Here is a 144,179-nt window from a genome sequence, read left to right on the forward strand (position 1 = left end):
GAATTCATCACCCCAACCAGTTGGTTGGATGGTATTATAGCTTCTCACACCCATAATTTATCTATCATATATAAATCCATGGGTCGGATGAAGCTTGAGAGAATAAGATGCCTCCTCTAAAGGCATGTACGCAAATCCTGTTGGAGAGCAAGGTGTAATGTTAGCTAAGTTTTTTATCGAAATTCTTTCTATCAATGTGATTCACCTCTGCCATAAAATAGCCCTGATCGGATTCTAGTTTTCCATAATTCCATCATTCCTCCATATTTGAACCCTCTTATGGAGCAATGCTGGCACACCCCTTATGCCATGGATCCACTCCCGACCTAGGAGCAGATTGTAACTTACCTTCGGCGCTATCACCATAAACACAATGGACCTGGTTATTGATCTGACTGATACGTCGACCTGTATCACACCTAAAGTAGGTCCTGTCTTACCTTAATAATTTTATAACACCATGTTATGTAGCCTCAAATTGGTATCATATTTTCCTATTTTCCTTAGCTAGAAAAGGGGCATCAAATTGACTGCATCCCTTCAATCAATCAAAATCTTATTAACTGTGGTATTCTCGAATTTGGCTCTTATGAATAGAGGTTTCAAGTGACTTTTCATACCCCCAAATGGAATGCACAGGGAGTGTTGTAAACCATGTAAACTCGTTTTTAGTAAGAGAGCTAGGGAAATATCTCATCCTTAAATTCTCGTTATTCATTATTTAAGGTAGAGAAAAACAAGAAAAGGGGGTTTGAATTATTTTCACTAACAATAAAAACTTTTAGCAATGCTACACACACAAAGATAATAACAAACAACACAGAAGTTTATCCTGGCTCGCTTGAAAATCAAAGCTACTCCAGTCCACCCGGCCAAGGTGATTTCGCCTTCAATAAGGACTTAATCCAATGATCTAGAAAGATTACAACAATTGTCTAAGAGTATAACAATATCTTAGCCCTCTCAAATTTACAGTCTTCACAAGTCACTTGAGGAATATATACACCAACTATTGAGAATTACAAGAATGTGTTTGGTGCTTCTAGATAAGCAATATGGACACACTTAAAAACAAATGATCAATGATCACACTAAGAGAAACAACTCGTGTGTGATAATTGAAATATAAAATAACAAGAATTTAGTATATTATTCAAATTGTATATGCAGAATTCTTGTGTGGTCGCTTCATGTTTTGGTATGATGATAGTTAGGCCTTTTTATAGTGCTTGGAGATGATATCGTTGGAGAGAATATTGATGGTGATATCTTGATAATAATGGGACTTCATGACATTAATTTTCTTGTCCTTTCCATAGAAGTCTTGGAGTGTATTCAATGTTATCAATATAGAGATTCATACCATACTTGGAATACTTCTTTGTTAAGTTACTGATTCTGATTGGTCAGATGATTTGTTGGGCGCGAATCAGAGTGAGCGGAAATTAGAGTCTTTACTCATATCTTGTATTCTTCAGATAGTAGTTTGTTGTGTCTTCTTCAGATAGTTGTTTGTTGTATCTTCTTCAGATAGTTCTTTGACTGATCTTCAGATGGAACGTTTTCAAAGTCTACAGATGTACATTCATCAGAGTCTTTAGTTTCTTCATAATCTTTAGATTTTGTATGTGATTTTCTTTTATATTCTTATGTTCAACATCAGATAGGATTTATTTAATTCTGAGTCATATATTCTGGACCTTGTGTGATGTTAGATGTTGTTTTATTAGATTCATTTTTCATTAGACTCCTGCACACTTAGAAAATTTGTTAGGGTAGCAAATTGTTTCATTCTTTATTATCATCAAAACTTAGAGATAAATTGTAGAGCCAAAATCTTGTTCTAACAATCTCCCCCTTTTTGATGATGACAAAAACTTCAGATTATTGATGAAACAATGATACTTCACAATATGGAGAGGAAAGTAAATTAGAGTCAGATATAGTATGACTCCCCCTAAGATTAGCAAGCTCCCCCTAAATCTGATACTTTAGAGAGTTTAGAGTTTCTTACCAGAGTCTCTTATGTTGCTTAGCTTGTTTATCAGATATTAATTTGATATATCTTGTAAGAAAACTTAGACTGCGCAATTTATTTAACGTATTAGAATATAAGCAGTGCATTATGAGAGTTAGATGTTTATTTCATCGGAAGGTTGTTTATTTATTTCTCCCCCTTTTTGTCAGATTCAAAAAGAACATAAAACGAGAAAAACATGTAGAGCAAAACAAAGTTTTAATTAGATAAGATAAGAGAGATACAGATAAGAAAGCCTTAGAGGCAAAAGCACATAGAGCAAAGAACAAAACAAAAAGCCTACGGTGCCTAAGGGTTTGGAGGAGGAGGCATCCTCTGAAACAGCTGGGTGAGAAGGTTCTGGATGCTGAAGCTGACTGAATCTTTCTTGTTGAGTCTGGCTCTCATAAGTTGTTGTTCCTTCTGAAGTTCTTCTAGAGTCTATAACACTAACAGAGCAATTTCAGATATTGATGACTCACCTCGAGTCAGAGCAACTTCAGTAGACTTTGCAGTTTCCTCTGCAACAATGTGTGATGCTTCTTCAGCACCAGCTTTAGCTTTTGCTTCAACTTCTATAGCAGCAGCCTCAGCGGCAGCTTTTTCCTCAGCTTCTTTTCTGGCCTGCTCTTCAGCTTCTAGCCTAGCCTTTTCTTTAGCTTCCTGTCATGTTTTCTTTTCAGCTTCCTTGACCAGACGTGCCTCTAGTCTCTCCCCAACTCCTCTGATATAGTCATTTCTGACTTGTTCAAAGAGTCATTTCAACTTGAAGACCTCATATGTCATCCATCTGAGAAATCCATTCCAGTGAGTCCTTACTTCAGAAGGATTGTCACTTAGACTAGATTGATCAGAGAGATGTCTGAGCTTCACAACTAAGCATTCTGATAATAAAACAAATAACTCTTCTAGGGTTGGGAAAGTTGGTTCAGGTTCAGAGGTTCGATTAATGGGTTCAAAGGGAATTTGAATGGTTTCAGAAGGTTCATTAAGAGGTTCAGAAGTTGGTAGGGTTATTGAGGGTGCTGAGAGGGATGGTGTAGGTTCAGAGGTTTTTGGGATAGAAAGGTCTTTTCAGAGGTTGTTGTGTCTTGGAGTTGAGCTAAGGTTGGAGAAGAAGGGTCATGGATTTTTGGCTGATCAGAGTCAGAAGAAAGGTTGCAGTATGGAGGAGACGAGGAATGTGAAATGGGTTCATTGAAGATTAGGTCCTTAGAATACAGGAAGTGTTATGGTGGTGAGGTCAAATTTTGTAGAGTGGGTGAGGATGTGGTTGTTTCAGAGTTGTGAGGTTTAGAGGGAGTTGGTATGGAGATAGTGGGTTTAGATGGAGAGTATGTAGGAGGTGGTTGAGGTAGGGAGGGAGAGATTTACTTAGATCCAGAATGTAAAGGAGCTTCAGAGATAGAGATGACTTACTTGGAGTGGAGGAGTCCAGAGGCGTGGGCAGCTTCTGCATTGGTGTCGATTCTCCAAGATTCAGAGTCTTCTTCTTTGACTTCCTCTCAGAGGGATCTCTCATCCTCTTCATGAAGTTGGATGGGTGTTCTGGTAGCCAATCCACATAGAAATATGAAATGTCGATACCTTCAGACTCCAGGTCTTAAAGGTAATGAGAAATAACCTCTAAGGGATCTATCTTGGAGAAAAGATACATTGCATGAGGTATCTTCCTCTGATCCTTCAAAGCATCCTAGGAGGTGTCCAATGTGGGTTTGACTAAGACTCTGTCAATGACCCCCGTGATCTTCATATTTTTGGCATTCAGAGGCTTACCAACATCTACCGTTACATCTTCCATCATGTTAATGGAGATGAGATGGTCCACCATCCCGCTTTATATCAGGACGTCAGAGATGAGCCTCCCCAGAGGTATATAGTTTTTGGGTTTCATGTTGTTCCTTGCATCTTTGATTGAGTCCCTCAGATATTTGAAGAGTAAGGAGGGCAAATTTAGCTTCAATCCCTTGTGAAGGCAATACAAGATGCACTTCTGATCTGTATTGATGTAGTCAAATGAATTTGAAGTTGGATGGTGGTGGATGGTGCACAGAATAATCTTCAGCCAGACCCCCAGGTTCTGGTGAAATTCCTTGTTCTTAGAGGTTTTCCCTTCTGGATTTTGATTAAAAATGGTGGGAACTATCTCCTCGGACATGTATTTTGGCCTATGGTTAATGTTGTAAATCCTTCTGCCCCCAGTCTTTTCCATGTCCAGAAGCTTGGCTATGGACTTCTTTGTGCCCAAGACATAGGAGACAATGCAGTGGTCGTCACAATCTGCAAATCTCTAGAACTCCTTTACGAGGAAGGTGTAAACTGGACCATAGAGTCTCTTGAAGTAATTTCCCCGACCTTGTTTCTCTAGTTCTTCAGTGAGATCAACATCGTTACACTTCAAGTTGTCAAAGTCCACTAGCAGTTCACATAAAACCTCCAGCTTCTCAAATGGTGTGGCAAGGTTTATATGGGGGGGACGGTCAATGTCATACCCCAATTTTGTCCGGGTAAGGAAAAATCTTTCACCAGCATTCACTACCAGATGTCATAAGGCATGAACTCTATCTTAAGGCATAAGTTCTATCTTAGGGTTTCTCAGCCCTTAGTGACATCAAATCTTCAATGATATTTTCATCTGTTGAGATCCTTAAGAAGACATCTGTTGCATTTGTCTCTTATTGCTATTACTAGAGCATGGGATGGTATGTGCATTTTGGGACTTTTTGGTTAACAAGGCCCGTTTTGGTTTATCCATGAGATCTCTTGGTTTTAAAAAGGGTCATTCACATAAACATGTCCATAATTAATATTGCAAAGTATGGTCCAAATCTTTTTACATTACTAATTCAAAGTCCATTTGATTATCAGTAAGTATTAAGAACCATGATTATTTTTTATGATCACTTGTTATTAAGCTCATTTTCACATCTCAAATACATGTGCCAAAATTCTAAGCCCTTCATAAGTCCTTAAACTAAATTTGCATTTTTTGAAGCATGCGTGTGTTGGTTTTAAATCTAGTCACCATATGTAGGCGTATGTGTTGGTTTTGTGATTAAGGTTGAAATTGCAATATTTGTGACATGTTTCATTTTAGACCTTTTGTCATGTTTTTATTTTGGTTGATAGTAATATGTTAAAGGTAACCAAGTTAAGAGTCCATTTTATTGCTATATGGCCCAAACCATTTTCAGATTAAGATAAAGTTTAAGCATTTTTTATTAACACAAATAAAATATTAAGACAAGTTTTTAAATGTTTAAAAAGGATTAATTACATAAATAAATTCCTAATCCAAAATGTTACAAATAGTCCAAAAGTGTTTACATAATTATCCAAAGAAAAGGTCCAAAATTACTTTCTTTTTTTTTAAAAACCCAAGACTTGAAAACCAAAACTGCTGTAAATCCAGCAGACTGAAAACAAAGTCCTAAAAAAAAGCCATTTGTCAAAACCCCTGCTGAAGTGAAGCGCCCCCAAATCCAACCTTCAACTAGAGCAGGCGCAGACTCCTTTCAATCAAGGTCTCTTCATTTGTATGACCTGCAAAATCAATTCAAAAGTTAAAAGTCTTTTCAAATAAGCACTTAAAAAACAACTGGAAAATAAATTAATGATTTGAACAAATTAAAGATTTTCCCAGAAGATCATAATGAACATCCAATTCAAACAACAATAAAACCACAAGATAACAATCCCATAAAATATGGATGGAAAAGATAACCTAACAAGTTATCTCAGGACTTAAAAATTTATCATATATACCAGAGAAGAACACAGTGAACGGAGGACGGTTGAATCAAAAAAGAAGCAAGCAAAAAACAATTTTTATTAAACATCAAACACATAATATTCGAAAAAACAACAGGACAACATCCAAAAGAAAAGCAGAAGAAGGAGAAGATTGAAAGAAGATACTTATCTGAAGTGTAGTGGAGAAACTCGCGTCGCCGGCGAACCGCCCTCAAACCAAGTAGATTTCTTCTCCTTTTTGCTTAAACTTCACTCACCTTTCTAAACTGATTGAAAACCCCTTGATGATTTCCTTAAATCATAACTATAGAAGGCCTAATTTCAGAATTAGGGTTAGGGTTTTCAACTATTTGCTTATTGTTGTTTAGGTTTTGATTTGTGATTAGGACAAATTAGGGTTCGTTGGTTGCGTGAGAGATTGTTCAAGTTAGGGTTTAAGTTTGTGTTCTTGTTTTGGAGCGTCGATCCGACCGTTTGAGAGAGGTTTTGGAAGAACTGAGGCCGGATTTGGATTCTCCGGCCAAAAATAGGTGGGGTTTGTGTTTAGAAATTTGGGTTTTGGGGTGGCGGTCACCAGAGAAGAAGAAGGCGCCGCCACAGTTGGTCGGTCGCCGCCGTCTTCTCCGGCAGGTGTTGGCCGTAGAGATGACAGAGAAAAGAAGCTCAGTTGCAAAGCAACTCTGAGCGTGGAACTGAAGAAAGAGAAAAAAAGTGAACAAATAGGGATTTCTCTCTCATTTCTGTTTTTAAATGGCCGTTTGGAGCCTCTGCCGATGTGCCAAGTGGCTCCATGTAGGAAGGCCACACCTGGGTTGACCTTGGTCAACCAGGCAATCCTGTATGGACTCCCCACCAATTCCTTACAGTGCACTGCCCATCAAATTCCATCATTTTTTTGACCAAGTCAGATCAATGGATCTGACGGTCAAGAGCTTCCATATAAGGTCAACAAGGTTGACCGGGCTCAGCTTCCTTTCCCTGCGTTTTGGGCCCTCAGATTGGGCTCAAAGACTACTTTTGTTAATAAGACCCCCCTGTTTATTCAGTATCACGCCCAGATTTGGGCTTCTCATTTCAAGCCCAATTATTCTTACTCTTTTTTTTGTTTTTTTCTTTCATTTTCTATCTGTAAGACCCTAATTTTGACCCTAAGATCCCTCACGGCATCATGTTATTGCACAAGTGCACTGCCTCAAGGATCATAGCATGTTTGGCTCCTTAACCCTAGGGGTGGGACTTGTTTGAGTGTTTTGATACCACCAAGCATGCTTGTATTGTATATTATTTCTTTTCTTATTTGCTTACTAACCAAAAGCACAAAAATATGTCACTAACTCTTTTTGTTTTGAAGCTCAAGTGATCATGTGCTCCAATGTTCCTAGGAGACTCCTAAGCCCAATGCAATGGCTAGATGAAGATGAAAAAAAGCATGATAATGGTCCACAAAGCTCCTAATCATCATATATGTCTCCAAGTATCTCAATTTTCCAATTTGATCAAGATAACCCAAAGGGCTTGAGGATTGTTTCCCAAGGAAACCCTAATTCCACTATGCTTTGACTGTGCCTTGCCCATGAAGCAATCTCAACCTCTGATCAAATTTAATCAAGTGAAGTTATTTCATTTATCATTTTATGCATATGTGATTCTATTTGAGGCCCCTCAATCATTTATTCATCAAGATTGGAAGTTTGGCCTCGAAAAAGTTGACAAGTCAAGTCATTTGACTAAGCTGAGGTTCATTGAGATATAACTTTTGATGTGTTTGTCAAATGAAGATGACCCCAAGAGAAAAAATGTTCTTAGGAACTATATGAACAACTTTCATGTTCATCAAAAATCCATTTGAATCTTGTAAAGTCATCATTCATTTCAAAACATTATAGGTCATTTTGACTGAAACCCTAATTTTAGGTCAATTTACCAAGGGCATAACTTCTTTAATTTTTATGATTTTGAGGTGAGACCAAACGCATTGGAAATCTTGAGATGTCTACTTCAAATTTGATGTTGGACAAAATTTCATAATCCTAAAAGAAACACATGTGATTATGAAAAACATTATAGGTCATCTTGGACCTAATTCATTGAATTTGAAAAAGTACCCAACTTCAAATGCCCATAACTTTGTCATAGAAAATCCAAATGATTCAAACTTTGAGTCTAAATTGATCACCTAGAAAAGATATACAACTTTGATGTTGGATATTTTCTCATTTGAAGCTTTCATCATGAAAACAGAGGGGTTTGATTAAACTTGCTTTTGGTGAAATTTTTCAATGTGATTTGAATATGTTTTGTACCTGGATTTTCACAGCCAATTTTCATCAATTTGCACATTGTATCGGGGTATTCGTTACCTTATGGTTTATTGGCTAAACCAAAAGTAAGCATACAATTTGAGTCGTCACCGCACTTTTATTTGTCCAAAGGAAAGGCTAAAAAGCGAACAAAAGCCAAGTAAGAAGTTTTATCAAATAAAAAACTAATAAAAATGTCAGAGATCTGGGTAAGGGGGTTGGTTATGAAATGGGAATGTTTTAAGCATCCAAAACATCCTTAGTACTCTAAGGAAGCCCTTTTTGCAAATGTGTTGTAGGTTGGTATTTGTGAAAATATGTGCAAAAGATTGGGGGGATGAGAAGAGAATATACATTATATTTACAATTTTGTTGTTTGAATGAATGAACCCATTGCCTACGTACCATTACAAAGGTAGGATCAAAACCTCGTAGTTCGGGGTAAAAATCTCAAAAGATTGGTGAATTAATTTGATCAAAAGCCTTAAGGTATTTTATTATCAAAGGGAGAAAACTCAACCTAAACCAACAATCCACCATGTGAGGAGAGCTTCAACATACTAGTGAGGGGTTAACCCTATAATAAGTATGGAAGACTTATAGTCCAATCACTAAGGATAAGGTGAGGTTTACATCAACCACTATGATAACTCAAACCTATGGCTAATGTTTATGAAAAGTTTTAACAAAGGTGGCCATTGGAACCACAAAAACAACTAGAAGTGAGTTCTTTACAAGTTAGATTTATTTACAAAAATGAAGTCAAAGTTTGATTAAGGTTTATTCACAATGAGTATTAATGAAAAGGTTTTGAAAAGTCAAAGGCATAATGCCTAGGTTTCTAGTTTGAAACAATGTCAAAGTTTGAAGAAAATATTTTTGGGTTGGTTAGAGTGGGGAGAAGAAGAGAAGGGCTAATCCTAAAGCATACAAAGATAAGAGAAGAGATAAAACCCTTGGAGTTCCTTTTCTTGAAATCATAGAGATGATTCAAGATGTTCCTTTCCTTTGGACTTAGCAAACAACAAGCAATCACACAATTATTTAGATTCAAGCTCCTAGGATCTCCATTTGGCTTGTCTCTCTTAACTTTGCTACTCATGACAATGGTCCTTCTTACTATCTCAAGATGGAATCCCTATCACACAAGAGCAAACATCAAAAATTTCACAACACAATAAGAGGAATGGACAAAGAATAAGTTTAGCTTAGGGGTCCTTTGAAGTCAACTTTAAGTTTTAGCATTATAAAGGCAAGAGGCCTAGTTGCTCTTCAACAAGTGTAGCATTCTAAAGGCATGAGGCCTAGTTGCTCTTGAACTCCTTTAAGCATAGGTAAGGTCCTAATTCTAAGTCCTTTCTCCTTTTTGCATTGGGTTCACACAAACAAAGACAAAACAAACACAAAGCAATAATATATTTATATACAATAATAAGCTCAAATGAGCAAAAGGAAAATGGCATAAACATAAAATATGTGCTCAAGTGAGCAAAGGGAAAAGCAATATGAATAAATGAACAAGAAAGTAAATTGCATTAAAGTAAATTGCAAGAAATTAAATGCTCAAATTAAAGTTAGTAATTGGTGGTTATGTTAGTGTGTCATAAGACAATTTAACGCTATGTTAAGCAATCGTAAGTGGACTAATGTAGTAGTCACACCTATCTGAGGCCTGTTAATAAAACTATAGGCAAATAAACACAAGTTAGAGATCATGACTAGTAAGCCAAGCTCCTACAACTTGTCATGCCAAAAGAAAAGACGAAAGGCCTTGTATGGACTTTAGGTTTTTTGCTTGACCAAGAAGCAACCTATCTTGGACACAAAGAAACTCACTTGATCATGGATCAAGTTGAGTTTGATTTGGATCAAAGAAGGTTAAACCTCTCATATGTCAAGACCAACCATAAGACATTAACGCATTGGCCAAAATAAAAAGAAGTGAGATGGAAGATGAAATGAAATGGAAAGAACATTCAAATGTCAAACACAATTGGTTAAAAGTGAATCAAATCATCATCAACCAATGCTAAATAGAAGAGAAATGAAGCTTAGAAGTCAACAAGTCAAACATATTTTTTTAGTATTTTTTGGAATTTAAATAAATGCAAAATTAAAATGGACAAAATATGGTCAAACCTCAAATTCAATTCAAATCAACTTCAATAAGTCCAATTAAACTCTCATAGGTCTAACATGGTCAAACAAGGTTTGACAAAAAATTTCAACAATTTTTGAAATCAGAAACTATTTAAAATCAATTAAAAACAATGAAAACATAACACAAATGAATTAAAATCTCAAATAAGTCTCAAATCAATTAAGAAATTGATAAGATTGTTTTTCATTAACTTATCATGATCCATATGTGTTAAGAAAATATTTTTGGATTTTTCAGATATCAAAAAGTATTTAAAATGAATTAAAAACTATGAAAAACCAAATAATTCACAAAAAATATTAAATGAAGTCACAAAAATAATTAAAAATCAGATTATGAAACTAGATTTTTCAAGATTTTTTTTGGCATTGGTCTCATATTTTTGTGACTTCAAATAAAATATTTATGAATTTTTGAAAATAAAAGAAACTAAAAGAAAATAAAATAGAATTAAGAAAATGGCAAAAATCCAGAGCGCTTGGATCATTCATTAAATGACGTGGCCAAGATCCTAAGGCTCAGAGGCGCGGGCATACCATATGCCTTGGTCAAGCGTGCTACATTTGTAATTAAAACAAGTCAACATGATTAATGGCCACGATTATAACATTTTGCCAAGATCCAAAGGACCAGAAGCATCCACGTGGGGATGGTGGTGGAAACCACCATCTTCTCCGGCCAGAGAACCAACTCCGGCCACCACGCGCAGGTTTTTAAAACTTAATAAAAATAAACAAGTAGGTTATCAAAATGAAGTTGGGGTGATGTACATCCATCCTGTAACCTTGGATCTTCCTCAATGTTTTTTATTTAATGAGAAATCAGAGCTTGAAGATCAAGGTACACAAACTGAAATGGCATGATTCATGAAATTAGGACCACCACTGGCCTGCCTCTTGCTCGAGGACTTCAGAAAACAGTTCAAACTCAAGCAATTCACATTGTATTTCAAGATCCAGATTAAACAAGTTTGGTGATATACCTCTGAAATACAGCTTTGAACAACACGATTTGCTCAAGTTCTTGATCCAATTTTGATCTGGAGATGTGATGATGATGCAAGGCTAAGGAATTAAGACTTGAAGATTAACTAATGATATTGAAGTTCAAGCTTGAAATTGAGAAATGAAAACTGAAATTCCTTTGAGTGAGATTAGGTTTTGAATTCTGCAGAGTTTCAGATCTCCTTCAGGTTGGTTTTTGAATGAGGAAGAGCTTCTATTTATAGTTGAGCTTGATGCAAAGTGGTGATTTGCTCGTGTGCATGAAGATTGGACCTTCCATGCATGGACCTATACAAGCGCTTGCAAAGCCCAAGGATGAACGGAAATGCATGCTGAAGTCATATTGAAGTGAATTGGATATGCACAAGGCCTGTCATTTGCTTGCATTTCAAGTTATGATGTTAATTGCCAAAATGCACATAAACATTCATCTCTTCGAAAGTCCCACATGGAGAATCCAAAAATGGTCATGTGAGTAATGGTTGGAAAGCTCTTGACATAAGGAATAAAAGTTATGTTGGGAAAAAATCCATTTGGAGTTTGGAAATTTATGAAAACTGGCTTTGAAGCTTGGGGTACAAAACATGTCTAGGTCCCCTTTGAAATTTTTTGCCAAAACCAAGCAACTTCAAGCCCTTCTGTTTCAATGATGAAAGCCTCAAATGGAAAAACCTCAAACATCAGAGTTGTAGATATTTTCAAGGTGATCAATTTAGACTCAAATTATGTATCATTTGGATTTTTAATGAGAAAGTTATGGGCACTTGAAGTTGGACATTTTTCAAATTCAATGGTTTTGGTCCAAAGTGACCTATAATGTTTTGTATTATCACATGTGTTTATTTTAGGATTATGAAACTTTGTCAAACATAACATTTTAAGTAGACATCTTAAGCTTTACTATGCATTTGGTCTCACCTCAAAATCATAAAAAATAAGGAAGTTAGGTCCTTGGGAAGTTGACCTAAAATTAGGGTTTCAGTCAAAATGACCTATAATGTTTTGAAATGAATGATGACCTTCCAAGTTTCAAATGTATTTTTGATGATTATGAAAGTTGATCATATAGTTCTTAAGAACATGTTTTCTCTTGGGGTCATCTTCATTTAACAAACACATCAAAAGTTGTGTCTCAGTGGATCTTAGATTGGTCAAATGACTTGACTGGTCAACTTCTCAAGGCCAAACTTCAAATCTTGATGAATGAAAGATTGAGGATACTCACATAGGCTCATATATGCATAAAATAATGAGTGAAAGAACTTACCTTGATTTAATTTGATCATAGGTTTAGGTTGCTTCATGAGCAAGGCATAATCAATGCACAGTTGAATTAGGGTTTCCTTGGGAAACAATCCTCAAGCACCTTGGTTTATATTGATCAAATTGGCAATTTGAGATGCTTGGGAGACATATATGATTATTAGGAACTTTGTGGACCATTGTCATGCTTGCTTCATCTTCATCTAGCCACTTCATTGAGCTTAGGAGCCTCCTAGGAGCAGGGGAGCACATGACCACTTGAGCTTCAAAACAAAAAGAGTTAGTGACATATTTTTGTGCTTTTGGTCAGTAAACAAAATAATAAAAGCAATAATATACAATTCAAGCATGCTTGGTGGTCTCAAAACCACTCACACAAGTCCCAACCCAATGGTTAAGGAGCCACACATGCTATGATCCTTAAGGCAATGCAATGAGCAATGATATGATGTCATGAGGGATCTTAGGGTCAAAATTAGGGTCTTACAGATGCCCCTATTTAAGGTCATTCTAGCCGGAGATATGAAGGTTAAAATCTTCGTCTCGACGAGGTAGAATGAGCTTAAATAATAACAAAGAGCCGAATTTTGGTCCTTAAGAGACCTCATGATGCAAATGTATGCATGCAAAAATAAATTTTTCATGGTGAATATTTACCACAAAGGAAAAGAAATCAGGATAAACTGAAAAATCCATAGGAGTAGCACACTCACTAGGGAGACAGAGACTCTGGGAAAATAGGGTAAAAATGCGTGAGCAGGTCACGACTTGAAAACTTGTTGGGAGACACGAAGGGATTCCATGAAAATAAATCAATGGAAAGACTCGAGCTGACGCAAAGATGCATGTATTGGGGAATATGCGAATACAACAAAACTATCCTCAAAGGATACCATCGGATAAAAATCCGGACTCAGACAAGGACGTCCACAAAGGACTCAGCTGAGGAAGAAGACAATGAGATATTACCGGTTACTGGGTAATAAACTCAAAGAGACATGTTATCAAAACACCGGTTACTAGGTGAGAGAACAACACGCTCAAGGAGAAAGAGTATCTAAGACCGGTATAAGGGTGAGAGATATCAATCATCCGAAACATCTGAGGAAGACCCAAAAGGCACATCTCCACTCAGGAAAATTTGACTCCACAAGGGACAAAAAGTCATAATATGGAGCAGAAGAAAGGAACACCAGGGATACCGGTTACTGGGCATATAATAGGTGACCAACCAGGCGTGAATTGGGAACATATCCAAGACACGCATCATCCGAAAGGAGGGCTAACAAAGCAAACTCGACTTACAGGATGGGCATTCGATTCCACAAGGAAATACGAATCTTACTCAACTGGGGAAGAAAAAGACTTCGAATAAAGAGCACATGAGATATATTATCTATTACCGTCATAACGTAGATAACATACTCGCATGAAAGATTATCCACAACCGGTTACTAGGTTAATAAAGGATAAATCGACCGAAAAGAAAGGACATCGAGATACCGGTTACATTTCAAAATGATGACCAATCAGAAGGAGAAACAAACATTACCGAACAAGGGTAAATGAAAGATGACTCGCGGGGGATAAATTGCTTGATAAGAGCAATTATCCAAGAGATATATCACCGGTTACTGGGTGGTATACTCAAAACGAAGGAATATCAATACCGAATATTGGATAAAGATAACCAACAAAGAAGGGATCATATCTACCGGTTATTGGGTAGAAAACCACAGAGATAGGACTTACAACTACCGGTTACTGGGTAGAAGGCCACAAAATCCACTGGGGAGAAGGATGAACAATTACTGGTTACTAAGCAATTGAACAACTAAACCACAGGGAACTGCAGGGGAAATAACAAGAAAGGAGTCAATCTAGGAACAAACTAGAAAGACACAATAAAACAAGACTCAACCCGATGAGGATATAACTCAGGGGAGTAATTCCATCCCGGTACATAACTGGGGAGGAATCTGAAACAATAATCATCCACGAGGACATAACTCAGTGGGGAATAAAGAAGGAAAGATAGACATTTTCTGCCTACAGGGATGACTCTATATGGAGAGATCAGACACAAACATCTGCTTAGGGAAGAATATTTCACCAACAGCAGGAGATAACAAGCAAATATATATGGCAAAGAATGCAACATGAATATCTGTATGCTATAATTATGCATGTATATGCGCGGTTTATGTATGATTAATGCTGACTGACAGACATATCTAACACAAACAGGTTCAAGAGCCACGAACGGACATCCGGTATAACATCTCAAAAGAGAAAAAGCCAGGCCTTCAGGAGAAATCAGTCCTGATGGGGATGCATCAAAGACCAGGAGTCATAGACCACCGCTGGGGGTAGGCTAAGTCTCAGCTGGGGAACATGTAGAGATATCAATAAGATCTGTCATAAAAGAACTCTACTGGGGATCTTATTAGGGAATGATGTGAAACTCTATGGGGAACAACCGCCAAATAGATACACATCAATCAAGCATTCTCTTCTAACCGCTGAAGAGACATCTCTGCTAACAGGAGAAGGAACAAATTGCTCCGCTGGGGAAGGAAACAACACATCTTCCTCAAAATCCCTCAATACTGTAAGAGATCTTCGACTCGGAGGGGATACAAATTATCAAGCCCGGATTAGGTAACTCCATAGGGGATGAACTGTAGGTGACCATACTGGGAATAATCTGCTGTAAGCAACCCTACTGGGGATGAGCTGTAGGCAAATCTGCTGGGGAGAAACTACAAGTACCTCCGGGGGAACAGTCTTGGCTAAGAGAATTGGAAGTGAATCCTTCATCAACACGTGCCATGTTGGGGATGAAAAGGGATTCAGGCCCTTCGTCGATTGCTTTAGGCAACTAACTGCTGAGGAGATATCTGAAAGATAACTTTGCAGGGAGCACATGCCTATTCTGCTGGAGATCTTCTATTCATACCGGGGAAAGACAAACTTCCTTGTGAATAGATAGCATATCAACTTTTATCAATTTATAAGGGATTTTAGGTCAGTCCACACAAGAGATGACAACCATATAATTGATAAAACACAAATGCTAGTGCCTGATATAGAGGTATACACATCTCTAAAAGATCGAGGCCAAAACTCTAGACCCTCTAGGGAGTTGAGGATGTATCACTCTTCTCTGCGCTTGCTGGGGAGACAACCTGAAAGCTGATGAGTAGGATATAAGAATGCCAGAAATATGAACAAATGTCTTACCTATTTGGAGATCGTACTATCCTTGGGAGAGAACTGAAGACATTCCATTTATCCTTTTAGTCTTTGTGAATGTTTGTCATACCCCAAAATTCACCCAACTCTGATACAACTTTCATCTGATCCATGACCCTACTGCACATGCATGCTTTCATTATCTCCTCATCATAATTATATTACTTTCATAACCAAATACATATTGCATGGGACCAAGGCATGATCTTAAAAAAAAAAAAATTAAAAAAAAAAAGAAGAGAAAAAGAGGGGAAACCGGATTTTGCCTTGCACACTCCAAAAAAAGAGAGCCTTTTTTGCACAAAGGGTATTTGGTTCCCCCCATTTTCCCACCAACTTTCCCTATAAATAGATGCACTATTCCCCTTCATTTTTCATGCTTTCTAGCCCCCAAAATTGATGAAAAAATATCATTCAACCCCTCTTCTCCAAACCTAAATCAAAACCCAAAAAAACTTTTCCCTCCCAAAAGTCACCACTACCAACTTTTTTCCATTTCACATTTTTTTCCTCAAAGTTTCTCACTCTCTAACACTCATAACCCAACCCTTTTACTAAGCTTTCACCACAAATATTTTCATCCCAAACCCCTTACTTCACATTCAAGCTCAACACCATTTCTACCTAGCTTTTTTTCATATTTTGTGGGTAATGATTTTAACTTAAACTTTTTAACTTTTTGTTTCTTTTTTTTTGATTAAAAATGATTGTTTGTTCTTGGTTGGTCTTTTGAGATGGTTTAGATTCAAGCTTGCAAAAAAAGATTGACTTTGGTTTACTCACCCTTTTTTAAAGATTTTTTACTTTTACTATCATTTTTCACCTTTTTGTGGTTGCTTTGTGTATGTTATCATTTTCTTTTATTATGGACTTGTTGTTGTGTTTGTTTGGTTGATGAGGTCTATTAGATCTTGACCATGGTTGTTTAGAGTTGATTAAATCTTCAATGTTTCAAATCTATCTATGGTTGATCAATAGATCATTCATGATACTTTGAGGCATTGATAGATTGCCTCTATTTTAACCATATTTGGATCATTTGATGCATAGATGAAACCATGTCTTTACATTAACTTGCTAATCCATTTGCTTATTGTTACTAACTACTAATTACTAACTCCTAACATTTATATTATTGCACTTTATTTTTTTGCAATTTGTTTTATTGTTCACTTTATTTCAAGTATTTTATGTTTATGTTTATTGTTATCTAACTATATCATTTACATTATGCTAATTTATTTACTACCTTATTATCTTGTTAAATAAAAGAGGAATAAAAATAAAAGAAAGAGAACAAATCACTTTTTTTTTTTTAATACTAATAGATGAACTTAAGGTTGCATAACTTTCTTTGTTACAAATCTATTGTTAGTTGATTTTTTAATCATCTTCAATACTTTGCATCAATGATAAGCTATCCCTTAATGTGTCATATTTTAAGTCTTTTTGGCATAAGAAAATAGTCTTAAAAAATATTCATTTTTATACATATTACTAACCACTAATTTTACTTCATTAATTTTGTTTGCCATTAACCTTTGTTATTGTGATTTTGGTATTATTGACTTATATTTGTTTTATATCATTTATATTCACTAACCATTATTATTGTGATATTGTTTCTTTTTCTTCTAATTTACTTTTATGTCATTACCTTGTAATTTACATTAAAGTACTCATCATCATCATCATTGTACAAATTCATCATGCATGTTTATTTATTTGTTATTTATTTTATTATCATCAAACATTAAAACAACAAAAAAACATGATAAAATGATAAGACAAAAATATTCATTCCACTCTTAATCAACTTGGACTTAGAGGATTTCATTTTAGGACCCTTGCTTGGAGGCCTTTCCCTTATCTTTGTGATACTTTGTAAATGTCGGATTTTATTTGTAACTTACATTCATGTTGTAAGAATGGCATCATGGCACCACCTTAGGGGGACATGTTTGTAAGACCATTATCCCTTGTTTAGCTTAGGTCACTTTTGCACACAAAAGGCTTTCTCTTGGGCTACCTTACAATGAGACTTTTTAATTTCTTGTTGGTTACTTTGCATTCATGTTGCATAAGCCAAATTTCATAATCAAAATAAAATAAACCCTTGATTCAACGTCAAGTGGCATTTTCTTAGCCAAATTCAAAAATACTTAATAATGACGATTATTATTGTGCGCCATGAGCCTTAAGTGGTGGAGAATGAGTGAGAATGGAGCATTCCTACCCTTACTCTGATTATTTTGGACGCAAGACGCTTGAGTTGTTGTCTAGAATAATCACCTCCGACCATAGACTTTAGTACAATATAATCACAAACATTCTTTCATAAAACCCTTATTCAAGGTAAAAACAATACAACTCATCAAACTCTTTTTTGTGCCTTAGGGCATCATCCCGAAAACCTTTTTTCAAAGGTAAAATCAACCAACACACAAATATTTTCTACTCCGAACTACGGAGCTCTGATTCCTCATCCCCGAATGAGTGATATGTAGGCACAAGGGCCACAATCCTTGGCGAGCGCTATAAGAACAAAAACACCCCCCTTCTTTTCACACATTCTTTTGAAAATAAAACAATAATAGATAAATCCCATATATGTAAAACAACCCAAATGGTTCCCATGGAGTACCATGGACGTAAGGGGTGCTAACACCTTCCCCTTATGTAACCGACTTCCGAACCCAAATCTCGGTTGCGAGACCGATTCCTTATTCTCCTTTAAAGCGCTTCCCGTGCGCGTCTCTTTTCCGAGGGTTTTATCGACTATTTCCCCTCTCCTCTCCGATATAGGTAAACTAAATAAAATTCGGTGGCGACTCTTCTGACTTTGCCTCTCTTTGGCATTCTCTTTAGTTCCGGTTTCGTTATCGTGAAATCCCGGTAGCGACAGCTGGCGACTCTGCTGGGGAACAAAAAATCCCTAAGCAAGTCTAGCCTAGTTTGGGTTGTTTCCTCTTTTACGTACGTGGAGATTTATCTGTTATCTATTTTTTTGTATATATTGCTTTCTTTGCTAACTCGTGCATATTTTCTTTGTTTACCTGTTGTTCCGAAACTCTGACTCTGTGACGAAGAATTTTTGGAAGCAATAATGGTTGCAAAGAAAAAACCTTATGTGAAGGACTCCCCACCCGAGTCTGAGAGTTTGCTTGAGATAGGAGAGGTTGAGTAGTATTGATCCGCGAGGTTCCTTCCTCGTTAGGATCGTACGAGAACCTCACTTAGTGGTAGATTCTCTTAAGGGGATTGATGACCGTCGTGCTTTCGGCGTAAGCATCTTTTCTTTTACTAGAGTCAATGACCTTAAGACCCCTTTTAGAACCTTTAAAACTATGGCTAGCCTAGACCGATGGTCGCGTAGTATAGGCCACCGAGGTGCCTTCCTCGTAAGGGTCGATACAAAGATCTCACTTAGAGTAGATGACTTTGGTGGAGCATTCGCCTGGCAAGTAAATTGACATAAGCGGCTGACAGTCAAAGAAGTCCATGACTCTAGGGGCAGTGTCTTAAACCCAATTTTCCAAAAGCCTTAGATCACACAAAGCGAGAACCTTGGTTTACTAAGCAGTCATTATTAACTCCATGCTTCGTCACGATGGTCCAAAACCACGAACCCATGCCTAAAAACCTGTGGAAATAATAAACCAATCATTCATTCATACATTCATTCATCATCAAAATAATAAGCAAAGCTCTTAAAATCTTTCGTTTGTTCAAACGCAGAATTACAAGACTATTTTCCGACACAATCATGGATACTTCAACAAAGAAAAACACTTCTTCTTTCCGCTTCAAGAGTCCCGACATCAGGTCATTAAAGGTCCTTTGCTCAAAGGTCATAGCTCTCAAAGACAACAAGTTTAGAGCCAATTTTGGGAACATCATAGATCTTCTAACCGAGAAGGTTGACTATTGTGCTATCACTACAATGTCCCAATACTATGACGTCCCTTTAAGATGCTTCACTTTCCCCGACTTCCAAATCTCTCCAACCTTGGAAGACCTCGAGAGACTCCTCAATCGACCAATCAAGGAATACAACCCCTTCCCGAAATTGGAAGAAGGATTCTGTTTGACCGAGCTCTCACTCATCTTGGGTATCAACACCAACAAGTTAGTGGATAATTAGGGCGTTAAAGGATCCCTCAAAGGTTTAACTCAAAAGTTCCTAGAAGCCCATGCTTGGGAAATGATTAAAGAAGGAAGACCCGACTTTTGCAGTGCAACTTTGGCACTTTTGATTCATGGAATTGTCCTCTTCCCAAATCTGGACAAGTTCGTGGATCAATTAGCAGTTGAAGTCTTTTTAACAAAAAATCCAGTGCCTTTTTTACTTGCCGATTTCTACCATGCCTTACATACAAGACATGAGACGAAAAGAGGTACCTTCCTTTGTTGCGCTCTTATGCTACATCTTTGGATGAGGGCCCGCATGCCTCAAAGTGGACCCTTCGCCGAAAACAAACTGACATGGCCGCAAAGGTTCGCATCTCTCTCTGCCAACTCAATCCTATGGTACAAGAGGGAATGGGATATAAAGGATGTCATCGCAAGATGTGGAGAGTTCTCTAACGTACCCTTAATAGGAACACAAGGTTGCATCAACTACAACCCTGCTATACTCAAGAGACAACTAGGGTACGCCATGACAAGTCCCCCCGAGGAAAGAGATTTCATTCCATTTGTCATCAATACCGTGGATCCGCTTGATTCGAACGTGAAAAGAGTGAGAAAAGCTTGGACAAGCATAGTCCGTATTAGCCATGAATGGGGTAAGAAAAATATCCTAGCCAAGGAACCCTACTATGTGTGGGTAAAAGAGAGGGCTAGGGTGGTTAAGATGCCGTTTCTGTTTGATCCTTCTTCATTCCCGTTGATGCCTGAGCCCGAGCCTATCCTACAAGAGGACATGGACAAACTTACCAGCCAAATCAAAGAGCTCGAGTTGGAAAACACTCAACTACGAGTCGAACTCAATCGCGCCAAGGAACGTAACCACGTCTTGGAGGATAAGGGTAAGCAAGTCTGTGAAAAATTTGAAGATAGCAAGAAAAGGCTCCGATTAGCCGAGGGACAAAGAGTTTGGGTTGGTGGAGCTTTACAAGGAGCTAATTCTGAGCTAGATTTCCGCAACGAGGAGTTGGATCGAGCATCCCGAATCATCAAGGACCTTGAAAATACTGTCGAGAGGTCTAATGCCATGAAGAAAGAAGCGAGGGAAGATTACGAGGCCCAGATTCTCGAACTAAGGACCACTCTAAAAGAGTATAAGGATTTTCTAGCCAAGGAGCAACTAGAGAAAGAAAAGATTCATCGAAGCTTTATGCGTGAGCAGTTCAACCTTGGACGAGCTTGCGAGCAAATCAAGAACTTGAAGAGGGGAATCTATGACCAAGCCTATGTAGAATTGCAAAACAACTGCAGACATTGGGAGGAGCGTTGCTATGAATTCGAAGCTGCCGTTGTTCAAAGGGACGAAATCATCCATAATCTCCAAGTCCTTTACGAAGAATGGAGGGACAAGTACACGAACATGACATTATTAACCAACTATGCCCTTCGAGACTTTCCCGACAAGTTGAATGAGGCAGATCTGATCATGTGCCCAGATAATACCCCCAAAGAGGTCTACCACTTCGTCAAGTTCTGCAAAAGAACAATGGCCGAACTCATCACCGACATTGAGGCTCTCCGCAAGTCTCAAGGGGTCACTTTTAGGGTGGATATCTAGTTGGTTTATTTGCTTCCATTACTTGTATTTTGCAACTTCTATGTATTGTTGTCTATTTTCCCTTCAAAAGATGAATGAAAGTTATGATTTTTCTCTATTGTGTTTTCCTATTTCATGATTGTGAACGAGAATCGTCAAGTAATTATTGCAATGAATAAACATGAATAACTAAAAAGAGCTTTGCTTTAACAAAAAAAAAATTCATGCATCATATGCATCTTTCGAAACACAAAAACAAAAAAAAAACAAAAAAAAAAACTCATCCATCCACCCTTTTTTCAGAACCGCTCTCCAAAGCTGACTTTTCGGTACGATACACGAGGACGTCGACAAGCGGTCATGGAGCAACTTCAAGAGAACCAAGTTGTCCTTCAGGAAGAAGTATCCCAAATGCGGTCCCAAATGCGGTAATTGATGGAGACTATTCAAGCAGTCGTAAGAGGCCAGGAGGTTATGGCAAAAATGCAAGAAGAAATGAATCAACGTGCCAGTACTACCAATCCTCCTACCCCTCAAATGGTCGAGAATCCGACTCCAGTTCCTCAAGTTGATCCTCCAATTAACATTAATGCACCCGTCGGTGTTCCAAACGACAATCCTCGTCCTCATGCTCTTGAGACAGACAACCAACTTGATGCATTCTTCAGCCCAAGGGACACTTCTCAGGATGACGCCTTCGGTTCCGCAACCAACAAGGTGGAGAGGAAGGTAAAGGCTATCGAGGAAAAGCTCAAGGCAATGGGGAGCACTGACCTTTTGGGCCTCGATGCGGCAGAAATGTGCTTAGTACCTGGGGTCATCATTTCGGCCAAGTTCAAAGTTCCGTACTTTGAAAAATATAAGGGAAATAGCGACCCTAGGATACACATTATGGCATACTGCCGAAAGATGGTTGCCTATTCCAGCGATGATCAACTTCTAATGCATTTTTTCCAGGATTCCCTCAGTGGGGCATCTTTGGATTGGTACATGCAACTCGAGGGCAACCATATTCACACCTGGAGAGAAATGGCCGAGGCATTCCTCAAGCACTATCAGTACAACACTGATATGACACCTAATCGCACGCAGTTGCAAAATATGACTCAGAGGTCTGAGGAGTCCTTCAAAGAGTATGCCCAGCGGTGGAGGGAATTAGCTGCTAGGGTACAACCCCCATTGCTAGAAAGAGAACTGGTAGACATGTTTATGGGAAACTTACAAGGTCCATACCTTGATAGAATGGTAGGGAGCACCTCTTCAGGCTTTTCTGACCTGGTCTTAGCCGGTGAAAGGATAGAAAATATGATTCAAATGGGAAAGATCCAGAACTATGCCAGTACTTCTAGTGCATCGAAGAAACCTTTTGTTCCCTATGGTAAAAAACGAGAAGGCGAGACCAATGCTGCCTCCATCATTCGAACAAGAAATCCCACTTATCCACAAGTAGCTGCCATAGCTCCCGTCCAACCAAGTCAACAACAACCATTTTCAATTCCTGTTCAAACTCAACAACAACAACGGTATCAACAACAACTGCAACATCAGCAACCACAATATCAACAACAACAAAGGATGCGAAGGCCCGAGAGAAGATTTGACCCAGTTCCCATGCCTTATAGCCACATTCTACCATATTTATTGAGGGGATCACTTGTGCAACTAAGGGAGTTAGGACCCCCACCAGCGGTTCTTCCTCCCGGTTATGATGCAAATGCCCGCTGTGAATTTCATTCTGGCGCTCCTGGGCATTCGATCGAGAATTGTAAAGCATTAAAGTACAAGGTTCAAGATCTTATTGACTCTAAGGCAATCACGTTCGCCCCCAAGAGGCCGAATGTGAATAATAACCCGATGCCCCCTCACAACAATGCATCGGTGAATATGATGGAAGCTGACAATGGAAGGAAATTGACGTCCTGTGTGGACGAGTTAAAAACACCACTCATCGAGATCAAGAATGCTTTAATGAAGAATAATGTATTTCCCATCTGTGGTAATTACTGTGAACACTGTCTGATTAACCTGCAACAATGTGGAACATTGAAGTCTGTCATACAACAATTAATGAACCAAGGGATCTTGGTGGTAGATTGTCCGTCCACAAAGGAAGATGTGTCTACCCTCGAGATACCATACGATGAAGTCCCTCATCTGCAAATTCCATATGACTTCTCTCAGTTAACTCTATCGACAAATCCTGTCACTCCAATCGTAATAACAGTTCCCACACCATTCCCATATGTTGACACCAAGGCAGTCCCATGGATGTATGACACCTCAGTCTACATTCATGGTCAGAAGGTGCAAGAAGAACCGTTGAAGTCTAGTGACCCAATGATCAATATCACCGGCACTAGCGGAGTCACGAGAAGTGGAAGGATATTTGCGCCGACACCCACTCCAATTGGAACTATCAATCCTTCAACTTCAGACAAAGGCAAACAAATTGATGGCGCTCAGCAAAGACAAGACCCCGCACCTTCAAGTGAAGTAGACGAGTTCTTACGCATCATCAAGAAGAGTGATTATCGAGTAGTTGATCAGCTTAACCAGACACCCTCGAAGATCTCAATGTTGTCTCTATTGATGTGCTCGGAGGCCCATAGGGAGGCTTTGGTAAAGTTTCTGAGGACAACTCACGTACCACAAGAGATATCTGTTTGTCAGTTTGAAGGAGTAGTTAACAATATCGCTACTAGCTTAAGCTTAGGTTTCAGTGATGAAGAGCTTCCCGCCGAGGGGAGGAATCATAACAAGGCTCTCCATATTTCCATTGAGTGTGTGGACACAGTCCTATCAAGAGTTTTGGTAGACACTGGGTCTTCCCTCAATGTCATGCCTAAGAGCTCCTTTGCTAAACTAACTATTTAAGGACTCGTAATGAAGCCGAGTGAGCTTATAGTAAGAGCATTTGATGGGACTAGAAGGACTGTAATCGGTGAGGTGAATTTGCCTATGAAGATTGGTCCCAATATTTTCCTTATCACTTTCTTCATAATGGATATCTATCCAGCCTACAGTTGTCTGCTTGGAAGGCCTTGGATCCATTCAGCTGGTGCAGTCACTTCAACGCTCCACCAAAAATTGAAATTCTTAGCTGATGATAAGCTAGTTGTTGTCGAGGGTGAGGAGGACATTGTGGTAAGGCACCTCGCATCTTTCAGATACGTTGAGGGAGAAGGGGAGATAAGGGAAGTCCCATTCCAATCATTTGAAGTTATCAATGTTGAAATGGTTTGCCCAGCAAGGGGTGAATCAAAATATGCCGAATCTCCCATGGCATCTCTTAAAGACGCCCTGACAATCATAAAGGATGGACACCCCCAAGGATGGGGAAGATTGCTTGAACTCCCTGCCAACAAGGACCGCACCGGTTTGGGATACAACTCCCAGAATTTGAAGAAGCCCGCGCCGATATCTACAAGGAGATCAGTGCTCCCGCTGTCCGACAACTTCTCAAGTGCTGGTTACCTGGATGACAATCGTATTTGTGCCGTGGAAGAAGAAGAAGAAGAAGATGATGATGATGGCTTGATCTTCACAAAGACTGATGGAAACGGTGTTACCAAATGGACCGAGTTTGAAATACCTAAAGTGACCTTGATCAAAATGTAATTCCCAATGTTGTTTTCCTTCCTTTTTATCAAAAGAACCCATGTCAAGCCCAAGGCATGGGGGAATCATTTGTAGGGCCTCATCAAATTTCCTTATTAATCATTAATGAAAAAGGATTCATGTTCGCAGTCAATTTTGAGATCCCTGCCTTTCATTTAATTTATTTCACTTTTTTTGTGGCATTTTTCACTACAACAAACAAGACCTTAGACAGCGCTTTTTTTAGCCTTAGACAGCGCTTTAAAGCACTGTCTAAACCTCCGCTGCTAAAGGTTTAGACAGCGTTTTTTTAAATCTTAAAAGCGCTGTCTAAGCCCCCCCCCCCCCTTAGACAGCGCTTTGGTCAAAAGCGCTTTATAAGACCCTCTTATTTTAAATTTTTTAGGTATACCTTAGACAGCGCTTTAGAAAAGCGCTGTCTAAGCCCCACCCCCTTAGACAGCGCTTTGGCCAAAAGCGCTTTCTAAGACCCTCCTATTTTAATTTTTTTAGGTATACCTTAGACAGCGCTTTTCAAAAAGCGCTGTCTAAGCCCCCCCTTAGACAGCGCTTTTGCCTAAAGCGCTTTCTAATCCCCCCCTTAGACAGCGCTTTTTACAAAAGCGCTGTCTAAGGTATACGAAAATTTTTGAAGCTTTTGTTTTAAACCACATTTTTTCCAGGTTTATAAACCAGAATTTCTACCTGTTTTCAACCAGATTTTGACAGACAATTATCACATTTTATATATGCCATTTTGGCCTTTTTTCTACCAATTTTTGGCTAACAAATATATATATATACCAATTCAAACCAATTTTGCCTTAAATGTATCAAAATATATACAAATTTATGTACACATTTACAAGTCATAACATATACTACAAATGTACACATTAATTACACAAATTTATGAACAAACATCGAGCTTTATCATGAATTGACACCACTCCTCTTTGATTTCGTCCACTTGATCCTTTGTATAAAATGCACACTTGAATTCATCAAAGTACTACATAATAATATAACATATTTTGAATTAATTCCAACTATTTAATTATATGAGATATGTGTAAATATAAAAATAACTCATAAGTTAGAAATACATACATCGGTGGGAATCTTTAATCGGCCCAATGCAAGAGTATCTCGCATAAACCTCAACATGAAATACCCGCAATCTATTTGATTACGTTGTTGAGGACACTACATATGAAAAAAAAAATATGGATTATAAATCCTAAGTTTTATCAAGTGTCATCACTAATATAATAAAAAAAGTGGTAATTAAAAATATACCGCCACTTTAATCCATGTAATGGAGTTGGCGCCCCTCCTTGAGGTTTGGATATCTCGTTGGGCCCGAAAAGCTTGTAGGACGCTAATAAAATAAAAATGAAGCAATTAGAACAATTCACATAAACTAAGAAAAATTTTGAACATTCTCACTTACGTGTCAATTAGGACCTTCATATCCGGGTATGTTGTCCAATCATTTCCTAACGAGTCAAGATAATACACAATTTCTCGGATAGGATTGATTGCGAGCAACAACCAATGTCCACTGTAATGATTAGGCAAATGTTAGATGGTAACTTGGAAAATAATTATAATAGATGAATTTAGAATGAAATGCTAACCCGGTATTAAACGGTATAAAAAACAACCTGTGATGAGTTGCTGGTCATCACAGGTTTCCAACACTTTTTGCACGACATAGTTTGCAAACTGATCCTTCATCATAACCTAAAAACCACCAAAAATACAATTAAAATATAAGTCGGAAAGTGGTTTTAGTTAAGACTAGGAAATAGGGGCTCCATGTCATGCACAACAAACCTGTAGAGGCTCGTTGTCATCGGTGGAACCTATCATCTCGTTCACAATGGCTTGACGCTCAGCGGCCGTCCCAAAACATAGACACTTTTCTATCACATTAGAAGCAAACTTCTGCTGGCTCATCTGTACTATCTGTCCAGTTAACTCCTTTATTATCGCAGAACGTTCCTCCGGCTTGCCATGCTCCAGCACATGCTGAAAATGTTAAACAAATCAAACACGGGAAAATGAGTCGAATCTCTCCTTCAGGCACACATTCAATACACTTCTGGATGACATGGTTTCCGTTCTGATCACGCACGCAACGCATAATTTGACCGTCCAGCTCCGTAACCATTTTTGTCTGTTGATCTAAATGAACCACTTCAATAGCCTAGCCAATGCAGAAAAAAGAGATTAATAACTGTAAATATAATGGATTAAAATATCAGAATCTCACACAAAATGAACAATAACATAATCAAATGAAACCACCCAAATTTTTTTTTCACTTTAATACTTCAGATGTCGAACACTTTAGGAACCATGTCAAAATGAGAAGAAAAACATAAAATAAACGAATCGGTTTGCTCCAAAATAAAATAAAATACCTGGCGACTCGTACCCAATAAGACAAAAAGGAAGTACTTGGTCTTTATTTCAACAACTCATCAAAGTGAATTGTCTCATTCACAAGAGAGAAACATTCTAGTAACAGTTTGCGGAATATTGGGATGATGCGACGAATCATATTAATTAACCTTAGTAACATGGATCACCAAACCTAAACTTTTTGGCAGATCACAGAAAGACCAAGATACCAAAGGTAGCAAATTACAGATGATTTACAATACAAATAAATGCTCAAAAAGCACACTGTCATCATTAATACTAAAAATTAATAATTAATAAATCTAAACATTGTTGTCAAGATCAAGATCCCACCAATAGAGTTAAGATTGTAACAAGTATTGTTATTCCTACCAAAAGTGCAACACAATTATAGAATATTGTAAATCGTAAATAATAGGGTATACAGTAAGATATATTGTGGTAAAAATCATAAGGAAGATAAATTGATGACAAGACAGACCTTTTGGATAACGCGACAGCCATACATTTGAAGACTTAGTGTCAGCACATGACCAGTAAGTTGGTCAGCCAGTTCTCTGATTTGTTCTGATGATCCATGCTCGAAAAACTAAACATGAATCAGAATACGTTGGCACACATAGAGCAAGTATGGAAGTTTTAAAGTCAAAAGAGCAGAACTACCTTTTGAATCACATAATTACCGAAGACATCGGTCATTAGTGTTAGTGCATTCGGCATTATTTCATGGAAAACCATGGTTTTCTCGTCAACCGAAGCAGTCTCAAGTTTCTGTTGGATAAAACGGCTTCCATACTGATCGGCACTGTAAAAGAATATAAAGAAAAAAAGAGTAAGATAAAATGTTCAAAGTCGAGAAGAGAAACATAGTATTATGACCAACATTAAGCACCTGAACTCAACAACATGACCAGAAATTTCTGAAAGTTCGAAACATTTGGTCTTGTTGCTTTTGAATTCATCGAGCAAGGAAGGTGGAAAGTTATCGTCCAAATTACTAACAGCGTCCGAATGCCAAGCTCCCGTTAAACCACCGCCAGCCACATTCCTCATCCCAGACAAACGCGCATTTCGCTCACCTTGGCTCATAGGACTACCTTGTCCATACATGGAGTTTGGGAAGGAAGAACCTGCAAGAGGATTTCCGGGATACGACATGCCGAGACCATACGATGGATTTCCATAAGAATTATGGTTCATGCTAGTTGACTTACCTAAGTAAGGGGAAGAAAAGTGTGCTTTTTGCTGAGCAATTAATGACTCGATATAAGCTTTTTGGAGGCTAAGTAAATCCGGTACGTTGTTATTTCTTGCAGATTCATTAAGAGCTCCAATCTGTGCAGCAGTAACTTCGCTTGATCTCAGATATTGAAGATACAAAGGATCAAACATGGGAAGCTGATGAGGGCTACCTGCAGTGAGATTTCCCAACCTGCTTGCATTCCGTAACTCCGATGCAGCCAACAAAGGTCCTAAATTTGCGCCTCTTCCCAAGCCCCTCGAGTCCATGGCATTCATTCCTAATGCAGACGGTGGTGCGGCATGTTCAAAGAAATGTGGCAAATTTCCATTCCCAAGCTGGCTTGCCATCATCGGTGATGATGAAGGATTAACAGCAAACCCGCCCATGTTATAGTTGGCGTGCGAGAAATGCGTATCATCAACATGCTGATAATGAGCAGGCAATGAATTACCTCTTCCAGTAACAGTTGGTGTAGAAGGTCCTCTTGCATTATACGTAGAATCATTCACCTCTAGTCCAAAACCGACGCTGCTTTTACTCGCTTTCAAATAGGGATTGTTTGGAGAATGGCGAAGATAAGGTAGCGAATCAGACTTGTTTAAGTATTGGTACTGATTAGCATTATTACGAGTGTAATCTGATTCACTGAGACTTGCTTGGAGGCAGATGATGCACCATTCTTTTCATCCTGCTTTGAAAAACATGAAGAAAATGTTAGAAACAACAAAACTTAACCGAAAGACAATACAAAATAAACAATATTTTAGAATATAATTCAGCAAATAATCAAAACTTTTAGCTCATGATCATTATATAAATATAATAACATTCTTCAGTTACAAAGTAACAATCCGGACAAAAAATTTCAAACAAAAAGAATCGAAACTCCATTGTTAATCTCGAGAACTTTCATAATAACTTTTCTTATAGTTTTCAAGGTCTTCCTCTACCTCTACCTGTTTCACGTCACGCATTCTCCTTGCGACAAATCCAATAATAACTTTAGCTAAAAGGTCTCAATCTCACACCAACATAACAACAAAAACAACAAAAATCCAAATACAAACAGTATTAAAAAATTGCATAATCCCTCACCGGAAATATATCAGCAATGCTCCTCTGCCTACTTCCAAGCCCTAGCGCCGGCAAACCAATCAAGCCATCGTCGCCGCCCCATTCAGCACCATCCATCTTCCCATTAACCCCTCCAGCCTGCATAGAAAAAACAGATCTTTCTCCATTCACATTCTCACCTCCTTCACCATTCAACCTCCTTCCTTCACCATTCATCCGCCGTTGCGAAAACCGCCAATCTTCTTTCGACACTAACGGCGGAGGAAACCTCGGATTCAGATTCGCATTCATGTAATAATAATTGGCGTAAACCCTAATCAGCGATCTCATCGCAACATCAGACATCGTCTTCTGGTGATTATCAATTACCATTAGATAAACACGAGAAAAAAACTTCACTCAACAAAAAAAACACAACCCAGATGAAAAAACACGTTAAACTTCAATAAAGACACAATCTTTGAACGAAGAACCAAATAAAAATAACACCTTTAAAAATCAAAGTTCGATTTTTTTTACGACCCAGCAGAGAATTAAGAACTTAAGCTGAAAAAAAAGTGTTTTTGTTAGATGGGTGTTTCGATTAAGTTAATGGGTCGAAAATAGAAGTCTGAAATTTAATTTTAATTAGACCTTAGACAGCGCTTTTGTGGAAAGCGCTTTCTAAGATATGCCTTAGACAGCGCTTTCCAAAAGCGCTTTCTAAACCCCCACCTTAGACAACGCTTTTGGTTTTATTTTTTTTTTTAATTGAAAGACTTTAAACAGCGCTTTCTCAAAAGCGCTGACTAAGGTCTATATTTAAAAGCGCTTTCTAAAAGCGCTGTCTAAGGGGGGGTCTTAGACAACGCTTTCTAAAAGCGCTGTCTAAGACCCCCCCTTAGACAGCGCTTTCATTATTTTTTTAGAACATTTTTCGTATTTTATTTTTTATTTTAACCTTAGACAGCGCTTTCTTTTAAAAGCGCTGTCTAAGATGCGCTGTTAAAAAACCTTTTTGGCATAGTGTTTCTTTTAAAAAAAATCTTTTCAAATCATCCTTTCTTTCATACCAATAAAAGCGTGAACCTTAAATCATGCAGATCATCCTCGACAACCACCAATGACAATTCTGCTACAGTCTCATACAGCTTTGACAACCCGATTAATCAAGCTGATGAAGAGTGTGAGGAAGAGGCCGAACTCCCAGAAGAATTGGCAAGGCTGCTCAAGCAAGAGGAAAAAGTCATTCAACCGCACGAAGAATCAGTGGAAGTGATTAACCTTGGGACAGATGAGGAAGCGAAAGAAGTCTGAGTTGGCTCCGCTCTACAAGACGAGGTGAAGACAAAATTGATTGAGCTCTTGAAGGAATACAAAGATGTGTTTGCATGGTCATACCAAGATATGCCCGGCCTCGATACTGACATTATGGTCCATCATCTACCCCTTAAAGAAGAATGCCCTCCAGTAAAGCAAAAACTACGAAGGACCCGTCTCGACATGGCTATGAAAATCAAGGAGGAGGTACAAAAGCAGCTCAACGCCGACTTCCTAGCAGTCTCCAATTATCCTCAATGGATAGCTAACATTGTGCCTGTACCTAAGAAGGATGGCAAAGTAAGAATGTGCATAGATTACAGAAATCTAAATAGAGCAAGTCCCAAAGATGACTTTCCACTGCCACACATTGACGTGCTAGTAGATAATATTGCCCAGTTCTCTGTTTTCTCTTTTATGGATGGTTTCTCCGGTTATAACCAGATCCGCATGGCTCAAGAAGATATGGAGAAAACCACTTTCATAACACCATGGGGCACCTTCTGCTACAAGGTGATGCCTTTTGGATTGAAGAACGCTGGCGCCACATACCAACGAGCCATGGTCACTCTCTTTCACGATATGATTCATAAAGAGATTGAGGTCTACGTCGACGACATGACAGCCAAGTCTCAAACCGAAGAAGAACACCTTTTCAATCTAGAAAAGCTGTTCGAGAGGCTGAGGAAGTTCAAATTGAGGCTTAATCCCAACAAATGCACATTTGGGGTAAGATCCGGCAAATTGTTAGGTTTTATCGTCAGTCAGCGTGGCATCGAAGTAGATCCCGAGAAAGTAAAGACCATACAAGCTATGCCTGCACCCAAAACCGAGAAGGAGGTCCGAGGATTCCTATGTATATTGAATTACATTGCTAGGTTCATATCTCACCTCACTACCACTTGTGATCCAATCTTCAAACTTCTTCGAAAGGATCAAGCCATCATTTGGAACAATGACTACCAAGGCGCATTTGAGAAAATAAAGGAATATTTGCAAGAGCCTCATGTGTTGATGCCTCCTGTACCTGGTAGACCATTAATCATGTATCTCACCGTTCTTGAAGGATCAATGGGTTGTGTCCTCGGCCAACATGACGAGACTGGTAGAAAAGAGCATGCAATATACTATTTGAGCAAGAAGTTCACTGATTGCGAGAGTAGGTATTCGATGCTTGAAAAGACTTGTTGCGCACTAGCATGGGCTGCCAAACGTTTAAGACAATACATGCTCACTCATACAACATTGTTGATCTCTAAGATGGATCCTGTCAAACACATCTTCGAGAAGCCGACTCTAACTGGTAGAGTAGCCCGATGGCAAATGGCTCTGACCGAGTACGATATCCAACATGTCACTCAAAAGGCCATCAAAGGGAGTGTATTGTCTGATTATCTTGCACAACAACCCTTGGAGGACTATCAGTCTATGCGTTTCGAATTCCCCGACGAGGATATCATGTTGATTAGGGATTGCAACATCCCCGGTCCCGAGGAAGGACCCGAGCCTGGATTCCGATGGACCATGGTTTTTGATGGAGCTTCTAACGCTCATGGCAATGGCATTGGGGCAGTAATCACTTCTCCAACTAATTTCCACCTCCCCTTCACCGCCCAATTATATTTTGAATGTACAAACAATATGGCCGAATATGAGGCTTGTATCTTTGGTATTGAAGCTGCTATCGATCGTAGAATCAAAATCCTGGAAGTTTATGGGGACTCAGCCTTGGTCATCAGCCAAGTCAAAGGAGATTGGGATACTAGAGACCATAAGCTCATTCCTTACAAAGAGCATGTCTTGGGAATGGAAATTTGCCACATTTCTTTGAACATGCCGCACCACCGTCTGCATTAGGAATGAATGCCATGGACTCGAGGGGCTTGGGAAGAGGCGCAAATTTAGGACCTTTGTTGGCTGCATCGGAGTTACGGAATGCAAGCAGGTTGGGAAATCTCACTGCAGGTAGCCCTCATCAGCTTCCCATGTTTGATCCTTTGTATCTTCAATATCTGAGATCAAGCGAAGTTACTGCTGCACAGATTGGAGCTCTTAATGAATCTGCAAGAAATAACAACGTACCGGATTTACTTAGCCTCCAAAAAGCTTATATCGAGTCATTAATTGCTCAGCAAAAAGCACACTTTTCTTCCCCTTACTTAGGTAAGTCAACTAGCATGAACCATAATTCTTATGGAAATCCATCGTATGGTCTCGGCATGTCGTATCCCGGAAATCCTCTTGCAGGTTCTTCCTTCCCAAACTCCATGTATGGACAAGGTAGTCCTATGAGCCAAGGTGAGCGAAATGCGCGTTTGTCTGGGATGAGGAATGTGGCTGGCGGTGGTTTAACGGGAGCTTGGCATTCGGACGCTGTTAGTAATTTGGACGATAACTTTCCACCTTCCTTGCTCGATGAATTCAAAAGCAACAAGACCAAATGTTTCGAACTTTCAGAAATTTCTGGTCATGTTGTTGAGTTCAGGTGCTTAATGTTGGTCATAATACTATGTTTCTCTTCTCGACTTTGAACATTTTATCTTACTCTTTTTTTCTTTATATTCTTTTACAGTGCCGATCAGTATGGAAGCCGTTTTATCCAACAGAAACTTGAGACTGCTTCGGTTGACGAGAAAACCATGGTTTTCCATGAAATAATGCCGAATGCACTAACACTAATGACCGATGTCTTCGGTAATTATGTGATTCAAAAGGTAGTTCTGCTCTTTTGACTTTAAAACTTCCATACTTGCTCTATGTGTGCCAACGTATTCTGATTCATGTTTAGTTTTTCGAGCATGGATCATCAGAACAAATCAGAGAACTGGCTGACCAACTTACTGGTCATGTGCTGACACTAAGTCTTCAAATGTATGGCTGTCGCGTTATCCAAAAGGTCTGTCTTGTCATCAATTTATCTTCCTTATGATTTTTACCACAATATATCTTACTGTATACCCTATTATTTACGATTTACAATATTCTATAATTGTGTTGCACTTTTGGTAGGAATAACAATACTTGTTACAATCTTAACTCTATTGGTGGGATCTTGATCTTGACAACAATGTTTAGATTTATTAATTATTAATTTTTAGTATTAATGATGACAGTGTGCTTTTTGAGCATTTATTTGTATTGTAAATCATCTGTAATTTGCTACCTTTGGTATCTTGGTCTTTCTGTGATCTGCCAAAAAGTTTAGGTTTGGTGATCCATGTTACTAAGGTTAATTAATATGATTCGTCGCATCATCCCAATATTCCGCAAACTGTTACTAGAATGTTTCTCTCTTGTGAATGAGACAATTCACTTTGATGAGTTGTTGAAATAAAGACCAAGTACTTCCTTTTTGTCTTATTGGGTACGAGTCGCCAGGTATTTTATTTTATTTTGGAGCAAACCGATTCGTTTATTTTATGTTTTTCTTCTCATTTTGACATGGTTCCTAAAGTGTTCGACATCTGAAGTATTAAAGTGAAAAAAAAATTGGGTGGTTTCATTTGATTATGTTATTGTTCATTTTGTGTGAGATTCTGATATTTTGATCCATTATATTTACAGTTATTAATCTCTTTTTTCTGCATTGGCTAGGCTATTGAAGTGGTTCATTTAGATCAACAGACAAAAATGGTTACGGAGCTGGACGGTCAAATTATGCGTTGCGTGCGTGATCAGAACGGAAACCATGTCATCCAGAAGTGTATTGAATGTGTGCCTGAAGGAGAGATTCGACTCATTTTCCCGTGTTTGATTTGTTTAACATTTTCAGCATGTGCTGGAGCATGGCAAGCCGGAGGAACGTTCTGCGATAATAAAGGAGTTAACTGGACAGATAGTACAGATGAGCCAGCAGAAGTTTGCTTCTAATGTGATAGAAAAGTGTCTATGTTTTGGGACGGCCGCTGAGCGTCAAGCCATTGTGAACGAGATGATAGGTTCCACCGATGACAACGAGCCTCTACAGGTTTGTTGTGCATGACATGGAGCCCCTATTTCCTAGTCTTAACTAAAACCACTTTCCGACTTATATTTTAATTGTATTTTTGGTGGATTTTAGGTTATGATGAAGGATCAGTTTGCAAACTATGTCGTGCAAAAAGTGTTGGAAACCTGTGATGACCAGCAACTCATCACAGGTGTTTTTTTATACCGTTTAATACCGGGTTAGCATTTCATTCTAAATTCATCTATTATAATTATTTTCCAAGTTACCATCTAACATTTGCCTAATCATTACAGTGGACATTGGTTGTTGCTCGCAATCAATCCTATCCGAGAAATTGTGTATTATCTTGACTCGTTAGGAAATGATTGGACAACATACCCGGATATGAAGGTCCTAATTGACACGTAAGTGAGAATGTTCAAAATTTTTCTTAGTTTATGTGAATTGTTCTAATTGCTTCATTTTTATTTTATTAGCGTCCTACAAGCTTTTCGGGCCCAACGAGATATCCAAACCTCAAGGAGGGGCGCCAACTCCATTACATGGATTAAAGTGGCGGTATATTTTTAATTACCACTTTTTTTATTATATTAGTGATGACACTTGATAAAACTTAGGATTTATAATCCATATTTTTTTTTCATATGTAGTGTCCTCAACAACGTAATCAAATAGATTGCGGGTATTTCATGTTGAGGTTTATGCGAGATACTCTTGCATTGGGCCGATTAAAGATTCCCACCGATGTATGTATTTCTAACTTATGAGTTATTTTTATATTTACACATATCTCATATAATTAAATAGTTGGAATTAATTCAAAATATGTTATATTATTATGTAGTACTTTGATGAATTCAAGTGTGCATTTTATACAAAGGATCAAGTGGACGAAATCAAAGAGGAGTGGTGTCAATTCATGATAAAGCTCGATGTTTGTTCATAAATTTGTGTAATTAATGTGTACATTTGTAGTATATGTTATGACTTGTAAATGTGTACATAAATTTGTATATATTTTGATACATTTAAGGCAAAATTGGTTTGAATTGGTATATATATATATATATTTGTTAGCCAAAAATTGGTAGAAAAAAGGCCAAAATGGCATATATAAAATGTGATAATTGTCTGTCAAAATCTGGTTGAAAACAGGTAGAAATTCTGGTTTATAAACCTGGAAAAAATGTGGTTTAAAACAAAAGCTTCAAAAAATTTCGTATACCTTAGACAGCGCTTTTGTAAAAAGCGCTGTCTAAGGGGGGGATTAGAAAGCACTTTAGGCAAAAGCGCTGTCTAAGGGGGGGCTTAGACAGCGCTTTTTGAAAAGCGCTGTCTAAGGTATACCTAAAAAAATTAAAATAGGAGGGTCTTAGAAAGCGCTTTTGGCCAAAGCGCTGTCTAAGGGGGTGGGGCTTAGACAGCGCTTTTCAAAAGCGCTGTCTAAGCTATACCTAAAAAATTTAAAATAAGAGGGTCTTATAAAGCGCTTTTGGCCAAAGCGCTGTCTAAGGGGGGGGGGCTTAGACAGCGCTTTTAAGATTTAAAAAAGCGCTGTCTAAACCTTTAGCAGCGGAGGTTTAGACAGCGCTTTAAAGCGCTGTCTAAGGCTAAAAAAAGCGCTGTCTAAGGTCTTGTTTGTTGTAGTGGTGGCACTATCTGAGCTGTCAATTCACGCCATCTCTGGGCATACTCTTTGAAAGCCTCTTTCTCTTTCTGGGATATTGCCCTCAACTGGTCCCTATCAGGAGACATATCCACATTATACTTATATTGTTTGACGAAAGCTTCGCCAAGATCATTGAAAGAACGGATGTTCACACTCTCCAGACCCATGTACCACCGGAGCGCGACACCTGATAAGCTATCCTGGAAGTAGTGGATAAGCAGTTGATCATTATCTGTCTGAGTTGACATCTTGCGCGCATACATCACAAGATGACTGAGCGGGCAAGTATTTCCCTTATATTTCTCAAAGTCAGGTACTTTGAATTTAATAGGGATCTTCACGTTGGGCACAAGGCACAACTCAGCAGCACTTTTACCAAAGAGGTCCTTACCCCTCAGAGTCTTCAGTTCCTTGTGCAACTTAAGGAATTGGTCATTAATCTCTTCCATCTTCTCATAAACGTATGGGCCCTCAGATGGCTCAGGATGATAGATGGTGTTTTTAACTCATGGTAAGGTATGCACAACGGGAGGTGGCACAGAAAGGACCGGGCTAGATGCCGGCAGAGAAGCGAGAGTTGGAGCAAAACCCTCGGGCACAAAGTTGGCAGGCATTCCCCACGGGAACCCGGCTGGCATAGAAGGAGCAAAATGGGCTGTTGCAGCAGGCACAGTAGAAGTTGCAACCTCAGATATGACAGTCCTTTGGGGAGGAGTTGCAGGAGTGGGCGAAGCTTGACTCTGGGCAGCCAGCACTAACTCCATCATGGAAGTCAGCCTAACAATCTCTTCCTTCAAATCTCGGTTCTCTTGTTCTAAGTGCTCTATGATCCTTGGATGATTGGCCCTTGTGTTATACGGGTGCATCAGCTTGTCTTCAAAATAAATGAAGAGCAAAGAGTTAAACCACTGATGAAGGACTCAGAACAAAACCTGCTTATGCATATGATGCATGCAATGTTTGTGCATATGATTTGTTTTTAATTAGAGGAACTTTAGATATTTATTTGCAAATATTTGGAAATATTAATCTTTTAAGACATATATGGAATACTCATAGCAATAATATTTGGAAATTTTTTTACACCAATGTAGTATAGTTTTGGTAACCAAATACAATACAAGAGGAAAGGAGAATAAACATCCTATGAAGCCTTAGAAACAATCGTCCAAAGCTCTCGAGCTCGGATGATAAGTTGCACGAAGCCTCTTCACCTCTCTCTCATAAGCTGCTTCCATATCGGCCTTCTCCTTAGCGAGCCGATCATACTTCCTCTTCCAAAACCTGGATGACTGAGGAAGAAGAGAAGTAACCACATCATCAGGCTCATCAATAACCTGATGCTCTAGAAATTCTATCACTGCTTCTTTATCTCTGAGCTACTGAAGTAGTTCTTCTCGCTCACGAACCCAAGCACGCGACCGGTCTTCATCTCTTAACTCCTCTACTCCTTGGTTAGGGAGGGTTGAAGGCCCAACCATAACCATAGAGGTAGGTCTAGGATAATCATATGACATACGGTACTCAAGAGCTCTCTTCCTCACCCAAGCGGTGTAGGGTTCCAAAGCAATATAATTCTTTGGACCAAGCTCCTTCCTTCCCTTCCTATGGACCTTGCACCAGGCGCGGACCATCCTGCCCTTCAAGTTCTGGGGATCTTTACCCTCTTGAAAGAACACACCTTCCAACATAATTTTGTTAGGTTTATCCTTTAAGGGGAACCCAAGCTGACGGCGAGCTAAAACATGGTTGTAGTTAATTCCACCACATGTACCAAGAAGAGGCACATTGGATAATTCACCACAAGAGTCAATAATCTGGACACCATCATGAACATGGTTATACCAAAAGATATAATCATTAGTGAGAGACATAAGTCTCGTAGACCACCGTAGACATCCCTTGTTCTCCTTGAAGGCGAGCGTCCGAGGCAAGTGCGAAATAAACCACTTGTACAACAAAGGCAAACAACATACAATGGATCCACCACCCTTTGCATTCCTCATATTCAAAGAGAAATAAGTGTCACCCAACAGAGTCGGAACGGGATTAAGAGTAGAGAAAATCCTAATAGCGTTCACATCCATAAAATTGTCGATGTTAGGGAATAACACTAGTCCATAGATGAGAAGTACAAATATGGCTTCAAAGGCGTCCTCACTCATGGCCTTCCCAAACAAAGTAGCTTGGGCAATGAGAAAATCAGATGGGAGACCTTGAATTCCACCTTTGGTAGTCATATGAGCAAGAATCTCAGATACATCTATGTGAAGCATGTCAGCAATCTCTTGGGAAGAAGGAACCCTCTCCAAACCACTGAACGACAACTGATCCAAGATAGGTATACCCACAAGATAGGCATACTCCTCAAGTGTAGGCAAAAGCTGGAAATCCGGAAAAGTGAAGCACCGATACAGAGGATCGTAGAACTGCACCAACACATTCATCAGACCTTCATCCACCTGAGTAGAAAGAATAGACAGAAGCTTCCCATGGCGAGCTTTGAACTCCAAAGGTTCTAATACATACGATGTCAAACTCCTTAACTCTTTCAAGTCAGGTTATCTGAAACTGTACTTCTTCGTATTCCTTCTTTGCTTATCCATGTCTGAAAATTTGTAAATAGACCTCTTAAGTTCCTTGAAAATTTTCTTGTTGAAGATATGGATGCAAATGAATGCATGAATGCATGGATGCAACAATCACATTCAAGGATCAAGCAAGTCACACCACACAAAGGTCACGGGATGGCTCACGTCATCATCAATATCAATCATCCATTTTGGTGGATTATGGTTTACACCTTATCAACACCCAAGTTCCATTGATATTGAGGATATACGAGAACAGATCAATCGCGAATCAAGGGTTTGTTGTAAGTCACGAGCATGGAGTCTCGATTAAGAACCACCCAATGGGAGTGTTCTATGGTTAAACCTGACAACCATGTTCTAAAAGGGTCCCCATAGTCATCATCTCATCTTTCGGATATTATCGGATAAAACGACTACTCGTATTCCAAAAATATTCTCAAGAGAGACTCTTATGAGTGTAGTATCGTGTAACAATCGTATCAAATCTTACACTTGAACGATCTTCGCACTACGTCCTAAAATAGGCCAAGATGGGCTAGGTATCTAAGGTCCTTGGCTTCTAAGGTTTATATTGGAAAGAGTAATGCTTAACCACGACTACTCGTGTGACATTATTGATCCCAACAAGACCTCCACCAAGTGAATGGGCTTGCAAGTCAACTTGCTAAGGAATAACTCCACATAAGTCAACAAGACTATGCCATTGATATATGAATTGCTTGTAATGTATGAATTGCTTAATATATCAATTGGTTGTATGCTTGGTGGTTATTCCTTAACAAGTTAACTTGCAAGCCCATTCACTTGGTGGAGGTCTTGTTGGGATCAATAATGTCACACGAGTAATCGTGGTTAGGCATTACTCTTTCCAATATAAACCTTAGAAACCAAGGACCTTAGATACCTAGCCCATCTTGGCCTATTTTAGGATGTAGTGCGAAGGTCGTTCAAGTGTAAGACTTGAGGCGGTCGTTACGCGATACTACACTCATAAGAGTCTCTCTTGAGAATATTTTTGGAAGACGAGTAGTCGTTTTATCCGATAATATCCGAAAGATGGGATGATGACTATGGGAACCCTTTTTAGAACATGATTGTCAGGTTTAACCATAGTACACTTCTGTTGGGTGGTTCTGAACCGAGACTACATGCTCGTGACTTACAACAAACCCTTGATTTGCGGTTGATCCGTTCTCGTATATCCTCAATATCAATGGAACTTGGGTGTTGATAAGGTGTAAACCATAATCCACCAAAATGGATGATTGATATTGACGATGACTTGAGCCATCCCGTGACCTTTGTGTGGTGTGACTTGCTTGATCCTTGAATGTGTTTGTTGCATCCATGCATTCATGCATTCATCCGCATTCATGTCATCAACAATAAATATTTTTACATGGAACTTAAAAGGTCTATTTGCAAATTTTCAGACATGGATAAGCAAAGAAGGAATACGAAGAAGTATAGTTTCAGACAACCCGACTTGAGAGAGTTAAGGATTTTGACATCTTATGTATTAGAGCCCTTGGAGTTCAAAGCTCGCCATGGGAAGCTTCTAGCTATTCTTTCTACCAAGGTGGATGAGGGTCTAATGAGTGTGTTGGTGCAGTTCTACGATCCTTTGTATCAGTGCTTCACTTTTCCGGATTTCCAGGTGTTGCCTACACTAGAGGAGTATGCTTATCATGTGGGTATACCTATTCTGGACCGATTGTCGTTCAGTGGTTTGGAGAAGATTCTGTCTTCTCAAGAGATTGCTGACATGCTTCATATGGAGGTATCTGACATTGTTGCCAATATGACTACCAAAGGTGGAATTCAAGGTCTCCCGTCTGATTTTCTGATTGCCAAAGCTACTTTGTTTGGGAAGGCCATGAGTAAGGAAGCTTTTGAAGCCATATTTGTGCTCCTCATCTATGGGCTAGTGTTATTTCCCAACATCGACAACTTCGTGGATGTGAACGCTATTAGGATTTTCTCTTCTCTTAATCCCGTTCCGACTCTGTTGGGTGACACTTATTTCTCTTTGCACATGAGGAATGCAAAGGGTGGTGGTTCCATTGTATGTTGTCGGCCTCTGTTGTACAAGTGGTTTATTTCGCACTTGCCTCAGACTCTTACCTTCAAGGAGAACAAGGGATGTCTATGGTGGTCCACGAGACTTATGTCTCTCACTAATGATGATATCTCTTAGTATAATCGTGTTTATGATGGTGTTCAGATTATTGATTCTTGTGGTGAGTTCTCCAATGTACCTCTTCTTGGTACATGTCGTGGAATTAACTACAACCCTGCTTTGGCTCGCCGTCAGCTTGGGTTCCCCTTAAAGGATAAACCTAACAACATTTCGTTGGAAGGCTTATTCTTTCAAGAGGGTAAAGATCCCAAAAACTTGAAGGATAGGATGATCCGCGCCTAGCGCAAGGTTCATAGGAAATGGAGGAATGAGCTTGGTCCGAAGAACTGTATTGCTTTGGAATCTTACACCTCTTGGGTAAGGAAGAGAGCTCTTGAGTACCGCATGTCGTACGAGTATCCGAGACCTACCCCTATGGTTATGGTTGGGCCTTCAACCCTCCCTAATCAAGGAGTTGAGGAGTTGAGAGACGAAGACCGTTCGCGTGCTTGGGTTCGTGAGCGTGAGGAGCTTCTTCAACAACTCAAGGATAAGGATGCAGTGATTGAGTTTCTAGAGCATCAGGTTATTGATGAGCCTGATGATGTGGTCACTTCTCTCCTTCCTTACTCGTCTAGATTTTGGAAGAAGAGATATGATCAGCTCGCTAAGGAGAAGGCCGACATGGAAGCAGTTTATGAGAGAGAGGTGAAGAGGCTTCATGCGACGTATCTTCCGATCTCGAAGGCTTTGGACGATTGCTTCTAGGGCTCCATAGGATGCTTATTCTCCTTTTCTCTTGTGTTGTATTTGGTTACCGAGACTGTACTACTTCTTTGGTGTAAAAAGTTTCCAAATATTATATTGCTATGAGTATTCCACATGTGTCTTTAAAAAGTTCAATATTTTCAAAAACATTTGCAAATATATCTTTATAAAGTTCCTCTGATTAAAAATAAATCATATATATAAGCATTGCATGCATCATATGTATAAGCAGGTTTTGGTTCTGAGCTTTTGATACAGTGGTCTAACTCTTTACTCTTCATTTATTTTGAAGACAAGCTGACGCATCGGTACAACACCCGAGCAAATCATCAGAAGATAATGGAGCACCTTGAACAAGAGAACAGAGATCTGAAAGAGGAGATTGCCAGGCTGACTGCCATGATGGAGTCAGTTCTTGCTGCACAGAGTCAAGCTTCTCCAACTCCTGCAACTCCTCCCGCGAGGACGGTAATCTCTGAAGTGGTTACCTCAATCGTGCCTACTGCCACCGCCCACTTCGCTCTGAATGTGCCAGTTGGATTCCCTTGGGGAATGCCACCTAAGTTTGTAATAAAGGGTTTCGCTCCCACTCTTGCTTCTATGCCGGCATCTAGCCCGATCTTGTCTGTACCACCTCTCGTCGTGCACACTTTGCCGCGTGTTGAAGACACCATCTATCACTCTGAGCCATCTGAGGGCCCGGACATTTATGAGAAGATGGACGAGATGAAGGATCAATTCCTTGAGTTGCGCAAGGAACTGAAAACGCTGAGAGGCAAAGATCTGTTTGGCAAGAGTGCTGCTGAACTATGCTTAGTGCCCAACATGAAGATCCTAGTTAAATTCAAAGTGCCTGACTTTGAGAAGTATAAGGGAAATACATGTCCACTCAGTCATCTTATGATGTATGCTCGCAAGATGTCAACCCAAACAGATAATGATCAACTACTGATTCACTACTTTCAGGATAGCCTGACAGGTGCTACACTCCGTTGGTATATGGGGTTAGAGAGTGCAAGCATCCGCACTTTCAATGATCTAGGAGAGGCTTTCGTGAAACAATATAAATACAACATGGACATGGCTCCAGACAGAGATCAACTGAGGGCGATGTCCTAGAAAGACAAAGAGACCTTCAAGGAATATGCCCAGAGGTGGCAAGAATTGGCAGCTCAGATAGTGCCACCCTTGGAGGAGAAGGAGATAACAAAGATCTTTCTGAAGACTTTGAGCTCTTTCTACTATGAGCGCATGATTTCTAGTGCTCCCTCGGACTTTACCGAAATGGTAAATATGGGGATGAGGCTAGAAGAGGGGGTCCGCGAAGGACGGCTGTCCCATGATGACCATTCGGCAAAGAAATATGGAGGATTTTCCAGGAGGAAAGAAGGGGAGACTCATGTTGTTTCTTCCCATATTAAAATAAGGCCCTCTGTGAGGAGGAAAGAAGTCCGACCAACTGTTAACCAACACCAGGTGGCTCATATAGCGCCTGCTTTTAGAGAAGCTCAACAACCACAACAACAACATCGTCAACAACAACAGGCTTACCAACCTCGCAATAATAATAACAACATCACCGGCATCTATGAGAGGAAGAGGGTGACCTTTGACCCGATTCCTATGACCTATGCTGAATTGTATCCTTCCTTAATCGATAGGAAGTCGATAACTTCACGAGATCCTCTTGTTGTACCAGCCAATCCTCATTGGTGGTACAAGCCCGAACTTCATTGTGTGTATCATTCCGGTGAGCCCAGACATGATGTGGAGAATTGTTTTCCATTAAAGACCAAGGTGCAAGACCTTGTGAGGAGTGGGATACTATTCTTTGAGGATGTAGGCCCGAATATGAAGAAGAACCCATTGCCCGAGCATGGGAAGGCAGTTGTCAATATGGTTCAGGGGTGTCCTGGAAAATATAAAGTCCTTTATATGAATGACCTAAGGCAATCCTTAGTAGATATGCATAAGATGTTGTGTGAGCACAGTCATTATGAGCACGATCATGATAGGTTCCATGTATGCACGGTCAATGAAAGAGGATGCCGCAAGATAAGGAGGGGCATCCAAGAGATGCTAGATCAAGGGATGATTGAGATACTTCAAAATCGTAATGAGGATGAAGTTGATGTTATCACTCCAGTGTTTAAAATTCCTGATCATGTTGTCATCAAGTATGATGGTAGCAAGAAGAAGGTGTCGCCGACTCTTGTGATCAAGCCAGCGGGCCCTGTCCCGTATGTGTCAGATAGAGCGGTTTCGTACCGATATAATGCTGTTATGCTAGAAGATGGGAAGGAGGTGTCGTTGCCGTCAACCTCTGTTGTAAGCATTTCTGACGTTAGTGGAGTGACCCGTAGTGGTCATGTTTTCTCGGCTCAGCCGAAATCCCACGAAGACGTTGTGAAGAGAGATGGTGTCAGTTCTGCCGATCTCGTGGGGACTTCTTCTTCAAATCATTCTATTCCTGTTGTGAAGGGTGTTGACCCTGTTGTTGTCAAATCTGTTAAAGCTCCTATCCTAGTTGGCTAGTCTGGCATGTTGAGAGAGGATGGTGATGAGATGCTGAGGCTCATCAAGAGGAGCGAGTACAATGTTGTGGAGCAGTTGCTTCAAACTCCATCAAAGATATTTGTCCTATCTTTGTTGATGAATTCAGAGCCACACTGTGAAGCGTTGCAAAGGGTGTTGGACGTGGCATACGTGGATCATGATGTCACGATTGAGCAGTTTGATAGCATTGTTGCCAATATAATTGCCTGCAACAATTTGAGCTTATGTGATGATGATCTTCCCGAGGAGGGAAAAGACCACAATTTGGATTTACATATCTCCATGAACTGTAAATATGACGCCCTTTCCAATGTGTTGGTGGACACAGGGTCATCACTTAATGTATTGCCAAAGTCCACTTTGGCCAAAGTTTTATATCAGGGGCCTCCCATGAGGCAGAGTGGAGTGGTAGTGAAAGTTTTTGATGGATCGCGTAAGACTGTGATTGGTGAATTAGACCTCCTAATCAAGATTGGACCTAGTGATTTCCATATCACTTTCCAAGTTATAGACATACATCCGTCATACAGTTGTTTGCTCGGTAGACCATGGATTCACGAGGCAGACGCCGTGACATCCACCCTACACCAAAAGTTGAAGTTCGTTAAGAACAAGAAGTTGGTGGTAATAGGGGGAGAGAAGGCTCTCTTGGTCAGCCATTTATCTTCCTTTTCCTATATTGATGCTGAGGATGAGGTTGGGACTCCGTTCCAAGCTTTATCTATTGTTGGGCCTTCTAGGAAAGGACTTTCTTCATTTGTCTCCTACAATGACACGAAGTTGGTTATCGAGCATGGTGCAACTAATGGTTTGGGAAAAATGATAAAGATGGAAGATAATAAATCCTGGGCTGCTATAGGGTATTCTTCTGGTGTTTCTAATGATCTTGGGTTGTTTCAGAGTGGAGGTTTCATTCACACCGTTGAAGATCAGGAAGCTGTTGCCATCGTTGAAGAAGATGAAGAGGAAGACCTTGGCAACTTTGTCATACTTTGAGGAATCTGCAATAATTGGGTCGCTGTTGATGTTCCAACAGTTATCCATAAGTCAACGTAATACGTTCATTTTGTTTAAAAACCCTTCTCCCATGCCAAAAGGAGAAGTGAAGACATTGTGGGCATAATTGATTAATACAATGATATTCATTCAATAATCGCATGTTAAATATTTGTTTTCCAAATTATTTTTCATTTTTGCTTTTCACATGAAATTGGTGATCACCATAAAACCCTTAAAAAGATAATAAAATCAATCTTTTCATCTGCATAATGATTTGCCTTGTTTGAATTCTGAAATCTTTTTTATACTCAAAATCATTATACAGGTTAATCAAACCCATTAAACATAATGATCCAACACCATCTCCCAACTTTGAGTTCCCTGTATTTGAGGCAGAAGAAGATGATGTTGAAGAGATTCCTGATGAGATTACCCGTCTGCTTGAGCATGAGGAGAAGATCATTCAGCCACACCTTGAGAATCTGGAAACAGTCAACTCGGGGTCCGAAGACTGCATTTGTGAAGTGAAGATTGGGGCACTCCTTGAAGATTTTGTTAAGAAGGGGTTGATTGAGTTGCTACGAGAATATGTCGACGTCTTTGCCTGGTCGTATGAAGACATGCCTGGTCTAGATACTGATATCGTGCAACATTTCTTGCCATTGAAGCCTGAGTGTATGCCTGTGAAGCAAAAGCTCAGAAGAACTCATCCTGATATGGTAGTGAAGATTAAAGAAGAAGTTCATAAGCAAATTGATGCGGGGTTTCTGGTGACTTCTACACATCCTCAATGGGTGGCCAATATTGTGCCTGTACCTAAGAAAGATGGAAAAGTCCGAATGTGTGTGGATTACCGTGACTTGAATAAAGCTAGTCCAAAAGATAATTTTCCACTACCACACATTGATATGTTGGTAGACAATACGGCTAAATTCAATGTTTTTTCCTTTATGGACGGATTTTCCGGTTATAATCAGATTAAAATGGCACCCGAGGATATGGAGAAGACAACATTCATCACACCTTGGGGAACATTTTGTTATCGAGTGATGCCCTTCGGTTTGAAGAACGTCGGAGCCACGTATCAACGTGCTATGACTACCTTGTTTCATGACATGATGCACAAGGAGATCGAGGTGTATGTCAATGATATGATTGCAAAGTCGAAAACGGAAGTTGAACATATAGAACACTTGTTGAAGCTTTTCCAGCGTTTGTGGAAGTACAAACTCTGATTGAACCCGAACAAGTGTACATTTGGAGTCCGTTCTGGCAAGTTATTGGGCTTTATTGTCAGCGAGAGAGGTATTGAAGTTGATCCTGCCAAGGTCAAAGCAATACAAGAGATGCCTACGCCCAAAACTGAGAAGCAAGTCCGAGGTTTTCTTGGTCGCTTGAATTATATTTCGAGATTTATATCCCACATGACTGCCACATGTGCGCCTATATTCAAGCTCCTCCAGAAAGATCAGTGTCATGATTGGACTGAGGATTGCCAAAAGGCCTTTGATAGTATCAAAGAATATTTGCCTGAGCCTCCGATTCTGTCTCCGCCTGTTGAAGGGAGACCATTGATTATGTATTTAACCGTGCTTGATGATTCCATGGGTTGTGTCCTTGGTCAACAAGATGAATCAAGAAAGAAAGAATATGCAATATGTTACTTGAGTAAGAAGTTCACTGACTGTGAGTCTCGGTAATCAATGCTTGAGAAGACATATTGTGTTTTGGCTTAGGCTGCTAAGCGTTCACGCCAGTATATGTTGAATCATACAACTTGGTTGATATCCAAAATGGATCCGATCAAGTATATCTTTGAGAAGCCTGCTTTAACTGGGAGGATTGTCTGTTGGCAGATGTTGTTATCTGAGTATGATATTGAGTATCGAGCTCAAAAAGCTATTAAAGGTAGTATCTTGGCTGACCATTTGGCGCATCAACCAATTGAAGATTATCAGAGCGTGCAATATGACTTCCCTGATGAGGAGATTTTGTATTTGAAGATGAAAGATTGTGATGAGCCTACGCTCGATGAAGGGCCATAACCTGGTTCCCGATGGGGCATGGTGTTCGATGGTGCTGTCAATCAATATGGAAATGGTAATGGAACAGTGATTATTACTCCTCAAGGCACACATTTTCCTTTTACAACAAGGCTAACTTTTAAGTGCACGAATAATATGGCGGAGTATGAGGCTTGTATTATGGGTTTGGAAGAATGTATTAATCTTAGGATCAAGCATCTTGATGTTTATGGCGATTCGGCCCTTGTTGTTAATCAGATTAAGGGTGAATGGGAGACAAATCAGCCTGGCCTCATCCCATATAGAGATTATGCGAGGAGGATTTCAACCTTTTTTACTAAAGTTGACTTCCATCATATTCCTCGAGATGAGAATCGGATGGCGGATGCTCTCGCTACGCTTGCTTCAATGATTGCTGTCAATTATTGGAATGAAATCCCAAATATTATCGTGATGCGCTTGGAAAGACCAGCTCACATATTTGGAGTTGAGGAGGTGAAAGATGATAAGCCGTGGTATTATGATATCAAGTGTTTTCTTCAAAGTCATACTTACCCGCCCGGGGCATCTGTTAAAGATAAGAAGACTTTGAGGAGATTATCTGGTAGTTTCTACCTTAATGGTGATGTGCTTTACAAGAGGAATTTCGACATGGTTCTGCTCAGATGCGTGGATAGACACGAAGTAGACCTGTTGATGACTGAAGTCCACGAGGGTTCATTTGGTACTCATTCCAATGGACATGTTATGGCTAAGAAGATGTTGAGAGCAGGCTACTATTGGCTGACAATAGAGTCTGACTACTGCAAGTTTGTGAAGAAATGCCACAAGTGTCAGATTTATGCGGATAAGATCCATGTTCCCCCGACACTCTTTAATGTTATTTCCTCACCATGGCCTTTCTCCATGTGGGGAATTTGACATGATTGGCATGATTGAACCGAAGGCGTCAAACGGTCACCGTTTTATTCTCGTAGCCATTGATTACTTCACCAAGTGGGTTGAAGCGACATCGTATGCGAATGTGACCAGGCAGGTGGTTGTGAAGTTTATCAAGAATCAACTCATATGCTTGTATGGTGTGCCAGACAAGATCATTACTGATAATGGATCTAACTTGAATAATAAGATGATGAAAGAGTTGTGTATCGAATTCAAGATTGCACATCATAATTCTTCTCCCTATAGACCCAAGCTGAATGGAGTTGTTGAAGCTGCTAACAAGAACATGAAGAAGATTATTCAGAAGATGGTTGTTACGTACAAGGATTGACATGAGATGCTGCCATTTGCTTTGCATGGCTATCGTACATTTGGCCGCACTTCAACAAGGGTAACCCCTTTCTCTCTTGTATATGGCATAGAGGATGTGCTCCCCGTAGAGGTTGAGATCCCATCAATGAGAGTCTTGATGGAAGCCAAGTTGACTGAGGCTAAATGGGTTCAAAGTCATTTTGACCAACTGAATTTGATTGAAGAGAAGAGATTAACTGCCATGTGCCATGGTCAGTTATATCAGCAGAGAATGAAGAAAGCCTTTGATAAGAAGGTCAAACCTCGTGTGTTCTGAGAAGGTGACCTTGTGCTCAAGAAGGTCTTGTGTTTCACGCCCGATTCCAGGGGCAAGTGGACTCCAAACTATGAAGGTCCATACGTTGTTAAGAGAGCCTTTTCAGGCGGTGCTTTGTTGCTCACAACTATGGATGGGGAGGATTTCACTCGTCTTGTGAATTCAGATGCAGTCAAGAAATACTTCGCCTAAAAATAAAAACAGAATAGCTCGCTAAGTTGAAAACCCGAAAGGGCGACTTAGGCAAAAATGAGCGTCTCGGTGGATTGAAAACCTGAAAGAGCGATCCAGGCAAAAGTTAGAGACATAAAAAAATGAATATATATATCCCGCTAGATTGAGTACCTCACCCTGGGGCAATCTAGGCAAAAATTAGGGATTTGGCAAGTAACTGCATCCTGACAAGACTTTGTTCTACAGTTGTCATCTGTCAAAGATTCTCGCTCAATCATCGTCAATTGAAGTTTCGAATACAGTGGATTCAGAGTTGGTGGAGAAATGGTCATTATGTTCAATGTAGCCCTTTTCCATGTATATATCCAATTTCATATTTGTAAAGATCCATGGAGTCTCGCCATTTACGGACTACCATTCTCTTAAATAAATTTGAGCCTTTATCCAATTCTTTGCACTCTTACTTGTTTCTGTTTAACAAATGTTTGCATGTTTTAATTGAGGAATATCATTGTTTTAAACAAATAAAGTTTTCATAAATAAATTATTTTTAAACAAAGTGAACATTCACAATGACTAAAAGGATAAGAGGAATGTCCTCAGTGCTTTCCCAAGGATAGTATGATCACCAAAGGGTAATACATTTATTCATATTCTGGCATTCTTATATCCTCTTCATCAGCTTTCAAGTTGTCTCCCCAGCAAGCACAGAAATAATGATACATCCTCAGCTTCCCAGAGAGTCTGGCGTTAGCATTTGTGTTTTATCAGTTAAATGGTTATCATCCCTTGTGTGGACTGGCCTAAAATCCCTTATAGATTGATAAAAGTTGATATGCTTTGAGTGGAGAACATTCCTCGTCCTGACTTTCTACTCATGAGGAAGTTTGTCTTTCCCCAGCCTGAGTAGGAATCTCCAGGGGAGTAAGCATGTGATAATTGTTTTACCCGGTATGTCGCTTGTGGATGAAGGAGTCATTTCCATTTTCTCCAGCCAGGATGGTTTCCTCGAGAGCATTCGCAACTTGTCCCCAGTAGGGTTGCTAGATCAGAGTTTGATGTTTGTATCTCCTCCGAGCCTAAAGTTTTATTCTAGCATTGTGAGCTGGTGGTGAAGACGTTTATTTCCTTCCCTAGTTGAGCAAAATGCTATTTTTCCCCTTTGCAGAGTTTCCTCTCCAGCAGTTAGAAGGGAGTGTTTTGATTGGTGTACGTATGATTGGTGGTTGTTCCCCACAGAGTTTTATATCATTCTTTGATAAGCTTCCCCGGTAGAGTTTCTTCTCCGGCGGATCTTATTGTGTTTAACCACCTGTCTCCAAGAGAGTTGATAGAAACTCCCCGGCAAATTTTCTGCATCTTCCTTATGTCAGGATTGTTTGCTCCTAGAAGACTTCTAGGGTGCAAAGTGTTACCTCTTACAGTTGGAAGCTTCGACTTTGCCTATTCCCAGCTGTGGCTAAAGTCTTCCTTTGTTCACTCTTATTCCAGAGATAATCCCCATCAGAGTTGGGTTCTCTGTCTGATTCTCTTCTTTCGCTACTCCTGAATACATCTTCTTTGTATCCTCAGCAAGTGTAGCTTTGGGGATAGGGTGTGATATCCTCGATGATTTATTTTCATCCTGCTCGGGTTGTTCCCAAGCTGAGTTCTCTAGTGGGCTTTCCCCACCTTATCGAGACGTTTGCCGAGTGTCTGTTCGGGATTCTTGGACTTGTTTGTGTTAGATATGTTTGTTTGTCAAGCATTAATCATACACAAATCATGCATATACATGCATAATCATAGCATCCAGATATTCATGATTTGCATTCTTTGCCATATATCTTTGCTTGTTATCTCCTACTATTGGTGAAATGTTTTCCCCAAGCAGATGTTTGTGTCTAATATCTCCATATAGAGTCAGCCCCATAAGCAGAAAGTGTCTATTTTTCTTCTTTCTTCCCCACTGGGATGTGTCCTCATGGACGATTATTGTTATAGTTTCCTCCCCAGTTGTGTATTGGGATGGAGTTACTCCCCTGAGTTATATCCTCATCGGTTTGAGTCTTGTTTGATGTGTGTCTTTCTAGTTTGTTCCTATATTGATTCTTTTCTTGTTATCCTTTGTAGTTCCATGTGGTTCAGTTGTTCAATTGCTCAGTAACCAGTAATTGTTCATCCTTTTCCCCAGCGGACTTTGTGGCCTTCTACCCAGTAACCGGTAGTTGTAAGCCCTATTTCTGTGGCCTTCTACCCAATAACCGGTAGTTGTAAGTCCTATTTCTGTGGTTTTCTACCCAGTAACCGGTAGATGTAATCCCCTTTTTGTTGGTTATCTCTGCCCATTATCCGGTATTGATATTCCTTCGTTTTTGAGTATACCACCCAGTAACCGATGATATATCCTTTGGATAATTGCTTTTGTCAGGCAATTTGTCCCTAGAGAGTCATCTTTCATTTACCCTGTTTGGCGATGATTGATTCTCCTTCTGATTGGTCATCATTTTATACCCAGTAACCAGTATTCCGATGTCCTTTCTTTTCGGTCGATTTATCCTTCATTAACCTAGTAACCGGTTGTGGATAATCTTCCATGCGAGTATGTTACCTAAGTTTTACCCATATAACGGTGGTAGATAATATATCTCATGCGCTCTTCAGTCGAAGTTTTTTTCTTCCTCAGTCGAGTAAGATTCGTATTTCCCCGTGGAATCAAATGTCCATCCTGTAAGTCGAGTTTGCTTTTTCAGCCCTCCTTTCGGATGATGAGTGTCTTGGATGTTCCCAATTCACACCTGGTTGGTCACCTATTATATACCCAGTAACCGGTATCCCTGGTGTTCCTTCCTTCTGCTCCCTATTATGACTTTTTGTCCCCTGCGGAGTCAAATTTTCCTGAGTTGAGATGTGCCTTTTGGGTCCTCCTTAGATGTTTCGGATGATTGATATCTTTCACCCTTATACCGGTCTTAGATATTCTTTCTCTCTGAGCGTGTTGTTCTCTCACCCAGTAACCGGTGTTTTCATAACATGTATCTCCTTGAGTTTATTACCCAGTAACCGGTAATATCTCGTTGTTTCTTCCTCAGTTGGGTCCTTTGTGGACATCCATGTCTGAGCCCAGATTTTTTTTATCCGATGTATCCTTTATGGATAATTTTGTTGTATTGGCTTGTTCCCCAATACATGTATCTTTGCGTCAGCTCGAGTCTTTCCATCGATTTATTTTCGTGGAATCCCTTCGTGTCTCCGAGCAAGTTTTCAAGTCGTGACCTGCTCAGGCATTTTTTACCTTATTTCCCCCAGAGTCTCGGTCTCCCTAGTGAGTGTGTTACTCCTATGGATTTTTAGTTTCTCCTGATTTCTTTCCCTTTGTGGCAGTTATTCACCATGAAGATTTTACTTTGCATGCATACATTTGCATCATGAGGTCTCTTAGGGACCAAAATCCGTCTCTTTGTTATTATTTAAGTTCATTCTATCTCGTCGAGACGAAGATTTTAACCTTCATATATCCGGCTAGAACGACCTTAAATGGGGGCATCTGTAAGACCCTAATTTTGACCCTAAGATCCCTCATGGCATCATGTTATTGCATAAGTGCATTGTCTCAAGGATCATAGCATGTTTGGCTCCTTAACCCTATGGGTGGGACTTGTTTGAGTGTTTTGAGACCACCAAGCATGCTTGTATTGTATATTATTGCTTTTCTTATTTGATTACTAACCAAAAGCACAAAAATATGTCACTAACTCTTTTTGTTTTGAAGCTCAAGTGATCATGTGCTCCAATGCTCCTATGAGGCTCCTAAGCCCAATGCAATGGCTAGATGAAGATGAGAAAAAGCATGAAAATGGTCCCCAAAGCTCCTAATCATCATATATGTCTCCCAAGTATCTCAATTTGCCAATTTGATCAAGATAACCCAATGGGCTTGAGGATTGTTTCCCAAGGAAACCCTAATTCCACTATGCTTTGATTATGCCTTGCCCATGAAGCAATCTCAACCTATGATCAAATTTAATCAAGGTAAGTTCTTTCATTTATCATTTTATTCATATGTGTGCCTATTTTAGGCCCCTCAATCATTTATTCATCAAGATTGGAAGTTTGGCCTTGAAAAAGTTGACCAGTCAAGTCATCTGACTAAGCTGAGGTTCATTGAGATATAACTTTTTATGTGTTTGTCAAATGAAGATTACCCCAAGAGAAACAATGTTCTTAGGAACTATATTAACAACTTTCATTTTCATCAAAAATCCATTTGAAGCTTTGAATGTCATCATTCATTTCAAAACATTATAGGTCATTTTGACTGAAACCCTAATTTTGGGTCAATTTACCAAAGGCATAACTTCTTTAATTTTTATGATTTTTATGTGAGGCCAAATTCATTGGAAATATTTAGATGTCTAATTCAAATGTTATGTTGGACAAAATTTCATAATCCTAAACGAAACACATGTGATAATGCAAAACATTATAGGTCATCTTGGACCTAATTCATTGAATTAAAAAAAGTACCCAACTTAAAATGCCCATAACTTTGTCATATAAAACCCAAATGATGAAAACTTTGATTCTAAATTGATCACCTTGAAAATATATACAACTTTGATGTTGGAGATTTTCTCATTTGAAGTTTGCATCAAGAAAACAAAAGGGTTTGATAAAGCTTACTTTTGGTAAAAAGTTTAAAAGTGATTTGAATATGTTTTGTACCTAGATTTTCACAGCCAGTTTTCATCAATTTTCACATGCCAAATGATTTTTTCCCAACATGACTTTTGTTCCTTGTTTCAAGGTCTTTCCAACCATTACTCACAATACTCATTTGGATCTACCATTTGTGAGTTTCGAATTTCTTTTCATGTATGTGCAATTTTGGTATCGTGTGCTAAAAATTGAAATGAAAGCTATTTCCCTCCAAAGTGCATGACCAATTGCTCTCTACTTGATCTCAGCGAGCTTCTACATTCATCATTGGGCCTTCCACACGCCTCCACATGCCCATGCAATGCAAATTAAAATTCTCATGCACATGAAAGAAGCGTGAGATCAGCTCCATTCAACTATAAATAACCATTCCATGAGCTTCATTCAGGAACCTTTTGGGAGATCCCAAGTGCTGCAAGAGTGAAACCATAGCCATTACCAAAGGAATCACCCAAAAAATTTCATACTTTCGAGCTTGAAATTCAGCATCATTAGCTGAGTTTTAAAGTATGATTCCTTAGCCAATCACTCCCATCACATTCATAGATCAAGAAGGAGCAAGGATCTTGGAGAATTCGTGGCCAGAAGTGCATCAATTCAAAGGTTTATTCTCAAACTTTTTGGATCTAGAACTCTTAATTCAATGTAGTTTGCTTGTGTTTCTGTGGTTTTATGAAGTCCTCATACTTGAGGCAAGCCATTGGTGCTTTCAATTCTTCATTTCATGAGCAATCAGTATGAACACCATGATTTTCTCCTTCACATTTATCTCAATATAGGAAGAGTGAGGGAGATCCATTGGTACAATGATGATCTCCATCACACGAGCTTCATTTCCATGTCCTTGTTTTCCATTTTCATTAACAATTATTTCTCTGCAACTGGTGGCCGGAAGTTGTTGTTCCGCCGCAGAAGATGGTGGTTTCCACCACCATCACCACGTGTGTCACTTGTAGCCAATGGATCACCTTGCCACGATCTAATCTCACACGTTCATTTTAAATACTTCATTTAATGTTAGATGTGACGCGTTTGACTTGGATATATTGTGCGCCATCAGATCTGAATCGTGCCAGATGCCACATCAATTAATGAATGCGCATCTGATGGTTGTGGTTTTTTCACTTATTTCCATTTTCCATTTATTTTCTGTTAATTCCTTTTATTTTCAAAAATTCATTAAAAATTCATTTGAAGTCATAAAAATATGAGACTAACTCCAAAACTTTTCTTGAAAAATCTAGTTTCATATTATGATTTTTAATTATTTTTTTGACTTCATTTGATATTTTTTTTATGAATTACTTGTTTTTTAATGGTTTTAATTTATTTTAAAATATTTTGTGACCTTTAAAAAATCCAAAAATATTTTCATATCATATATGGCTCATGATAAGTCAATGAAAAATAATCTCAACAATTTCTTGATTGTTTTGAGATTATTTGAGATTTTAATTCATATTATGCTATTTTTAATTATTTTTAATTGATTTTAATTACTTTCTGATTTCAAAAATTTGTGAGAAAATTAGTCAAAGTATGTTTGACTATGTCGAACCTATGAGAATTTAATTTGACTTTTTGAATTTGCTTTGTATTGAAGTTGAGGTTCAACCTTATTTGTTTATTTTTATTTGCATTTTATTTTAATTCAAAAAAATACCAAAAAAATACCATTGACTCTTTGACTTGTTATCTTCATTTCTCTTCTGTTTGGTATTGATTGATGTTGATTTGATTCACATTTGATCAATTAGATTTGATTGTTGTCTTCTTTTCCCCTCCCTTTCATCTTCATCCTTTTCTTTCCATCAATGGCCAATGAGTTAAAGTCTTGAGGTTGGTCTTGACAAATGAGAAGCTTAACCTTCTTTGATCCAAACCAAACTCAACTTGATCCATGATCAAGTGAGTTGTTTTGTGTCCAAGATAGGTTGCTTCTTGGTCAAGCAAATAACCAAAATTCAATACAAGGCCTTTCCCCTTTTGTTTTGGCATGGCAAGTTTATGGAGCGTGGCTTACTAGTCATGATCTCTAACATGTGTTCTTTGCCTATATTCTTATTGACCGGCCTCAGATAGGTGTGACTACTACATTAGTCCACTTATGATTGCTTAATATAACGCTATATTGTCTTATGACAAGCTAACATAACCTTACTAACTACTAACTTTAATTTGAGCATTTAATTTCTTGCCCATTACTTTTAATGTCATTTATTTCTTGCTCATTATTCATATAGATTTTCATCTTTGCTCATTTGAGCACATATTTTATGTCTATGTCATTTTTCTTTCGCTCATTTGAGCCCATTATTGTATATAAATATATTGCTATTTTGTGTTGTTTGTGTTTGTTTTGATGTGACCAAATGCAAAAAGGAGAAAGGACTTAGAATTAGAACTTACCTATGCTTAAAGGAGTTCAAGAGCAACTAGGCCTCATGCCTTTAGAATACAAAATATGTTGAAGAGAAACTAGGTCTCATGCCTTTAGAATGCTAAAACTCAAAGTTAACTTCAAAGGACTTCTCCTCCAAACTTATTCTTTGTCCATTCCCTTTATTGTGTTGTGAACTTTTTGATGTTTGCTTTTGTGTGATAGGGATCCCATCTTAAGATTGTGAAAAAAGGACCATTGTCATGAGTAGCCAAGTTAAGAGCCAAGCCAAATGGAGATCCTAGGAGCTTGAATTCAAACTTATTGATTACTTGTCTGTGTGCTAAATCCAAAGGAAATGAGCATCTTGAGCCATCTCTATGACTTCAAGAAAAGGAACTCCAAGGGTTTTTCTTTCCCCTCTTATCTTTGTATGCTTTAGGAATAGCCCTTCTCTTCTTCTTCCCACTCTAACAGAGCCAAAAAGCATTTTCCAACTTTGACTTTGTTTCAAATTAGAAACCTAGGCCTTAAGCCTTTGACTTTTCAAAACCATTTTTTTTTCATAAATACTCATTGTGAATAAACATTAATCCAACTTTGACCTTATTTTGTAAATGACCTTAACTTGTAAATGTAACCCATTTCAAGTTGTTTTGTGGTTCCAATGGCCACTTGTTAAAACCTTTTCAAAAACATTAGTCATAATTTTGAGTTATCATAGTGGTTGATGTAAATCTCACCTCATCCTTAGTGATTGGATTATAAGTCTTCCATGCTTATTATAGGGTTAACCCCTCATTAGCATGTTGAAGCCTTCCTCACATGGTGGATTGTTGGTTTAAGTTGAGTTTTCTCCCTTTGATAATAAAAGACCTTAAGGATTTTGATCAAATCAATTCACCAATCTTTGAGATTTTTACCCCGAACTACGAGGTTTTTATCCTCCTTTGTGATGGTACGTAGGCAATGGGTTCATCCATTCAAACAACAAAATTTGTAAATATAATATATTCTCTTCTCATCCCTCCAATCTTTTGCACAAATCTTTTCACAAATACCAACCCATAACACATATTTGCAAAAAGGGTTCCCTTAGAGTACTAAGGATGTTTTGGGTGTGTAAAACCTTTACACTTCATAACCAACCCCCTTACCTAGATCTCTGACATTTTTATTAGTTTTTGATTTGAAAAACTTCTTACTTGGCTTTTGTTCCCTTTTTAGCCTTTCCTTTGGACAAACAAAAGTGCGGTGGCGACTCGAATTGTATGTTGACTTTTGGTTTAGTCAATAAACCTAAAGGTAACGAAAACCCCGCTACACTATCTTTCAAAATTATATATATATATTGTTATTATTATTATTAATACCTAATGATAATTATTTAATTATTTATTTATATCATTACTATTTAATTACTTATATTATTTAATCAAATAATCCATTATTTTTTAATTAATTAATTATATTATTATTACTATCATTTGTAATTTAAATAATTACTTATTTTTGTGGAATGAGTGTGCATTATTATTTTGTATTTACTTATTTGTACCAAGTCTTAAATACATATGTATGGCGTGTTACAATTGTGACAAGATTATGTCGATTTCACCGATTTAAAAATCATTCAAACCAATTTCAAAAATAAATCACATACTTCTCGATTCAATGTCGAGCCCATTTTCAAAATACCTTTTGTAAATCGATCGCTTTTCAAGCATCGCTATCAACCTCACATGGCTTACTCTTGGGCCTTCTTACAATGAGACCTATTCGATTTTAATTAATCGATTAGATGAACTATTCACTAAATAAATTCAATTCATTCACAAAATACAAATTTAAAACCTCTATCCAACATCGAGTATTCTTTATTAAAATCAAATTAAAATACTTAATCACAATTAAATACTATTTCATTTAGGAATAAAAAGGAGATGGTTTTGAGTTTTCAACTCCTCTCCTCGATTATTTGAACACGAATTCTTTTACTCGGTTAATCGAATAATCGTCATTTCTAATTCACCTAAGCACAAATAAATCAAGTCCTTTTATAATAAGAAATGAAAAGGGAGATGACTTTGAGTCTTCAATTTTTCTCCTCGACTATTTGAATACAAGTTCTCTTACTTGGTTAGTCAAATAATTGTCATTCCTCTACAAACCTCCAAACTCCGATAAAATCAAATTATTTTCACCATAAGCTAAATGAAAAGGGAGTTGACTTTGAGTTTTCAACTTCTCTCCTCAATTGGTTGAATACGAGTTCTCTTACTCGGTCAGTCGAACAATTGTCATTTTTCCACAAACATACAACTTAATCAAATCATTTTCTTAACAAACTATACGAAAAGGAGATGGTTTTGAGCTTTCAACTCCTCTTTTCAAATGCTTGGATATGAGTTGTTTTACTCAGTCATTCAAGTACTTTTCGTTCATTCTAAAATACGTCAACCATATACAACCCTATTTTCATGAATACTCATATGAAACAGAAAGCGGTCTAGAGTCTTCTATTTCTTTTCTCAATTATTAGGATACGAGTTGTCTCACTTGATTATCCGAGTATCCCCCATCCATATAAAACACCTTAATTATTATCAAATCCTTTCTATAACTAAGGATGAAAAAGAAAGTGGTCTAGAGTCTTCTATTCCCTTTCTCGACTGTTAGGATACAAGTTGTCTTACTCAACTATCCGAGTAATCGTCATCCAACAAAAACATCTCAACCAAATAAAACGTCAAACATATTTGTAGCAGGGTATTCGTTACCTTTGATTCATTGACTAAATCAAAAGTAAATCATACAATTCGAGTCACCACCGCGCTTCTATTTATCCAAAGGAAAGGTTAGAAAGCGAACAAAAATCGAGAAGTTTTATCAAATCAAAAACTAATAAAAATGTCAGAGATCTGGGTAAGGGGGTTGGTTATGCAATGGGAAGGTTTTAAGCACCCAAAACATCCTTAGTACTCTAAGGGAGCCCTTTTTGCAAAGTTGTATGGTAGGTTGGTATTTGTGAAAATATTTGTGCAAACATGATTGGGGAGATGAGAAAAGAATATACATATTATTTACAATTTTGTTGTTTGAATGGATAAACCCATCGCCTACGTACCATCACAAAGGTAGGATCAAAACCTCATAGTTCGGGGTAAAAATCTCAAAAGAAAGTTGGTGAATTAATTTGATCAAAAGCCTTAAGGTCTTTTGTTATCAAAGGGAGAAAACTCAACCAAAACCAACAATCCACCATGTGAGGAGAGCTTCAACATACTAGTGAGGGATCCACCCTATAATAAGTATGGAAGACTTATAGTCCAATCACTAAGGATAAGGTGAGGTTTACATCAACCACTATGATAACTCAAACCTAATGACTAATGTTTATGAAAAAGTTTTAACAAAGGTGGCCATTGGAACCACAAAAAACAACTTGAGTGAGTTGTATTTACAAATTAGAAGTATTCACAAAATGAAGTCAAAGTTGACTTAAGATTCAATTCAAAATAGGTATTAATGAAAAGAGTTTGAAAAATCAAAGGCATATGGCCTAGGTTTCTAGTTTTGAAAACAATGTCAATGTTTGTACAAAAAATGAGTTTGGCTTGGGTTAGAGTGGAGAGAAGAAGAGAAGGGCTGGTCCTAAACATGCAAAGATGAGAGAAGAGATAAAACCCTTGGAGTTCCTTTCTTGATATCATAAAGATGATTCAAGATGCTCCTTTCCTTTGGACTTAGCAACCAACAATCAATCAAAACAATTAAACATTCAAGCTCCTAGGATCTCCATTTGGCTTGTCTTTCTTAACTTGGTTATTCATGACAATGGTCCTTCTTACTAGCTCAAGTTTTGGGATCCCTATCACATAAGAACAAACAATCAAAAAGTTCACGATGCAATAAGAGGAATGGACAAAGAATGAGTTTATATTAGAGGTCTTTTCAAGTCAACTTTCAAGATTTAGCATTCTAAAGGCATGAGGCATAATTTCTCTTTAACAAGTTTAGCATTCTAAAGGCATGAGGCCTAGTTGCTCTTGAACTCCATTAAGCATATGTAAGGTCCTAATTCTAAGTCCTTTCTCCTTTTTGCATTGGGTTCACACAAACAAAGACAAAACAAACACAAGGCAATAATATATTTACACAATAATGTGCTCAAGTGAGCAAAAGGGAAAATAGCATAAACATAAACATGAGCTCAAATGAGCAAAAGGGAAAAGACAATATGAATAAATGAGCAAGAAATTAAATTGCATTAAAGTAAATTGCAAGAATTAAATGCTTGAATTAAATTCTTGAATTAAAAGTTAGTAATTAGTAGTTAGTGTTAGGGTGCCATAAGGCAATTTAGCGCTATGTTAAGCAATCGTAAGTGGACTAATGTAGTAGTCACACCTATCTGAGGCCGGGTAATAAAACTATAGGCAAATAAACACAAGTTAGAGATTATGGCTAGTAAGCCAAGCTCCTACAACTTGCCATGCCAAAAGAAAAGAAGAAAAACTTTGTATGGATTTCAAGTTATTTGCTTGACCAAGAAGCAACCTATCTTGGACATAAAGCAACTCATTTGATCTTTGATCAAGTTGAGTTTGATTTGGATCAAAGAAGGGTAAGCCTCTCATATGTCAAGGCTAACCACAAATCATTAACTCATTGGTCAAAAGAAAAAAAAAAGATGAAGAAGAAAATGAAATGGACAAAATGAAAATTCAAAAAACATAATCAAAACACAATGATCAAATGCGAATGGAATCAAGATCAATCAATGGTAAATAGAAGTGAAATGAAGATTAAAAGTCAAGAAAGGTCAAACATATTTTTGGTATTTTTTGGAATTAAAATAATACATAAAATAAAATGAATAAAGAATGGTCAAACTTCAAATTCAATTCAAATTAACTTGGATAAGTCCAATTGAATCATCATGAGTCTAATATGGTCAAACAATATTTGAAAAAATTTCTCAACATTTTTTGAAACCAAAAACTATTTTAAAATCAATTAAAAGCATTAAAATATAACACAAATAATTAAAATCTCAAATAAATCTCAAACCAATTAAGAAATTGATGAGAATATTTTCATAGACTTATCATGATCAAAATGTGTTAAGAAAATATTTTTGGAATTTTTTAATATCAAAAAGTAATTAAAATGAATTAAAACTATTAAAAACAAAATAATTCACAAAAAATATTAAATGGAATCACAAAAATAATTAAAAATCAGATTATGAAACTAGATTTTAAAAGATAATTTTTGCAATTGGTCTCATATTTTTGTGATTCCAAATAAAAGAGTTATGAATTTTTGAAAATAAATGGAATAAAAGAAAAATAAAACAGAAATTAAAATATAAGAAAAATCCACAGCGCTTGGATCCACTTTCATTAATTGACGTGGACAATCCAAGGGACCAAAGGTGCGTGCTCATTGTGATCCTCAGTCAAACGCACCACACGCTGGATTTAAAAAAGTCAAGTAAAGCAAAGGCCAGGATTAGATTGTGCATGTGAGATCCAAGGGATACAAGTCATCCACGTGGGGATGGTGGTGGAAACCATCGTCTTCTCCGGTGATCAAACAGAAACCGGCCACCAGTTGCAGGTTTTGCAACCTCAACCAAACTACACGTGCCTTATACCAAATTATAGCTGGGGTGATGTACATCACCCCTGTAACCTTGGATTTCTCTCAAGATCCCTATGGAAGGAGAAATCTGAGATGGAAAATCTAGGTGTTCAATCTGAAATGCATCAATTCATGAAATTAAAGCCACCATTGACTTGCCTCTCACACGAGGACTTTAGAGAACCAAGCAAACACAAGCAGATCACTAAATATAAGGAGATTCAGATCAAAACAGTTGAGATGTAAACCTTTGAAGTGCAGCTTTGATGAGCATGATCCAACCAAATTCTTGCTTGCAGTTTGTTCTTGAGGTATGGTATGAGTGCAAGGCTAAGGAATAAGTGTTGAAGATCAACTGATTTTGTTGAAATTCAAACTTGAAAAGAGAAGTGAAAATTCAAAATTCCTCTAGTGTGGTTGGGATTCAATTTCTGCAGAGCTTCAGGTTGATTCAAGGATGAGAAATGAATGAAGCAAGGTGTTTATTTATAGCTGCAGATGCAAGCAAAGTCTGACAAACTCGTGTGCATAAAGCTTTGGGTCCTCCATGCATGGGCCTGTACAGGCGCATGTGAGGCCCAAAAGCTGACGGTTTTGCAAGCTGATAGCATAATGAAATGATTTGGACGTGTGGTTTGCATTGCAATTGCTTGTGCATGAAGTTTCATCATGAATTCCATAATTGATCATAAATGTTCCCCTCTTCGAAGGTCACTCTTAGAAAATCCAAACATAGGCATATGAGTAATGGTTGGAAAGGCTTGACATAAGGGACAAAAGCTATGTTGGACAAAAATCCATTTGGAGTTTGGAAAATTGTGAAAACTGGCCTTGAAGTTTGAGGTACAAAACATGCCTTTGAAAAATTTGCCACAAATGATCAACTTTAAGCCCTTCTGTTTTAATGATACAAACCTCAAATGGAAATACCTCCAACATCAAAGTTGTATATATTTTCAAGATGATCAATTTGTACTTAAATTTTGCATCATTTGGATTTTTTATGAGAAAGTTATGGGCACCTAAAGTTGGACTTTTTCAAGATTCAATGGCTTTGGTCCAAACTGACCTATAATGTTTTGTATTATCACATGTGTTTCTTTTAGGATTATGAATGTTGTCCACCATAACATTTGAATTAGACATCTCAAACTTTCCAATGCAATTGGTATCACCTCAAAATCATAAAAAATGAAGGAGTTAGGTCCTTGGGAAGTTGACCCAAAATTAGGGTTTCAGTCAAAATGACCTATAATGTTCTGAAATGAATGATGGCCTTAAAAGTTTAAAATGAATTTGTGATGAACATAATTTTTTTTCATATGGTTCTTAAGAACATGTTTTCTCTTGGGGTCATTTTCATTTGACAAATACATCAAAAGTTGTGTCTCAGTGGATCTCAGATTGGTCAGATGACTTGACTGGTCAACTTCTCAAGGCCAAACTTCAAATCTTGATGAATGAATGATTGAGGATACTCACATAGGATCATACATGCATAAAATAATGAATTAAATAACTTACCTTGATTGGATTTGATCATAGGTTGAGGTTGCTTCATGAGCAAGGCATAGTCAATGCACAGTTGAATTAGGATTTCCTTGGGAAACAATCCTTAAGTCCTTTGGTTTATCTTGATCAAATTGACAAATTGAGATACTTGGAAAACATATATGATGATTGAGAGCTTTGGGAACCATTGTCATGCTTGCATTTCATCTTCATCTGACCACTTCATTGAGCATAGGAGCCTCCTAGGAGCAAGGGATCTCATGATTGCTTGAGCTTCAAAACAAACAAGTTAGTGACATATTTTTGTGCTTTTGGTTAGTTAAACAAATAAGAAAAACAATAATATACAATTCAAGCATGCTTGGTGGTCTCAAACCAACTCACATAAGTCCCAACCCAAGGGTAAAGAGCCAAGATGCTATGATCCTTGAGGCAAAATGCAATGAGCAATGATATGATGCCATGAGGGATCTTAGGGTCAAAATTAGGGTCTTACAGATGCCCCTATTTAAGGTCATTCTAGCCGGAGATATGAAGGTTAAAATCTTCGTCTCGATGAGGTAGAATGGGCTTAAATAATAACAAAGAGACGAATTTTGGTCCCTAAGAGACCTCATGATGCAAATGTATGTATGCAAAAGTTAATACTCTGTGGGGATATATAGCCACAAAGAAAAAGAAATCCGGAGAAACTGAGAATCCAAGGGAGTAATATACTCACTATGGAGATAGAGACTCTGGGGAGAAATAAGGGTAAAAATGCGTGAGCAGGTCATGACTTGAAACTTGCTGGGAGACACGAAGGGATTCCACGAAAATAAATCAATGGAAAGACTCGAGCTGACGCAAAGATGCATGTATTGGGCAATATGCCAATACAGCAAAATTATCCACAACGGATACTTCGGATAAAAATCCGGACTCAGGTGGGGATATCCACAAAGGACTCAGCTGAGGAGGAAAGCAACGAGATATTACCGATTACTAGGTAATAAACTCAAAGAGACATGTGATCAAAAAACCGGTATAAGGGTGAGAGAACAACATGCTCAGGGAGAAAGACAATCTAAGACCAATATAAGGGTGAGAGATATCCATCATCCAAACATCTAATGAAAACCTAAAAGGTATATTTCAACTCAGGAAAATCTGACTCCACAGCGAACAACAAGTCATAATAGGGAGTAGAAGGAAGGAACACCAGGGATACTAGTTATTGGGCATATAATAGGTGACAAACCAGGCGTGAATTGGGAAAATATATCCAAAACACTCATCATCCGAAGGGAGGGCTGAAAGAGCAAACTCGACTTACAGGACGGATATTCGTCTTCACAAGGAAATGCGAATCTTACTCAACTAGGGAAGAAAAAGACTTCGACTGAAGAGCGCATGAGATATATTATCTATTACCGTCAGAACGTAGATAACATAATCGCATGGAAGATTATCCACAACCGGTTACTAGGTTAATAAAGGATAGATCGACAAAAAACAAAGGACATTGGGATACCGGTTACTGGGTATAAAATGATGACCAATCAAGGGAGAAACAATCATTACCAAACACGAGTAAACGAAACATGACTCACTGGGGATACATTGACAAGAGCAATGATCCAGGAGATATATCACCGGTTACTGGGTGGTATACTCAAAAAATAAAGGAATATCAATACCGAATATTGGATAAAGATAACCAACAAAGAGGGGATTACATCTACCGGTTACTGGGTAGAAAACCACGGAAATAGGACTTACAACTACCAGTTACTGGGTAGAAGGCCAGGACATCCGCTGGGGAAAGAATGAACAATTACTGTTTATTGAGCAATTGATCACCTGAACCGTAGGGAATTGCAAGGGGATAACAAGAAAGGAGTCAATCTAGGAACAAACCAGAAAGACACAATGAAACAAGACTCAACCCAATGAGGATATAACTCAGGGGAGTAATTCCACCCCAATACATATTTAGGGAGGAAACTGAAACAATAATCATCCACGAGGACATAACTTAGTGGGGAGTATAGAAGGAAAGATAAACACTTTCTGCCTATGGGGTTGACTCTAAATAGAGAGATCAGACACAACCATCTGCTTGGGGAAGAACATTTCACCAACAACAGGAGATAACAAGCAAAGATATATGACAAAGAATGCAACATGAATATCTGAATGCTATAAATATGCATATATATATATATATATATATATATATATATATATATATATATATATATGCGTGGTTTATGTATGATTAATGTTGACAAACAGACATATCTAACACAAATAGGTCTAAGAATCAATGGAAAGACATCCGGTATAACATCTCAAAAGAGAAGGCCAGACCCACAGGAGAAAATCCAATCTGGTGGGGAGCAACAAATACCAGGGAACACCGATCACTGCTGGGGATCAAGCAGAGTCGCTGCCGGGGACAAAGACCATCGTTGCTGGAGATCAGCAAAAGGTCACAGCTATCAACTGTCAGGGTTCCTCCAACAATTCTCGGGAACATGCAAAGATATGAATAAGATCTGACATAGAAGAACTCTTATGGGGATCTTATCAAGGAAAGATGTGGGCCTCCGTGGGGAACAACCACCCAACAGATACACATCAAGCAAGCATTCTCTTCTAACGGGAGAAGAAACAAAATGCTCCGTTGGGGATCTTCTGTTGAACAGACATAAAATCCAACATAGAGAAAACTCTACCGGGGAGCTCAACACGGATAAGATCCATCGTAGGAGAAACTCTACTGGGGAACTTATCAGGGGGGAAAGATATGAAACTCTGTGGGGAACAACCACCAAACAGAAGTTTCAGTAATCAAACCACTTCCTTTCATCTGCCGGAGAGACATCTCTGCCAAGGAGAGAGAACCAATGCTCCGCTGGGGCAGGTCACAACATCTTCATCACCAATCCTACTAGAAGGAAACTTTCCAATAAGGAGGGGAATGCAAATTACCAGGCTCTGATCAGGCAACTCCACTGGGGATAGACTGTTGGTGACCAAACTGGGGATAACCTGTAGGCGACCCAACTGGGGGGAAGTCTAATGTGAGCAACCCTACTGAGGATGAGTGATAAGCAAACTTGCTAGGGGAGAGACTACAAGCCATTCTGCTGAGAATTTCCACTCATGATGGGAATTCCTGCTCACTCTGCGGGAGATTTCCATTTATGCTGAGGGAAAGACCAACTTCCTCGAAAAATAGATAGCATACCAATTTTTATCAATATATAAGGGATTTTAGGTCAGTCCACTCAAGGGATGACAACCATATAATTGATAAAACACAGATACTAGACTCAGACTCTCTGGGGATCTGAGGATGGAGGTATATACATCTCCAAAAGATCAAGGCCAAAACTCCAGACTTTCTGGGGACTTGATGATGTATCACCTTTCTCTCGCTGAGGAGACAACCTGAAAGATGATGAAGAGGATACAAATATGCTGGGAATATGAACAAATGTCTTAGTCTTTTGGAGATCATACTATCCTTGGGAGAGCACTGAGGATATTCCATTTATCCTTTCAGTCATTGTGAATGTTCACTTCGTTTAAAAACAATTTATAAAACTTTATTTATTTAAAACAATGATATTTATCAATTAAAACATGCAAACATTTCTTGAATAGGAACAAAAAAGAGAGTGCAAAGAATTGGATAAAGGATCAAATTTATTTGATAGAATGGTAGTCTGCAAATGGCAAGACTCCATGGATTTTTACAAAATTTGAAATTGGTGATATATATTAGAAAAAGGGCTACATTGAACATAATGACCATTTCTCCACCAACACTGAATCCAATGTATCTAAAGCTTCAGTTGATGATGACTGAGCGAGAAGCTTTGACAGACGACAGCTGGAAGAACAAAGTCTTGTCAGGATGCAGTTACTTGCCAAATCCCTAATTTTTGCCTAGATTGCCCCAGGGTGAGGCACTCAATCTAGCGGGATATATATTCATTTTTTCATGTCTCTAACTTTTGCCTGGACCTCCCTTTCGGGTTTTCAATCCATCGAGACGCTCATTTTTGCCTAAGCCGCCCTTTTGGGTTTTCAACTTAGCGAGCTATTCTATTTTTTATTTTAGGCGAAGCATTTCTTGACTGCATTTGAATTCACATGACGAGTGAAATCCTCCCCATCCATAGTTGTAAGTAACAAAGCACCGCCTGAAAAGGCTCTCTTAACAACATATGGACCTTCATAGTTTGGAGTCCACTTGCCCCTGGAATCGGGCGCGAAAGATAAAACTTTCTTGAGGCTTGACCTTCTTATCAAAGGCTTTCTTCATCCTTTGCTGATATAATTGACCATGGCACATGGCAGTCAATCTCTTCTCTTCAATCAAATTCAGTTGGTTGTAACGACTCTGAATCCATTCAGCCTCTGTCAACTTGGCTTCCATCAAGACTCTCATTGATGGGATCTCAACCTCCACGGGGAGCACATCCTCCATGCCATATACAAGAGAGAAAGGGGTTGCCCCTGTTGAAGTGCGGACAGATGTACGATAGCCATGTAAAGCAAACGGCAGCATCTCGTGTCAATCTTTGTACGTAACAACCATCTTCTGGATAATCTTATTGATGTTCTTATTAGCAGCTACAACAGCCCCATTCATCTTGGGTCTATAAGGAGAAGAATTATGATGTGCAATCTTGAACTCGCTACACAGCTCTTTCATCATCTTGTTGTTCAAGTTAGCTCCATTATCAGTAATGATCTTGTCTGGCACACCATAACGGCATATGAGTTGATTCTTGATAAACTTCACAACCACCTGCCTGGTCACGTTTGCATATGATGCCGCTTCAACCCACTTGGTGAAGTAATCAATTGCTACGAGAATAAAATGGTAACCGTTTGACGCCTTGGGCTCTATCGTGCCAATCATGTCAATTCCCCACACAGAAAAAGGTCATGGTGATGAAATAACATTCAGAAGTGTCGGGGGAATATGAACCTTATCCGCATAAATCTGACACTTGTGGCATTTCTTCACATACTTGCAGCAGTCAGACTCCATTGTAAGCCAATAGTAGCCTGCTCTCAACATCTTCTTTGCCATGGCATGTCCATTGGAATGAGTACCAAATGAACCCTCATGGACTTCAGTCATCAACAGGTCTGCTTCGTGTCTATCCACGCATCTGAGCAGAACCATGTCAAAATTCCTCATGTAAAGCACATCACCATTAAGGTAGAAACTACAAGACAATCTCCTCAAAGTCCTCTTATCTTGAACAGATGCCCCAGACGGGTAAATCTGACTTTGGAGAAAACACTTGATATCATAATACCATGGCTTATCATCTTTCACTTCTTCAACTGCAAATACATGAGCTGGTCTATCCAAGCGCATCAAAGTAATATTGGGGACTTCATTCCAGAATTTCACCATAATCATCGAAGCAAGCGTAGCAAGAGCATCTGCCATCCGATTCTCATCTTGAGGAATATGATGGAAGTCAACCTTGGTAAAGAAAGTTGAAATCCTCCTCGCATAATCTCTGTATGGGATGAGGCCAGGCTGATTCGTCTCCCATTCACCCTTAATTTGATTAACAATAAGGGCTGAATCACCATAAACATCAAGATGCTTGATCATAAGATCAATACATTCTTCCAAACCCATAATACAGGCCTCATACTCCGCCATATTATTCGTGCATTTGAAAGTTAGCCTTGCTGTAAAAGGAAAATGTGTGCCTTGAGGAGTAATAATCACTGCCTCAATAACATTTCCATATTGATTAACAACGCCATCGAACACCATACCCCATCGGGAACCAGACTCTGGCCCTTCATCGAGTGTAGGCTCATCGCAATCTTTCATCTTCAAATACAGAATCTCCTCATCAGGGAAGTCGTACTAAACAGACTGATAATCTTCAATTGGTTGATGTGCCAAGTGGTCAGCCAAGATACTACCTTTAATAGCTTTCTGAGCTCGATACTCAATATCATACTCAGACAACAGCATCTACCAACGGGCGATCCTCCCAGTTAAAGCAGGTTTCTCAAAGATATACTTGATTGGATCCATTTTGGATATCAACCAAGTCGTATGATTCAACATATACTGGCGTAAACGCTTAGCAGCCCAAGCCAAAACACAACATGTCTTCTCAAGCATTGAGTATCAAGAACTGTCAAGTATAGTATACATCATATTCTTTCTTCCTACTCATATAGTATACATCATATTCTTTCTTCCTTGATTCATCTTGCTGACCCAATACACAACCCATAGAGTCCTCAAGAACTGTCAAGTACATAATCAATGGTCTCCCTTCAACAGGCGGAGACAGAATCAGAGGCTCGGACAGATACTCTTTGATACTGTCAAAGGCCTTCTGGAAATCCTCGGTCCAATCATGACGCTGATCTTTCCGGAGATGCTTGAATATAGGCACACATGTGGCAGTCATGTGGGATATAAATCTGGAAATATAATTCAAGAGGTCAAGAAAACCTCGGACTTGCTTCTCAGTTTTGGCCCCTTCGTCTCTTGTATTGCTTTGACCTTGGCGGGATCAACTTCAATACCTCTTTCACTGACAATAAAGCCCAATAACTTGCCGGAACGGACTCCAAATGTACACTTGTTCGGATTCAGGTGGAGTTTGTACTTCCTCAAACGCTGGAAAAGCTTCAACAAGTGCTCAACATGTTCACATTCCGTTTTCGACTTCACAATCATATCATCAAAATACACCTCGATCTCCTTGTGCATCATATCATGAAACACGGTAGTCATAGCGCGTTGATACGTGGCTCTGGCGTTCTTCAAATCGAAGGGCATCACTCGATAACAGAATATTCCCCAAGGTGTGATGAATGTTGTCTTCTCCATATCCTCGGGTGCCATCTTAATCTGGTTATAGCCGGAAAATCCGTCCATAAATGAGAAGACTTTGAATTTAGTTGTATTATCTACCAACATATCAATATGTGGTAGGGGAAAATCATCTTTCGGACTAGCTTTATTCAAGTTTCGATAGTCCACACACATTCAGACTTTTCCATCTTTCTTAGGCACAAGCACAATATTGGCCACCCATTGAGGATATGTAGAAGTCACCAGAAACCCCGCATCAATTTTCTTATGAACTTCTTCTTTAATCTTCAGTGCCATATCAGGTTGAGTTCTTCTGAGCTTTTGCTTCACATGCACACACTCAGGCTTCAAAGGCAGGAAATGTTGCACAATATCAGTATCTAGACCAGGCATGTCTTCATACGACCAGGCAAAGACGTCGACATATTCTCATAGCAACTCAATCAACCCCTTCTTCACAGATTCTTCCAAAAGTGCCCCAATCTTCACTTCTCGAACACAATCCTCAGACCCCAAGTTGACTGTTTCCAGATTCTCAAGATGCGGCTGAATGATCTTCTCCTCATGCTCAAGCATACGGGTAGTCTCATCAGGCATCTCTTCAACATCATCTTCTTCGGCCTCAAATACAGGGAACTCAAAGTTGGGAGATGGTGTTGGATCATTATGTTCAATGGGTTTGATCAACCTGCATAATGATTTTAGATATAAAAGAGATTTCAGAATTCAAACAAGGCAAATCATTATGCATATGAGAAAATTGATTTTATTCTCTTTTTAGGGTTTTATGGTGATCACCAATTTCATACAAAAAGCAAAAAGGGAAAATAATTTGGAAAAACAAACATTTAACATGTAATTATTGAATGAATATCATTGTATTAATGCGCCAACAATGTCATCACTTCTCCTTTTGGCATGGGAGAAGGGTTTTTAAATAAAAGTGAATACATTACGTGGATTTATGGACAACTGTTGGAACATCAACAGCGACCCAATTATTGCAGACTCCTCCAGGGATGACAATGTTGCCAGAATCTTCCTCTGCATCATCTTCCACTATAGCAGCAGCCTCTTGGTCTTCAACGGTGTGGATAAAACCACCACTCTGGAACAGCCCATGCTCGTTGAAAATGCCTGAAGAATACCCTATGCCAGCCCGGGATTTATTATCTTCCAGCTTAATCATTTGTCCTAAACCAGTAGTTGCACCATGCTCAATGGCCAACTTCGCATCATTGTAGGACGCAAATGAAGAAGGTCCTTTCCTTGAAGGCTCAACAATAGATAAGGCTTGGAACGGAGTCCCAACCCCATCCTCAACATCTATGTAGGAAAAGGAAGACAAATGGCTTACCAAGAGAGCCTTCTCTCCCCCTATCACCACCAACTTCTTATTCTTGACGAATTTTAACTTCTGGTGTAGGGTGGATGTCACGGCACCTGCCTCGTGAATCCATGGTCTACCAAGCAAGCAGCTATATGATGGATGTATATCCATGACCTAGAAAGTGATCTAGAAATCACTAGGTCCTATCTTGATTGGGAGCTCAACTTCGCTAATCACAGTTTTCCTGGATCCATCAAAAGCTTTAACAACCACTCCACTCCGCCTCATAGGAGGCCTCTGATAAGAAAGTTTCGCCAGAGTGGATTTTGGCAACACATTTAGCGATGACCTTGTGTCTACCAACACATTAGACAAGGCATCATCCTTGCAGTTCATAGAGATGTGTAGATCCAAATTATGGTATTTTCCCTCCTCGGGAAGATCAGCATCGCAAAAGCTTAGATTGTTACAAGCAGTTATGTTTGCAACAATTCTATCAAACTGTTCAATGATGACATCGTGATCCACGTATGCCACGTCCAACACCCTCTGCAAAGCTTTGTGGTGTGGCTCAGAGTTCATCAGCAAAGATAGGACAAATATCTTTGATGGAGTTTGAAGCAGTTGATCAACAACATTATATTCGCTCCTCTTGATGAGCCTCAGCATCTCATCACAATCCTCTTTCAGAATGCCATTCTGACCAACAGGGACAGGAGTTTTAGCAACAACATTAGGGTCAATGCCCATCACAGCAAGTTCCGAATTCGAAGAAGTTCCCACAGGACTGGCAGAATTATTATCAACAGCTCTTCTCATGTCATCTTGGGGTTTCGGAGGCACCGAGGAAACACGACCACTGCGGGTCACACCACTGACATCAGATATACTTACAACAGAAGTGGAGGGCAACGACACCTCCTTCCCATCTTCTAATGCAACTGCGTTATATCTGTAGGGAACAACTTTATCTGAAGAGTATGGGACAGGGCCCGCTGGCTTAATTATAAGAGATGGAGAAACCTTCTTCTTGCTGCCATCATACTTGACGACAACAGGTTCTGGTATTCTGAAAACAGGGGATATAACATTCACTTCATTCTCATCAAGATTATGAAGTATCTCGATCACACCCTGATCCAGCATCTCTTGGATGTCCTTCCTGACTTGGCGGCATCCTCTCTCGTTGACAGTCCACACTCGACATCTGTCATGGTCATGCTCATAATAATTGTATCCACATAACAGTCTATGCATCTCGACCAAAGATTTCCTGATATGATTGACATACAGGACTTTATATTTGCCAGGGCAACCCTGGAACATGTTCACAACAGCTTTCCCATGCTCGGGCAATGGGTTCTTCTTTACATTCGGACCTACGTCCTTGGAAAAAAATCCCACTTCTAACAAGGTCTTGCACCTTGGTCTTCAGGGGATAATAGTTCTCCACATCATGTTTGGGGCACCGGAATGATAAACACAGTGTAGCTCAGGCTTGTACCACCATTGAGGGTTGGTCGATACAGCAGGTGAGTCACGTAGAGTGATCAGCTTTCAGTCTATCAATGAAGGATAAAGTTCAGCATAAGTTATTGGAATAGGATCAAAAGTTACCCTCTTCCTATCATAGTTGGTGCTGGTATTGTTGTTGTTTTGAGGCTGGTAGGCCTGCTGTTGTTGATGTTGTTGTTGTTGATAATGTTGAGCTTCCCTGAAGACAGGTGCTATATGAGCCACCTGGTGCTGGTTACTGGCAGGGCGAACCGTCTTCCTTCTTCTTTACAAAGCCCCCATAACGCTTTGCAGAAGAGCCTTCATCTCTGGTTAGACGTCCTTACCGGACTCTTTCCTCTAGCCTCATCCCCATGTCACCATTTCGGTGAAGTCTGAGGGAGCACTAGCTATCATCCTCTTGTAATAAAATAAACTCAAGGTCTTCAGAAAGATCTTGGTCATTTCCTTCTCCTCGAGGGGTGGCACAATTTGTGCAGCCAATTCACGCCACCTCTAGGCGTACTCCTTAAACGTTTCCTTCTCTTTCTGGGACATAGCCCTCAGTTGGTCCCTGTCAGGAGCCATATCAACATTGTATTTGTATTGCTTGACGAAAGCTTCGCCAAGGTCGTTGAAGGAGCGGATGTTCGCACTATCCAGACCCATATACCATTTGAGTGCAGTGCCAGACAGGCTGTCTTGGAAATAGTGGATCAGGAGTTGATCATTCTCTGTCTGCGTTGACATCTTGCGTGCGTACATCACAAGATGGCTGAGAGGGCAAGTGTTTCCCTTATATTTTTCAAAGTCAAGCACTTTGAACTTGATAGGGATCTTAACATTGGGCACAAGGCACAACTCAGCAACAGATTTACCGAAGAGGTCCTTCCCTCTTAAAGTCTTCAGTTCCTTGCGCAGCTCAAGGAATTAGTCATTCATAGCATCCATTTTATCATAAACATCTGGGCCCTCAGATGGATCTGAGTGATAAATGGTGTCTTCGACTCTCGGTAAAGTGTGCACAACGGGAGGTGGCACAGCAAGGACCGGGCTAGATGTCGACAGAGAAGCAAAGGTCGGAGCAAGACCCTTTGGCACAAAATTTGCGGGCATCCCCCAGGGAAACCCGACTTACATAGTCGGAGCAAAATGAGCAGTGGCGGTAGGCACAGTAGAGGAAGCTACCTCTGAGATGACTGTCCTCACGAGATGAGTTGCAGGTATTGGAGAAGACTGGCTCTGGGCAGCCAGCACTGACTCCATCATGGCAGTCAGCCTAGCTACTTCCTCCTTTAACTCTCTGTTCTCTTGTTCAAGATGATCCATCAGCTTTGGTAGATTCGCCCTGGTGTTATACCGGTGCGTCAGCTTGTCTTCAAAATAAATGAAGAACACAAAGTTAGACCACTGATCAAGAAACCCTTAACAAAACCTGCTTATGCATATGATGCATGCAATGTTTGTGTATATGATTTGTTTTTGTTTGAGGAACTTTTAGAGATCTATTTGCAAATATTTGGAAATATTAATCTTTTAGACATATATGGAATATTCATATCAATAATATTTGGAAAAAAAATTTACACCAAAGAAGTACAGTCTTGGTAACCAAATACAATACAAGAGAGAAGGAAAATAACATCCTATGAAACCCTAGAAATAATCGTCCAAAGCTCTCGAGACCGGAAGATAAGCTGCACAAAGCCTCTTCACCTCTCTCTTATAGGTTGCCTCCATATCTGCCTTCTCCTTGGCAAGTTGATCATACTTCCTCTTCCAAAACCTGGATGACTGAGGAAGAAGAGAAGTAACCACATCATCAGGCTCGTCGATAACCTGATGCTCTAGAAATTCTATTAAAGCATCCTTATCTCTGAGTTGCTGAAGTAATTCCTCTCGCTCACGAACCCAAGCACGCGAACGGTCTTCATCTCTCAACTCCTCTACTCCTTGGTTAGGGAGGGTTGAAGGCCCAACCATAACCATAGGTGTAGGTCTCGGATAGTCATAGGGCATGTGGTACTCATAAGCTCTCTTCCTCACCCAAGAGGTGTAGGGTTCCAAAGCAATACAATTTTTCGGACCAAGCTCTTTCCTTCCCTTCCTATGAATCTTGCGCCAAGCGTGGACCATCTTTCCCTTCAAGTTCTAGGGATCTTTACCCTCTTGAAAGAACACACCTTCCAACAGAATGTTGTTAGGTCTATCCTTTAAAGGGAACCCAAGCTGACGGTGAGCGAAAATAGGGTTGTAGTTAATCCCACCACATGTACCAAGAAGAGGCACATTGGAGAATTCACCACAAGAGTCAATAATCTGGACACCATCATACACGCGGTTATACCAAAAGATATCATCATTAGTGAGAGACATAAGTCTCGTAGACCACCGTAGACATCCCTTGTTCTCCTTGAAGGCGAGCGTCTCTGGCAAGTGCGAAATAAACCACTTGTACAACAGAGGCAAACAGCACACAATGGTACCACCACCCTTTGCATTCCTCATATGCAAAGAGAAATAGCTGTCACCCAACATTGTAGGAACGAGATTAAGAGTAGAGAAAATCCTAATAGCATTCACATCCACAAAATTGTCGATGTTGGGGAATAACACTAGCCCGTAGATGAGAAGTACAAATATGGCTTCAAAGGCATTCTCACTCATGGCCTTCCAAACAAAGTAGCTTGGGCAATGAGGAAATCAGATGGGAGACCTTGAATTCCACCTTTGGTAGTCATATGAGCACCAATATCAGATACATCTATGTGCAACAGATCAGCAATCTCTTGGGAAGAAGGAACTCTCTCCAAGCCACTAAACGGTAACTGATCCAAGATAGGTATACCTGCAAGATAGGCATACTCCTCAAGTGTAGGCAAAAGCTGGAAATCCGGGAAAGTGAAGCAACGGTACAGAGGATCATAGAACTGCACCAACACACTCATCAGGCCTTCATCAACCTGAGTAGAAAGAATAGACAGAAGCTTCCCATGGCGAGCTTTGAACTCCAATGGATCTAATACATAGGATGTCAAACTCCTTAACTCTTTCAAGTCGGGTTGTCTGAAACTGTACTTCTTCGTATTCCTTCTTTGTTTATCCATGTCTGAAAATTTACAAATAGACCTCTTAAGTTCCTTGAAAATTTTCTCATTGTTGATGATATGGATGCAAATGAATGCATGAATGCATGGATGCAACAATCACACTCAAGGATCAAGCAAGTCACACCACACAAAGGTCACGGGATGGATCAAGTTATCCTTAATATCAATCATCCATTTTGGTGGATTATGGTTTTTACCTTATCAACACCCAAGTTCCATTGATATTAAGGATATACGAGAACGGATCAACCGCGAATCAAGGGTTTGTTGCAAGTCACGGGAATGGAGTCTCAGTTAAGAACCACCCAAGGGAGTGTACTATGGTTAAACCTGACGATCATGTTCTAAAAGAGGTTCCCATAGTCATCACCTCATGTTTCGGATATTATCGGATAAACGACTACTCGTATTCCAAAAATATTCTCAATAAAGACTCTTATGAGTGTAGTATCGCGTAACAATCGTATCAAATCTTACACTTGAATGATCTTCGCACTACGTCCTAAAAATAGGCCAAGATGGGCTAGGTAAATCTAAGGTCCTTGGCTTCTAAGGTTTATATTGGAAAGAGTAATGCCTAACCATGACTACTCGTGTGACATTATTGATCCCAACAAGATCTCCACAAAGTGAATGGGCTTGCAAGTAAACTTGCTAAGGAATAACTCCACACAAGTCAACAAGACTATGCCATTCTCATATCATAAGTGCACTCGAGTTCGGGTAAAGAACTCATCTCACAAGAGACGACCAAGCACACAAGCAATTAATACATATCAAGCAATTCATACATTACAAACAATACAATCATCCCAAATTTGCACAAAAATATGTCACAAGTAAATATAAACATACAATACAACAAAGGCAAAAAGTAGGCTAAACCCACTAGGAAGAGTGTTGATCCCCAACAGAGTCGCCATTTTTCTGTAGCGGGGTATTCGTTACCTTTAGATTTATTGACTAAATCAAAAGTAAATCATATAATTCGAGTCGCCACCACACTTCTATTTATCCAAAGGAAAGGTTAGAAAGCGAACAAAAGCCGAGAAGTTTTATCAAATCAAAAACTAATAAAAATGTCAGAGATCTGGGTAAGAGGGTTGGTTATGCAATGGGAAGGTTTTAAGCACCCAAAACATCCTTAGTACTCTAAGGGAGCCCTTTTTGTAAAGTTGTATGGTAGGTTGGTATTTGTGAAAATATTTGTGTAAACATGATTGGGGAGATGAGAAAAGAATATACATATTATTTACAATTTTGTTGTTTGAATGGATAAACCCATTGCCTACGTACCATCACAAAGGTAGGATCAAAACCTCGTAGTTCGGGGTAAAAATCTCAAAAAAAAGTTGGTGAATTGATTTAATCAAAAGCCTTAAGATTTTTTGTTATCAAAGGGAGAAAACTCAACCAAAACCAACAATCCACCATGTGAGGAGAGCTTCAACATACTAGTGAGGGATCCACCCTATAAAAAGTATGGAATACTTATAGTCCAATCACTAAGGATAAGATGAGGTTTACATCAACCACTATGATAACTCAAACCTAATGACTAATGTTTATGAAATTTTTTAACAAAGGTGGCCATTGGAACCACCAAAAACAACTTGAGTGAGTTGTATTAACAAATTAGAAGTATTCACAAAATGAAGTCAAAGTTGACTTAAGATTCAATTCAAAATAAGTATTAATGAAAAGAGTTTGAAAAATCAAAGGCATATGGCCTAGGTTTCTAGTTTTGAAAACAATGTCAATCCACTTTGCACAAAAAATGAGTTTGGCTTGGGTTAGAGTGGAGAGAAGAAGAGAAGGGATAGTCCTAAACATGCAAAGATGAGAGAAGAGATAAAACCCTTGGAGTTCCTTTCTTGAGATCATAAAGATGATTCAAGATGCTCCTTTCCTTTGGACTTAGCAAGCAACAAGCGATCAAAACAATTAAACATTCAAGCTCCTAGGATCTCCATTTGGCTTGTCTTTCTTAACTTGGCTATTCATGACAATGGTCCTTCTTACTAGCTCAAGTTTTGGGATCCCTATCACATAAGAACAAACAATTAAAAAGTTTACAATGCAATAAGAGGAATGGACAAAGAATGAGTTTAGATTAGAGGTCCTTTCAAGTCAACTTTCAAGATTTAGCATTCTAAAGGCATGAGGCCTAGTTGCTCTTCAACAAGTTTAGCATTCTAAAGGCATGAGGCCTAGTTTCTCTTGAACTCCATTAAGCATAGGTAAGGTCCTAATTCTAAGTCATTTCTCCTTTTTGCATTCGGTTCACACAAACAAAGACAAAACAAGCACAAGGCAATAATATATTTACACAATAATATGCTCAAGTGAGCAAAAGGGAAAATAGCATAAACATAAACATGAGCTCAAGTGAGCAAAAGGGAAAAGACAATATGAATAAATGATCAAGAAATTAAATTGCATTAAAGTAAATTGCAAGAATTAAATGCTTGAATTAAAAGTTAGTAATTAGTAGTTAGTGTTAGGGTGCCATAAGGCAATTTAGCGCTATGCCAAGCAATCGTAAGTGGACTAATGTAGTAGTCACGCCTATCTGAGGTCGGTCAATAAAACTATAGGCAAATAAACACAAGTTAGAGATCACGACTAGTAAGCCAAGCTCCTACAACTTGCCATGCCAAAAGAAAAGAAGAAAGACCTTGTATGGATTTCAGGTTCTTTGCTTGACTAAGAAGCAACCTATCTTGGACACAAAGCAACTCACTTGATCTTTGATCAAGGTGAGTTTGATTTGGATCAAAGAAGGTTAAGCCTCTCGTATGTCAAGGCTAACCACAAATCATTAACTCATTGGTCAAAAGAAGGAAAAAAAAGATGAAGAAGAAAATGAAATGGAGAAGATGAAAATTCAAAAGACATAATCAAAACACAATGATCAAATGTGAATTGAATCAACATCAATCAATGGTAAATAGAAGTGAAATGAAGATTAGAAGTCAAGAAAGGTCAAACATATTTTTGGTTTTTTTTGGAATTAAAATAATACATAAAATAAAATGAATAAAGCATGGTCAAACATCAAATTCAATTCAAATCAACTTGGATAAGTTCAATTGAATTATCATGAGTCTAACATGGTCAAACAATGTTTGACAAATTTTCTCAATATTTTTTGAAACCAGAAACTATTTTAAAATCAATTAAAAGCATTAAAATATAACACAAATGAATTAAAATCTCAAATAAATCTCAAACAAATTAAGAAATTGATGAGAATATTTTCATAGACTTATCATGATCCAAATGTGTTAAGAAAATATTTTTGGAATTTTTGAATATCAAAAAGTAATTAAAATGAACTAAAAACTATTAAAAACAAAATAATTCACAAAAATAATTAAAAATCAGATTATGAGACTAGATTTTAAAAGAAATTTTTTGCAATTGGTCTCATATTTTTTTGATTCCAAATAAAAGAGTTATGAATTTTTGAAAATAAATGGAATAAAACAAAAAATAAAACAGAAATTAAAATATAAGAAAAATCCACAGCGCTTGGATCCACTTTCATTAATTGACGTGGACAATCCAAGGGACCAAAGGCGCGCGCTCATTGTGATCCTCAGTCAATCGCACCACACACTGGATTTAAAAAAGTCAAGTAAAGCAAAGGCCAGGATTAGATCGTGCATGTGAGATCCAAGGGATACAAGTCATCCACGTGGGGACGATGGTGGAAACCATCGTCTTCTCCGGTGATCAAACAGAAACCGGCCACCAGTTACAGGTTTTGCAACCTCAACCAAACTACATGTGCCTTATACCAAATTAAAGCTGGGGTGATGTACATCACCCCTGTAACCTTGGATTTCTCTCAAGATCCCTATGGAAGGAGAAATCTGAGATGGAAAATCTAGGTGTTCAATCTGAAATGCATCAATTCATGAAATTAAAGCCACCATTGGCTTGCCTCTCACACGAGGACTTCAGAGAACCAAGCAAACACAGGCAGATCACAAAATATAAGGAGATTCAGATCAAAACAGTTGAGATGTAAACCTTTGAAGTGCAGCTTTGATGAGCACGATCCAACCAAATTCTTGCTTGCAGTTTGTTCTTGAGGTATGGTATGAGTGCAAAGCTAAGGAATAAGTGTTTAAGATCAACTGATTTTGTTGAAATTCAAACTTGAAAAGAGAAGTGAAAATTCAAAATTCCTCTAGTGTGGTTGGGATTCAATTTCTGCAGAGCTTCAGGTTGATTCAAGGATGAGAAATGAATGAAGCAAGGTGTTTATTTATAGCTGCAGCTGCAAGCAAAGTGTGGCAAACTCGTGTGCATGAAGCTTTGGGTCCTCCATGCATGGGCCTGTACAGGCGCATGTGAGGCCCAAAAGCTGATGGTTTTGCAAGCTGATAGCATAATGAAATGATTTGGACGTGTGGTTTGCATTGCAATTGCTTGTGCATGAAGTTTCATCATGAATTCCATAATTGATCATAAATGTTCCCCTCTTCGAACGTCACTCTTAGAAAATCCAAACATAGGCATATGAGTAATGGGTGTAAAGGTCTTGACATAAGGAAAAAAAATCTATGTTGGACAAAAATCCATTTGGAGTTTGGAAAATTTTGAAAACTGGCCATGAAGTTTGAGGTACAAAACATGCCTTTGAAAAATTTGCCACAAATGACCAACTTTAAGCCCTTCTGTTTCATTGATGCAAACCTCAAATGGAAAAACCTCCAACATAAAAGTTGTAGATCTTTTTAGGATGATCAATTTGGACTTAAATTTTTGCATCATTTGGATTTTTGATGAGAATGTTATGGGCACTTAAAGTTGGACTTTTTCAAGATTCAATGGCTTTGGTTCAAAATGACCTATAATGTTTTGTATTATCACATGTGTTTATTTTAGGATTATGAAATTTTGTCCATCATAACATTTTAAGTAGACATCTCAAACTTTCCAATTCAATTGGTCTCACCTCAAAATCATAAAAAAATGAAGGAGTTAGGTCCTTGGGAAGTTGACCCAAAATTAGGGCTTCAGTCAAAATGACCTATAATGTTTTGAAATAAATGATGACCTTCCATGTTTCAAATAAATTTTTTATTAACATAAACGTTGTTCATATGCTTCTTTAGAACATGTTTTATCTTGGGGTCATCTTCATTTGACAAACACATCAAAAGTTGTGTCTCAGTGGATCTCAGATTGGTCAGATGACTTGACCGGTCAACTTCTCAAGGCCAAACTTCAAATCTTGATGAATGAATGATTGAGGATACTCACATAGGCTCATATATGCATAAAATAATTAATGAAAGAACTTCCCTTGATTGTATTTTATCATTGGTTGAGGTTGCTTCTTGAGCAAGGCACAATCAATGCACAGTTGAATTAGGGTTTCCTTGGGAAACTATCCTCAAGCCCTTTGGTTTATCTTGATCAAATTGACAAATTGAGATACTTGGGAAACATATATGATGATTTATAGCTTTGGGAACCATTATCATGCTTGCATTTCATCTTCATCTGACCACTTCATTCAGCATAGGAGCCTCCTAGGAGCAAGGGATCTCATGATTGCTTGAGCTTCAAAACAAACAAGTTAGTGGCATATTTTTGTGCTTTTGGTTTGTTAAACAAATAAGAAAAGAAATAATATACAATTCAAGCATGCTTGGTGGTCTCAAACCAACTCACACAAGTCCCAACCCAAGGGTAAGGAGCCAAGATGCTATGATCCTTGAGGCAAAATGCAATAAGCAATGATATGATGCCATGAGGGATCTTAGGGTCAAAATTAGGGTCTTACAATATTAATCCAACTTGTCACCCCCATGTGACCTAAACTATTTTCAGAAAGAACACTGTTAATCCTTTCTAATGCGTACAACAAACCAATGCTTAAGCCTCCGTCGAGAGTAGACAAGCCAATGTTTAGCCATTAGAACACGATCTAAACATTTGTTCACTAAAAGACACCAACCAACCGTAGTTCCCCGAACTACGAATGCTCTGATTTCCTTATTATACCATAAGGATACGTAGGCAGGAGATTGTTGTATCTTCGCGAGTACACTAGTAAAAAGCCTCCCTTTTCCCTTTCTGAGGTTCTCATCCATTTCTATTTTTAATAATTTTATAACCCAAAGATAACAAACAAACATAAATTAACACTCGAAATGCACATTAGAACTAAAAGGTTCCCGTTGAGTACAACGAACGTAAGGGGTGCTAATATCTTCCCCTTACGTAATCTACTCCCGAACCCGAATATGGTTGCGACGACCATTATTCCATTTCCTAAATGTTTTATCGATATTTTCCTATCTCTTCAATGGGATAAATAAAGTTCGGTGGAGACTCTGTTCGAACAACATTTTTCCGTGACCATCGTGAGGAATCGCATTTTTCGAGATGCGACAGATGGTGACTCTGCTGGGGACTAGCTCCAAGCAAAAGAGAGTGAAGCCTAATTTAGTTTAGTTGATGTATTGTGTGTTAATTTTGTTTATCTGTTTGTTATTTATTCTGTCATTGTATTGTGATTTATTGAATATGTCTTATTTGGGGTTCTCTGTTAGTGGTGCTTTGTGAGATAGGCTCTCCACCCGAGTCTGAGAAAAAACCATAAGATTAAGTTGGTGGTTGCATAGTGGGAGCCCACAAGGAATCTTCCTTGTTGGGAAGATACGAAGACCCCGCCTAGAGGAGATTCTCTTGAGATATTATTGCCCGAAGAGTTTTCGCCATGACGATAGTATTCTCAAGTTGGATCAATGACTCTAGGGACCTTTTTGTTGGTGTAAGCCCTATAGGTCAATACTTTTGGTACTTGTATCGAATTATTTATTAATAATAAAAGGCTTTTTCTTTATTACATTTGTTTAATAAAGTCCCTAGAATAGCTAGTCTGTTTAATGTATCAAGTATGACTTAATCATGAGATCACATTAAACATAAGGACACTATTCTTAAAGTATCCGTAGTCAAGCTTTATTGTGAAGTGGGATGACATTAAAGCATTAAGACTATTATGTATATAGACGGATGATCACATCTCATGGATCATGGATAAGGAGTTATCAAGTCTTAAACATAGGTATGAATATTAAGAGTAATATTTATACCGGATTGACCCGCTATGAGAATACTATATAGAAAGTTATGCAAAGTGTCATAAGGTATTCTCATGGTGATAATGGTGTATACCACTCTTCGACCTGAAACCACTATGGACCCTAGATGTAGAGTCGAGTGCTTTATTGCTGATCAAACATTGTCCGTAACTGGATAACCATAAAGACAGATGATGGGTACTCCATGAAGCATGTTGAGGGACATGAGTGACCTAGATGGAATTTGCCCATCCTGCATAACAGGATAAATATCTATGGGCCCAATATTGAACTGGACAAGGATGACACGGTCTATGCCTTGTGTTCAATATAGACATAAGGGCAAAAGGGTAATTATACACATAAGTATTATCACAGATGGTTTTGTCAGATCACATGACATTTTCGTGTCTTGGGTAGCAGTGATGTGTTGCTAGATACCGCTCACTATTTATTATTTTAAATGCGTGATTTAATATAATTGCCAACGTCACGAAAACCTACAGGGTCACACACAAAGGACGGATTGATGAGAGATAGAGTAACTAAGGAATACCATAAGGTACGGTGCCCTTAAGTGGATTATAGAACATCGTAAGGTACGGTGTACTTAAGTAGAATGCGAAATATGGTAAGGTACCATGGGCTTAAGTGATTTTGGGCATATTATAAGATATGGGCCAAAATACACTTAAGTGGGCTTTTTAGCTTGAAGCCCACACAAGTGGTTCTATAAATAGAACCCTTGTGCAGAAGCATTCATTGCAGTTGCATTACTTTCGTTTACTCTCTCTCTCTCTCTCTCTCTCTCTCTCTCTCTCTCTCTCTCTCTCTCTCTCTCTCTCACTCAAAGCCTTCATTCATACCAGCTAGCACTGAGATTGAAGGAATCCGTTCGTGTGGACTGAGTAGAGACGTTGTCATCGTTCAACATTCGTGATCGCTCCGTGGATCTGCATCAAAGGTTTTGATTGTCACAAGAGATCTGCACCAAAGGTTTCAATCGTCACAAGAGGTAAATATTCTATCACTGATCATGACCATTCGTAAGGATCTCTAAAGGAGAAAATTTTAATTTCCGCTGCGTTTTGGACCACAATTCTCCTTCAGTGGTATCAGAGCCACTTACGAAACCATGAATCGGATAGCTGTTTAATTTCTGTATTAATATGATTAAAAGACAGAATGAATCAATTAATTAAACGGGTGATTAAATTTGGCATCATGAGTGTACGAGTTGGATGATTGATGTTGACTATGCTTCGGTACCGACATTAGTATGGTGAAGCAGCGATACATCGATCGTCCATATGTTACGCAATTGAGACCGATCAACTTATATATGATATAAGTAATCCTAATGCAAAGTACGGTATATATGATATATTGTTTCTGTTTCGTTCATTCAAACACTAAATGGTTATTTTCCTTTGAGCGATCAATGGTCATTAGCTTCGGAATCCGACATTAGTATGGTGAAGCAATGACCTGTTGATCAATCATACTGAATCAACAATCGAGGTGTGTTTGACGGTCTGAAATTGGCGCATTAGGGTTGGTGACGGCGCAAGGGTTGTGCCGTCAAGGAGTTGTGAATTTAGGGCTTTTTGGAACAGGTCTGTTGACTATGTCAAAGTTCTGTTATTTTGGCCGCGTGACGTTCGTCACGAGCTTGTGACGATCGTAACAAGCTGGACGTGACGGTCATCACGTGCTTTGTGACGGTCGTCACATTCACAAATCTAGAATTCTAGGTGTTTCTGTTTTTGGCCGAGTGACGTTCGTCATGGGCCTGTGACGGTCGTAACAAGCTTGTGACGGTCGTAACATGCTTGTGACGGTCGTCACACTCACAGCGGAACCCCCGGCTAACTCTGCGTAGTGTGATCGGTTGCCGAAATTAAATTTGGTTTTAAGTAATTAAAGGAATTAAAATTAATAATAATAATGTGTTTATTATTATTGCCTTGTGGTGATCAGTTATGGCCTTAGTCTTCCTTCATTTTGTTTTGGGTTTTTAAATACGACCTGCGTGTCGTGCCTCTCCTTTTAATCTCTTAATGTAACTTCTTCTCTCATCTCAATCCCTCGTATGTAAAATGAGTTTCTTCTGTAATGTAATGTTTTGAAGAAAGAAAAGAAGACAATGTTATGAAGAAAGAGAAGAATCAATATCAAAGGAGGACAATCTGGAAGATCTTGCTTGGAGAAGCTTAGATCGTTATTAGGTTAACTTAGGTTCTCTCATTGGCTTGGGAGAACAATTGCGCTAGGGGCCATAACTGTTTCATTATGTATGTTGATGCATGTGTATGTATGTTGATGCATGTGAATATATGTTGATGCATGTGAGAGACGATTTATATGATAAATAAGCCGGTGAGATCAGAACAATTATAATTCCCTCAAATTAAATATTAAGTTTATGCTTTCCAAGTTTTAGCACTCATCAAGACTAGTATCGGATAATGTAGGTTTCGCCTACGCGAGGTGCATGTTCTATATTAGTAAGGTGCGATGGGATAATTGTAATATCCAATTGCTAAACCAATGGGTCAAACTTAACTAAATAAATTATAATAAGATTATATATGTTTAGAAGCAAGAGTTGGGAATGATCCATATGATGGATTGGAATAAGGAGTTATTCACCCAACTGAAATTTTCAAGAGTTGTATGAGATACAATTGGAAGGAGTTCCTACCTAAATAACCTAGTTTTATGTAATCCGCCTACGCGGACTTAGAACAAAGTGAAATATGGATCTCGACCCACTAGAAAATCTTCCAACGGGATTTTCCGAATCAAATGATGAGGGTCATTTGTTTTAAGTAAAATAGTGGGAGCATATTTAATTAAAGGCCTAATTAAATATGTTATTGATACTTATATTTTCATTAATTCTTATGTAGATTACCATGACAACAAACACCTCTAACAACATCTTGCGATCAATCCTTGACAAGGAAAAATTGTCTGGGACAAATTTCCTGGATTGACACCGAAACCTGAGGATTGTCCTCAAACATGATAAAAAGCTGTATGTCTTGGAGAAACCTGTTCCTGAAGAGGAACCTCCTAGTTCTGCACCTAAGGCAAAAAGAGATGCTTATAAGAAGCATGTCGATGATGCCAATGAAACTGCTTGTCTCATGCTAGCTACCATGAACTCAAAATTGCAAAAGCAACATGAGAACATGGCAGCGTTCGATATGATCGAACACTTGAAGATGCTCTATCAAGAGCAAGCAAGGCATGAGAGGTTTGAAGTTTCAAAAGCCCTTTTTCAAAGCAAGTTAGCTGAGGGAGCCCCTGTAAGTCCCCATGTACTCAAGATGATTGGGTATGTGGAAAACCTTGAAAGGTTGGGTTTTCCCCTCGGAAAGGAACTTGCGACTGATTTGATCTTGCAATCGTTGCCATATAGATTCAGTCAATTTGTCCTAAATTTCAATATGAATGATATGGATAAATCTCTTCCTGAACTGCTAGGCATGTTAAGAACAGCTGAGCAGAATCTGAAGACAAAAGGGAAGTCCATTATGATGATCGGAAATGGAAAGAGACAGAACAAAAGGCCCACCAACACTACGCCAAATAAGGGAAAAGAGGGCGCTTTTTTTGGCCTATAACACCGCTTTAAAGCGCCCTCTAATCTGGCGCTGGCATAGGTAAAGACAGCGCTTTTTTTCCTGGTGAAAGCGCTCTCTAAAGTGGCTCTTTAAGCCCTTTAAGGGCCACTTTAGAGGGCGCTTTTTAAAGGAAGCGCCCTCTAAAGTGGAAACTTTTAAGGGTTTAGAGGGCGCTTTTACTGGAAAGCGCCCTCTAAAGTGGAAACTTTTAAGGGTTTAGAGGGCGCTTTTACTGGAAAGCGCCCTCTAAAGTGGAAATTTAAAGGGTTTAGAGGGCGCTTATTTTGGAAAGCACCCTCTAAAGTGGGTGGTTATTTAAATTTTTTTTTAAAAAGCGCTATATTTTTTTATTTATTTTAGACAACCTGTATATTGAAGCAGTACACCTAAAACTGTATAATTTGAAGCCCTTTTCACACATTGCATTCAACAAGCCTTATATACAACAATCCATACATATACAACAATCCACTGATATATAATCGTTTAACTTCTAAAGATTCTAAATATACAACCAATTCTTAACTTAAAAACAAATAAAACTAAGTAGCAAAAGCATCTCTGAGATGTATGTTTTTTTTGCTAGCCGCAGTCTTCTTAGCAACAACCTCTTTTTGTTCAATATCAATAGCATGAACCTAAAATATCATAAAATTAGTTAGGTGAAGTATAAGATCAAGAATTAACATTTTCTATGCATAAATATCATATAATTGTGTTTATACCTTTTTTTTTATGCAACTGACTCAATTTGCTGTAATAAAAGCCATTTTACCTGTAATAAAGAAAACAATTAAAATCATTTGACCTGTACCTTTTTCACTAAGTTCTCTTTCTTTTCTTGGTTGGAATATGTTCTACATGTCTCTTAACAACACGGACGGTTGGATTGATCCAAATACCCTCATTATGATCATTTCTAATATATGAATCATTTGATATAATATTCTCATCTTGATCATTTCTGGTAAACGATTCAATCTCAACATCAATATCACCTTGATCTCCAGTGTTTTCATCAATTACTTTGTTGGAAAAAAGAACTATAGACCATTTCGTACTTTTCTGATCATTGACATAGAACACTTGTCTAGCTTGAGAGGCTAGAATAAAAGACTCATCTTTGTATCCCACCCTATTAAGATCCACTTGCAAAAATCCTGACTTATCCATTCGAATGCCGTTATTATTTTCAACCCACTTGCAACCAAATATAGGAATCTGAAACTTCTCATAACCAAACACCCAAATGCGCTCGATAACACCAAAATACGGCAGATTTGCAAATTTGGGGTTTAAGTCCTTCACACTTGATATGTGCATTGCTTCAGCTACCACGGTGACACCACTATTCTGCATAGTACTTTTATCATCTTGTTCTTTGGTATAAAATGTGTATCCATTAATCGCGTATGCGCTATAAGAAAAAACATGGAAACTTGGACCATATGCTAAGCATCTCAACCTTTCTGTTATTGAAGCGGGATCTGAATAATACTTTGAATAAATATGATCCTTAAACCAAGGTATAAAACATCGATTGTGCTCTCTTACTATCCAATTTTCATTTCTATTGGGATTTAAACCTCGGAGAACATCCTTGTGAATTTCAACATACGGCTCAACCTCATTCTCATGGAGGTAGGTTATAAATCATAATAATCACAGGCCATGTACTGTGTGAGATACTCTGGATACCGTGTGGGTTCATTCCATCAGTAGATAATGCCAAGCGAAGGTTTCTTGATTCGTCTCCAAATTCAGGATAATCATTATCAATTTTCAACCACTGTGGTGAATCTGCCGGATGTCGATACTTTCCATCTATAATTCTTTCATCTGCATGCCAAGTCAAGTGTCTTGAATCGGTTTCACTACGAAACATGCATCTAAATCTCGGAATAACAGGAAAATACCACAAGACTTTTGCTGGAGACAACTTGTTCTTATATCGCGAGACACCGCATTTAGGACACTCATTTAACGATGCATACTCATTTCGAAACAAAACGCAATCGTTTGGACATGCATGTATCTTATCATAGCTCATGCCAATAGAGCACAACATCTTTTTGGTCTCATATGTTCGATTGGGAAGAACATTATCCTCAGGAAAAATATCTTTCAAAAGGGCTAATAACTCTGTGAAACTTTTATCCGACCATCCATTGCCCGCCTTTAAGTTGTACAACTTTAATACCGCAGACAATCTTGTGAATTTAGTGCAACCATCATACAAAGGTTTCTCTACATCACTTACCAACCTCTCAAACATTTCGGGACAATCCTTAAGATCTCCTTCAAGTGCTTCTGCAATCTCTTCAACTCGATCACAATCGTATGTATCTGCGCCACTATAGTTTGAGGCATAGGTCGTACTATCCCCCGGTTCAACATTCTCGTTACTTTTCTCACCATGCAAATTCCAACATGTATAACTTCGATCAATTCCATGCCTCATTAGATGCGATGTCAACTGAACTGCGTCAACCCGTTTCCCATAACAACAACCCAAGCAAGGACATATCATTCTACTGGGGTCTTCGGCGTGCGCAACGGCAAACTTAACGAATTCTGATACCCCATTCTCGTACTCTCTCGACAATCGATTGGAAGACATCCATGTATTATCCATTACTAATTAGAATAAACAAAAAACAATTTCAGAAGAGAAACCAAAAATGGGATGAGACAAAATAATTTCGCTTTATTGAGTTAGTCTCTGTGCAGGGCATTCATGTCTCCAACAACAACCCAAAACCAAAACAATTTTGGTTTATTGAGTTAGTTTCTCAACATTTTCAGATATCTCTGACTTCAATAGCATGAGAATGTATGAACCATGCATTAAGCATTAGTGGTATGCACTAATTTGTAGCATAGTTATATATCATCATATAGTTTTTACAAAAGATAAACATTGACTAGAAAATATATATGTAGAATTGTATAATGGTCTAACTGAAAGCTAACAGAAGAATAGTCGACTCTAATTTACTCTATCAAATAACATCCATACCTAAACTTCTTAAGTTACTAGCTACGCTATGTATGCTAGAATAAATACACGCATAAGCTGCATAGTGTACCTTTGATTGGTAGAAGGTGTTTTAGATATTGCTGCCTCCTTTTTCTACATCGAGAAACAAATGGAACAGTTGGTGAAATTTAACCCATAATGCCTAGTCTCCATTGCTAGCATTGCAACACAATAATTATTGTTGAGAATACTCAATAAATGTATGAACCAAGAAAAATGAAACCAAAAATGAACAATAGCGAACGTCAGAAGAGAAACCAAGTAATATGAAGATTAGAAAAATACCTATGGTGTCAAAATCGAACAGCTAACAACGAATTAATAGAAGGAGGAAACGTCGTAGATCTAACAGAGGTGGAAGGAGAACGCCTTAGAAGTAGCGAAAATCGTAGCAGTGAGAACCCTAACGTGAAAAAGAACGAAAATAACAGAGAGTGAAATAACAAAACGCGCAGTATGTTATAATTTTAATGTTTACTAAAGGGGACCTTAGAGGGCGCTTGGGGAAAAAAAGCGCCCTCTAAAGGGGGCCTAAGAGGGCGCTTATGAAAGCGCTCTCTAAGGCTTTCCAAAAGCGCTTTATAAACTGGAAATGCACATGGACTTATAGAGCGCTTTTTTAAAAGCGCCCTCTAAGGGTAACCTTAGAGGGCGCTTTCTAAAAAGCGCCCTGTATTGTTGTCCCTCTATCTCCTCCTTATTTTTTCGCTTCACCTTAGAGGGCGCTTTATTACAAAAGTGCCCTCTAAAGTGCGCTGTCTATTCCAGTTGTTCGCTCCTTATTTTTTTGCTTCACTTTAAAGTGCGCTTTTGTAATAAAGCGCCCTCTAAGGTGCGTTGTCTATTCCAGTTTTTGGCGTAGTGCAAGCAGGGTGATAAAGGGAAAGGCAAGGAAGTTGCCAAACCCAGACCCACTGTTGCTGCTTTGAAGCCTAGTGGAGGCATAGCAAAGGCAGGCACCTGCTTCCATTGCGGTAAGACCGGACACTGGAAGAGAAACTGCCCAAAGTACCTGGAAGATACGAAGAATGGAGTAGAGACTTCAACTTCAGGTATTTTTGTTATTGAAATAAATTTATCTACTTCTGCATCATGGGTATTAGATACTGGATGCGGTTCTCACATTTGTACAAATGTGCAGGGGCTAAAAAGAAGTAGAGATTTGGCAAAAGGTGAAGTTGACCTACGAGTTGGCAATGGAGCAAAGGTTGCTGCTTTAGCCGTAGGAACTTATGTATTAACTTTACCTAGTGGTTTAATAATTCAGTTAGAGAACTGTTATTATGTACCTGCAATTAGCAGGAATATTATTTCCATTTCTTGTTTGGACAAGTTTGGTTTTTCATTTATAATAAAGAACAATTGTTGCTCAAGTTATTTGAATGATATATTCTATGCTACTGCACAAATGAGCAATGGATTGTATGTCCTTGATCTCGAAATGCATATATATAGCATTAATACTAAAAGGATGAAACCTAACGAGTTAAATCCAACTTACATTTGGCATTGTCGATTAGGCCACATAAATGAGAAACGCATTTCCAAACTCCATAAAGATGGACTCTTGGACTCTTTTGATTATGAATCATATGAGACATGCAGATCTTGTTTAATTGGAAAGATGACAAAGTCTCCATTCACAGGAAAAGGTGAAAGAGCGAATGATCTTTTGGGCCTAATACATACTGATGTATGTGGACCACTGAACACCAGCCAGAGGAGGTTTTCAGTACTTCATCACATTCACTGATGATTTCAGTAGATATGGTTATGTGTATTTAATGAAACACAAATCAGAGTCCTTTGAAAAGTTCAAGGAATTCAAGAATGAAGTACAAAACCAACTAGGTAAGAATATTAAAACTCTTCGATCAGATCGAGGTGGTGAGTATTTAAGCCTAGAGTTTGATGACCATCTGAAAGAGTGTGGGATCCTATCCTAACTTACTCCTCCTGGAACACCCCAATGGAATGGTGTATCTGAGAGAAGAAATTGAACCCTGTTAGACATGGTCCGATCCATGATGAGTCACGCCGATCTTCCAAACTGTTTTTGGGGACATGCACTATTGACAGCAACTTACACACTTAACCGTGTTCCATCCAAAAAGGTTGAGAAGACACCATATGAGATATGGAGTGGTAAGAAACCACATATGTCTTACATAAAGATTTGGGATTGCGAGGTTTATGTGAAACGACAAATTTCAACTAAGCTTGAGCCCAAATCTGACAAATGCTTATTTGTGGGGTATCATAAAGAAACAAGAGGGTATTACTTCTATAATCCTTCTGAGGGCAAAGTGTTTGTCGCTCGAACTGGAGTTTTCCTAGAAAAGGATTTTATTTCCAAAGGAACCAGTGGGAGGAAAGTAGAGCTTGAAGAAATTCAAGAATCACAAAACATAGATACACCTATGGAGGAATTAGAGCAGGAAACACAAGAAGTTATGGAAGAACAACCTGCTCAAGTAGAACAAGACCAGCGTAGGTCAAGCAGGATACGTCAACTACCTGAGAGATATGGATATCTCATAATTGATCAAGGTGATGTATTACTCATGGATCAAGATGAGCCTGTGACCTACCAAGAGGCCATAACTGGTCCCGAGCCTGAGAAGTGGCTAGAAGCCATGAAATCTGAAATGGATTCCATGTACACAAACCAAGTTTGGACCTTGGTAGAGCCTCCTATAGGAGTTAACCCTATAGGATGCAAGTGGGTCTTAAAAAGGAAGACTGGCATGGATGGTAAGGTACATACCTATAAGGCAAGACTGGTTGCAAAAGGATATAAACAAATTCATGGGATTGACTATGATGAAACCTTTTCACCAGTTGCAATGCTTAAATCTGTTCGGATTCTACTTGTTATCGCTGCATATCATGATTATGAAATATGGCAGATGGATGTCAAAACTGCTTTCCTTAATGGAAATCTTCTTGAGGATGTGTACATGACACAACCTGAAGAATTTGACATACCAGAGGAAGCCCAAAAGATATGTAAGTTACAAAGATCAATCTATGGATTGAAGCAAGCTTCTAGAAGCTGGAATCTTCGTTTTGATGAAACAGTAAAACAATATGGATTCATCAAGAACGAAGATGAGCCTTATGCCTACAAGAAGGTTAGTGGGAGCATGATCGTTTTGCTGGTATTATATGTAGATGACATATTACTCATTGGAAACGATATCCCTACCCTACAACAAGTAAAGTCTTGGTTGGGGAAATGCTTTTCTATGAAGGACCTAGGTGAAGCAGCCTATATATTAGGAATCAGAATCTATAGAGATAGATCACAAAAACTGCTTGGCCTAAGTCAGAGTACATACATAGACAAAGTGTTGAGACGCTTTAATATGCATGATTCCAAGAAAGGATTCATACCTATGCAATATGGCCTGCGTCTATCAAAAACACAATCCCCTTTAACTAAGGAAGAAAGGGATCGCATGAATAAGATTCCATATGCATATGCAATAGGATCTATCATGTATGCCATGTTATGTACTCGACCAGATGTCTCGTATGCTTTAAGTGCAACGAGTAGGTACCAATCTGATCCTGGTGATGCTCACTGGGTAGCTGTTAAGAATGTCCTTAAGTATTTGAGAAGGACTAAGGACTCATTCTTGATATATGGAGGTCAGGAAAAGTTGGCTGTAATTGGATACACCGATGCTAGCTTCCAGACAGATAAGGATGACTTTAGATCGCAATCTGGTTATGTGTTTTGCTTAAACGGTGGCGCTGTGAGCTGGAAAAGTTCAAAGCAAGATACAGTTGCTGATTCTACAACCGAGGCCGAGTATATTGCTGCCTCAAGTGCAGCAAAGGAAGCTGTTTGGATCAAAAAGTTCATTAGTGAACTTGGCATAGTTCCTAGCATTGTGGATCCCATTGGTCTCTACTATGATAACAATGGGGCTATCGCACAAGCCAAGGAGCCTAGATCTCACCAACGATCCAAACACATACTTAGGCGTTATCATCTCATTCGAGAGATAATAGATAGAGGAGATGTGAAAATATGCAGAGTACCTACACTTGACAATATTGCTGACCCACTGACAAAGCCTCTTGCGCAGCAGAAGCCTGATGGCCATACTAGATCTATGGGTATTAAGGGTATGCCTGATTGGCTCTAGTGCTAGTGGGAGATTGTTGGTGTAAGCCCTAGAGGCCAATACTTTTGGTACTTGTATCGAATTATTTATTAATAATAAAAGGCTTTTTCTTTATTACGTTTGTTTAATAAAGTCCCTAGAATAACTAGTCTGTTTAATGTATCAAGTATGACTTAATCATGAGATCACATTAAACATAAGGACATTATTCTTAAAGTATCCGTAGTCAAGCTTTATTGTGAAGTGGGATGACATTAAAGCATTAAGACTATTATGTATATAGACTGATGATCACATCTCATGGATCATGGATAAGGAGTTATCAAGTCTTAAACATAAGTATGAATATTAAGAGTAATATTTATACCGGATTGACCCGCTATGAGAATACTATATAGAAAGTTATGCAAAGTGTCATAAGGTATTCTCATGGTGATAATGGTGTATACCACTCTTCGACCTGAAACCACTATGGACCCTAGATGTAGAGTCGAGTGCTTTATTGCTGATCAAACGTTGTCCGTAACTGGATAACCATAAAGACAGTTGATGGGTACTCCACGAAGCATGTTGAGGGACATGAGTGATCTAGATGGAATTTGCCCATCCTGCATAACAGGATAAATGTCTATGGGCCCAATATTGAACTGGACAAGGATGACACGGTCTATGCCTTGTGTTCAATATAGACATAAGGGCAAAAGGGTAATTATACACATAAGTATTATCACAGATGGTTTTGTCAGATCACATGACATTTTCGTGTCTTGGGTAGCAGTGATGTGTTGCTAGATACCGCTCACTATTTATTATGTTAAATGTGTGATTTAATATAATTGCCAACGTCACGAAAACCTACAGGGTCACACACAAAGGACGGATTGATGAGAGATAGAGTAACTAAGGAATACCGTAAGGTACGGTGCCCTTTAGTGAATTATAGAACATCGTAAGGTACGGTGTACTTGAGTAGAATGCGAAATATGGTAAGGTACCATGGGCTTAAGTGATTTTGGGCATATTATAAGATATGGGCCAAAATACACTTAAGTGGGCTTTTTAGCTTGAAGCCCACACAAGTGGTTCTATAAATAGAACCCTTGTGCAGAAGCATTCATTGCAGTTGCATTACTTTCGTTTTCTCTCTCTCTCTCTCTCTCTCACTCAAAGCCTTCATTCATACCAGCTAGCACTGAGATTGAAGGAATCCGTTCGTGTGGACTGAGTAGAGACGTTGTCATCGTTCAACGTTCGTGATCGCTCTGTGGATCTGCATCAAAGGTTTTGATTGTCACAAGAGATCTGCACCAAAGGTTTCAATCGTCACAAGAGGTAAATATTCTATCACTGATCATGACCATTCGTAAGGATCTCTAAAGGAGAAAAATTTAATTTCCGCTGCGTTTTGGACCGCAATTCTCCTTCAGTGGTATCAGAGCCACTTACGAAACCATGAATCGGATAGCTGTTTAATTTCTGTATTAATATGATTAAAAGACAGAATGAATCAATTAATTAAACGGGTGATTAAATTTGGCATCATGAGTGTACGAGTTGGATGATTGATGTTGACTATGCTTCGGTACCGACATTAGTATGGTGAAGCAGCGATACATCGATCGTCCATATGTTACGCAATTGAGACCGATCAACTTATATATGATATAAGTAATCCTAATGCAAAGTACGGTATATATGATATACTGTTTCTATTTCGTTCATTCAAACACTAAATGGTTGTTTTCCTTTGAGCGATCAATGGTCATTAGCTTCGGAATCCGGCATTAGTATGGTGAAGCAATGACCTGTTGATCAATCATACTGAATCAACAATCGAGGTGTGTTTGACGGTCTGAAATTGGCGCATTAGGGTTGGTGACGGCGCAAGGGTTGTGCCGTCAAGGAGTTGTGAATTTAGGGCTTTTAGGAACAGGTCTGTTGACTGTTTCAAAGTTCTGTTATTTTGGCCGCGTGACGTTCGTCACGAGCTTGTGACGATCGTAACAAGCTGGACGTGACGGTCGTCACGTGCTTTGTGACGGTCGTCACATTCACAAATCCAGAATTCTAGGCGTTTCTGTTTTTGGCCGCGTGACGTTCGTCATGGGACTGTGACGGTCGTAACAAGCTTGTGACGGTCGTAACATGCTTGTGACGGTCGTCACACTCACAGCGGAACCCCCGGCTAACTCTGCGTAGTGTGATCGGTCGCCGAAATTAAATTTGGTTTTAAGTAATTAAAGGAATTAAAATTAATAATAATAATGTGTTTATTATTATTGCCTTGTGGTGATCATTTATGGCCTTAGTCTTCCTTCATTTTGTTTTGGGTTTTTAAATACGACCTGCGTGTCGTGCCTCTCCTTTTAATCTCTTAATGTAACTTCTTCTCTCATCTCAATCCCTCGTATGTAAAACGAGTTTCTTCTGTAATGTAATGTTTTGAAGAAAGAAAAGAAGACAATGTTATGAAGAAAGAGAAGAATTCAATATCAAAGGAGGACAATCTTGAAGATCTTGCTTGGAGAAGCTTAGATCGTTATTAGGTTAACTTAGGTTCTCTCATTGGCTTGGGAGAACAATTGCGCTAGGGGCCATAACTGTTTCATTATGTATGTTGATGCATGTGTATGTATGTTGATGCATGTGAATATATGTTGATGCATGTGAGAGACGATTTATATGATAAATAAGCCGGTGAGATCAGAACAATTACAATTCCCTCAAATTCAATATTAAGTTTATGCTTTCCAAGTTTTAGCACTCATCAAGACTAGTATCGGATAATGTAGGTTTCGCCTACGCGAGGTGCATGTTCTATATTAGTAAGGTGCGATGGGATAATTGTAATATCCAATTGCTAAACCAATGGGTCAAACTTAACTAAATAAATTATAATAAGACTATATATAGTTAGAAGCAAGAGTTGGGAATGATCCATATGATGGATTGGAATAAGGAGTTATTCACCCAACTGAAATTTTCAAGAGTTGTATGAGATACAATTGGAAGGAGTTCCTACCTAAATAACCTAGTTTTATGTAATCCGCCTACGCGGACTTAGAACAAAGTGAAATATGGATCTCGACCCACTAGAAAATCTTCCAACGGGATTTTCCGAATCAAATGATGTGGGTCATTTGTTTTGAGTAAAATAGTGGGAGCATATTTAATTAAAGGCCTAATTAAATATGTTATTGATACTTATATTTTCATTAATTCTTATGTAGATTACCATGACAACAAACACCTCTAACAACATCTTGCGATCAATCCTTGACAAGGAAAAATTGTCTGGGACAAATTTCCTGGATTGGCACCGAAACCTGAGGATTGTCCTCAAACATGATAAAAAGCTGTATGTCTTGGAGAAACCTGTTCCTAAAGAGGAACCTCCTAGTTCTGCACCTAAGGCAAAAAGAGATGCTTATAAGAAGCATGTCGATGATGCCAATGAAACTGCTTGTCTCATGCTAGCTACCATGAACTCAAAATTGCAAAAGCAACATGAGAACATGGCAGCGTTCGATATGATCGAACACTTGAAGATGCTCTATCAAGAGCAAGCAAGGCATGAGAGGTTTGAAGTTTCAAAAGCCCTTTTTCAAAGCAAGTTAGCTGAGGGAGCCCCTGTAAGTCCCCATGTACTCAAGATGATTGGGTATGTGGAAAACCTTGAAAGGTTGGGTTTTCCCCTCGGAAAGGAACTTGCGACTGATTTTATCTTGTAATCGTTGCCATATAGATTCAGTCAATTTGTCCTAAATTTCAATATGAATGATATGGATAAATCTCTTCCTAAACTGCTAGGCATGTTAAGAACAGCTGAGCTGAATCTGAAGACAAAAGGGAAGTCCATTCTGATGATCGGAAATGGAAAGAGACAGAACAAAAGGCCCACCAAGCAGGGTGATAAAGGGAAAGGCAAGGAAGTTGCCAAACCCAGACCCACTGTTGCTGCTTTGAAGCCTAGTGGAGGCATAGCAAAGGCAGGCACCTGCTTCCATTGCGGTAAGACCGGACACTGGAAGAGAAACTGCCCAAAGTACCTGGAAGATACGAAGAATGGAGTAGAGACTTCAACTTCAGGTATTTTTGTTATTGAAATAAATTTATCTACTTCTGCATCATGGGTATTAGATACTGGATGCGGTTCTCACATTTGTACAAATGTGCAGGGGCTAAAAGGAAGTAGAGATTTGGCAAAAGGTGAAGTTGGCCTACGAGTTGGCAATGGAGCATAGGTTGCTGCTTTAGCCGTAGGAACTTATGTATTAACTTTACCTAGTGGTTTAATAATTCAGTTAGAGAACTGTTATTATGTACCTGCAATTAGCAGGAATATTATTTCCATTTCTTGTTTGGACAAGTTTGGTTTTTCATTTATAATAAAGAACAATTGTTGCTCAAGTTATTTGAATGATATATTCTATGCTACTGCACAAATGAGCAATGGATTGTATGTCCTTGATCTCGAAATGCATATATATAGCATTAATACTAAAAGGATGAAACCTAACGAGTTAAATCCAACTTACATTTGGCATTGTCGATTAGGCCACATAAATGAGAAACGCATTTCCAAACTCCATAAAGATGGACTCTTGGACTCTTTTGATTATGAATCATATGAGACATGCAGATCTTGTTTAATTGGAAAGATGACAAAGTCTCCATTCACAGGAAAAGGTGAAAGAGCGAATGATCTTTTGGGCCTAATACATACTGATGTATGTGGACCACTGAACACCAGCCAGAGGAGGTTTTCAGTACTTCATCACATTCATTGATGATTTCAGTAGATATGGTTATGTGTATTTAATGAAACACAAATCAGAGTCCTTTGAAAAGTTCAAGGAATTCAAGAATGAAGTACAAAACCAACTAGGTAAGAATATTAAAACTCTTTGATCAGATCGAGGTGGTGAGTATTTAAGCCTAGAGTTTGATGACCATCTGAAAGAGTGTGGGATCCTATCCCAACTTACTCCTCCTGGAACACCCCAATGGAATGGTGTATCTGAGAGAAGAAATCGAACCCTGTTAGACTTGGTCCGATCCATGATGACTCACACCGATCTTCCAAACTCCTTTTGGGGACATGCACTATTGACAACAACTTACACACTTAACCGTGTTCCATCCAAAAAGGTTGAGAAGACACCATATGAGATATGGAGTGGTAAGAAACCACATATGTCTTACATAAAGATTTGGGGTTGCGAGGTTTATGTGAAACGACAAATTTCAACTAAGCTTGAGCCCAAATCTGACAAATGCTTATTTGTGGGGTATCCTAAAGAAACAAGAGGGTATTACTTCTACAATCCTTCTGAGGGCAAAGTGTTTGTCGCTCGAACTGGAGTTTTCCTAGAAAAGGATTTTATTTCCAAAGGAACCAGTGGGAGGAAAGTAGAGCTTGAAGAAATTCAAGAATCACAAAGCATAGATACACCTATGGAGGAATTAGAGCAGGAAACACAAGAAGTTGTGGAAGAGCAACCTGCTCAAGTAGAACAAGACCAGCGTAGGTCATGCAGGATACGTCAACTACCTGAGAGATATGGATATCTCATAATTGATCAAGGTCATGTATTACTCATGGATCAAGATGAGCATGTGACCTACCAAGAGCCCATAACTGGTCCCGAGTCTGAGAAGTGGCTAGAAGCCATGAAATCTGAAATGGATTCCATGTACACAAACCAAGTTTGGACCTTGGTAGAGCCTCCTATAGGAGTTAACCCTATAGGATGCAAGTGGGTCTTCAAAAGGAAGACTGACATGGATGGTAAGGTACATACCTATAAGGCAAGACTGGTTGCAAAAGGATATAAACAAATTCATGGGATTGACTATGATGAAACCTTTTCACCAGTTGCAATGCTTAAATCTGTTCGGATTCTACTTGCTATCGCTGCATATCATGATTATGAAATATGGCAGATGGATGTCAAAACTGCTTTCCTTAATGGAAATCTTCTTGAGGATGTGTACATGACACAGCCTGAAGGATTTGACATACTAGAGGAAGCCCAAAAGATATGTAAGTTACAAAGATCAATCTATGGATTGAAGCAAGCTTCCAGAAGCTGGAATCTTCGTTTTGATGAAACAGTAAAACAATATGGATTCATCAAGAACGAAGATGAGCCTTGTGCCTACAAGAAGGTTAGTGGGAGCATGATCATTTTCCTGGTATTATATGTAGATGACATATTACTCATTGGAAACGATATCCCTACCCTACAACAAGTAAAGTCTTGGTTGGGGAAATGCTTTTCTATGAAGGACCTAGGTGAAGCAGCCTATATATTAGGAATCAGAATCTATAGAGATAGATCACAAAAACTGCTTGGCCTAAGTCAGAGTACATACATAGACAAAGTGTTGAGACGCTTTAATATGCATGATTCCAAGAAAGGATTCATACCTATGCAATATGGCCTGTGTCTATCAAAAACACAATCCCCTTTAACTAAGGAAGAAAGGGATCGCATGAATAAGATTCCATATGCATATGCAATAGGATCTATCATGTATGCCATGTTATGTACTCGATCAGATGTCTCGTATGCTTTAAGTGCAACGAGTAGGTACCAATCTGATCTTGGTGATGCTCACTGGGTAGCTGTTAAGAATATCCTTAAGTTTTTGAGAAGGACTAAGGACTCATTCTTGATATATGGAGGTCAGGAAAAGTTGGTTGTAATTGGATACACCGATGCTAGCTTCCAGACAGATAAGGATGACTTTAGATCGCAATCTGGTTATGTGTTTTGCTTAAACGGTGGCGCTGTGAGCTGGAAAAGTTCAAAGCAAGATACAGTTGTTGATTCTACAACCGAGGCCGAGTATATTGCTGCCTCAAGTGCAGCAAAGGAAGCTGTTTGGATCAAAAAGTTCATTAGTGAACTTTGCATAGTTCCTAGCATTGTGGATCCCATTGGTCTATACTGTGATAACAATGGGGCTATCGCACAAGCCAAGGAGCCTAGATCTCACCAACGATCCAAACACATACTTAGGCGTTATCATCTCATTCGAGAGATAATAGATAGAGGAGATGTGAAAATATGCAGAGTACCTACACTTGACAATATTGCTGACCCACTGACAAAGCCTCTTGCGCAGCAGAAGCATGATGGCCATACTAGATCTATGGGTATTAAGGGTATGCCTGATTGGCTCTAGTGCTAGTGGGAGATTGTTGGTGTAAGCCCTAGAGGCCAATACTTTTGGTACTTGTATCGAATTATTTATTAATAATAAAAGGCTTTTTCTTTATTACGTTTGTTTAATAAAGTTCCTAGAATAGCTAGTCTGTTTAATGTATCAAGTATGACTTAATCATGAGATCACATTAAACATAAGGACACTATTCTTAAAGTATCCGTAGTCAAGCTTTATTGTGAAGTGGGATGACATTAAAGCATTAAGACTATTATGTATATAGACTGATGATCACATCTCATGGATCATGGATAAGCAGTTATCAAGTCTTAAACATAAGTATGAATATTAAGAGTAATATTTATACCGGATTGACCCGCTATGAGAATACTATATAGAAAGTTATGCAAAGTGTCATAAGGTATTCTCATGGTGATAATGGTGTATACCACTCTTCGACCTGAAACCACTATGGACCCTAGATGTAGAGTCGAGTGCTTTATTGTTGATCAAACATTGTCCGTAACTGGATAACCATAAAGACAGTTGATGGGTACTCCACGAAGCATGCTGAGGGACATGAGTGACCTAGATGGAATTTGCCCATCCTGCATAACAGGATAAATGTCTATGGGCCCAATATTGAACTGGACAAGGATGACACGGTTTATGCCTTGTGTTCAATATAGACATAAGGGCAAAAGGGTAATTATACACATAAGTATTATCACAGAAGGTTTTGTCAGATCACATGACATTTTCGTGTCTTGGGTAGCAGTGATGTGTTGCTAGATACCGCTCACTGTTTATTATGTTAAATGCGTGATTTAATATAATTGCCAACGTCACGAAAACCTACAGGGTCACACACAAAGGACAGATTGATGAGAGATAGAGTAACTAAGGAATACCGTAAGGTACGGTGCCCTTAAGTGAATTATAGAACATCGTAAGGTACGGTGTACTTGAGTAGAATGCGAAATATGGTAAGGTACCATGGGCTTAAGTGATTTTGGGCATATTATAAGATATGGGCCAAAATACACTTAAGTGGGCTTTTTAGCTTGAAGCCCACACAAGTGGTTCTATAAATAGAACCCTTGTGCAGAAGCATTCATTACAGTTGCATTACTTTCGTTTTCTCTCTCTCTCTCTCTCACTCAAAGCCTTCATTCATACCAGCTAGCACTGAGATTGAAGGAATCCGTTCGTATGGACTGAGTAGAGACGTTGTCATCGTTCAACGTTCGTGATCGCTCCGTGGATCTGCATCAAAGGTTTTGATTGTCACAAGAGATCTGCACCAAAGGTTTCAATCGTCACAAAAGGTAAATATTCTATCACTGATCATGACCATTCGTAAGGATCTCTAAAGGAGAAAATTTTAATTTCCGCTGCATTTTGGACCGCAATTCTCCTTCACTTTTAACGCATTATAACTGGTGGTTATGTAGTATTTACCTGAAAAGTCCCAGACTTATTGGGTTAATACGGAAGCCCCAATCAGATGAGATCCCTTGGGCGTATTACTACCTTACAGTGGTATTCCCAACCTCGATCTATGACTCTGAGAACGTTATTAGAACCTTGGACTCGAGAGTTGTGTAGTATGGACCCACTAGGAGTCTTCCTCTTTGGGACCACACGAAGGCCTCACCCAGACGAGACTCTTTTTGGGGATGTTATTGGTGGATGAGCTTTCGTCATGACAATAACCTTCCTAAATAGTGATTGATGACTTTGGTAACCTCTTAACTTTAGCATCCTCCCAAAAGGGTTTTGTTTAGTAACCAAGGATACCCACTTTCACGGCCTGTATGTTGACCTACCTGTGGCATACATAACATTATTCATAACATGACATTCATATTATTTTATTTCCAAGGAATCTGAGTGTCATAAGTTGCAGGAATTCAAGAAGCATGGAATCAATCAAAAGAAACATTTACTCTTTCAAGTTCAAAGATCCCGATCTAAGGAGCTTACGTGACCTGGTCTCTCAGATGCACCCAGTATACAGAATCAACTTTGGGAAGAATTATGGCAATCTGCTCAGCATCCTCAACCAACGAGTGGACCATACATCTTTAATGACTCTGGCCCAATTCTATGACATACCTTTAAGATGCTTCACATTCCAAGACTTCCAGCTAGCACCAACGTTGGAAGAATTCGAGCGTCTTGTTAGGATTCCTATTAAGAACAAGCCAATATTTGAAGGGATAGATGAATCTTTGCCCCTTGAGATCATTTCTATCACGCTTCACATGGATGAAAAGGAAGTAGAGGCTAACCTAGAGACCAAAGGGAGTACCAAAGGATTTTTGCTAAGTTTTCTCTTGGAAAGAGCTCGTACCCTACTAATGGTGGAAAGTTGGGATGTTTGTTACTCTGCTATTGCGTTGGCCATCTATGGTATCGTCCTATTCCCAAATATGGATGGTTTCATAGACATGGCTGCTATTTGCATTTTCCTTACTGGAAACCCAATGCCCACCTTGTTAGCTGATGTTTATTATTACATGAGCCATAGGTACACTAAGAAGAAAGGAATGATTGCTTGTTGTGCTCCTTTATTATATCAGTGGTTTCTAGAACATCTTTCGAAGACAAGTGCTTGGGTTGAACAGACAGATGTTAGTTGGCCTCAGAGATTGGGATCACTCCGATCTGAAGATCTTTCTTGGTATTCCAAAGAATACATCAACATGGACATTATATTCAACTGTGGGGATTTCCCTAATCTACCACTTATTAGAACTCAAGGATGTGTGAATGCTAACCCGGTTCTATCACTCAGACAACTTAGCTACCCAATGGAAGGCCCTCCAGAGGCGAGGTCTTTGGAAGCTTTCTTGTTACTTGACTTTGGGGTTGAGAATCCTAGCTTGTTCCAACGAATCAAAGAGGCTTGGAAGAATGTCAATCAAAAAGGGAAAGCTGATTTAGGGAAAGCAAATGGGATTACAAAAGAACCATATTTTCACTAGGTAAAGGAAAGGGTGGAGATAATCAAAATTCCATTCATCATTCGAACAACTGTACCTCTTCCTGAACCTAAGCTCACCCATGTCCCTATTGAAGAAATGGAGGAACTCAAAACCACCCTAGCAAAGCTAGAAAAATAAAATGAAGAATTGAAGATAAAACTCCAACAAATCATCAATGAGAAAAACACCATGAAGTGAGAGCTTGAGAGAAAAGAGGCACGGCTTCAGGCACATGTGGAAAAATTCAACAAAGAGGAGCATAAGAGGAAAAAGATCAAAGTGGGACTAGAACAAGCTGGCCATTTCCTAGATACTCTTAAGGGTCAATTACGACGAGCTCAGAAAGAATGTCAAGACAATGAGCGTTGGTGGCATCTAGCCACGAAGGAAAACAAGACGATAAGAGATACACTTGGGGCTCAGATAAAAGAACTCACCAATTTTGTTCGTCATACAAAGGCTGAAGTAGATCAGGAACGCCGACTCAAGAATATAGCCACCGAAGCTTCTAGGGTTTCACCCATGATATGGGAGGATAAGTGTCGAGAAGTAAGAGACGCAAAAGAGTCTGCCAGCTATTGAAAGAACTAGCTAGAGTCATTACACCAAGACAGCTCCATATGGTTGAAGGAACGAGAGTATGTGATTGAAGACTATGAATCCTTTAAAAAGACCATAGACTTCTTGCAAGGATATAGGGATAAGTTTCATGCAAATCTCAATGGGCTAGTGGGGTTCTGTAATTGGGCGGCTAAAGAATTACCATGGAAGTTAAGAGGCGCAGTTGAAGAGTTGAAGGAAGATAGTACTCCTCCAGCCATAATCAGTTTCATTCTGCTCTATAGAGGGTTGCTGAAGAGATTCAAGGAGGAACTAGAAGAGCTCCAAGCCAAAAAACCTGCAATTTAATTTTCTTATGTCTTATATTTTGTTCCTTTAACAAATGTATTTTGAATTGTGGCCTTTTTTGGACCCCTATGTTATGTACTTGAATGAATGATATTTAAAAATTACTCAATTATTGCTATTCTAAGTATTTCTTGTTTCTTCAAATTACTAACAACTAATGAAACTCGAACGATTCCCTGAAAATAAAATACGCATGACATTCGCATCTTCATTATACATCACGCTTCATAAAAATTCAAAAAACTTACCCAACCTTTTTACCCTTTATCCAGCCACACTGACTAATCAACACCGATACGAGACGCGAAGCAACTACAAGATGACGTTAGAGCAAGTTGAGGCTAACCAAATTACCATGAGGACAGACATCAATACGTCACCTCGATTGTGGGGCCGGCAGGAATGACACGTAGTGGCCAAGTGTTCGCGCCAAGGACTGCTGATACTTCTGCAAAAGCCAAAGGAAAGGAAGTTGTTGTCCAGATCCCTGTCCCTAATCAAGAAATGCAAGACATGCACCTGTCTTCTAAAGTTGCAGTCACTCGTGAAGAGACCGAGGAATTTCTGAGGATAATCAAGAAGAGTGATTATAAAGTGGTGGACCAACTGAATTAAACACCTTCAAAAATCTCCATGTTATCTTTATTACTCAACTCAGAAGCACACAGGAATTCGTTGTTGAAAGTATTGAGCGCCGCTCATATCACGAAAGACATAACGATAGAACAATTTGACAATGTGATAGCTTGTGTGACCACTGGGAATTTTTTGGGTTTTAACGATGATGAACTGTCGATCGAGGGAAAGAACCATAATAAAGCACTACATATCTCCTTTAAATGCATAGACACTATACTATCAAGGGTGTTAGTAGACACAGGTTCCTCGCTGAACGTCATGCCAAAGACCACTTTAATAAAGCTGCCAATGGAAGGGATAAATATGAAGCCTAGCACCCTAATCGTAAAGGCATTTGATGGCTCAAGGCGAGCAGTGATAGGAGAGGTTGACTTACCAACCAAGATAGGTCCAACTATTTTCAAATCACGTTCCAGGTCATGGACATACATCCCGGTTATAGTTGCCTACTTGGGAGACCCTGGATTCACTCCGTAGGCGCTGTCACCTCCACTTTGCATCAAAAGCTAAAATTCATTACAAATGACAAGATGATTGTGATTGGAGGGGAGGAAGATATCTTGGTTAGCCACTTGACATCTTTCCGATATATCGAGGTGGATGGCGAGATAACGGAGACACCATTCCAATCCTTGGAAGTAGTAAATATGATGGCCATCCAACAAACATTGGATACCTCGAGATCAGGACCATCCATGGCTTCGTGGCAAGGAGCTAAGGTTATTATGGAAAGTGAAAATGCTCAAGACTGGGGCAAAATGGTGGAAGTGAAAGAGAAACGGGACACGTTTGGCATGGGGTATGACCCATCGTCAAATAAAGTCGGTAACCAACATGACAAAGAGCAGATTCCTTCTGTAGAGGAAACGTTCACCAACACTAGCCACATTTTTGGAAAACAGGTGGCGATGATCAGTGATGGAGATCGCGAAGAGGGGGTGACTAGTTGGATGCGGCAAGCCGCACCTAACGAAGAGCTAACAAACTGGAAGGTTGTGGAAGTTCCCCAAATTTTTCAAAAGTAATTTTATTATTTTAGACAAAACCCTATGCTCTGCCCAAGGCACAGTGGCGTGTTGTAGGGCCTCCTTTATCTTTTTCAAGAGTTTTTATCATTAATGAAATGACGATTTGCATCCAAATTTTTATTCATTTCCTTTCGTTTTTTATTTACAAAAATGACATCAATTTTTTATGCACGCGCTTTATAAATAAACTGCATAAATCATAACATGCAGAAACACCACCGAGACCATTGATAAAGACACTGCTAAGGTCCAATATGATTTTGATTGTCCAATCTACCAAGTTGAAGATGAAATGGGGGAAGATTACGAACTCCCTGAAGAGTTGGCCAGATTACTCAGACAAGAAGAGAAGGTCATTCAACCACACCAGGAGGACGTTGAAGTTATCAATCTGGGAACAGAAGAAGACAAGAGAGAAGTAAGGGTAGGCGCCGCACTTCAAGACACAGTGAAGACAAGATTGATAGAGCTCCTCCACGAATATGACAACGTGTTTGCTTGGTCATACCAAGACATGCTCGGATTAGATACCGATATCGTGACCCACAAGCTTCCCCTTAAAGAAGAATGCTCTGCTGTCAAACAAAAGCTAAGAAGAACCCGACTAGATATGGCTCTCAAGATCAGAGAAGAGGTGAGAAAATAGTTTGGCGTTGGTTTCCTGGAAGTTACTAAGTACCCACAATGGGTTGCCAACATCGTACCAGTACCGAAGAAAGATGGAAAGGTCCACATGTGCGTAGATTATCGAGACTTAAGCAGAGCCAGTCCCAAAGACGATTTCCCATTACCTCACATTGATGTATTGGTAGATAACACAACTCAATTCTCCGTATTTTCCTTTATGGATGGTTTCTCTGGATACAACCAAATTAAAATGGATCCCGAAGACATGGAGAAAACCACGTTCATTACCCCTTGGGGTACCTTTTGTTACAAATTAATGTCGTTTGGATTAAAGAACGCTGGGGCAACATATCAACGTGCCATGGTGACTCTTTTTCACGACATGATTCATGAAGAGATCGAGGTGTATGTTGACGACATGATTGCCAAATCCCAGACAGAAGAAGAACATATCACTAACCTGAGGAAATTGTTTGCTCGTTTGAGGAAGTTTAGATTGAGACTTAATCCTAACAAATGCATATTTGGGGTTCGATCTGGGAAGCTTTTAGGCTTTATCGTAAGACAAAAGGGAATTTAAGTAGATCCCGACAAGGTTCGAGCCATTCAGAACATGCCTGCACCAAGGACTGAGAAGGAGGTTCGTGGTTTCTTGGGAAGACTAAATTAAATCGCCAGGTTTATCTCTCACCTTACTGCCACATGTAAACCAATATTCAAGCTTCTGAGGAAGAATCAAAGCGTGGAGTGGAATAATGACTGCCAAATAGCCTTCGATAAAATCAAAGAATACTTGCAAGAGCCACTGGTTCTGATGCCCCCTGTAGAAGGGAGACCTCTTATCATGTATTTAACCGTGCTCGACATATCCATGGGTTGTGTATTAGGACAGCAAGATGAAACTGGTAGAAAAGAGCATGCCATCTATTATCTGAACAAGAAATTTAATGATTGCGAGACCAGATATTCATTACTCGAGAAGACTTGTTGTGCACTCGCATGGGCCGCTAAGCGTCTCAGGCAATACATGCTAACTAACACGACTTGGTTGGTATCTAAAATGGATCCCATCAAGTACATATTCAATAAGCCAACTCTCACTGGTAGAATTGCCCAATGGCAGATGTTGTTATCAGAATATGATATTCAATATGTTGCGCAAAAGGCAATCAAATGAAGCATATTAGCAGATCATCTTGCTCACCAACCGCTGGAGGATTACCAGCCTTTGAAGTTTGACTTCCCAGATGAGAACATCATGGCTGTTAAGGATGTTGAAGACTCCGAACTAGAGGAAAGTCTTGAGCTAAAAGCAGGCTGGACTCTCATGTTCGATGGCGCCTCAAATGCAATAGGCCACGGAATTAGGGCAGTGCTGATTTCTCCCAAGAATTTCCAATTACCGTTCACCGCAAAGCTCTATTTTACTTGCATAAATAACATGGCCGAGTATGAAGCTTGCATACTAGGGTTGGAAGAAGCTATTGAGTTGAAGATCAAGATACTAGAAGTATTCGGGGATTCCGCTCTAGTGATACATCAGATCAGAGGTGATTGGGAAACAAGACATGCTAACCTAATCCGGGATTATGTGTTGAAGCTACTCCCAAAATTCAACGAAATCACTTTCTCTCATATTCCTCGAGAAGAGAATCAGATGGCAGATGCCTTAGCAACTTTGGCTTCCATGTACAAATTAATATGGCCCAACCATCAGCCTCACATTGAAATTAAACGTTTTGACGAACCTGCACATTGCCTAACGACAGCAGAAGAGCCAGATGGTAAACCCTGATTCTTTGATATCAAACAGTATCTGGAAAAGCGAGAATGTCCGGCAGAGGCTTCCAGCCTTGACAAAAGGACCCTCCGGAGGTTGGCATCAGAGTTCCTCTTGAACGGGGAGGTATTGTACAAGCGAAACTATGATATGGTTTTATTAAGGTGTGTGGACAAACACGAAGTTGATCAGCTTATGAAGGACATACACGAAGAATATTTCGGCACGCACGCAAATGGGCATGCCATGGCAAAGAAAATCCTAAGGGCAGGTTACTACTGGTTAACGATGGAAGCCGATTGTTATCATTACACCAGAGCATGCCACAAATGCCAAATCTATGATGACAAAATACATGTACCGCCTACCCCGCTGAATGTTATAGCATCACCTTGGCCTTTCTCTATGTGGGGCATCGACATGATTGGAATGATAGAACCCAAAGCATCAAATGGACACAGATTTATCTTGGTGGCCATAGATTACTTTACCAAATGGGTGGAAGCCGCATCTTATGTGAATGTCACGAAGCACGTAGTCGCCCATTTCTTAAAGAATAACATCATATGTCGATATGGGATTCCCAACAAAATCATCACTGATAATGGGTTCAATCTCAACAACAAGACCATGGAGGAGTTATGCACAACGTTTAAGATCGAGCATCACAACTCATCACCCTATCGACCTAAGATGAATGGGGTTGTTGAAGCTGCGAATAAAAATATCAAGAAAATCATCCAAAAGATGGTTGTCACGTACAAGGATTGGCATGAGATGTTACCTTTTGCGTTACATGGCTATCGCACGTCGGTACGAACTTTAATAGGGGCAACCCCTTATTCCTTGGTATATGGCATGGAAGTAGTTCTCCCTATAGAAGTGGAGATCCCCTCGATGAGAGTCTTGATGGAGGCTAAGCTAGACGAGGAAGAATGGGTTCAATCAAGGTACGACGAGCTCAACCTTATTGAGGAGAAATGCTTGAAAGCGTTAGGTCACTGTCAACTTTATCAAAGGCGTCTTAAAAAGGCATTTGACAAGAAAGTTCGTCCCAGGGTATTTCAAGAAGGAGACTTGGTGTTGAAGAAAATTTTGCCCATACATAAGGACTCCAGAGGGAAATGGACACCAAATTATAAAGGTCCATTTATGGTGGTTAGAGCCTTTTCCGGAGGCGCTCTAATCCTAGTAACTATGGACGGTGATGAGTTGCCACTTCCCACCAATACTGATGTTGTTAAAAAGTACTTCGCCTAAAAAAGTGGAATAATAAAAGCCGCTAAATCGAAAACCTGAAAGGGCGATTTAGGCAAAAATGGCTATCCCGGTGGATCGAAAACCCGAAAGGGCGATGCAGGCAAAAGTTAGGGATAAAAAATAAAAGAATTGACCCGCTGAGTTGAAAACCCGAAAGGGCGACTCAGGCAAAAATGGGTATCCCGTTGGATCGAAAACCCGAAAGGGCGGTCCAGGCAAAAGTTAGGGATTAATTCCAAGGCAAAGAGCTTTATTTTCAGGCATCTGACATATCCCTCGAAGACAAAGAATCAATTTACCCCACTCTTCAGGAGCAAGGTGCTCGAAGTATCAAAGACATAAGGATCGTAGCAGTGTAGAAACTCAATGTGAACTCAATTTTTATTGTCATTTTGTTTCTATGCACAGCAATGACCTCATTAAGGAATTGCATCTTTATGTACAGTCACCCATTTAAGGGTCAAATCAATAAAAGAGAAATTTTCTCAACAAAAGTTGTGCCCAAATCATTTTTGTATTTTATCTGTTTGTTTGCAAAGCACCTTTATTTTTTATAAACATCACTCTTAAAAATCTTGGAGAAAATAAAACACATGTTTGAACAAAGTGATAAAATTGCTTTTGAAACAGTAAAAGTACAAATCCCTTAGTCTTCGAGTTTGTTCTCATTTTTCATAGGGGTGTAGGATTGTTTGCAGACACCTATGTTCCTTTCAACCACTAATTCACACCTCTCATAAATGTACTCATGGTATAGCCAAATCAGGGCAAGGCTCCATTGCATTTCCAGCAGAAACACTAATAAATCATGGATGGAGTATCGCGTGTTGAGAAGTTTGAACCCTTCAGTGACTTGGAGCAACCCAAATATATTCTTAAAATCACCTAATGGGGCATCAAAACTTGATCTTCATTGGTCACCCCAATAAAAAAGTCCACACTACTGGCATCACTCCCCAAAGCAAAATGCCTTAACCGGGGCATATCCTAATTATCCATTTGCATACCCGCATACATCACATACGCCATGTACATCAATTACATACATGATCTTCCTACCAAATAGGAAAATTCACCAAGAAATAATCATACCAGTCATCAACATACTCATGCATAACACTCCCACAAAATGGGAATTTCAACAAAATAAAAATCATTCGCATTCCTACATGCACAGCCAAATATCCCCAGCAAATTGCATACTTGCATACATCCCATGCACCATCCCATGCATGGAATTCCCACCTAAAGTGGAATGTCATACAAAAATCAAAGATAAAATATCAGGATCCAAGGTCATTCATGTATATCTTGGACATTTCTCATTTCCAAATGAAGTTATTACCCTGCATATGCTCGTGGAATTATTTCTCAGCAAAATATTTTTTAACTTTATAATGATATTCCCAACATTTTTCTTTACAATCATTGCTCCCCAAGCAGAGGTTACCCTAAAAAGTCTCTTATGAGATTTTCCTCCTACATAGCCTTTCTAGTAAATCTCCCTCAAAAGAAGTCTTTTCTTAAAATTCTCCCAACAAACGAATATTCGAGATACTGCTTCATTTATCTGAAGAATCTAATTTCTCTGTTTGAGATACTGCTTCATCGATTTGAAGAATCTCATTTGTTTCTAAAGATACTGCTTTAATATCCTCAGAGAGTCTGAGATTCAATTAAGGTATTTTTCCCTTGTTATGTTTTCCTAATTCTATCATATAAGATGTTGTTTCGACTCGATATAGAGAATCTCACTTTTACTGTTTGAGATATTGCTTCATCAAAATGAAGAGTCTCATTTCAGGTTTTTTTTAGAGATACTGCTCTAATATCCTCAGAGAGTCTTAGATTCAATTAAGGTATCTTTCCCTTGCTGGAATATTTTAATTTTATCATATAAGATGCTGTTTCGACTCGATACAGAGAATCTCACTTTTACTGTTTGAGATGCTGCTTCATCAAAATGAAAAGTCTCATTTCAGATTTTTTTAGAGATACTGCTCTAATATCCTCGGAGAGTCTTAGATTCAATTAAGGTATCTTTCCCTTGCTGGAATATTTTAATTCTATCATATAAGATGTTGTTTCGACTCGATACAGAGAGTCTCACTCTTACTATTTGAGATGTTGCTTCATCAAAATGAAGAGTCTCATTTCAGATTTTTTTTAAGAGATACTGATCTAATGTCCTCAGAGAGTCTTAGATTCAATTAAGGTATCTTTCCCTTGCTGAAATATTTTAATTCTATCATATAAGATGTTGTTTCGACTCGATAGAGAGAATCTCACTTTTACTGTTTGAGATGCTGCTTCATCAAAATGAAGAGTCTCGTTTAAGATTTTTTTAGAGATACTGCTCTAATATCCTCGGAGAGTCTTAGATTCAATTAAGGTATCTTTCCCTTGCTGGAATATTTTAATTCTATCATATAAGATGTTGTTTCGACTCGATACAGAGAATCTCACTTTTACTATTTGAGATGCTGCTTCATCAAAATGAAAAGTCTCATTTCATATTTTTTTAGAGATACTGCTCTAATATCCTTGGAGAGTCTTAGATTCAATTAGGGTATCTTTCCCTTGCTGGAATATTTTAATTCTATCATATAAGATGCTGTTTCGACTCGATACAGAGAGTCTCACTTTTACTATGTGAGATGCTGCTTCATCAAAATGAAGAGTCTCATTTCAGATTATTTTTTTTAGAGATACTGATATAATATCCTCAGAGAGTCTTAGATTCAATTAAGGTATCTTTCCCTTGCTGGAATATCTTAATTCTATCATATAAGATGTTGTTTCGATTAAATACAGAGAATTTCATTTTTACTGTTGAGATGCTGCTTCATCAATATGAAGAGTCTCATGCCAGATTTTCTTTATACTATTCTAGCATCCTAGAAAAGTCTTGAGATTTAGCTAGGGATGTCACTCCATTACTAACATATCTCGACTGTGATGTCCAAGATATTGTTCTGACGACTCCCAGAAAGTCTTGGCTGTTCCGTTTTACTTTAGGATAATGTCTTTTACTATTTCTCACTGCATTTTCTTTCTGTATTTTATTCCTTGCATTTCCTAGGACAAAATTTGGGTCTTTATGTATTTAATTATCTCCCACCGTGAATACACGAAGACTGCTGTCATTCTTACTTTCCGTTTTGAGGTAATTAAATAGGGGCAGCTGTCATACCCCAATTTTGTTCGGGTAAGGAAAAATCTTTCACCAGCATTCACTACCAGATGTCATAAGGCATGAACTATATCTTAAGGCATAAGTTCTATCTTAGGGTTTCTCAGCCCTTAGTGACATCAATTCTTCAGTGATATTTTCATCTATTGAGATCCTTAAGAAGACATATGTTGCATTTGTCTCTTATTGCTATTACTGAAGCATGGGATGGTATGTGCATTTTGGGACTTTTTAGTTAACAAGGCCCGTTTTGGTTTATCCATGAGATCTCTTGGTTTTAAAAAGGGCCATTCACATAAACGTGTCCATAATTAATATTGCAAAGTGTGGTCCAAATCTGTTTACATTACTAATCCAAAGTCCATTTGATTATCAGTAAGTACTAAGAGCCATGATTATTTTTTATGATCACTTGTTATTAAGCTCATTTTCACATCTCAAATACATGTGCCAAAATTCTAAGCCCTTCATAAGTCCTTAAACTAAATTTGCATTTTTTGAAGCATGCATGTGTTGGTTTTAAATCTAGTCACCATATGTAGGCGTATGTGTTGGTTTTGTGATTAAGGTTGAAATTGCAATATTTGTGACATGTTTCATTTTAGACCTTTTGTCATGTTTTTATTTTGGTTGATAGTAATATGCTAAAGGTAACTAAGTTAAGAGTCCATTTTATTGCATTATGGCCCAAACCATTTTCAGATTAAGATAAAGTTTAAGCATTTTTTATTAACACAAATAAAATATTAAGGCAAGCTTTTAAATGTCTAAAAAGGATTAATTACATAAATAAATTCCTAATCCAAAATGTTGCAAATAGTCCAAAAGTGTTTACATAATTATCCAAAGAAAAGGTCCAAAATTACATTTTTTTTTAAAACCCAAGACTTGAAAACCAAAACTGCTAGAAATCCAGCAGACTGAAAGCAAAGTCCTAAAAAAAAGCCATTTGCCAAAACCCCTGTTGAAGTGAAGCGCCCCCAAATCAACCTCCAACTAGAGCAGGCGCAGACTCCTTTCAATCAAGGTCTCTTCATTTGTGTGACCTACAAAATCAATTCAAAAGTTAAAAGTCTTTTCAAATAAGCACTTAAAAAACAACTGGAAAATAAATTGATGATTTGAACAGATTAAAGCTTGACCCAGAAGATCATAATGAACATCCAATTCAAACAACAATAAAACCACAAGATAACAATCCCATAAAATCTGGATGGAAAAGATAACCTAACAAGTTATCTCAGGACTTAAAAATTTATCATATATACCAGAGAAGAACACAGTGAACGGAGGAAGGTTGAATCAAAAAAGAAGCAAGCAAAAAACAATTTTTGTTAAACATCAAACACATAATATTCGAAAAAACAACAGGACAACATCCAAAAGAAAAGCAGAAGAAGGAGAAGATTGAAAGAAGATACTTATCTGAATTATAGTGGAGAAACTCGCGTCGCCGGCGAACCGCCCTGAAACCAAGTAGATTTGTTCTCCTTTTTGCTTAAACTTCACTCACCTTTCCAAACTGATTGAAAACCCCTTGATGATTTCCTTAAATTATAACTATAGAAGGCCTAATTTTAGAATTAGGTTTAGGGTTTTCAACTATTTGCTTATTACTGTTTAGGTTTTGATTTATGGTTAGGACAAATTAGGGTTCGTTGGTTGCGTGAGAGATTATTGAAGTTAGGGTTTAAGTTTGTGTTCTTGTTTTGGAGCGCCGATCCGACCGTTTGAGAGAGATTTTGGAAGAATTGAGGTTGGATTTGGATTCTCCGGCCGAAAATAGGTGGGGTTTGTGTTTAGAAATTTAGGTTTTGGGGTGGCGGCCGCCACCGTCTTCTCCGGCAGGTGTTGGCCGTAGAGATGACGGAGAAGAGAAGGTCAGTTGCAGAGTAACTCTGAGCGTGGAATCGAAGAGAGAGAGAGAGAAAGTGAACAAATGGGGATTTCTCTCTCATTTATATTTTTAAATGACCGTTTGGAGCCTCCGTTGATGTGCCAAGTGGCTCCATGTAGGAAGGCCACGCCTGGGTTGACCTTGGTCAACCAGGCAATCCTGTATGGACTCCCCACCAATTCCTTACAGTGCACTGCCCATCAAATTCCATCATTTGTTTGACCAAGTCAGGTTAATGGATCTGACGGTCAAGAGCTTCCATAGAAGGTCAACAAGGTTGACCGGGCTCAGCCTCCTTTCCCTACGTTTTGGGCCCTCGGATTGGGCTTAAAAACTACTTTTGTTAATAAGACCCCCCTGTTTATTCAGTATCACGCCCAGATTTGGGCTTCTCATTTCAAGCCTAATTATTCTTACTCTTTTTTTGTTTTTTTCTTTCATTTTCTATCTTTCAAAGTTATATATATATATATATATATATATATATATATATATATATATATATATATATATATATATATATATATATATATATATATATATATATATATATATATATAATATATATATATATATATATATATATATATATATATATATATATATATATATATATATATATATATATATATATATATATATATATATATATATATATATTGTTATTATTATTAATAATACCTAATGATAATTATTTAATTATTTATTTATATCATTACTATTTAATTACTTATATTATTTAATCAAATAATCCATTATTTTTTAATTAATTAATTATATTATTATTACTATCATTTGTAATTTAAATAGTTACTTATTTTTTTAATTAAATAGTTACTATCATTATTTTGTATTTACTTATTTGTATCAAGTCTTGAATACATATGTATGGCGTGTTACAATTGTGACAAGATTATGTCGATTTCACCGATTTAAAAATCATTCAAACCAATTTCGAAAATAAATCACATACTTCTCGATTCAATGTCGAGCTCATTTTCAAAATACCTTTTGTAAGTCGATCGCTTTTAAAGCATCGCTATCAACCTCACATGGCTTACTCTTGGGCCTTCTTACAGTGAGACCTATTCGATTTTAATTAATTGATTAGATGAACTATTCACTAAATAAATTCAATTCATTCACAAAATACAAATTTAAAACCTCTATCCAACATCGAGTATTCTTTATTAAAATCAAATTAAAATACTTAATCACAATTAAATACTATTTCATTTAGGAATAAAAAGGAGATGGTTTTGAGTTTTCAACTCCTCTCCTCGATTATTTGAACACGAATTCTTTTACTCGGTTAATTGAATAATCGTCATTTCTAATTCACCCAAGCACAAATAAATCAAGTCCTTTTATAATAAGAAATGAAAAGGGAGATGACTTTGAGTCTTCAATTTTTCTCCTCGACTATTTGAATACAAGTTCTCTTACTTGGTTAGTCAAATAATTGTCGTTCCTTTACAAACCTCCAAACTCCGATAAAATCAAATTATTTTCACCGTAAGCTAAATGAAGAGGGAGTTGACTTTGAGTTTTCAACTTCTCTCCTTAATTGGTTGAATACGAGTTCTCTTACTCGGTCAGTCGAACAATTGTCATTTTTCCATAAACATACAACTTAATCAAATCATTTTCTTAACAAACTATACGAAAAGGAGATGGTTTTGAGCTTTCAACTCCTCTTTTCAAATGCTTGGATATGAGTTGTTTTACTCAGTCATTCAAGTACTTGTCGTTCATTCTAAAATACGTCAACCATATACAACCTTATTTTCATGAATACTCAGATGAAACAGAAAGAGGTCTAGAGTCTTCTATTCCTTTTCCCAATTATTAGGATACGAGTTGTCTCACTCGATTATCCGAGTATCTGTCATCCATTTAAAACACCTTAATTATTATCAAATCCTTTCTACAATTAAGGATGAAAAAGAAAGTGGTATAGAGTCTTCTATTCCCTTTCTCGACTGTTAGGATACGAGTTGTCTTACTCAACTATCCGAGTAATCGTCATCCAACAAAAAACATCTCAACCAAACAAAATGTCAAACATATTAATCCAACTTGTCACCCCCATGTGGCCTAAACTATTTTTAGAAATAACACTGTTAATCCTTTCTAATGCGTACAACAAACCAATGCTTAAGCCTCCGCCGAGAGTAAACAGGCCAACGTTTAGCCATTAGAACACGATCTAAACATTTGTTCACTAAAAGACACCAACCAACCGTAGTTCCCCGAACTACGAATGCTCTGATTTCCTTATTATACCATAAGGATACGTAGGCAGGAGATTGTTGTATCTTCGTGAGCACACTAGTAAAAAACCTCCCTTTTCCCTTTCTGAGGTTCTCATCCATTTCTATTTTTAATAATTTTATAACCCAAAGATAACAAACAAACATAAATTAACACTCAAAACGCACATTAGAACTAAAAGGTTCCCGTTGAGTACAACGGACGTAAGGGGTGCTAATACCTTCCCCTTACGTAATCCACTCCCGAACCCCAATATGGTTGCGACGACCATTATTCCATTTCCTAAAGGTTTTGTCGATATTTTCCTATCCATTCATTGGGATAAATAAAGTTCGGTGGCGACTCTATTCAAACAACATTTTTCCGCGACCATTGCGAGGAATCGCATTTTTCGAGATGCAACAGTCAAGAATGTGGGGTTCTTTGTAGGCAGTTATAGAGGTTGTAGCAGATTAAGTAGAAGCTTGTTGTGGGGCGTCAACATGTTGTTCAGTAGCTTCCATTTGTTGAGAATAATTGTAAACCTGTTGTTGTTGACAATCCATTTGGCATTTGGAGAAGATAAATATTGTTGTTGTTGATGAAGGTTGAAGAAGTTGTAGAGAACAATTAGCATAAAAGGGTTTCTGTAGGTTTATGAGTGAAAAGTGTGAAAGTGAGAAATGTGAAGAATATATATACATAACCACTTAACATGCAAAATGACAGCGCATTAAAATAATAGGAAATAACAATCATAATTAGTCCATAAATCTTAGTTGACATGCTTAGGGAGAATTAAATGCAGCTAATGATGGTTGTCTAATCTCAAGAATATGCACACTACTCGAGGAGATCTCAACAATTTGGCTTTTGAGTTTTGAGCTAAACAGTTGTCTAGAAGATCCAAGGCCACAAATTTGAGAGGTCACATGTTGATGTTTCTGACATCAAGAATACTAAAAGGTTTCTGATTCAGAAGGATTCTAATCCAGATAACATTTAAGTGGTAGAAGTATCAGAACCAGAACCAAATAACCAACAATGATTAAGTCAGAGCCTATTTTAACAAATTCAAAGAGAAACACGAGTTCAGAATCATTATGGGTAATCTTCCATGTTTAAATGTTTTAGAATGAAGGAAAACATATCTTCAGCTAAGGGTTTTGTGAAGATATCATCCCATTGATGGTTTGTATCTATGAATTTTAAACTTATTACCCCTTTCTGAACATAGTCTCTGATGAAATGATGTTTAATTTCTATGTGGTTCGCTCTGGAATGTAAAATATGGTTCTTACTTAAACATATAGCAGTAGTATTGTCACAAAAGATAGGGATGATACTCTCATATATCTGAAAGTCCTCAAGTTGGTTCTTCATCTAGAGCATCTGAGTGCTGCATAGTGAAGCTGAGATGTATTCTGCTTCTGCAATTGAGAATGCAATGGTTGATTGTCTTTTGCTAGCCCATGAGATGAGGTTTCCTCTCAGAAACTAACAATTTCCAGATGTGCTTTTACGTTCCAATCTGTCTCCAGCGTAATCTGTATCATAATACCCAGAAAGCCTATACTCTGATGTTTTCTTATACATCAGGCCTATGTTAGGTGTTCCTTTCAGATACCTTAGGATTATCTTAACAGCAGTTAAGTGAGATTCTCTTGGATCTGACTGGAATCTGGCACAGAGACACACGCTGAATAATACATCTGGATGTGTGGTAGTCAGATAAAGAAGAGAACCTATCATACCACGATAGAGTTTCCGACAAACCTTTTGACTTACCTCTTCTTTCTCCAGAATGCAAGTGGGGTGTATGAGAGTCTTTGTTGGTTTGCTTTCTGAAATTTCAAACTTTTGCAGAATGTCTTCTATGTATTTGCTTTGATATACATAGGTAGCATCTGATGTTTGATTGATTTGAATCCCCAGAAAGAACTTTAGTTCTTGCATTAGACTCATTTCGAATTCAGCATGCATTAGCTCAAAAAATTCTTGACAGACAGAGGGGTTAGCAGAACCAAAAATTATGTCATCAATGTATATCTGACAAATCATAAGGTCATTTATGATGTTTTTATCAAAGAGAATGGAATCAACTTTGTCTCTAATAAAATCATTTTCCAGAAGAAAAGAATTAAGTCCTTCATACCAAGCTATGGGTGCTTGTTTAAGACCATAAATAGATTTCTTCATTTAAAAACATGTTCTGGACATTTTGAGTTTTCAAAACCAGGAGGCTCATGAACATACACCTCTTCAGAAATATATCCATTCAGAAACGCACTTTTGACGTCCATATGATATTTTGATGGAGTAATTTACAGCAAAAGATGCAAGTAAACAAATAGAATCTAACCTGGCGATTGGAGCAAAGGTTTCATTATAGTCAATACCTTCTTATTGACTGTAACCTTGTGCCACCAGTCATGCTTTGTTTCTGACCACTTCACCCTTTTAATCGAGTTTGTTTCTGTACACCCATTTGGTTCCAATCATGTGGGTTCCCTTGGGTTTTGGTACAAGATCTCAGATATCATTCTTTGCAAATTAATCAAGTTCTTCTTCCATTTCCAGAATCCATTCTTTGTCTTGAAGAGCTTCTTCACGGGATGTTGGTTCTATCAGAGATACTAGTCCAAAAAGTGTTTCTTTTAAACCTTTGGATGTTGATCTTGTTCTGACAGGTTCATTTTTGTTTCCCATAATCAATTCTTCAGAAACATTTTGTCTATTTCTTGATATTTTCTGAATGATTGTGACTTCAGGTGCTTCTGACGTTCCCTTTTTTGTTTCTTCATATTCTTTAATATTTTCGTCAGAACCTGCAAGTGTTATCTCCAAATTTGCAAAATTTTCAACTAGCTTTGACTTTTCAGAGTCAAGCTTATCATCAAATCTGACATGTACTGATTCTTCCACAATTTGTGTTTCTGTATTGTATATCCTATAGCCTTTAGAGCATTCTGAGTATCCCAACATAATACACTTTTGTGCTTTAGAGTCAAACTTGTTCAAATTATCTTTAGTATTTAGGATAAAACAAGAACATCCAAAAGGATGAAAATAAGAAATGTTGGATTTTCTTCCTTTACACAGTTCATAAGGAGTCTTCTCCAGAATAGATCTAATAGAGATTCTATTATGAATATAACATATTGTACTCACAGCTTCAGCCCAGAAGTGCTTAGCTACATTTGTTTCATTGATCACGGTTCTAGCCATTTCTTGGAGAGTCCTATTTTTCCTTTCTACAACTCTATTTTGTTGTGGAGTTCTAGGACAGGAGAAATTATGGGATATTCCATTTGAGTCAAAAAGCTCTTCAAAAATTTTGTTTCCAAATTCACCACCATGGTCACTTCTGACTTTGATGGTTTTAGAGTCAAATTTATTTTGCATTTTTTAGCAGAAACTAGTGAACACAGAATGTGACTCATTATTGTGTCTTAGGAATTTTACCCATGTCCAACGACTATAATCATCCATAATGACAAGTCTATACTTCTTACCATTGACTGGCGTTGTTTTAACAATGTCGCGACGCGAAAAACAACCGGCGGAGGAAAATACAGAGCCGCCACCGACGATATTCATCCTATGACGGAAAGGGAGCGCAGGACTAACCTAAGAAAGGGAAAGGAACGGTCTTACGACCAGAGATTACAGGGTACGGGAGTCGGTTACGTAAAGGGAAGGTGTTAGCACCCCTCACGTCCGTCGTACTCGACGAGATCCACGCTCAAAAGATAGCTCAAAGGGAAAGAAAGGGTTGCTGCTAATAAACTGCTCAAAAAACTGCACAAATTGGAATAGTAAACAGGTGGGGGAGAGAAAGAAAGCGGGGGAAGTGGACTCGGCAGGATGTCGCATCCTGGGCCTACGTAGTTTGTTAGAAACAAACATCAGAGTCAACGTAGTTCGGGAAAGGGAGGCATGCTCGCTAAGACATCGCGTCTTATGCCTACGTATCTTCTCTATTCAGAGGAGAATCAGAGCACTCGTAGCTCGGCTAACGCACGCCGAAACAAAACACCAAAAAGACACGCTGAGACGTCAAAAGAAACACCCAACAGGAAACAGAATGCCAATACATGGACTTACACCCGACTCCTGACAATAACCAAACAAAAGGAAACAGAATGCCAATACATGGACTTACACCCGACTCCCAACAATAGCAAAAAGGAAACAGAATGCCAATATATGGACTTACACCCGACTCCTGTCAACAACAAACAAAAAGGAAACAGAATGCCAATACATGGACTTACATCCGACTCCCAACAACAACAACGCTAACCAGCGAACACCAAATAAAAAGGTTATCAGAATGAACCCCAATAAAGTAAACAAGTATCAGAATAAACCCCGATATGTATAACCAATCACCACAAATGAACCCCAAGTGAGTGACAACCGTCACAAATGAACCCCAAGTGAGTGACAACCGTCACAAATGAACCCCAATATGAACCCCAAATGATAACAGTCATCACAAATGAACCCCGAAGTGAACCCCAATAACAATCGTCACAAATGAACCCCGAGATGACAGAAGAAATCCCCATAAGGTATAAACATACTACACACCCACACACTGAACAAACGGGTACTCACACCAAAGAAACAAAGAAAAGGGTGAACACACACAAAAAAACAAAAGGGTGAAAACACACACATAAAACAAAAGGGTGAAAACACACACAAAAAACAAAAGGGTGAAAACACACACACAAAAACAAAAGGGTGAAAACACACACAAAAAAACAAAAGGGTGAAAACACACAAAAAAACAAAAGGGTGCCCGGAGAGATTGCTCACAACCTCCTGCCTACGTATCTCATCTGGTATGAGAATCAGGGCGACGTAATTCCCCTTACCAGGGGTAAAACACTCTCCTATCCAGAGACCAGGGAAACAACAAACTAATAGGGAGACTGATACTCGAGCCTAATAGTTGTCATGCAATCAAATATCCCTAAATTGAGGTCTCTAACAAGAATTTGACTCAACCTGGACGCGAGTCAACTCAAGTCTAAACTCTACATACGTTCAACTTCCTCAGAAGTTAACCGTACGACTCCTACAGAAATGGAGATGAGAAGAGGAAAGCAAATAAACACACCAACACAAGTGAACAAGCATCACACACTATATCCATGCAAGAGTCTCAAACAATGGATGGGCTTTAGTCAAGAGGGGTCATGTCAACCTCGACAAACAAGCCAAACTGTAAGGGGTAATCTATAGCTCTTAACCACTGACATTGAACGTCAGGGTGAGCAGATCAAAATGGTAATGAGGATGAGACCTCATAGCTCTTAACCCTGGCCTGGGTGAGCTCATGGCACAGAAAACGTGGGGATCTAGAAAGTGGGATCCTATTCCACTTGACAGACTCTGGACAAAAGATCTGGGGCACGTGTTCAGAAGCATCAGCACGTAGTGCGAGCATAAAGAACGACACACTGAATAACGGGGGATTGGCTACTAATCCCTTTTATCCGTCAATTGCCTCTTCTCTTGGAGGTCTTATCAAATATCACATGCCTCTTCTTGGAGGTCTTTGGGCACAATTTTAAACAAACACAAACAGAGCCTCTGAAGGAGGACTTGCCAGCAAAATGCCTGCCAAAAAGGTGACAGGGCTTCCAAACTACATGAAGTAAGAAGCTAACTACCTGAGTGGTGTATCAACCACAATCCAAAGCTCAAGCAATAGCTAAAGCAAGCAAGCAACTAAGGTACCTGTACAAAGACTAAACAGTTAGTACTTCAATCATAAAACCAAAAGACAAGCAGTGAAACCCTCTATCTGTTGCACAATTCAATGCATAAGTGCCTTAGCACTCAAATGAGCTCATGGGCTCACCACATCAATTAGAACCCTACAAAACAAACATAGGTCAGAACTCAATTCATTTTGTATCTCACAAAGTGAAAACAAATCCAACCATCAATGATAAGTGTCAAAACCTGAAACAAAAGACCAAGTTAGTTCATGTACAAAACCCTAGTACAAAGACAAGATAAAACCTAACCAAATGACCAATCCAGAACCCAATCTTTTGCACATTACACCTTCCAACACTCCCCTAAATGTCCTCAAAAGGACCAGCATCAAATCAATCACCAAGTGCCTCAACTGGCCTATGTAATGTGATGACAAAAAATATGCACAAAATGAACTTCCAACTTAGAAAATTCAAATCAAATCAGAAATGCATGCAATTACCTTGAGATTTTTTGTATAAGTTTCTCATGCCATGAATGTTCAACATGCAAAAAATCAAATCCAGAATGATGCAAATGCTATGTGAACAAAAATGCACCAAATCAATGTCAAAAATGTGACACAAATTGTCACATTTTTCTCTATGTGTCAAAAATGATGATAACATGTGAGAAAAATTCCAAACCAATGACCAATAATTCATGTCATGTATGAATGTCATGTATGAATGTCATGTATGCAAAAAATTGGATCAGAAGGTTCAACATAGAGAATTTCACAACACATTGAATACACTATATCAATTTGGCACCACATGGATTCAAAAATTCACACATAAAAATCCAGACATCCAAAATTCATGAAATTAACATCATAAAAAAGTAGACATCAATATAAAACTGTGAAATTTTTTTTTGACTCATTTGGACTATTTTTGGATTTTTAATGATTTTTACAAAATGACTAAGATAATTGAATAATGCAATGGAAATGGAGGGAAATGAATTAATTCAAATAAATCTCAGAAAATCATCAGCCACAGGATATGGCACGCAATTACATCAACGGTCCAGGTTCAAACGAATGAAACGCTGCGTTTCATTAAACACAGTCATACGCCCAGTCATCAGTCCACGCTTGCATGGCTTTGGTCAAAGGAACCTCGTCCACTCATTCTCCCACGCAAGCAGCCACGCGGCACACACGTCAGCCAAACCCTAAAATGATACAGACGCCGGAGCTACAGCTCCGGTCGTCTTCTCCGGCGAGCCCCATGGTGGCGCCGCCCTACATTTTTCCAGAAATCCCTCAAACCGGTACCATTCCACTCGGTTTTTCACGTAGGTTCCAAATCTCACATTAGTTTCTCCTAAATCTCTCTAGGTTTTGCAAATCGAAGAGGATAAGTTCTGAGATCCAAACTTCCAGTCAACACCACATCCTCAATTCTCACTCAAACTCAAATCTAAACATATATTCATGACCTATGCCATACGATCTACACATCTATAACTTAAAAACAGCAAAAGGAGAAAGTGAAATTCAACTCACCTGAAATTGAAGCTTCTTAGAATCACGATCTCACGAGCTCATCTGCTCCAGATCAACTCCTATGCACCTCCTTTGAAGCTTTATGCAAGAAGAAACGGTTGAAACCTCTTGAATCTACTTCAATTTCCAAATCCGTTCACCATGAGAAAGCTCTTGAACTGCTTGATATCTTGAAGAATTACACCAAATAATGGATGATTCTTGATCAGTGAAGCATGAGGATCAAGAATATGTAAGAATCTTTGAGGTTTGTGTGGAGAAAATGGAAATTCGAAGAGAGAGAAAATTGAGAGAGTTCTTGAATTTTCAGATCTGAAAAGTTAGTTATGGCAATTATGATTAGGGTTTCTCTATTTATATCCCTTGCTAATGACAATGCTAATCCTATTTTCCATTGGTTAATCATGATTAGTGATAAATGAAGCATCTTGCAAAAATGCAAAATGAGCTCCCATGCCCATAATACACGTGCTCCTCCTCATGTTATGATCTCAATCCACTTAAGAACATCCAAGGGTCATGATTTGAGTATTTGTTAGCTTGCATCTTAAGCCAAAAATGAATGGTGAAGATTTTCTTCATTTTGCACATGTGTGAAATAATGAACATACATGCCCCTCTCATGCATGACAATGGCTTATTTTCACTCAAATATGGTCTATGAAGAATGCTGAATTGAAGCCTTGCCTTGATTCTTTGTGAATTTTGATTTGTAGCATGACATTATCCTTTGAACAAATGTGAAATAATGTGACTTTTGGCCATGGTTCCTTGAAGTTTAGCTTGCACAATTGAGCCCAATGATGTAATTTTGAGATGCCTTGAACATTAGAAGCATTTTGCAAAAAGAATGAACCAATTTGAAGCATTATATCAAAAGTTATGTCATTTTGAATTCCCATGCACACCTTGTGATAAAATGACCATAACTCCTCAACCAATCATCATATGGACATGAATTAGGACTTTTTGGAAAGGGAAGACAAAGATCTAAAACTTTCATGTTCACCAAAAATCCATTTGAAACACCTTTGATATTGAAAAGTCAAATTGAATGTGGACCAAAAACTTGCCAAATTTGGAAACTTTGAATTATAGGTCACTTTCCATTTTTAGTAACTTTTGCCATGACCTTTGAATCTTCAAGATGGATGTTTAGAATGATGAATAGACCCCCTTTTGAACATTATTGAGGTGTCTCAACTCATTTCCCCACCTCATAGCCCTCAGTTGACTGCACAGTTGACTTTTGGTCCTCAGATGACCTTGAAATGTCTTGATGATGATAGAACCATGATGATGGTGATATATCCTTGCAAATAAGATGATGCTCAAGACCTTTGAAGAATCAAGAAACCCTAATTGAAGCCCATACCCTCAGATGGTTGATGATCAGTTCGTAGAGACCCTCAGGCTTGAATCACCTAATTTCTTCATCTTTTGAAAAGGCTTTGGAGGATGACTTCCTCAATTCACATGAGATGCAAAATGCAATGCCTAATGCCCTAAAACATGAAATGCAATGCCCCAAGCTAGGCTCGAGAAGAGGAGGGCAAATTTTGAGGTGTTACAAACAAGTCCAAACAAGTCAATGTGTAGAAGTTCCAGAGGCTTAGAGGTAGAAACAACATTTTTATTTTTGAAAGTTGTTTTAGAAAATTTTCCTTTTTGACATGCCTCACAAAGAGCATCTGAAAAAACTTCAGCTTAGGTAGGCCTATGACTAACTCAAGTCTATTTAGCTGAGAAATCCTCCTCATGCTAATGTGACTCAAGCGCCTATGCCACACCCATTGAACTTCATTTATAGACATTAAACATTTTACATTTTGATCTTTTAAACCTGACAACTTAATTTTGTAAATGGTTTTCTTCCTCTTACCAGTGAAAAGGACTGTGTTGTTTTTCTGATTAATAGCTTTGCACGTTTTTTTTATTAAAGATTATATCATAACCGCTATCACTTAATTGACTTATGGATAATAAGTTATGCATTAATCCTTCCACATAAATGACATCAAAAATAGAGGGAAGATATCCATTACCAACCGTTCCAGATCCTCTGATTCTTCCTTTCTGATTTCCTCCAAAGCCTACGAAGCCAGCGTCTTTAAGTTTTAGGCTTTGGAACATATGCTTTCTTCCCGTCATGTGTCGTGAGCATCCAGAGTCTAGGTACCATGATTGGTGTTTTTCTTGGTGTAAGCCCTAGAGGCCAATACTTTTGGTACTTGTATCGAATTATTTATTAATAATAAAAGGCTTTTTCTTTATTATGTTTGTCTAATAAAGTCCCTAGAATAGATAGTCCGTTTAATGTATCAAGTGTGACTTAATCATGAGATAACATTAAACATAAGAATACTATTCTTAAAGTATCCATAGTTGAGATTTATTGTGAAGTGGGGTAACATTAAAGCATTAAGACTATTATGTATATAGACTGATGATCACATCTCATGGATCATGGATAAGGGTTTATCAAGTCTTAAACATAAGTATGAATATTAAGAGTAATATTTATACTGGATTGACCCGCTATGAGAATACTATATAGAATGTTATGCAAAGTGTCATAAGTTATTCTCATGGTGATAATGGTGTATACCACCCTTCGACCTGAAACCACTATGGACCCTAGATATAGAGTCGAGTGCCTTATTGTTGATCAAACATTGTCCGTAACTGGATGACCATAAAGACAGTTGATGGGTACTCCACGAAGCATGCTAAGGGACATGAGTGACCTAGACGGAATTTGCCCATCCTGTGTAACAGGATAAATGTCTATGGGCCCAATATTGAACTGGACAAGGATGACACGGTCTATGCCTTGTGTTCAATATAGACATAAGGGTAAAAGGGTAATTGTACACATAAGTATTATCACAAAAGGATTTGTCAGATCACATGACATTTTCGTGTCTTGGGTAGCAGTGATGTGTTGCTAGATACCGCTCACTGTTTATTATGTTAAATACGTGATTTAATATAATTGCCAATGTCGCGAAAACCTACAGGGTCACACACAAAAGGACGGATTGATGAGAGATAGAGTAATTAAGGAATACCGTAATGTACGGTGCATTTAAGTGAATTGTAGAACATCGTAAGGTATGGTGTACTTAAATAGAATACGAAATATGGTAAGGTACCATGCGCTTAAGTGATTTTGGCATATTATAAGATATGGGTCACATACACTTAAGTGTGCTTTTTTTAGCTTGCAGCCCACACAAGTGGTTCTATAAATAGAACCCTTGTGTAGAAGCATTTGTGCAGTTGCAATTTCGTTTCTCTCGCTCTCACACTCAAACCCTTCATTCGTAGCAGCTAGCACTGAGACTGAAGGAATTCGTTCGTGTGGACTGAGTAGAGGCGTTGTCATCGTTCAACGTTCGTGATCGCTTCGTAGATATGCATCAAAGGTTACAATCGCCACAAGAGGTAACGATTCTATCACTGATCATGCCCATTCGCAAGGATCACTAAAGGAGAAATTTTAAATTCCATTGCGTTTTGGATCGCTCTTCTCCTTCAGTGGTATCAGAGCCACTTACGAAACCATGCATCTGATAGCTGTTTATTTTTTGTATTTTCTGTATTAATACGATTAGAAGACAGAATTAATCAAAGAATAAATGAGTAATTAAATTTGGCATCATGTGTGTACGATTTGGATGATTGATGTTGACTATGCTTCAGAATCCGACATTAGTATGGTGAAATAGTGATACATCGATCGTCCATAGGTTATGCAATTGAGATCGATCAAGTTATATATATGATATAAGTAATCCTGATGCAAAATACGGTATATATGATATATTGTTTTTGTTTCGTTCATTCAAACACTTAATGGTTGTTTTCCTTTGAGCGATCAATGGTCGTTTGCTTCTTGATCCGACATTATTATGGTGAAGCAATGACGTGTTGATCAATCATACTGAATCAACAATCGAGGTGTGTTTGACGGTCTGAAATTGGTGCATTAGGGTTAATGACGACACAAGGGTTGTGTTGTCAAAGAGGTATGCGATTAGGGTTGTGACTGTGCAAGAGTTGTGCTTTAAAGTATCAAGTGTTGATGCGAAAAACGACTTCAATTCAAATGAATTATTCATTAAAAATTTCAGTCAGGGGCGCTTCCCCCTTGACTCCCGTCCGCTGACTGGGCAACGGACCTCCGACTAACTCTGCGTAGTGTGATCGGTCGCCGAAATTTAATTTGGTTTTAATTAATTAAAAGAATTAAAATTAATAATAATAATGTGTTTATTATTATTGTCTTGTGGTGATAGGTAATGGCCTTGGTTTTCCTTTATTTTGTTTTGGCTTTTTAAAATACGACATGCGTGTCGTGCCTCTCTTTTAATCTCTTAATGTAACTTCTTTTCTCATCTCACTCCCTCGTATGTAAAACGAGTTTCTTTTATGTAATATAATGTTATGAATAAAGAGAAGAATTCAATATCAAAGGAGGACAACTTTGAAGATCTTGCTTGGAGAAGCTTAGATCGTTATTAGGTTAACTTAGGTTCTCTCATTGGCTTGGGAGAACAATTGCGCTAGGGGCCATAATTGTTTCATTATGTATGTTGATGCATGTGAATGTATGTTGATGCATATGAGAGGCGATTTATATGATAAATAAGTCGGTGAGATCATAATAATTGCAAATTCCCTCAAATTAAATATTAAGTTTAAGCTTTCCAAGTTTTAGCACTCATCAAGACTAGTATCAGATAATGTAGGTTTCGCCTACGCGAGGTGCATGTTCTATATTAGTAAGGTGCGATGGGATAATTGTAATATCCAATTGCTAAAACAATGGGTCAAACTTAACTAAACAAATTATAATAAGATTATATATATTTAGAAGCAAGAGTTGGAAATGATCCATGTGATGGATTGGAATAAGGAGTTATTCACCCAACTAAAATATTCGAGAGTTGTATTAGATACAATTGGAAGGAGTTCCTACCTAAATAACCTAGTTTTGTGTAATCCGCCTACGCGGACTTAAAACAAAGTGAAATATGGATCTCGACCCACTAGAAAATCTTCTAACGGGATTTTCCAAATCAAATGGTGAGGGTCATTTGTTTTGAGTAAAATAGTGGGAGCATATTCAATTAAAGGCCTAATTAAATATGTTATTGATACTTATATTTTCACTATTTTCATGTAGATTACCATGACAAAAAACACCTCTAACAACATTTTGCGATCAATCCTTGACAAGGAAAAATTGTCTCGGACAAATTTTCTGGATTGGCACCGAAATCTGAGGATTGTTCTCAAACATGATAGAAAGTTGTATGTCTTGGAGAAACCTGTTCCTGAAGAGGAACCTCCTAGTTCTGCACCTAAGGCAGAAAGAGATGCTTATAAGAAGCATGTCGATGATGCCAATGAAACTGCTTGTCTCATGCTAGCTACCATGAACTCAGAGTTGCAAAAGCAACATGAGAACATGGCAGCGTTCGATATGATCAAACACCTGAAGATGCTCTATCAAGAGCAAGCAAGGTATGAAAGGTTTGAAGTTTCAAAAGCCCCTTTTCAAGGCAAGTTAGCTGAGGGATCCCCTGTAGGTCCCCATGTGCTCAAGATGATTGGGTATGTGGAAAACCTTGAGAGGTTGGGTTTTCCCCTCGGAAAGGAACTTGCGACTGATTTGATCTTACAATCGTTACCAGATAGATTCAGTCAATTTGTCCTAAATTTCAATATGAATGATATGGACAAATCTCTTCCTGGACTGCTAGCCATGTTAAGAACTGCTCAGCAGAATCTAAAGTCAAAAGGGAAGTCCATTTTGATGATCGGAAATGGAAAGAGACAGAACAAAAGACCCACCAAGCAGGGTGATAAAGGGAAAGGCAAGGAAGTTGTCAAACTTAAACCCATTGTTGCTGTTGTGAAGCCTAGTGGAGGTATAGCAAAGGAAGGCACCTGCTTCCATTGCGGTAAGACCGGACATTGGAAGAGAAACTGCCCAAAGTACCTGGAAGATAAGAAGAATGGAGTAGAGACTTCAACTTCAGGTATTTTTGTTATTGAAATTAATTTATCTACTTCTGTATCATGGGTATTAGATACTGGATGCGGTTCTCACATTTATACCAATGTGCAGGGGCTAAAAAGGAGTAGAGATTTGGCAAAAGGTTAAGTTGACCTACGAGTTGGCAATGGAGCAAAGGTTGTTGCTTTAGCCGTAGGAACTTATGTATTGACTTTACCTAGTGGTTTAATAATTCAGTTAGAGAACTGTTATTATGTACCTGCAATTAGCAGGAATATTATTTTCGTTTCTTGTTTGGACAAGTTTGGTTTTTCATTTATAATAAAGAACAATTGTTGCTCAATTTATTTGAATGATATATTTTATGCTACTGCACAAATGAACAATGGATTATATGTCATTGATCTTGAAATGCTTATTTATAACATTAATACTAAAAGGATGAAACCTAATGAGTTAAATCCAACTTACCTTTGGCATTGTCGATTAGGCCACATAAATGAGAAACACATTTCCAAACTCCATAAAGATGGACTCTAGGACTCTTTTGATTATGAATCATATGAGACATGCAGATCTTGTTTAATTGGAAAGATGGCAAAGTCTCCATTCATAGGAAAAGGTGAAAGAGCTAATGATCTTTTGGCCCTCATACATACTGATATATGTGGACCACTGAACATACCAGCCAGAGGAGGTTTTCAGTACTTCATTACATTTACTGATGATTTTAGTAGATATGGTTATGTGTATTTAATGAAACACAACTCAAAGTCCTTTGAAAAGTTCAATGAATTCAAGAATGAAGTACAAAACCAACTAGGTAAGAATATTAAAACTCTTCGATCAGATCGAGGTGGTGAGTATTTAAGCCTAGAGTTTGATGACCATCTGAAAGAGTGTGGGATCATATCCCAACTTACTCCTCCTAGAACACCCCAATGGAATGGTGTATCTGAGAGAAGAAATCGAACCCTGTTAGACATGGTCCGATCCATGATGAGTCACGCCGATCTTCCAAACTCCTTTTGGGGACATGCACTATTAACAGCAGCTTACACACTTAACTGTGTTCCATCCAAAAAGGTTGAGAAGACACCATATGAGATATGGAGTGGTAAGAAACCACATATGTCTTACATGAAGATTTGGGGTTGCAAAGTTTATGTGAAACGACAAATTTCAACTAAGCTCGAGCCCAAATCTGACAAATGCTTATTTGTGGGGTATCCTAAAGAAACAAGAGGGTATTACTTCTACAATCCTTCTAAGAGAAAAGTGTTTGTCGCTCGAACTGGAGTTTTCCTATAAAAGGATTTTATTTCCAAAGGAATCAATGGGAGGAAAGTAGAGCTTGAAGAAATTCAAGAATCGCAAAGCATTGATACACCTATGGAGGAATTAGAGCAAGAAACACAAGTAGTTGTGGAAGAGCAACATGCTCAAGTAGAACAAGACCAGTGTAGGTCAAGCAGGATACGTCACCTACCTGAGAGATATGGATATCTCATAACTGATCAAGGTGATGTATTACTCATGGATCAAGATGAGCATGTGACCTACCAAGAGGCCATAACTGGTCCCGAGTCTGAGAAGTGGCTAGAAGCCATGAAATATGAAATGGATTCCATGTACACAAACCAAGTTTGGACCTTGGTAGAGCCTCCTATAGGAGTTAACCCTATAGGATGCAAGTGGGTTTTCAAAAAGAAGACTGGCATGGATGGTAAGGTACATACCTATAAGGCAATACTGGTTGCAAAAGGATATAAAAAAATTCATGGGGTTGACTATGATGAAACCTTTTCACCAGTTGCAATGCTTAAATCTGTTCAGATTTTACTTGCTATCGCTGCATATCATGATTATGAAATATGGCAGATGGATGTCAAAACTTCTTTCCTTAGTGGGAATCTTCTTGAGGATGTGTACATGACACTGCCTGAAGGATTTGATATACCAAAAGAAGCCCAAAAGATATGTAAGTTACAAAGATTAATCTATGCATTTAAGCAAGCTTCCAGAAGCTGGAATCTTCGTTTTGATGAAATAGTAAAACAATATGGATTCATCAAGAATGAAAATGAGGCTTGTGTCTACAAGAAGGTTAGTGGGAGCATGATCGTTTTCCTGGTATTATATGTAGATGACATATTACTCATTGGAAACGATGTCCCTACCCTGCAACAAGTAAAGTCTTGGTTGGGGAAATGCTTTTCTTTGAAGGACTTAGGTGAAGCAGCCTATATATTAGGAATCAGAATCAATAGAGATAGATCACAAAAATTGCTTTGCCTAAGTACGTACATATACAAAGTGCTAAGACATTTTAATATGCATGATTCCAAGAAAGGATTCATACCTATGCAACATGGCCTGTGTCTATCAAAAACACAATCCCCTTTAACTAAGAAAGAAAGGGATCGCATGAATAAGATTCCATATGCATTTGCAATAGGATATATCATGTATGCCATGTTATGTACTCGACCAGATGTCTCGTATGCTTTAAGTGCAACGAGTAGGTACCAATCTGATCCTGGTGATGCTCATTGGGTAGCTGTCAAGAATATCCTTAAGTATTTGAGAAGGAATAAGGACTCATTCTTGATATATGAAGGTCAAGAAGAGTTGGCTGTAATTGGATACACCGATGCTAGCTTCCAGACAAATAAGGATGACTTTAGATCACAATCTGGTTATGTGTTTTGCTTAAACGGTGGGGTTGTGAGCTGGAAAAGTTCAAAGCAAGATACACTTGCTGATTCTACAACCGAGGCCGAGTATATTGCTGCCTCAAGTGAAGCAAAGGAAGTTGTTTGGATCAAAAAGTTCATTAGTGAACTTGGCATAGTTCCTAGCATTGTGGATCCCATTGGTCTCTACTGTGATAACAATGGTGTTATCGTACAAGCTAAGGAACCTAGATCTCACCAACAATCCAAACACATACTTAGGCGTTATCACCTCATTAGATAGATAATAGATAGAGGAGATGTGAAAATATGCAGAGTACCTACACTTGACAATATTGCTGACCCACTGACAAAGCCTCTTGCGCAGCAGAAGCATGATGGCCATACTAGATATATGGGCATTAGGGGTATCCCTGATTGACTCTAGTGCTAGTGGGAGATTGTTGGTGTAAGCCCTAGAGGCCAATACTTTTGGTACTTGTATCGAATTATTTATTAATAATAAAAGGCTTTTTCTTTATTATGTTTGTCTAATAAAGTCCCTAGAATAGATAGTCTGTTTAATGTATCAAGTGTGACTTAATCATGAGATCACATTAAACATAAGAACACTATTCTTAAAGTATCCATAGTCGAGCTTTATTATGAAGTGGGATAACATTAAAACATTAAGACTATTATGTATATAGACTGATGATCACATCTCATGGATCATGGATAAGGAGTTATCAAGTCTTAAACATAGGTATGAATATTAAGAGTAATATTTATACTGGATTGACCCGCTATAAGAATACTATATAGAATGTTATGCAAAGTGTCATAAGTTATTCTCATGGCGATAATGGTGTATACCACCCTTCGACCTGAAACCACTATGGACCCTAGATGTAGAGTCGAGTGCCTTATTACTGATCAAACATTGTCCGTAACTGGATGACCATAAAGACAGTTGATGGGTACTCCACGAAGCATGCTAAGGGACATGAGTGAACTGGATGGAATTTGCCCATCCTGCGTAACAGGATAAATGTCTATGGGCCCAATATTGGATTGGACAAGGATGACACGGTCTATGCCTTGTGTTCAATATAGACATAATGGTAAAAGGGTAATTGTACACATAAGTATTATCACAAAAGGATTTGTCAGATCACATGACATTTTCGTGTCTTGGGTAGCAGTGATGTGTTGCTAGATACTGCTCACTGTTTATTATGTTAAATACGTGATTTAATATAATTGCCAATACCGCGAAAACCTACAGGGTCACACACAAAAGGACGGATTGATGAGAGACAGAGTAACTGAGGAATATCGTAATGTACGGTGCACTTAAGTGAATTGTAGAACATCGTAAGGTACGGTTACTTAAGTAGAATACGAAATATGGTAAGGTACCACGCGCTTAAGTGATTTTGGCATATTATAAGATATGGGCCACATACACTTGAGTGTGCTTTTTTTAGCTTGCAGCCCACACAAATGGTTCTATAAATAGAACCCTTGTGTAGAAGCATTTGTGCAGTTGCAATTTCGTTTCTCTCTCTCTCTCTCTCTCTCTCTCTCTTTGTCTCTCTCTCTCTGTCTCTCTCTGTCTCTGTCTCTCTCTCTCACTCACTCAAAGCCTTCATTTGTAGTAGCTAGCACTGAGATTGAAGGAATCCGTTCATGTGGACTGAGTAGAGGCGTTGTCATCGTTCAACGTTCGTGATCGCTCCGTAGATTTGCATCAAAGGTTACAATCGCCACAAGAGGTAACGATTCTATCACTGATCATGCCCATTCGTAAGGATCACTAAAGGAGAAATTTTAAATTCTGCTGCATTTTGGATCGCTCTTCTCCTTTAGAAATAGTATGTTATTTATAAGGAAAACATATGGGTAGGTGTGTGAAAAAAGGAATCATTTTGTGTAAAAAATAAAGTTATTATTGTTGTCTGCACATGTGTAGCCAGTTACCAGGATTTGGGTAACCGGTTACACAGATCGAAAATGGTCTTGGAAACCCGTGTAACGCAGGTGTAACCAGTTATCATAATTTAGGTAACCGGTTACACATACTAAAATTTCTCACGGACGGCTATTTAAAAGAGTGTGTAACCGGTTACCATAATCTGGGTAACCGGTTATACAGACTAAAAAAATGGAACTTTTTCTACGTTACACATTTTTCTTTGAAGCTTTATCCAGAAAACCCCAGTTTTTTCCTTCAGGTGTATACACCATGCCTCAAGTCCACGTAATATGCCTTTGGTAATGAATGTTAATTCAAATATGGTTATGAAATTATGGGTTCATGTATGTGCAATATGGCCAGGGACCAGATGAAAGTTGTATAGGGTATGGTAAATATTGGGGTATGACAACTATCCTTATTTAATCTTCTCGAACCTGAATGTATGGATAGCAACGACTTTCACACATTCTAGGTAAGACAGGATTAAATACAAAACATATCCAAAAATTTACCCTACTGGGAATGAATGAATGTGATGTGAAGTGATGAGTATTGGTGAAAGGTTATTTATGGGTTGACGAATAACTTTAATATGAAGTCATCTGTTGGGGATTGTATATGGTATTCTGTGGGGAGAACATCGGTCAGATGTATGACGGTTATGTCATGATGTGTATGATATGAAATGCATGCTATGATATGCAACATAAGTATATCCTCAAAGAGGAAAGTCTAATGATAATACTTCAAGAAGAAAGGTGGGGAAAGAAACAACTCCGTTGGGGAATAAATTCTCATGTAAAAGGTGACAACGATCCCTAGCAATGGTTGGGAAGGCTAAAAAAGGTGTTTGCCCCTAGCAGTGATTGGAGAGGAAAAAGTTCAGTGACGATTCCTAGAAACAGTTAGAATGCTTGACTTTGATGGGGAGATTTAGATTCAACGACGATTCATAGCGACAACTGGAACACCTGACATATACTGGGGATATCCTCAGGTTCAGTGACGATTCCTAGCAACGGCTGGAATACCTGACTCTGTGGGGGTAATCTATAAGCTCAGTGATGATTCCTAGTAACGACCGGAATACCTGGCTCTACTGGAGAGAAAAAAGAGAGTTACAATGACGATTCTTAGTAACAGCTAGAATACTTGACTCTAGGGAAAAAGAAGTTCAACGATTATTCCTAGCAATGACTAGAATACCTGACTCGGCTGGGGGAAACCAAACAGTTCATTGAGGATTCCTAATGATGGTTGGAATACCTAAATCTGGATGAGGATGAATGAAAGTTCGGTGATAATTCTTAGCAACGACTGGAATACCCAACTCTAGTAGGTGAATACTTGAAGATGACAATTCCTAGCAACGACTGGAATGCATGACTTGTAGGGAAACAAAATAGTTCAGTGACGATTCCTTGTGATGGTTGGAATACCTGACTCTACTTGAGGGAAAACTTTGAAAGTCCAGTGATGATTCTTAGCAATGGCTAGAATATCTAACTCTTGAGTTCAATGAAGATTCCTAACAATGAATGGGAATACCAAAGTTCTTAAGTTGCTAATCCCTGGCAACGGCTGGAAAGGTTTTAGTTCAGTGACGATTCCTAACAATGGCTGGAATACCTGAAATCTATTGAAGTCAATCCCTAACAAAGGATGGGAAGGTTTTAGTTTAGTGACGATTCCTAGCAATGGATGAATACCTAAAATCTAAAGCTCAACGACGATTCCTAACAATGGTTGGAATACCTGAAATCTAAAGATGTTAATCCCTAGCAACGACTAGGAAGATTTAAGTTCAATGACGATTCCTAGCAACGGCTGGGAATACCTAAATTCTTAAGTTCAGTGATGATTCCTAACAACAGTTGGGAATACCTGAATTCTTAAGTTGTCAATCCCTAACAATGGCTGGGAAGGTTTTAGTTCAGTGACGATTCCTAACAACGAATAGAATACCTGAAATCTAAAGAAGTTAGTCCCTAACAACGACTAAGAAGGTTTTAGTTCAGTGACGATTCCTAGAAACAACTGGAATACTTGAAATCTAAAGAAGTCAATCCCTAGCAACGACTGGGAAGATTTGAAATTTGAAATTGTTGATCCCTAGCAACAGCTGGAAAGGTTTGAATTTTGAAAATGTCAATCCCTAGAAACGGTTGGGAATGTTTGAATTTTGATGACATGCAAAAGGAAAAGGGGTACCTGCAAAAGGCAGGTGTAAAGATGACTTAATGATCCTCATACCAAAGGTAGGGGAAACTTTGCAGTAGGTAAGAAAACCTCATTATATCCCTCAGGCACAACGGCAAGGATGAACTTTTCGAAATATGGCTACCATTCGGGACTCGCCAAACCTACGTCAGGTGTTTCAATACAAACGATAAGAGAATATGTCAATCATCCAATCTCTCATTTTTGCTTAACATGCAAAGTTGACAAAGGCAACTTCTCTCGTGCAAAAGGCAGCGAGGAGACTTGAAATAGGCAAGAGGGAAATTACAAAACGTAAGCGGATGGAAATACTTCCCATGCAAAAGGCAATGGGACTACCCATGCAAAAGGAAAGGAGAAACTTGCAAAAGGCAAGTGAATAGAGCTGATGATTATCATACACAAGGTAGAGGAAACTTTGTAGTAGGTACACAAACCTCATTATATCCCTCAGGCACAACAACGAGGATGAAGTTTTTGAAATATGGCTACCACCCGGGACTCGCCAAACCTACGACATGTGTCAAAATAAGCGATAAGAGAATAGATCGATCATCCAATCTCTTATTTTGTGCTTAACATGCAAAGTTTTGACAAGGTTAACTTCTCTCGTGCAAAAGGTGGCGAGGAGACTTACAAAAGGAAAATGGGGGTTTCCCATGCAAATAGCAGAGGGGACTTGTAAAAGGCAAGGTACTGACAAAGGGCCAACATCATTCGCAAAAGGCAAATAAAGAAGAAATGCTTTGGGGAATTTTGCTTGGGTTGTTCACGGGGATCCTTGCGCTTTCGAGAAAGGCTTGAATCTAACTTATGTTAAACATGCATGCCCTGTTCTGAAGAGTATATTATGATGCAATGTTATGTATGTAAAGTGCGATGTATGCTTAGGCTTCTAGGGGTATGCAAATGTGTGGTCTATGGATTATGCCAAGTACGGTTGGGCTTTGTGGAACTTCCCATTTCGGCGGGAACATTATGCATGAAGTGATGCATGCAATGCATGTGGGAGTGCAACTGGGCATTTAGATTTTTGTAGGGATTTATTTTTGTTTCTAATGAGAGGTTGTTGGCGAATATCATCATCAAAGGGTTGATGGAAAAAGGTTTAGAACATCATTATCAAAGGGTTAATGGAAAGAAATTTTATCATCAAAGGGTTGATGGATGGAAAAGGGGTTTGGAACATCGTCATCAAAGGGTTGATGGAAATAAGTGTCATCATCAAAGGATTGATAGCGTCATCAAAGGGTTGATGGAAAAGGGGTTTGGAACATCGTCATTAAAGGGTTGATGGAAAAAAGTGTCATCATCAAATGGTTGATGGCATCATTAAAGGGTTGATGGAAAAGGGGTTTGGAACATTGTCATCAAAGGGTTTATGGAAAGAAGTGTCATCATCAAAGGGTTGATGGAAAGAGGGTTTGGAACATCATCATCATTAAAGGGTTGATGGAAAGAAGTGTCATCATCAAAGGGTTGATGACGTCATCAAAGAGTTAATAGAAAAGGGGTTTAGAACATCATCATCAAAAGGTTGATGGAAAGAAGTGTCATCATCAAAGGGTTGATGGAAAAGGGGTTTGGACCATTGTAATTAAAGGATTGATGGAAAGAAGTGTCATCTATGGATTTTGCCAAATATGGTTAGGCTTTATGGTTAATGATAGGGGTTTATTTTGGGAGGTGAAAAAAACAAATGGGTTTTTGGAATTTGGTTTGGATGGGATTAGGTTGGATCTGATGGTGATTGGATTTTTGGGTTTGTCAAGTAGGCTTGGGTTTTGGAAGGTGTCAAGAAAGGCTTGAATTCAATATTCTTGTTAGGGAAGGGCTTCATGTTATGCATGATGCATGATATGTATGAGCGAAGCAACAGGGTTGGTGTGTAATGACTGATGCAAGGGTTTTGGATAATTTAAAAGTTTCCCTGAGGTGGGTCAAAAATGGTTGAAACTAGGAAATATTTTTGCTTGGCTTCAAGGCTCATTGTTGATAAGTTATGGGAATATCTGTTTAACATGACTTCCCGACATTTGCTTTGAAATTGGTTGACGTAATGAGCTTGGTTTGGATCTTCTAATGCCACATACTTGACCTGAGCAACAAAATTGAAGATATAAGGAAAAGCCTCCTCTCCATGGCTAGTCTTGCCTCAGTCTGTTAGGTGTCTGTATGGACGGTCCTAGTTACAGGCTATGAAGCAAACCTTGTGATGGAGTGATCTTGACATGATATGCCTCAGCGTCTTGGGTCTTCTTGCCCCTAATTATCCATTTGTTAGAGTGCTTTCCCTTTCTCGTGCCTTTGAGGTGGTCTGCCTTAGCACGAGCCTTGAAGGGATTTTTCCCCTGATTGGCTGATCTTTAAGGGAATGCCCCTGGCCAACTGCCTTTATAGAGATTTGCCTAATCTCGACGTGATTGTCATAGACTGATTGAATCTTGAAGTGGTTTGCTCAACGGAGTTCTTAGATGCCTTGACCCCTTGGTGAGGTCAATTAAAAGAATGACCTTTGCTTATCGAAGTCCTCAGGCAATTTTCCCCTTTTGGGTGACCAAAACTTCTCAAGTCATGTTCATTATGAAAAAGCTCTTGATGCCAATGCTCATTCACAAGTAAAACTATTTATGCTAATGTTATGTTTGTCAAATTTAGAAATCCAAGTTTGTCCACTAAAAATATGACATTTAGTGAATAGATCACTAGTTACAAAAGTCATACTGATACTTAGCAAAACAAATAGAAGTCAATTTCGACACAAACTCTAATGCAATATGCTTTCAAAATAGACCTTGCTTCAATTAGGTCTTTGAAGGGTTATAACGTGGGCTGGTTCGCGGTTTGAGAAACAAAGGATTTATGACTCAAAAATTTATTTAGCCCACCCATTCTCCTTGATACCCTCCGATCATACGTTAAACTAGCTTGACATAGACGTTCACCTCTTAGAATGATGAAAGTGGCAGTAAAAGAGCCTACGAGGTTTTAGGAGTGACAACCACTTGCCTTTCTATTTTTCTGTTTGTAGTCACACGACTATGTTCTTGCTGAGGATTTTTGTTTTCGATTCCTCTCTTGCTTTTTTGTTTTTTAACTTCCTTAATTTTTCCTGGACTGATTTTTTTGCATACAGTCCATCAGGATACCCTAATTTTTGCACAATCCACTTATTTTCAAGTTTCGACTTAGCGGGCTTTCTTCTTTCTTTTTTTTAGAGTTCTTTTTTGGGTGGAACAAATTGTATGACATTTGTTCCTTTGGTTTGAAAGGATTTGCGATTGTCTCACTTGTTTTGTTGGCGAGGGACAACTATTGGGTTTGTGATTTCGACCTCTTGTGAGGGAAAAATGTGGTTGTCCTTTAGACAACACAGTCCCTAGAATGTGGTCGATCCTCAAATGGGGCACTCCCTACTTTATCTGTTAAGAATTAAATGCATGGTCAAATTAGATGAAGATTACCCTGCCCTGAGTTTAAGACGTGAAGGTTTTTCTATATAGAAGAAAACTCATACTTCTAGGTTCAAAGGGGTTTACTAGGGGTTATCATCCTTATACCTCCAGTGTTTGAGGATTTGAAGCAATGCCTTACATCATCAGCAAGGTTTTTATTTAAAAAGCATACATGCAGTGAGCTAATGTACCTTATATTCATCATCCTACTTCTAAGTTTTATTGTTTAACAAAAGTAAAATAAGAGTGAACACGATTGAGTTGACTTAAAACATGCATATTCATTTCATTGTTGCAAAAACAAGTTTTTAAGAGTGAATATTACAATAATAAGCAAGAAAATTACACATGAAAACAAATGAATGACAACATAGTTGCTGGCGTGATTAGCCTAGTTTCAATTGTAGACTGATGTCATCGTGCTTGCAGAACCTGATGTGTGATAGCCTCCAAGGAGGCCCTTGTTCAACTTCTTGTTCCTTATCCATTGGCACTGGTTGTGGCATTGCAGAAGTGCCTTCATGTGGAGGCACGAGGTTGCTCAGTATATCTAGGTTGTTTGGTGTAAACGTGATAACCTTTGAATCGATCAATTCCTAAGCTTTGTATTTGAAGCTCTTACAACTCTTGATCGAGTGTCCGGGTGCTCTAGAATGAAACTCACACCTAACATTCATGTCGTAGTTTAAGTGAAAAAGTATTAGAGGAGGTCCAAGTTCCCTTAACCGCACCAATGATCTATTGAGCAAAATAGGGAGAATTCGACCATATGACATAGGAACTGGGTCAAACTATTTTTTTGGCCTCTTTGGTTTTTTCTGGCCTTGTTAAGCATAAGAGTTTTTCCTCTGATTAGAGTACAATGGTGATTTCGCGTTTGGTTCCTCAGAGCTAGATGAGGAACGAATAATGACTGTTGATTGGGAAACCTTAGAAGTTTGGGTTGGGAAGGGTTTCCCTGAGGCTAATCATGACGTAAGGTGGATCCAGACATATGTATAGGAGATACTAATTCCATCATGGTAGTTGGTGTGGGATTGCCTTTCGTTTTCAACAGTGTTTACAATATTTCCATAACCAAGCTCATCATAGTCTTCAGTTGGATGATATCTTCCTTCAATGCATCTTGGCCTTGTTGGAGTTTATCCATAATGGCTTGAGACATGCTTCTAGTTCCGAGCCTACATCGGGAAATCAGCTAGCGGGGTAGAAACAGAAGGCGGTATGAGGTTTTATTTGTGAGATGCAAACGATGCATGAATGTGATTTTTGTTTATGATGCATGAATGAATGGATGAAAGGATTAACGGATTTAAGGAACTCAGGCACGGGTTCATAATCTGAGATCACTGTGATGAGGAATGTTGTTTAATAATGACTGCTTTCAAACCAATGTTCTCACTGTGCAAGATATAGGGCTTTTGAGACATTGGGTATTAGACACTGCTCTCAGAGTCATGGACTCCCTTGATTGTCCGCCGCTTATGTCAATTTACTTGCCAGGCGATAACTCCATGAAGAAAATCTACTCTAAACGAGATCTTCGTATCGAACCTCGCGAGGAAAGCTCCTCGGGGACCTATACTACGTGACCATCGGTCTAGGTTGGCCATGGTTAAATGTTCTACAAAAGGGGTCTTAGGGTCACCGACTCTAATGAAGATAAGGTTGCCTACGTCGAAACCTCGACAATCATCAATACCTTTAAAAGAGTCTACCACTAAGTGAGGTTCTCATATGACCCTTCACGGGGAAAGCTCCCTAGGGACCAATACTACTCAACCTCTCTTATCTCAAGAAGACTCCCAGACTCGGGTGGAGACTCTTTCACACCGGGCTTAATTGCAATCATTATTAACAATTTTTGTTCATTGTCATAGAGCCATGGTCACAGACAAACAAATAATAATATATACAGGTTAGTACATAACGCAATAAAAAATATAAAGACAGGAAAAATAAATAAACGAGATAAACCTCCCACGTACGCAAAAAGATAACCTAAACTAGGCTAGACTTGCTTAGGAAAACTCATTCATTCCCTAGCAGAGTCGCCAGATACCGCTACCGCGATTTCATGATAATGAAACCGGGGACTTGTCTGTTAAAAGGAAAAGAGAAAAGTCGCCACCGAATTTTATTGGATTTCCTCTTAAAGAGAGGAGAGGAAAAATAGTCGATAAAACCCTCAAGGAAAAAAGAAATGCACACAGGAAATGCAAAAGTACAGATAAAGAATCAGTTTCACAATCGAGATTGGATTCAGAAGTCGGTTACGC

The 144,179-nt window shown here is 38.6% G+C and overlaps 1 protein-coding gene and 2 pseudogenes across 1 annotated transcript; 1 reads left to right on the forward strand and 2 right to left on the reverse strand.

Moving 5' to 3' along the window:
* Positions 1–26,529: 26,529 nt before the first annotated feature.
* On the reverse strand, positions 26,530–29,722 carry LOC127095349 (pumilio homolog 1-like; annotated as a pseudogene).
* A 3-nt stretch (positions 29,723–29,725) lies between these two features.
* On the reverse strand, positions 29,726–30,209 carry LOC127096791 (pumilio homolog 1). The gene has a single exon (XM_051035334.1). The coding sequence runs from the start codon at positions 30,192–30,194 to the stop codon at positions 29,820–29,822; it is 375 nt and encodes a 124-aa protein (XP_050891291.1). The 5' UTR covers positions 30,195–30,209; the 3' UTR covers positions 29,726–29,819.
* A 1,095-nt stretch (positions 30,210–31,304) lies between these two features.
* LOC127095350 (pumilio homolog 3-like) lies at positions 31,305–104,664 on the forward strand (annotated as a pseudogene).
* Positions 104,665–144,179: the final 39,515 nt, after the last annotated feature.

The sequence above is a fragment of the Lathyrus oleraceus genome, chromosome 6, assembly GCF_024323335.1.
Source record: "Lathyrus oleraceus cultivar Zhongwan6 chromosome 6, CAAS_Psat_ZW6_1.0, whole genome shotgun sequence".
Lineage (NCBI taxonomy): Eukaryota > Viridiplantae > Streptophyta > Magnoliopsida > Fabales > Fabaceae > Lathyrus > Lathyrus oleraceus.

Coding starts and splice junctions, on each gene's coding strand:
- LOC127096791 (XM_051035334.1), bottom strand. CDS start 30,194: ATGGTAATTGATAATCACCAGAAGACGATGTCTGATGTTGCGATGAGA.